The sequence below is a fragment of the Falco biarmicus genome, chromosome Z (assembly GCF_023638135.1).
Source record: "Falco biarmicus isolate bFalBia1 chromosome Z, bFalBia1.pri, whole genome shotgun sequence".
Classification (NCBI taxonomy): Eukaryota; Metazoa; Chordata; class Aves; order Falconiformes; family Falconidae; genus Falco; species Falco biarmicus.
Window position 1 is genome coordinate 66,759,417 of NC_079311.1, and position 144,179 is coordinate 66,903,595.

Sequence of the window (144,179 nt, forward strand, 5' to 3'; positions counted from 1 at the left end):
TTAAAAAGTACTCTTTTGATTGGTTATTTCTTATGGTTAAAAACCAAACCTAAAAGACATGCTTAAAATTAAGCTCAGCTAAATGCAGTTAGGAAAGTTTTAAAGATGCCTCTTCTCCCTGCTGCTCCTGACAAAGAAGAAAGCAGTGCTGTTATGATAAAGTGGGTAAACTCATCTGCTTGTTATTTCGAAGAAATGCTTCAACATTCACATGCTTATAAGCAAGCAAACTCTGTTCCACTGTGCTTGCTTCCCGGCACTGCTGAAAATCAAATACATGTTTGGTTTATGGATCTAATAAAATATTTCATTTCACCACATTTTTGACCACACTTCCACATTTTTTTCCAAGGTAGATCCAAAATATTTCCCCTGATTTCTTTTGGTTTAGCCCTGTAATTGAGAAATCACATCATTCACACTGTTCTATAAGTATATGACTAAGAAACAAATACTTCATAGTTAACTGCTTCTTGACTGTTCTCCATGTTTTCAGAAAATTAAAAAAGATAGATAACAGATTATGTTTATAATCTAAGCATTATTATCTATTGTTGCAAGAACAAGACTTGCATGCTTCCTAAGAACTTTACCTAGGTACCAAAACAGCCCTGAGAATCAGACAAGGACTGCATATATTTTCCAGTTTACATCTGGAGAAGCCAAGATGAGAAGATGGAATGAGTCATCAGAAAAATCAGGAATGAATCACATTCACACTGGGAAATGAATGGTATGTAATACTCTAAGACTTTGATCTTTTGACAAGAACAGTAGGTAATGTTTCCTGGAATTTACTAAAATATTTGCAGACAAAAAACCATACCAACTTGCTGTGTCCTCATCTCAACAAATGCAAGTTTGTAAAAGCTGCTCATAAAAAATAGTATCCATATTTCTGTGTCTTTCTCATATTACTCTTGCTGTTACGTATAACATTAATGAGACAGACAGAAAGTGAGGGAGGACCTCTCCTTTTTTCTATGGGAAGAGTCTATAATATGATATAGACCCCTAGAAAAAAGTGAGAATTAAACTCCAGCATGTTATGTTATTCATTAGTACACTGGAATATACCTTTCTCACCATAGTTACAAGAAGCAACATGAACTCAGATGGTCAGATGGTGTAAATCAGCATTGCTGCATTCACTGAAGCAAAACTGAGGTCATTTCTAGCTCAGCTGGACTTGTGGTCCACTTAGTCCGATATAAGCTTTCACAAGCTCTCCATGGAAAAGCAAATCACTCTAGTGTTCATATTCCAGTGATTAATCAATGGACATTTGTTCATAAGTCTCAATGGTTTCCAAAGCATCTCCTTTCACACTTCAGGTTGTCCTTGCCTGATACTGCTGTGGGTCTGTCACATACATGCTGCCATGTGCCTATCCTCACTAGCCAGTGTGTGCAAAAAAACCACAAAACCCCACAGTTGTTCTCTGATCTCATAAACAGAAGTAACTGGTGACTTTGTGGTTTCTTTGGCAAACATTGACCTTTTAATGCAAGCCTTTCCATGAAAATTAATGCAATGAGGGGAAGTGTTAAGCAGTCAAAAGAACATAATTGCTTAGCCCAGTTATCCAAAACAGCAGCAACTGGGGAGTATTAGGTTTCAAGACGAAGACAAGATGTTAAGCCCATTGGTTAAGATGTGTACAACTCTTAACTCCATTTCCTAAGTAGGTGAACAGGCTGCCTGGTTTTTGAAAACAACTGGCCATGCAACGGTTTGTGTTGGAACTGTAAGGAGAGACTGGATGCTCAACACTTTTGGGGAAAAGGACTGGAAGCATAAAGGAAAATTTTCTTTCTGCTGGAGGATGAAGAGCTCCACTATGTACACCCTGCACGGTGGTAGCATCAAAGGAGTAGAATAACAGAAGTAAGTTTCTCCCTTTGTTATTAATTGCCCCTTGAGGACTGTAACACAGATGGGGGAACATCCTATAAAAAAGGTTATATGTCAGGGAAAGTAATGCCCTTGATGGCTCTATTTCTGAACTCATGCTGCATTCAGAGAACTCAGCAGTTGCAAATAACAGTTTTGAGGCTGTCCATATTGGCAAAATCCCTGTTTGACTGTCATGTGGAAGATTAAAACTACCTCTGTGAGCACACCCAAATGTTAAGGACATTTTTACAATAGATGTATTCTGAAGGTCATACAAAGCAGCAAGTACTGGTGTAGTCGAAGCGACTTTGATCACTAAGATCCACAGGGAGTCCCTTTACTATTTCTAATTATTTTCATTGGATCACATGGCTGAAAGTTGTGGCTTACTTTAAAAAAAAAGAAAAGCCTCCACACTGTATTTAAGGGAAAAATTACTATCTGCAACATAACACTGTTCAAATGTCAGCTATCAAATGACTAATTCTGTTTTTTCCATATGAAAAACCGCATTTGCACAAAGGAAGGCAACTGATTGCTTTCTTTCAAAACTCCACACTCTTTCAGAACTACAAAAAAAGTCTCACTTGATCTATCAAGCATTATGTTTTATGAGCATCAATTTTACAGCCCTGAAGTGGAGTCAGGAGTGGGTTGGAAAGAATTACAGAGACCCACAAAACACACACCATCAGGCAGGTCTGGTGCTGCTCTTATTGTCAGAAGTTTTCAAATACTGGAGTTCAACTGGATTTGGTGGTGCCACATCAGTAGGAGCGAGGGGGGAGATGGGCTTTCTACAGGCAGGCTGTTCCTCAGGAAACACCCACGCAAGTAGTTAGGCCTGAGATCTCATCACAGGAATTGTATTAGATTTGGCTGACCTCTGCCACTGTTAATGAGAAAATTGGGACAATACTGGGAAAGCAAAGCTTTTTCTAGTTTTAGGGTGTTTTGGTTAATGTCTGCCTCAAAGGGTTCTCACTGGCAGCACAAGATCAACCCTGCCAGGAAATGCAAGAGTGTCTCCAGAAAATGGCACGTATCAGTGTGCTGCGAATACAGAGCTGAGCAGAGCACAATGCAGATGCATGTCTACTTTCCGTATATGCTGGGTAAAAAGAGTAAGGAAGCCAAAATAAACCAGACATACTGTGCTTAAAAGCTAAACTGTTTGCAGAAGAAGCATGGCCAGAGTATGTAATGATAAAAAGTATTGTTCTTCTGAGCAAAGAATACAAATCTAGAGCCTCAGAAAGTCACACTTCATTGTAAGCATAAAAAAGGAGGGGAAAAGAAGCTCCCCTCTTTTGAAAGGGAACAGGACTGTGATTAGAACCTTTGGGGCCTGACTACGAAGTAATTATAAGTCTTCTAGTTTTCTCTGGCTTTAGGGAAAATGTTGACAGACTAAAATTAAATGATCAGTGAAACCTCTTCCCTAATTAATTAGGATTTTTACTCTTCTTTCTGGTATCTACATCCCAGCCATGCATATACAGATAGCTACCTACTGCCTGCAGGGCAGACAGCAAGGCAGGTACAAGCAAGGAAGAAACTCTTTCTCTTCCCCTTCTGCTCTTTTTTCCTTATCACTTTTTTTTTAACTTGTCAATCAACATTTCTTTATTCTTTTTCCATTCTCCACAACCCTTTCTAGTTCTTCCTGATTCCTGACAGAAGTCAGACCAACAACCAGCATTCAGGTTCCTTCTGTTTTGGAGCAATTAATCTCTCTGCTTGATTTTGACTCAGGTGGTGCTGCTGTGAAGAATTTCTACTTTGAAGCTGCCTCGGGGAGTGGACATACCTTAAAGCAGCCTGGTGCAGCCTAGATAGAGTGTGGGAAGTGATACTGGCACTCCACATACCTGGCTCTATTTCTGCTCTCAGTGCTAACCCAGGTCCACTTTTATGATGCCATGGTTCAATGAAAGTGGGTCTCCAGGCCCAGTTGCTGTTTTCAACCACCATATCACTCAACTGTCCTAGCTGGGAAGACCATACCTAGTGCTTAAGACCTACTGCAAGTTTAGAGATGCAGTCTCAAACAATGGCAAAGGTTTTACTAGTGTTGATAGTGCTACTGCCAGGTTGGGAACAGGAGAAAGCATTGGGAAAGCCTGCTCAGATGAGAGCATGTCATTCTTAAACTGCTGAAGAGAAAAGTGATTCCTATCCCAGCAGAACCCTGAAGCACCAGCTGAAGAACAGCAGCACTATGTAGATCTGAGATGACTAGTAAAAGGTGGAAAGAGAAACTGGCTCTCACAACACTGACAGAAATTTTGCACTGAAAGACATCGCAGATGAGCCCTACCATCACCTGTGATTTGTCACGGCCTGAAGACATATTTCTTGTCTTACAAGCAGTCCTTCATGAACAGGAGCTGTCAAGGGAGAAGCCTGATGTCTATCAGGTGATCTTGCTGCCAGCTGCGGCTTTTGCACTGAGTTCTCCTAGCTAAATTACATCAAGGAAACAAGCCTTCATTAGTGATCTGTCTGAAAGAGAAACACAGGAATAGCACGTGATCAGACAGCTGGAAAAAAACACGGAGCAATAGCTTTACTGATACTGGATCCCCTATCTGAATGGGTGGCTGGGCAGATACGCAGTGAAATGTGGGACTATGGGCACTGCCAGAGTCGATGGGTTAATGGTTGGGTTTATGGACTGCTAACATACAGGGCAGGGAAGGGGGAAAGAGTCCAGTACCTTCCATGTAGTAGTCTACAGGCATACTACTCGGAGTAGTGAAGATTCTATAAAATGGAGCAGGTATCACTGACGACATTTACAGATGCAGAAGTCTGTAGCTCATATCGGTTTCAGAGTATGCCTTTCTCTCTCCTAGCTCCCACGGGGCCACCCAAACCACCAAAACATTCCTTGGTAGTAACAGTGCAGAGTGAACTGGCTCCAGTTCAGTTGGTCTGGATAGTGGAGTGGGATACAATAACCAGGCTGCTTCCAAAATGTAATCTCAGAGTTGAAACACCACACACCAGAACGAAATGTTCACACTGGGTTTATTAGGGCACTGAGGGATAGGCCAGATGGGATGAGTCAAACATGCCTGAAGTGTTAAGAGGTAGCTTTCCAAACTGACACCCTCTTTCTTGAGGAAATTAATGGCTTAAAAATTAAAACAATCTTGCTCTTCTTTGCATAAGGAACTGTCCTGGCTGGGAAACGCTGGGAAACCTGGCTGGACAACAAGTTAGCCACAGAGCGACAAGAACTGAAAATATGTAAGGGCTTGTGCCCCCAGCCTAAAAAAAATTGTAGCCACTCAGAAATCAGCCTTTACTGGTGACCAAGTCACTGTGAGACATGCCATGACTCCACGTTTCCATGTGTACTAGACTAAAACTCTTTTGATTAAATCTAAGCCCTGTCAAGATCAATGCAAATGCTTTTGGTGGTGTTAGCAGGCCCTTAGGTTAGTGATAGCTTTGATTTTTTTTTTTATGTTCTCTTCACTCAAAATCCCTCCCGTACTTTCCCATTTCCTTTCATCTGGTGCAATGCTCCCAAGCACCTGAGCACCAAGCCAACAGTCCAGCCTTCAAATCCCATTCTTCCAAACTCTGTGGCAATATCTAGACAATATATAAAATATTAATCTTATTAAACATTACTGAAATACATCACCAAAGTATTCAAAACCTAGCAGCAGTTCTACATGTTCCTTTTGTAGCCCAGCTCATGACACATCTCAGCCTACAATTTCACTTTTTCCTCATTATTTGTCAGACCCGTTTCCTATCCCACTGGGCTGCACTTGTTTCTAAACTGGCTACGCAGTAAGAAGCACAGCACTTCTGCTTCCCCAGGCAAATAAATGATAATGGTGAAGCCACACAGAACTGGCAGAGTCCTCAAGAAAAAGCTGCAATGAGGCAACCTGTTTAGATATGAGAAAAAACAAAACAACGTATCTTCTAAAAGGTGCATGAAATCAGTAATGTCCAATTTCTAAGGAATAAAGAGCCACAATAGTGAACATAATACACTGTGTACTACACAGGCTCCAGGTTGCTGTGAGAGGTGTGGTCAATCCTGCTGTGGCACAAGGTGCATGCCAGTCCCAGCTGTGCTCCACACATCTGGCATGGGGAAGCATAGGCACTAGTCCAGCAGTTCCTGTTGGTCGGAGCCATCATTGAGAGGTCACTATCAGACAGCACAAACAGAGAAAGCCAGAGCCTCTAGAGAGCAGCATGATGACAGCCATCTTGTGTGCCAGCTGTTGTAGCTGTCTCCTCCTTTGCCAGATAAATGAGTCTCCCCTGGCTTTGATGATCTGGTCCATGGACGAAGGCAGATAGACCTTCTGAAGGAGAAAGGGGAAGGCATGAGACAAGGCCTTTCTGTGACCAGGTCTGGATGTCTTTATATTGTTTTGGACACCTGTGTTTCTGAAAGATGGTTTCAAACCAGAAAGGAAGCATGAGAAGGCTGAAAAGAACGGTGAGGGTATTGAGAACCCAGTTAGTGAGAGGAGGCTAGATAAACTAGGCTTGTTCAGCTAGGGATGAAGGGAAAAAGTGTGCCATCTACAAATACACTGAGGAAACAGCTCAGCACCAAGGATTTGGTAACTCTTTAGATTAAAAAGCAATGTTGGCACACGTGAGATAGCAGCTGTCCATAAAGAACTTCAGCTGAAAATCAGAAGTTGCCAAACCATCAGAATAACTGCATTCAGGGGCAGTTTTGCAAAGGATCAATCAGGTATAGGACAGGAATGAGGCCAAGCCATCTGAGTGTTTTTAAGATGGAGTTCAATAAATGAATAACGGTGATTACTATATGAAGTAATGTCTGCAGTAGCTGGGAGGGGGAGTTTAATGATTCAGGTGGTCCCTTCCATCTCATGTTATTATGCACCCATGGCCAACAGAAAAAAGAGAGAGTCCCATTACTTCTAAGGCAAATGCTTTAATAACAGCAAACCAGTCAAAATCATGAAGTCTGTGAAAATAGCTAGCATGAGCCAGAGAAAATTTGGCAAGCACAGCAGCACCTGTAAGACTGATGCAAGACTGGAACACAATCCTGATGCAAAAGCAACTATCAACAGAGGGTAACGATTTATGGGAAGAGGCAGCTTTCTGCATAACAGTGGTGTGAACTTAACAACAGCGGCGATTTGATAAGTAATCTCAAAAGCAAAGCCATACAAAACACATTTGCAAATGCACCTTTTAATATAGGCAGCAGAAACGACACCCATGTGTGTATCAAAGCAGGAGGGCTGTAAAGACACCACACATTCACTCCTATATTAAAGGCAGCACATGAAAAAGCACCAGATGCTCAACAGGATAACAATGACACTGAGGACAGTTCTCACTAACCCAGGATTCACTTGACGAAAGAAAGATGTATTACCATTATTGGAAGAACCTGAACTGTTTGCACAGGCAAATGAGAAGAACAGATCAGTGTGGACCAATATCAACTATTTTCCTACAGAATAAAGGTCACACCAAAGGAGACTGAATTCTAAACACCAATCATGAGGCTACTGACCAGCAGGAGTGACATAAAACCCTGCTGAAGCCAAAAAGGATTAGTAAAACTGCATAAATCAGTGAAGCAAAGTGCATAGCACTGCTACCCCCCCCACCCCCCAAAAAACCCCAAACCCAAACCTGTATGAAATTGTTTTTCTGTTTCACTACTTTTATTCAGCATTCTGACATATATTGCTTGTAAATGTGGTGCTGCAGCATCTGATCCCTATACAGGGATCTCTAAATCTGTCATGTGGAATGAGTTGCTAGTTTTCACTAAAACCTTAGAACTTAAATTCTGTAAAAGTCTTGAGGGACACCACATGCCACTGTCTGGAAGTGAAGCTCTCTAGGGAGTTGCTTTTCTCTTTCAATCCACCAAAGCCAGGGGCATGAAAGCATTTTCTTTAGCACCATCCCTTTGAGTTCCTCTGCCTCCTTTGATCTTACAAAAGCAGAATTCTAGTCTCCTCCTGTGCTGAGATAACTTGCATAGTCTTGCTGTTGTTGTGTTTCTGTTTTTCCTTTGCTGGACTCTTGGCTGACTGACAGTTGTTTTGCTTTGGCAGATAGGGGTGAAGATCTGGTTCAGGACTCCCAGTTCTGACAGATTATCTCTGAGGAATGTTCTGGAGTTGGAAGTTTTAAATAGATTCCCTTGAAAGAAATTACCTGAGACTTGCATACGGATTTGCAGAAGAGAGTACACTAAACTGCAACACTTAGCACTGAACTTGAGGCAAGTTAATATTTCTTTTAAGGCCAGTGTGACAATTCAGACTCTTGCACATATGTGTATCAGTAAATACCTGAGATAAAGAAGCACACCTCTACATACTGAAACTGAACAAACAAGCAAAAGTAATACAAGCTAAGGCTACTGCATTGTTCAGTGCACTTTCCACATTTGTTTTATAATCATAGTTTGATTTTAATAACACTTAATATGCAAGCTAATATACCCATTATTTTATTCTGTAAATTAAGGAATTGTGTTGCTAAGAAATGAGAGATTGATCTATGACTAGTAGAGACCACATGGAGAGCATCCTGTGCTTGCTAGCACATATCCTATAGGGAATAAGGCAGAGTCTACACCATGGCAGCATCATAATATATATATATACTCATGTTTCTTCATAGCATGTGTTTTCTAAAACTGTACTGTTTTGCAGAAAGAACAACTTTTATTGAGCAATTGAGTGCAATTGAGCAGCCACAACAATTCAGGCATGAACATGAGGACAGCACGTGAGGACAGCAGGTCTTTCACTGTACAGCATGGAGATGTGCACAGCTGCAAACTGATGTAATGGGCTTTACCACCCACAGGCAAAAAAAGAGGAGGGGGAGGAGCATGGTTAAGCCTTCATCCCATCAGTAGCTGGGGTAGAGAAAATGCAGTATCTGGCCTGCCTACATGGCTGTGATTTTCTTCCTGCCCTGATAACATTACTACTCCATTGAGCTGGCCATGTGAGCAGTCTAGTAAAGGCTACCAATTAGCAACCTGATCACTAAGGCGTGCGTGCTATTTCGGTGCAGCTAAAAAGCACCACTACCCACCAGTGTCATCCCACCAATTTTTTCTCTGGGTCCTCCAACAGTCAGACCTATTCCTTCTAGTAGCAGCTGCAGCCTCCTCTGCCGAGTCCCTCAGGTTGCACTACTCTGGCTGAAAAAGAGGAAGATTTTAAGTTTCCCAGATGTCTTCAGTTCATGAATGCAATCTCGGAGCTCTCTGATAGAGCTTACCCAACATCAGGAGAGGAGCATGAGCTGAGCACTCATTCTGTGATATCTTGGAAAGGACAGGTTTTGTATGGTGAATACCTGAAGCAGGCTAAGAGGTCTTGGTCTGAGGCATGAGTCACCAAGGGGAAGAAAGGATGCATTTGGATTCCTAATGAATGCCACAGCTATCCTCCTTCTTCCTTCAGTCCACACAGCCTTGCCTTGCTTTGGGCTTGCATGTTATGATCTTCCACACCACAGTCTGTATTCCCAATCCCAGTAGCACAGGATAAGATATCATTCTGAGCTACTGAGGACTGCCTGTTCTGCATGCATATGAATATCTCTTTCAGATACCTACAATTTTCAAAACTGTTGAAATGGTTTAGGAACACGCATGGACCAGCATCCCACAGTACCTTGTAGGATGCACCTAATTACTTTTGGTAAACCTACTTTGTTGCAAATGTGTAGTTTGAACTTGAAGGTGCTAAGCATCGACAGCTGCCTTTGACAGCAAAAATTCAGTTGTCTAACTTGAAAACTCAGGACCACATGGTCTACCTTTAAGTCTTCAGTGAGGGATCACAAGAAAAGCTGAGATGTTGTAAAACAGAGCCCTTGTAATTTAAGTTACCACAACAATAATGTAAGAGATTATTTTACTCCCTTTTGAATGCTTACTTCAAATATCCTCTTTACTGAAAAAATAAAGTCTTTATTAACAACACCCTTTTTAAAATTCACTTGTCTCGCTGAAAGGATGGTTGGAAAACTTGGAATTTAGAACTTGAACACTCTTTGATCCCATCTGAATTGAATGGCTCCTTCATTTTTCCCAGAAGCTCTATTTCAGCAACATTTTCATTTATAAGGCACTATTCACTTAAGAAATGGCTACAGGAAAAATATTTTTTTGCAGCACCAGGACTCCCTCTAGTGTTACTACAGCCACGCTCTTTGGGGCACTGCAGGTTTGTGTTTGCTTTTAATTGAGACTACGGAACATCCATCCATAACTTCTTTATATCTGCGATGTTAAGAAGCTTTGGTCCAGTGCTCCCTGCTCCCCCCCCCCCCCCCCCCCCGCCCCCGAAATCCAAGTTGAATATTCACCATCTGATATACTGTTAAATTAAAATTAAGATGTCAAATTAAAATGTCATTTTAATGCAATAAATGTTGGGTTACTACTGCTTTATCTAAAGACTATTCTTTTCTTCTATTTAGCTGGAGATATTTACATTATTAGTGCAGGATGGCACCCAACTGCTTGCAGCCATCGTTCGATCTTCACCATCAGAATTATCCAGGAATGTCTTCTGAGTGTTTGTCTCTTATCCACAACAGTAATTTCAGTATAATTTAACCAAAACCAAAGAAGTCTGACAGAAGTTGTTTCAAAACATGTGGAGAGGTTTTTTGTTGTTATAAATTGGTTGAAAGCCTATGGGAATCCTAAGCAAGTCTCGGCTGTAGCAGCAATTGCAAATTTGGTTGAAAATTGAATAGAAACTAATCTCTACGTGGCTTCCAGTACCACATGAAAGTCCTTTCTTCTCAGTTTAACATTTCTTCAAGCAAATCCAATAAAAAGAAACTGATGTGTAGTGCATTATAGTGGTCAGTAATGTCATGCATTCTGCTTTAACTAATAGACTGATAGGCTGTCAGATGCAAACAAGCAGAACCCCATTGTTAACAGGAAAGAATCTCTCAACTAGTTGAATGATTTTTCACATTTGCACACATGTACTTAGCGCTGAGGTCAGCTACTGGATATGCAGATGACATACAGAAAGAATCCTACAGAGGAGGAAGAAAGAACACAAACCAGGACATTTTACATCCTGGATTTCTGCCTTTCTGACCACATGACCAGGATTTATTGTTTATTTATTTATTCTCCACCCAGCCTGTGATTTTTCTTGGGGTTGCCCTGTCTCAGGTGCAGGACCTTGCACTTGGCCTTCTTGAACTTCATGAGGTTCGCATGGGCCCACCTCTCCAGCCTGCCAAGGCCCCTGTGGATGGCATCCCTTCCCTCCAGCGTGCCGATGGCACCACACAGCTTGGTGTTGTCAGCAAACTTGCTGAGGGTGCACTCAGTCCCACTGGCCATGTTGCTGACAAAGGTGTTAAGCAGTGCTGGTCCCAGCACTGATCCCTGAGCAATGCCACTCCTCATTGATCTCCCCTTGGACATCAAACCGTTGACCACAACCCTTTGAGTACGACCATCCACATTATTCACCACCCTTATCCACTGAGTGGTGCACCCAGGAAATCCACGTCTCTCCAGTTCAGAGACAAGGATGTTGTGCAGGACACTGTTAAAAGCTTTGTACAAGTCCAAGTATGTTGTCAGTTGCTCTTCCCTCATCTGATTTTAAATGAAATTTCCTGTATTTCAGTTTCTGCCCATTAGCTTTTGTTCTTTCACTGGATACCTCTAAGAAGTCCTGCTCCCCCTTCTTCACATGCTCCCATCACCTCTTCAAAGACACTGATGAGATCCCCCTGAGCCGTCTCTTCTCCAGACTGAATAAGCCCAGCTCTGTCAGAGTGGATAGCTTTTCTTTGGTTGAGAGGTAATTTTGAAATGAGCATACTAAAAAGAAGATTACTTTGTTAAAGGAATATATCTGTGTTGTGGTTTAACCCTGGCTGGCAACCAAGTACCACACAGCCACTTGTTCACTCTCCTTCACCCAGAAGGGTGGGGAAGGGAATCGGAAAGGAATGTAAAACTCAAGGGTTGAGATAAGAACAATTTAATGGGTAAAGCAAAAGCTGCACATGCGAGCAAAGCAAAGCAAGGAATTCATTCACCACTTCCCATGGGCAGGTAGGTGTTTGGCCATCCCCAGGAAAGCCAGGCTCCATCACGTGTAACGGTTACTCAGGAAGACAAACGCCATAATGGCAAATGTCCCTCCCTTCCTTCTTCTTATTCCAGTTTATATACTCAGCATGACGTCATATGGTATGGAACACCATCCCGTCCCAGTGTCCCGTGCCCCTCCAGCCCTCTCCCTGGCAGGGCCTGAGAAACTGAAAAGTCCTTGACTTAGTATAAATGTTACCTTACCCAGCAACAACTAAAACCATCAGTGTGTTATCAGCATTGTTCTCACCCAAATCCAGAACACAGCACAGTACTAGCTACTAAGAAAAAAATTAACTCTTTCCCAGCTGAAACCAAGATAATTAGTTCAGTGAATGCTGAATTACTCATTAAGGTTACATACAACATATTAACCGACTGATTAATTTTTTGTGACTGTACTGGTGTAGCTACAATGTGGAATAGATTTTAAGTTTCACATACCCTAAAATAAAGGCATCATATTCCCAAATTTCATCTTATGCCATGAATCACGAAGTATTTTTTGAAAAGGTATTTTTCTTTTTCACAACAGTTTGGTAGCTTACTATCCAGTGTGGTACCTCCAACCACATTACTCATTAGTTTCCCCCTTCTCTAAACTCAGACCTCCAGCTGGGGACCCTATCCAGTGCAGAAGCGCACCTTGCTTGCATGGTGTCCTGCACGTGGCTGCACCAAGCTTGCACGTGATACTGTGGCTCTAGCACTCCCTTTCCCACTGTCTCTGCATTTAGCCCCCAAACACCTCATAAGTATGGGATACTCCCATTTACCTACCTCCCGCCTCTCATCCAAGCACCTTGCTGCAGCATTTTTTTCCTGAGGTGGTTTTGAATATTACTTCCCAAGGCCTATGGTGCAAGTGATGCACAAGATGATGTCTCTCCTGGGGGACATCCATGGCAAAACTCTGCACAGGGTTAGGGAAGCCCAGTACTCCTAGGTGTGGATAGGTTAAGTCATCCCTGAGCAACACATGAATTTTTCCCCAGGCTTCCCCGCTGCAGCACAGTTTTGCTGCCATACACCTGGAGGTCTGCTTTTCCAGCCTCAGTCATGTCATCTATTGTTATTCCACGTGAAAAGCCTTTTTTGTCCTTCTTGTTCACATCCTAGACTGCTGCTTTTTTACAACTCCTTCTTCAGGTTTTCACAAATCTTCTTCGAGTGCCAGCCTGAAGAGAATGAAGTTATTAGGCCTCTGCCTAAGTTTATTAGGCCTCTGCCTATGAAATATTTAATAAAGCTGTTAAGTGATATCTGGGTGAAGATCACTCCCCGTGATTTCCCTCTTGGCACAGATCCCCCTTCCCACCATGTACATTATTCTAAAAATATAAAGACAGCAAAGCTTGCCAAATATTGCTGAGGAAAATCTGGACTAAATGATGACTGCAAACCTCAAAGGAAGAGAAGAACCAGACGGCTGACCCAGAAAAGAGATTAATTTTTCTTCATTCTGCAGTGTTGGATTATTACCTCGGCTGTTTGCTCTGCTTGCTTAGTGTCAGATTTCATGTCAGAAATTCCAGTCCTATGTGTAAGGGAGTAACAACTTCAAAAAAAACCCAACAAAAACCCAACCTGTTGAGACACATTGCAGTGCACCCTGCCAGCTGATAACATCAGAGAAAATTTTATGCCTGCAAGGCTGTTCCTGGCACGGATGATGTATGTGACTGGAGGCATGTCTGCATATTTGAACTAAGTACAGAAAGTGGGTTATACACAAATGGTTCAAGTGTGCTCTTTAAAACATTTTCTGAAGTCAGACTTGGTGCTTCTGACCACAGGACACCAACAGTGAGGTGTGAAATGCAGAGCCTTGTCTAATTTAGGTCCCTGTACTGGTTATAATTCTCTGAGATTTTGCTCCTGATGCTTTGTCTACCTGCTACACATTTCTTCCATAGAGAAGTATGATGTATTTCCTTACACACACTATGCAAAGATTACGAGGGCTGGAGCTGCTCCAGCCGCGAAAGGGGCAGGAAGGCTTTCGGGGTACCTCGGAGCAGCCCCCTCCAGCCGACATTCAGGCCGCCCAGAGGTGGCACAGCGGGCGAATGACTGACAACAGCTGTAGGCGACACCTGGGCAGCTCCCCTGTGGAAACAACAGCCGAGAGGGGAGCCGGGCCTGCTCCCAGGGCAAGCGGCCGAGGGGCGCCCGAGACCCTCCCTCCTCAGAGGTCTGCAAAATGTGAGCAACCAAACCCCGAGCGGCCTGGCCCGGCCGCCCCGCACGGCTCATGGCGGACGTGCCCGCCGCTGTGCGAGGTGGCGCCCCGCGGGCCCCCGCGCCTTGCGCGCTGCCGCGGGAACCCGCCGGGCAGGGCTGGGCGGCGGCTCCCGCAGCGGCCCCTGTGCCTGGGGAAGGCGCCCAGCCCCGTCCCGCGTCCCGGGCCGGTGCTCCTGGCGCGGGGGGCGGGCCGCGGGAGCAGCTGCGCTGTGACGGGGAGGGAAGAGGCCGTCTCCGGGCGGCGGGCAGGGAGCGCCGGGCCGCCAGCGGGCCGGGCGGTGACGCTCTCCCGCCGCTCCTCAGGGCCGGCGGTGCGTGCCCGGTCGGGCCGTGGCTCCGGCCCCGCCGCCGCAGCGGCATGGCGGGTGGGCGGGGGGCCGGCGTCCCCGCCGCCTTGCTGCTGCCGGCGCTGCTGCTGGCCGCCAGCCGGCCGGCCCTCACAGGTAGGGCTGCCCGCGGGGCGCCGCCATGGCGGGGGGCGCCGCTGACCGGCGGGCCGGGCACCGGAAGGCACCTGCGCCGGGCGGGGGGAGGGGTGGCCAGGAACTGGCGGACCGGCAGCCCCCGGCGCGGTGCGGGGAGGCGCCCCGGGGCCGGACCGGGCAGGGCCTCCCGCCGCGGGCTGTGCACCGGTGGCGCCGCGAACGGGAGCGGCCCGCCCGGGGGGTGCCCCGCTGCCCCGGCCCGGCGGAGGGAGGCCCGGCGGGCAGCACCGTGGGCCCGGTCCTGGGGCCGGCGGCCCCGGCGGGTGAGGCCCAGCAGCGGCCGCAGCCCCCGGCCGTGTGGCGGGAGCCGCGGAGCCGGACGGGGGCGGGCTGCGCGGGGGGCTGAGCCTCGCCGCTCTCGGCGGGGGCCGCTGGAAGCGGCCCGGCAAGGGGCTGGGACAGCAGGCGTCCCGGTGGCGGCGTGGGTGTCCCCTCCCTGCGAAGTGGTGGCCGAGCCTGCCAGTTGCGTTTGAGCCTGTGTGGATGCCCGTTTCCCCCGCCTGCCGTGGAGATGCTGGGGCTTGACGTAGCTACACTTTATAATAAACAAACAAAACCCAAGCAACGTGGGTGAAAACCCTTTTTTTCTTTTCACAGTCGTAACTGTGGTATGTCACAAGGAAAGTGCTAAGGCACGTGCAAGAATATTCCCTGATTCCTTCCCTTGCTTTGGTGTGGGTGTGAGCTAGCCACCCTGATGTTAGGTGTCAGCCAGCAACTGCAGATATGTTTTTTGGCATCCAAATTTAGCAGTCTTATATCTGGCTATCCAGACATACCAGGGGCCTGCAGCTCTCACTGGGGGTGATGCACGCTAAGGTGTAGGTCTTGGGTGGTCACCACAACCATTAGGACAGCCAAAGCTTCAGCTGGAAATGTCTTTTGCTTCTTCTTGTGATGTATCTTCAGGTAAATTATAATTACAGCATCAAATACTGGTAATCAAGTTTATTATTTAAACACCTTTTTAAAATAACGGACCAGCAGAAATTCTTTTTCTTACTCTTTGCAATCCCATGTGACATGAACCAGTTGCTGTAACTCCCTTTCATTAGAGATGTCAAGTGTCTTGTCAGTTTCTATGATTGTATGGTGGCTGTTTTCACTAGATGAGAAGACTAGTTAGAAATTAACTCCTAATATTTCATTGTAACTTTAAAAAATAATTTTCAGTTCTTCAGAGGTTAATGAAGGCTGAATTGGTAGTTTTTCTTGCAGAATTAATTTTAGATATTACAAGTGAGGTCTGCTTCTCTTGTCTTTTTGTGAGATAATTTCAATGTGTGGTGCTCTAAGTGATGTTCTCACTGGTTTTGTGAACAAAAAAGTCTGTGTACAGGTGGATTTTTTTATTGCTTATAGAGATGTGTCAGGGCTGTCAATGACGACAGGGAGATCTGATTGTCACTGGAATTTTTCTGGTAATAGTAGCATTGTCTTAAATGTTATGACAAAGGGTTTTGTTGTTGATTTTGAAATTGTGAAGCTGACATACTACTTTATGCCTCGCCATTGCAGTAGCATCCTTCATCCCCAGCATGGCATGCAGTGCAAGGCAAAGCCAGAGCCAGTGGGTACATTTGCAAACTGCAAGGTAGGGGTATCTGCAGTGCAACCTGCTCTTGCGTGTTCTAACCTAGGCGCGTCCATGCAGAATGCTCAGGCTGAGCTGGTGTCTACCAGGTGAGCTTGTTAATTCCAGCTCTCCCATCTTACTCCAGCTCCTGCTATAACTATGGCTGTACCCAGAGACAGAGAGGCCGTGCTCCCAAAAAGTCTTAAGAGTGAAATAGCAAATCAGTTGAAGGCTGGAAGGGGACACCCGCCTCCCCCCCCCCCCCCCCAAACTAACAGCTTCTTATAGGCAATGAATTGAAATTAGTTGTTAAGTGGTTTTCCTGAGTGTGATTCTATGGTAGAACCAGAACTTCATGTCAGCTCTGTTCACTTGACTACAAGACTTATCTTTTATCTGGAAATCACAAAATCATAGACAGTTTTGGGTGGAAGGGACCTTTAAACATCATCTTGACTGGTATGTGAAGTGTTTGTAGATGCAACACAAGGATGTTCCTTACTGTGTACATTTTAGGTGAGTGTAAGAGGCATACAAACTCATAGTGTTTGATTTATCCACAAAATCTCACTGTAGGTCCTACACTGAGAAAGTGTGAATCAGCCCTGAGAATTCACTTTTGAATAATGGTTACATTACCCTTAAGGGGCTAGTGAGTCTGGCAGCTCCCTTTTCGACTTCCATCTTTTCCTGTGCCCCTTATGTGCTGTTAACATCATCTGCTACTGGCTTTAGATAGAGAACGAAGATGAAAGTAGTTTTTTCGTCATGAAGTGGGTTATTTTGGTTCTTTATTTTCTGTCTGTCATTTCGCTACATTATTTCCACCTTTTGTCCTTGTAGCAAAGCTTCATTAATCAAAGTCCTGTTTTGTGAGGTATCAGCACTGTGTTTTGGAGAGTGTAAGATCTGTAAGCAAACCGTATTACCTAAGGTAGTTTGTGGTAACCGGTAGTGCTTTTCAGCCTCACCAATTGAATCTGATCATATCTGTGATGCAGTAAGTACTGAGTTAAAAAAGGAACATTCAAAATACGATTCCATCTAGCTGTAAGAGAAAATTAAGAAGCTGTGAGTGCATTTTTGTTTATGAGGATATATTTTCTGTAGGTTTATTTCCCCCAGGTGACAATATTAATTGCTGCTGAGTCAGACTGAAAGGACGTTCACTTTTTCCTCCCCCTACAACAGTGAGAGGCATTGAGATCCACTGTGTGAGGGTAGTCTTCATTTCGTCATGCTCATGAAGTTCTAGACTTAATGGACTTTGAAGTACTAACTAGTCTTAACGGACAGTCACCCAGACTGTAAGATTTTCTAACAGGAGGTGAGGTTTCAATGAGAAACTTGGGAAAAATGAGCTAGCAATGTGATTCTTCACTGCTGTTCAGAAACAAAAAAGCAAATATGAAATTACTTTTAGGAAAGTAATTGCTGTGAAATTTTATTTTCTGACTGCTAGTTTGAGCTTTGAATTGCCAGAACTGATCATCTTGATTTCTAGAATATGCAGTTCCAGATGACTCCATGAAACCCATGGCAATTTATTTTACTATTTGCATTATATTTTAAAAGACAGTGATTTTTATCACAGATGTGCTATGAAGTATACACAGACCTTTCCAAAGTTCCAACAAAATGTTCCCATGTAAGGTATTTTGCCTGAAAGAATTATTTTTCCGTTAGGACAGCTTCATATGATGAATTCTTTTTATCCTATCTTCATAGCATCTTTTTCATACCACTTGGATAAGGCTTTTTTTTAGAAGCTTTAGTATAAATTATTCCCTCTTAAAGTAATTGTATTCAAGTGCTAGAACCCAGTATCTGTTTCTCCAAAATATTTCTATTTACTCTAAATTTAGGATTCTGCTATAATTACAATGATTTGAAACATTACTGGCAGATTCAAGGTGAAAGAAGGAAATACAACTGGATAGGGAAATAAATGTGCAAATCACAAACTGTTGGAACAAACGCTTGCAGCATGTGAATCACTTCAGCTCATTTGTTCTGATAAATGGTTCCAGCAAAGTTCCTCAGTACAGAACTGAAACATGCTAAAACTACAAACTTTTGTAGGAGCAGAGTCAGTATTTGTGTAACTAGGGAATTCACTTTGCAGAGGACTGACAGCTCTTTTGGTGGTGCAGTGATTGAAGTCTTGGATCTGGGTGCAAAGCTCTGTTAGCTGGAAGGAGCTAGAGAAATGGTCTGTTTCTGTGGGACAGCTCTAAGCGTGTTTGTAGTGCAGAATGTGAGTCCATGCGGTAATTGTAAATGTATTCTTTTTTTCTGGCGGAGTACTGATAAAAGCTTGTTACATTTGGTACCTGGAATTTGGTACTCTTTCACTAAGGTTCTCTCTCTTTTTAGTCTGTCTCCAGTTGTGCTGTACAATCAGAGTAAACAAGGCTTATCAAAGTTATTAATATCACAACAGCTTATTTATATTTGGTATTAACAGGCTCTGAACACTTGTTTCCATCACTCAAATTCTATACCAAGGGAGACCCTTCCTATTATATTTATGTTGGAGGTTGTGTACTTGTTTTTCCTGTGGTTAAGGGGAACAGTTAGGACCTGCATCTTCATCCATTGGAACCTGCTTATTTTATCTTAGTTACAACAGGTGCTATTTAGGATTCAGGGTATCTCTCATTGTTTGCCTAGCATTTAGTGCATGAGGACTCTTAATGAGGCTTCAAGCTGTACTTTCATATAGCCTGAAGGTATTTTTACTATATGGAAACCTGCCTTCACCTCTAGATTGCACAACCCTTCCACCTCTCACTGGAGCACCCTAAAAGTGGTGGTAGCATAAAAGAAATGTATCAGTATGAAAAACTGCTGTGCTGTTTTGAGAAGGGAGGGACAAAGGTTGAGAGGAAAGACAAAGTTATACTACTTCGGTTTCTCTACAGCCTTGAAGTGAGCTCTCAGAGAATGTGCCTACAGTCTAATATTAGTGTGAAAAAGCTCTGCTCTCCTAAAGGAGATGTCACACCTTTTTCACTAACCACAAGGAGAAGCGGACTGCACTTTTAGCCAGGGCTTCTACTTGAACATCTAAAATAGCAGAGTCAAAAAAATACCTGAATTTTTCAACAGACAGAAAACCACTGTTTGGCAGATTAATATTAATCTGAGCTACCTGTGCCAGCTGATTTCTGTTCCTGTTATACTTTTGCGAAAGAGCTGCAGGGGACAAAATCTTTAGGGTGCATATCTCAGCTGAACTATGGGAAGCTTATTAATTCAGATACCTGAAACAGATGTTGCTTCTAGATACACTAGAGGTGATGCAGCCAGGACCTCACCAGTCACACCTGATGGTTTATGCACTTGTTGCACTTTGAGTATGCTGTTAAGATGGATGAATTAACCTTTAATTTGACTTTGCATTTTTCACATAGAAAGATAAGTACCTTTATTTTCTTGAAGGGACATTGTATGAATGGAGTACCTTGGGAGGGGTGTGCTTCAACCTTTAGCCGATCAGGCCCTTCTTGGTGTTTGGGGCTCTTAGATGCCAATACACCGTAGGACAGCAGTAGATGGTGAGATAACAGGTTCAAAACTGGTGAATGTGATCCCCGCCCCCCCTTCTTTTTAATTCATTTTTATACAGCCAGCCTGTAGACCTCACTGGTACGGATTATTAGTGAAGCCACTACATGACTACAGTCATCGTCTTTCCATTGAACAGCAAAAAAGCAAAAAAACCTCTCCTGGCATGGCAGTTCTGGAGTTTGAAGAGGATCCTGACCTGCATACATGGGCTATGTTAGACGTCATCCTTTACTTTTGTGATTTTACCTTTAATGACTAAGTAGTGTAATAGATTGCATGACTCCCCTGCCTCTACCCTCCCTGTCCTGTAAAACAAGTCATATATTATTGTTTTCGCAGCAAATTAGCACACTACATGGGAACAGTTTGTCTGAGCAGCAGTAAATTTGTGGCCTAATTATGACATTTATTGTAGTATTGAAACCAGAAGGCCAATATTTTATGTATTAATAGTAAAAAAATGCTTTTGTCTACATCAGAAGAATTCAGGATGTCCAAATACACTTTTAAGTGTTATCTGCGTTGTTTTTCCTTACGCTATAGGCTTCTGGCCAAAGCATTATCTTTAAAGGGCCCAGACACCGGTACATTCTGAACATTTTGAAGATGAAACCATTGTCCAAATACTCTCTTACATGGGAACTATGTAATTTTTCTTTTTTGTTTGAAGATCAGATTAATATTTCCATTTTTTCATATAAAAGGGTGGATATTAGGGGCAGGGAAGTGACCTGCTAAAATCTCTCTCTTTCTTTTTTTCACCTGGCTTGAATGTAAAAACCTGTATGGATTACGTAAGTATGAAAATCTTTCTGGGTTACTGATTCAGGTACAGTAGGGAAAGCCTTTCCATATTACTTCCTTTGGAAAAAAAGGTGTAGAAAGGATCCAAATAAGGGAAGGATTGATATATGGGGACCTTTGGCTGTTTCCTGTCCACAGTGGAGACCAAAAGAAGTTGAGCAGACTTGAAGTCTGCATTGAATTGCTTCCAGTTATGAAATGAGTATGGAATTGTGATCCTGGGGTCACTGTTCTTACTTATGATCCCTGTGCATTGCTGAGAAGATTCATAATTGAGTCTGAAGTGAGAAATACTGACAGAAAAAATGTGAAAAAGGAAAAAAAAATAATTATTTCAGTTAGCTGTTTAGTGTTTTGTTTTCGGATGAATGTGCGTAGCTCATGATAACTGTGGTGAGTCTGAGGTTGGTTTCTTGTAGGTAGATTTCTGGGGTTGTTAGTTTTGGCAACAGAGAAGAGACAAGGTTTTTATCGCTTTGCACTTTGGTGAGTACAGAAGTCAGTAGAAAAATTATTTTGAGTGTGTTGGTTGAATTTGATGAGCTTTTTAATGCTAGCGAATGAAAGCTGAACAAAAGGATAAAATGGAAGCCTAATGCCACCACTAGATGACAAGTGAAGAACTTTTTGCTCTGTGATTATGAAGGCTTTTGCTGTGCCTGGCCTGGTTTATTGTAGTTACTTCTAAGAGGGATGTTGTGGACAGATCTGATTAGCAATCTTCAGTAAAATTACTTGAAACAAATCTTTCAGAACTTACACTTCCCATAGAAATGCTGTCTGTTATGATGGAAATAATGGAAGGGATTTATAACCGCAGTGTGGTATTTCTAGTCAGAGTTGAGGGTTGGCTCTAAGGGCTAAGAGAGATGAGGATCACAAATTAACCAGTAACTCAGGTTGAATGGATCTTTAAATCAGCATCCCAAGTGCTTATGCCTCTATTTCTTTGAGCCTTTGTGTGTATGTATCCATGTCCATGAAAGGATGTTATAGCTGACTCTTCTCAGCTGCTTCTACCCATCTTTTCCCTTTGAGACACAGAGCTGTTATGGAATAGGTTATCTGCCCAGGCACTCCAAAGGAACCGTTCCCTGTATGATAGGCTGAATTCACCTGTTCCAGTAGCAAGGGAGCTTCAAGACGGGTACTGTTGGTTGAGCTCCACATACGTTCCATAATGGTGTAATTAACATCAGATGGTCTATGGTAAAATGTCCCCTTTTCAAAAGCTGTGGCACCAGATTCATTTTGAGGTCACTTCATAATACAGTTTCAGTCAGAAATAATTCTCAAAGAGTCTGTTCTAGAGGAACTTGATTCCTATACTATAATAACATGCTGCTTGGTTTGCTGGGTACTGAAGCAGAAATCACACCAAAGTACTGTAGGTGGTCTTGGCACAAGATCTTATTTAGTGCTGGGTCAGTGCCTAGGCTGATGTTGATCTTCCTGCTGCACCTTCAGTGATGGATTCTGACGCTGAAGTGTTGTGTGGAAGGCAGAAGCTTTAAGTCAAGTTTCTTTTTTCTTTTTCAGGAAATTCATGTATAGTATAAACACCAAACTGTTTCCCAGTGGCACACTGCAAAATATTGACTCTGCAACTGTGTTTCTAGTTATTCTAAGTTGCTCTTAACAATCCATGGATAAATTTATCTTTCTGCTCAGTTGCTTCCCCAAAAATCCAGTGTTTTTTCCCCACATATTTGAGTCTAATGAAAATATGGTATCTTTAAAAGTGGTTTTCAAGTTTCAAAGTTATAATGAAGTCTCTTACTTGTCAGTTCCGTAGGGGTGCTAGGATGTAACGTAGCAAAATGAATGTAACTGTTTCTTGAAGTCTCAGTAGGGTGAGGAGAAGGGTCTGTCTTCTTGAGGTGAAACCTTCTTGTACCTATAACGTACTGAAGTTCTGATGTTACTACAGTGACTGAAGGAAATGAAGTAATCTTTTGATGAAGACAGGTTATTTCAGACAGTTAGGTTATGCTTCCTGGCATCTCTGTGCCTCATTTGCTGAGATGGAGGTCAGGAGACTCCTCTCCCTTACCTGTGTTATTGGGTCCAAAGCTCTATAGGGTAGGGACAATCTCCTGTAGTCCATCTGTATGGTAGATAGAACAGTAACAGTCCTATCCACTGCCATAATATGAATTTACTGTAACATAAAAATTAAAAACATTTAACCTGTGTTCTGGCCTATTAGTAAAAATCCATCCTCACTGAGACTGGGCGTTTGTCTCTAGTTCTGTTATTCCAATACTTGCTTTAAAAGGCAGGACTTTATTAACCCCACAGTAATAAAATTTCTATATACAACAAGTGGCATTGGTTCTCTTACTGTATAGATTTTAATGGAAGAACTGTAAGGTATTTTAGAGCTACTTGATGAAACTTATTTTATGCTAGAAGTAAATTGGTGGGGAAGAACTCCTTTTTGTTCAACTTGGAACTAGTTTTTCTATGTGCAGTGGTGACCCTTCCTTTGCAAGAAATATGTGTACTTCAGTAATCTAAAGTCTTCCCTATGTTTCTCTGGGGACTTTATATAACACACTATTAGATAGCTTTTGGCTGTGGGGTTTGCTGAAATCTTATTCCTGGGAAAGAATTTTTATGTATACTACATCAAATTTTTAGATACTATTAATGATTGTTTCATGAAACAGCTAGTTAATGAGACCTTTGATTTGGTACTCTGTAATGTGCAGAATCCAGTTTAAGAGTCTGAGTTAAAACCACACTTTGTAAGAGTCATCAGAGTGTGTTAGATTCAGCAGAGGGACAGCTGATGTAGACACTGGAACAATTAAACCTCGGAAGTCCTCTGCGGTTATGCTTAATTTTAAAAACTGTGTTGAAATAAGAAAGTTGTCTCAGAATGAAGCTAAAATCTGCAAAATAAGTACTTAACTGGTGGCATCCTTAAAGAGTTGTGTCCAGAAAAACTGAAAGATCAGAAACCCTGGCAGATGTAATGTGGAAATAGACAGGGCTGAAAAAAAAAAAAAACCAGGTCAAAGATCAGCTAGCTGAAGGAATCAAAGCTTTTACTAAATCCTTCTTAAATACATCAAGAACAAAAACCCTGCAGAGGGTCTGTGCAGCCAGTTGATTAAGTTATCAGTATAAAAGCAGCACTCAGAAAGGGCATGACTGCTGCAGAGAAGCTAAATGAAATGGTGTTCACTGCTAATTGGGAAGATTCCCAAACTGAAATTCCTTTTTTCTGGGGGGAATGAGAGGGGTTGACCTAAAAAAACCTCAGGGATGAAATTGCTTACTTGCTAAGGGTAATAACTAATGTCATGCTGTAAAATTCCTGGGTGCATGGAATCCTGGAGGGCAGCAAATTTTATGCCGGTGTAAAACGAGAATGAGCAGGGGACTGTAAACCTGACATCCATACCATTCAAATTTATAGATTTATTTAAAGATAAGTTCTGCTGTACAAACCTCTTGGTGTTTTCTTGATGGGGGTGGGTAAGGTGGCTATGATTTAGATTCCCAAAAAGGCTTTTGGTAAAATTCGTCATCAAAGGCTTTTGAGCAGCCATTGGATAGGAGTGCAGGTCATTGTATATTAAGTAATGGATTAAAAGATAGGAGAAGGGGGTAAATGATTTTTTTTTTTTCTGGTAGGAGTTTTTGAAGATTTGGTCTTGGGATCTGGGCTGTTCAGTGTAGTAATAATGGGGATATTAAAGGCAGTGAGTAGTCAAATGAGAAAGTTTGCTAGTCTAACTGTTCTTCAAGGCAGAGGGGAGAAGGGAGTGAAGGAGGTGTGTACCAAACTGAGTGACTGGCCAACAGGGCAGCAGGGTTAGTTGGAGGTTGCATACAGGAAACAAGAGGGCACTTCAGCCTGGAAAAGAGATGGATGAATATAGGAAAAAAATCACAGATAGCAGGAGACCTGTGGGTCTTCTCATTAGAGATGACAGAGGATGTCTGTGATGGAGATGTAAAAGCATGTTGTAGATGAAGATGTTTCTTTCCAAAGAGAAACTAGAGGAGTACTTCAGAGGTAAATCCTTTGGCAGCTGCAAAATACACCAACTATGACAAGCTCAGGAAAACACCTGAAACAAATAATTGGAAGAATTTTTGAAGGGAAGTATTAAATATGATTGCATTGTTCTTCTGATTCTCTGTCATCACTGTTGGAGGTAGGATACTGGGCTATATTCATGGCTTGTCCATACGAGCATGGCCATTGTGCTTTTATCCAGTTGCTTGGACTGGTGAATTTGGTATCTGAGATCTATTTTCATTCATACATAATTAAGTATATGGAGAGTTAATGTAAGGGTTTTTTATTTATTTGGCTGTAGATAAGAAAAAGAGATTTTTTTTGTGTGACTAAATCTCCTGTTTATTTTCCTTTCTTTCAGTATCATTTTATGGTGATAGCTTTGTGGAGTTGAGCATGACAGAAGCATCCTCTCAGACATCCTTACAGTTGCGGTTTCGAACAAGCAAGGCACATGGACTGCTTTTTCTTGCAGCTGGGAAGAAGGATTATTGTTTAATGGAGCTACGTGCAGGAAATGTTCAGGTGTGGTTTATGACTATAGCTAAAACCATATGTGTAGCCTGTATTGTTTAGTATTTTTCTTTAAGCTGTTATCTATAACAATTCTCAAAGTTTGTTTTAAAAAAATTGAAAAATCACATAATTGATAATTTCAAAATATTGTATTTATTTCTTACTCTCATAGTTATTAAAAGTGGCCTTTAAGAGCCTTTGAGATCTCTAGATCATAGAATCATAGAGTGGTTTGGGTTGGAAGGGACCTTAAAGATCATCTAGTTCCAACCTCCCGGCCATGGGCAGGGACACCTTCCGCTAGACCAGGTTGCTCCAAGCCCCATCCAGCCTGGCCTTGAACACTGCCAGGGTGGGGCTTCCACAGCTGCTCTGGGCAGCCTGTGCCAGTGTCTCACCACCCTCACAGTAAACAATTTCTTCCTTATATCTAATGTAAATCTGCCCTCTTTCAATTTAAAGCCATTCCCCCTTGTCCTGTCACTCCATGCCCTTGTACAAAGTCCCTCTCCAGCTTTCTTGTAGGCCCCTGTTGGGTACTGGAAGGCTGCTATAAGGTCTCCCTGGAGCCTTCTCTTCTCCAGGCTGAACACCCCCAGCTGTCTCAGCCTGTCTTTATAGGAGAGGTGCCCAGCTCTCTGATCGTTTTTGTGGCCTTCCTCTGGACTTGCTTCAACTGGTCCATGTCCTTATTACTGTCTGAAGGACCCCAGAGCTGAACATGGTACTCCAGGCAGGGTCTCAAGAGGGCAGCATAGAGGGGACAATCAGCTCCCTTGACCTGCTGGCCACACTTCTTTTGATGCAGACCAGGACATGGTTGGCTTTCTGGGCTGTGAGCGCATGTTGCTGGGTCATGTTGAGGTTTTTGTCCACCAGCACCTCCAAGCCCTTCTCCTCAGGACAGCTCTCAATCCATTCTCCACCCAGCCTGTGATTTTTCTTGGGGTTGCCCTGTCTCAGGTGCAGGACCTTGCACTTGGCCTTCTTGAACTTCATGAGGTTCGCATGGGCCCACCTCTCCAGCCTGCCAAGGCCCCTGTGGATGGCATCCCTTCCCTCCAGCGTGTCGATGGCACCACACAGCTTGGTGTTGTCAGCAAACTTGCTGAGGGTGCACTCAGTCCCACTGGCCATGTTGCTGACAAAGGTGTTAAGCAGTGCTGGTCCCAGCACTGATCCCTGAGCAATGCCACTCCTCATTGATCTCCCCTTGGACATCAAACCGTTGACCACAACCCTTTGAGTACGACCATCCACATTATTCACCACCCTTATCCACTGAGTGGTGCACCCAGGAAATCCACGTCTCTCCAGTTCAGAGACAAGGATGTTGTGCAGGACACTGTTAAAAGCTTTGTACAAGTCCAAGTATGTTGTCAGTTGCTCTTCCCTCATCCACCAGCGCTGTAATCCCATCATAGAAGGCCATTGAATTTGTCAGGCTTGACTTGCCCTTAGTGAAGCCATGCTGGATGTCACCAGTGACCTCCTTATTTTCCATGTGCCTTAGCATAGTTTTCAGGAGGATCTAAGGATTCTGAGATGAGACTGACCAGCCTGTAGTTTCCTGCGTCTTCCTCATTTCCACTGAAATCAAGATCGTTGTGTTAAGATCAAATTGGATCATTGTGTTCAATGCATGATGTTCAGGAAAGGCAGAATTTCTGATTTGATAGTGTTAGTTAGCATCATAGAAAATGTTTGGATCCAAATAATAGTTTTTCTGCAGGGTAAGTTCTTGAAAGATCATTGTCACTTGGGTTCTCAGGAGTCCTAGTTGGACTGCTGAGGAGCCCATTCGCCCTTTTGTAATTATTCAAGTCATACTTGTGATGCCAAGTAAGCCTACACAAAATTTTAGTGGGATTTTATTTTTTCAATTATAATTTGTAAATTTTGTGCTTAATATGAAAAGTAATGTATTAACTATATTTTAATATATGATTGTGAAAAATACCACTTTGGATTTTGATAGGTAAAATTCTCTTCTCTTGCAGTTGAGAATTAACTTTGGCATGGGGGAACGAGTACTGCATTCTCAGCAAAGATCTCAGCTGAATGATTTAGCTTGGCACCTGGTTGAACTACATCATGAACATGATAATGTCACATTAGTAACTGATAAACATGATAGAACGAGTGCAAAAATGCCTGGAATTCTCTATGAATTAAATATAGATTATGGAATCTACATAGGTGGTACTAGTAAACTTGAAGTTCCCTACCTTGTTGGAGCACTACCTGGTTTCCGAGGGTGTATTGATGACATGTTGTTCAATCAGCTGGACATTCTGATGCCTCTGAGACCTTCTCCTGGCTTTAAAAATCTCCATGAAGTTTCAGTGGGATGCAGTGATGAATTCTTCGCAGATGAAGATGAACCCATTAGTTTCTTCAGTTCCAGATCCTATGTTTCTTTCCCATCATGGAATGTTGACGACGAGGGAATCTTGGAGTTTACATTGCAAACCTCAGCTGCACGTGGCTTGCTGCTTTACCATCCTGGGCAAGCGGGAGATTTCATTGCAATGGAAATTGAAGACGGATTAATTAAAGCCTGTGTTGGAAAACATAAAAGTAGAACCCAGCTTTCCTCTCGTAGGTCAGTCAATGATAGTCATTGGCACTACATCAAACTGAAATTTACTGCAGAGTATTTGCAGCTGACATTGGATGAAGAAACTGTGAAAAAATCATTGCCTCCCCACAGTAAGCTGCCGCTTCTGAAGGGGTCTCTTTTTGTAGGTGGTGTAGATGACAGCACACGATTAGAGCTGATTAAGTTAGAGCTAATCTCAGTGTCTGGAAAGTATGCCAGAGGAGGATCCTTCAAAGGTTGCTTAAGAGACCTGAAAACCAATTCAGAAAAGAAATCACTGAAGAATGTTCTGGTAACAAAGGACATTTCAGCTGGATGTGAAACAGAAAGTACCTTTAATAAAAATCTTTCTTCAGACATGGCTGTAAAGAACCCTACTGTGAAAGCCGCCCCAACATTTGCCATTTCCCCTGAAAGCTCTGTCTCTCTGGGCAAGGAAGACAAAAGTCCCCTTTTAGTTCTAAGTAACTTGATTGTGCTAGAGGGTGGACAAGCTTCACTTGAATCTAAACATATAAAAGTCAACTTAGACTTTCAGAAATTAGGGATTCATCAATCACAAATTCTATTTGAAATAAAGGAACGACCCTCTCATGGAGACTTAAAGCTAGACGTTGAACCAGCGCAGGAGGTAAATATGTTTACTATGAATGATTTGTGGCAAGGGAAGATTCTTTATGTCCATGATGGCTCTGAGGACACTTACGATTATTTTAATTTCTCCATTTCTACCACTAGTGAGAAGATTGTGCCTCCATATTTGCAAGGAAATGAGCATCATGTGTTCAGCATTACTGTCACTCCAGTAAATGATGCACCTGAGATCACACTTCCTGAGGGAAACTTGCTGCTTCTCTTAGAGAACTCCAAAAAACGTTTGACTAGTGATCTGATAAAAGTTCTAGATAGGGATACAGATCCTATGGATCTTAGTCTTTCAGTGCTTGGAAATCTGAATGCAGATGCAGGATTTTTAGAAAATTCAAAGCATCCTGGAAAACCTATTACTACTTTTTCTAACGAGAATTTAAGAGAAGGCAATGTTTTCTTTGTCCACACAGGTGTCAAGAACTCAAGGATTGTTCTGAGGGTGAGTGATGGGGAGAAGGTGAGCAACACTGTTGTGTTACGTGTCATGGCAGTTCCTCTGGATTACAGAGTTGTCAACAACTCAGGGGTAAAGCTACTCCAGGGTGTTACAGCTCTGATCACACCTAGGCATCTCGCAGTTGAAACAAATGCCAACCTCCAGGAGCTGGAGATACGGTATGACATCACAGAGCCACCACAGTTTGGGGAAGTCCAAAGACAGCATTCCAGCGGGGAATGGAAACAAGTCAACTCTTTTTCTCAACGCTCTGTTCAGCGCAGCCGTGTGAGATACTGTAGCACTTTTAAAGAAATTCAGATGGAAAACGTAACTGATCAATTTAAATTCAAAGTCAACATAGGGAACAGAATCAGTGAAGAGCACACGTTCCCAATCAAAGTGAAATGGTTAAGGTACAGTTTATTGAAACATGCTCCTCTGGAAGTTGAAAAATCAAAAAAAACCACCTTGAATTCAGATAATCTTTTTGCTGTGATTGTGGATCTAGAAATACCTGAAGATGAGCTTAATTTTAAATTGCAGTCCCTACCAAAGAATGGACAGATACTGCTTAATGACCAGCCTTTGAAAAAAGATTCAGTCTTTAGCCAGAAAGATATTACTGATGAAAAAGTAGCATATGAATTGATCAGCAAATACCATGAAGACAACTGTGATTCATTTAGATTCCTCATTTCTACAAAGTACCTGGAATCAAATTTATATGACTTTGACGTCTATATCAAATCAGATTTCAGAAACATTATTTTGACCAACAGTGGCCTGACTGTTGCTGAAGGTGAAGGAGAGTTAATAACAAGCACAAAATTGTTTGTGCAAACACCGGATAATAGAACTTTCCAATATAAAGTTACACAGTTTCCTAAGCATGGGAAATTAAAGCTCAGTAAATTTTTAGGCTCATTTGAAAGTAATGACAATGTCACCACTTTCACTAGCAAAGATATAACGGATAACCGCCTTATGTATGTGCACGATGACTCTGAGACAGCGTTTGATGAATTTCTTTTAAGAGCTTCCAGTGAAGAGTCAGGACAGTGGGCAAACTTTGATCCAGAAGTAGAACCTTTCTCAGTAGAAATTAAATTCAACATTTCTGTCCACCTGAAGAATGATGAGAAACCAGTACGTGTAATTGATAAGATATTTAATGTAGTAAGAAATGGGCAGCGATTATTAACTTTGGCAGATCTTTGCTATCATGATCCTGATTCTGATTTTGATGATGGACAGTTGCTATATACTAGACGTGGCATCTCCAATGGGGACTTGGTGTTAACAAATGATACTTTGCACAGACTCTACCAATTCAAACAAGTGGACCTGGAGCAGAAGCAAGTCCTGTTCATACACCGTGGTGCAGATTTTGGGCGTTTTGTGCTCTTTGTGACAGACGGCAAGCACTATACCTCTTCACTTCTGGAAGTTAGCGCCACTGATCCTTATGTTAGGCTGGCAAATAATACAGGCTTGCTGGTTCAGAAAGGGAAAGAGGAAACTGTAACAACAGCTAACCTAAGTGCTGTTACAAATGAAGACATAAGAAATGATCATGAGCTTACATATGAGATTGTCTCTTTCCCAAAATATGGAAGAATATATGTAAATAATCTATTGGTGGATTCTTTTACTCAGCTTGATCTGATAAAGGGGTATGTGACTTACAGGCATGATGGCAGCAACAACCGTATTGACACATTTAACTTTACAATCCATGCTAGAGATGTCCATCTGGATGCTGGAGTGCATGTTCGCATATATCTGGAAAGTCACCAGTTGCCACCAAGGATTGTGAACAAAAACAATCTTTTGGTTGAAGAAGGAAAACCAGTGAAAATCAGTAAAGGAAAACTGCAAGTAAGTTAACTGTGTGTTAATAAAGTGCATAGACCAATAGTGTGCATTTCTCTAGTCTCGTAGCAAGTTTTCTTCACCACTTTCTCAGCTGTTGCAGTGTATTTAGTCTCTGACTTCTTTATCTCCTTTTGGTTTGCAGTAACATGACTGCATTCTGGATGCGTAATTCTGGAGGCTGACACTAGCAAGGTTCCATTTCTAAGAAGGAAAACTGGTTATATTAAAGGAAAAAGCTGCCCATAGTCTTTGACTCTGTTACATATTGGTGCTTGAAAAAGTTAAGATTTGGGCACGCTGCACTTGTATATTTATTTTAGTTGTGACAATTGTTGGTACTTCGTGTATTGTTCTTACTTGAGCTGGTGGGAAATGCCAAGGAAAAAAGGGTTTTGTTTCATTCAGTTTGGAACTAGCCCAGTTAACACTGTCTGGGGATTGCATGCAAAAGTTTAAAAACATAGACTCACAAACCTGTGGTCGTTTCTCTTTGGGTAATGCTTCCCCCTCCATGGTTTGTGTGTAGCCTTGCAGTAACTGCCGCGAGAGGGCTCTGGCAGCACACCACTGTGCTGGCCAAATCCTTCTTGCAGGCAGGGGTCTGCAGTTCTTAGCCACTAGTTAACTCTGCCGTTTGTTCCTATTCAAAATTTAAAAAACTTAATTGGGGTTACAAAACACTGCCATGCCATGTTTATTTAACACATGTCTACTTAAAGGAGCCTGTATTAGGAACTATGTAACCCAGATAAGAATGCCAATTAATTAGGTAGACAAGCTCAGGGTTAAAAGTGAAAAATTCAGAAGAGAGTTATAGAATTTCTCCCATGTCTGTTTAAATAATTTTGGGGTATGTTTTTAAATTTAAGGTTGTTCATGAAAACAGTTCTTCATCTGAGATTGTGTTCACAGTAAGACAGCTTCCAGCACATGGATACATTCGGAAGTTTTCCTCAGAAGAAAATTATCTCAGTGCTGACCAAAGGCCGGTTTTGAGCTTCACACAGCAAGATGTTGATGAGGGAAAAGTTCAGTATGTGCAGACAGTTTCTGACCAACTCGATGACCGTTTTTCTCTGGATGTGACCAATAGTGTCCAAACAGTGAGTGGAATTGAGATCTCTGTAGACATCATCCCCAGAATGATTCCACTAGAAGTACAGAACTTCACGGTAATTGAAGGGGGCTCAAAAGCCCTGGTGGAAGACTACCTTAAAATTTCTAGTAGACACTTTGCAGGACTCAGCTGTGAATTTATTTTAATTGAGCAGCCAAAACATGGGTATATTGAAAACTCTCATGTTCCTGGAATAAAGTTAACCACATTTACCAGAAAACAGGTAATGCATTTAGATCTGCTTTGCTGTAGTCGTGATTAATTCTTTGTATTGCTAAAAGCTATGAGGTGGTTTGGTAGGAAGTGGTGGGATGCATGAGTCTGAGCTTTATTCTGGCCTTGTACTGAAGATCTTTGTGCAGTTGCTACCTTGTCATTTAGGGTGGGGAGGGAGGGTGCCTTGTTGTGGTGAACCACATCACTTCCTTGTGTACCAGTGTTCACACAGACTAGTGTGCTATAATCACAGTAGACTGATGGGGTCACTCACACTTAGGCAGAGTTGTTGGTGTTCTGGAAACCTAAAACAGACAGACTGTGAGTACATTTCGAAAAGACCAGAGGAAATAATGTGTAGATTGAACAAGGAGGAAAATGGAGAAAAAATATTTTTCTTCAGTCATGTCTTTGCTCACAGAGAAGCAGTATATGCATGATAAACTACTTTTCAGTCTTTTAGCTCTAACAACAAAACTGTAAGTCACCATCTACTAAAACTGTATTCAGTTTATAGATTCCAGGAAACATTGTGCTTCAGGATGAAGGGGGAATGCTGAGAATGGCAAAATTAAGATATTCTGGCTAGAGGAATGGGCAGATGAGCTGTAAATTTTGCTGTTGTGAACAGAACAACAAATATAGAGGTACAGATCAGATATGAGCATGAATAAAGTCTTAGAAGTCATAAAAAGTTGAGGCAATAAATACAGAGAGGCATGACAAGACTTGAATATTTTTCTTCTTTCATTGTGGCATTTTCTTTTAGCCTCTTTAATTTTTCCGGTTGTTACATTTTTCAGGTGGGGCAAGAATTAATTTACTATGTTCATGATGGCAGCGAGGAACTGATGGACAATTTTACTGTGATGGTAAATAACACGGAATTGTGGAAACAAAGCTTGCCCCGAACTGTATTTGTAACAGTTACTGCCGTAAATGATGAAGCTCCTGTTATAAAAGTTAACAGAATTCTTCGGGTATGTTTGTCAATCATGTGATGTTGAAATTATTTCTAACCTGATACCAGTTAATGTACCTTCATTAACAGAGCATTAGGTTTGATTCTGGTGGGGCAGTCAATGTAACAAATGGTGGTCCTGGGGTTTAAGTAAATTAGTGTTAATGAAGGGAAGGGGTAGGGTAATGTATATTTAGGGAGATTCTACTTCATCATGAAGAACACTTTCTGCTGTTGTGATGTAAAGTTCATCTAGAAGGCTGACTGAGCTTTATTTTAATCTTAAAGATACATGAAGTCTCTTGGACTGACAGGTCTTGTGGGGTGGGATGGCTTGCACCTGGATCGTTGTGTGTTAGTGTTGTTTGCTAGGGCATCTTGAGGGCTCTTAACGAATGGTGTAGCTTAGAAAAGTACCAGGAGTAGTGATAATGAGAGTGCAAACATCTCACTGTTGTCTTTGGACAGGCTTCAGACCCTGTGCCTCTTGCCTTTAAGTGTACCAAAGGGTCAGACCTGTGGAGGGGCATTCTGCTGCGTGCTTCTCTCTGGATCCCCAGTGGGATGGAGCAAGAGGAGTGAGCAGCATTTTCACTAGCACTTCATTAGGGAATTCACTATGCGTTGGGTATTTCTGATACAAACCAGGAATGTTCCCTTCTTTAGAAGTTTCTGATAAGAGTAATACGATGCAGTCTGTGAAAACTTAGAGTGTTAGAGGTCATCAGAGTATTAGTACAGACACTGAAACTATTACCGTGTGATACTAGGAGCTAAAAAAAGAACATGCTAATTGTGTCTTAACTCCCCCTCTGCCACCAAATTTCTGAAGAAAATTTTAAAATCATTAATGGATGCTACCTTTTGCTCTTAACAGACATAGCTGGCTTCTTAATCTTTTGATTTTTGAAAAAAGTCACTACTATCACTTCAGTTTCAGTGCTGTTTCAGATTTGTTTGTTTATTTATTTGCTTATTTATTTATAGGCTTGTTATTTGTTTGTGTTATAATCATAGTAACCAGAACCAATTTATTGTGAACACTGTACCCATGTAAACCAAAAAGCCCCTGTGTGTAAAGGCTTCCAGTATGAGATCTGATGAGTAAAAATAAATTAGGTGACTGAAAAGCAGAATGAAATGGATATGGGTCAGCTGATGAACCTGTGATCACTGTAAACCAGCTGAGAGGCATCAAGACAGAGAAGATATTTAGGAAGGGGTTTGAATTCTAAGCAGGGTATTTTGATACTACACCATCCCTAGTGCGTATGGTCCAGTTTACAAATTGGTGGCACCCAAAACATGCATGTAATTTTACATAGTTGTGTGTTGCAGAGGAAGAATAGATTGCTGTAAAGATAATCATAACCTTTTGTTGTGTATTTAGCCTCTTCACATGAGAAAGGACATTAATTTTAAAACAGTGATAGTAGTAGTATCGCGTGGCTTTGCAGTGACAGCAGATAGTCTGTGACAGTCTGCAGATGCCTGCAACAAAAGACACCCTGGCTTGTGCAGAGACTGCTGGCAGAAGCACATACTTCACAAGCATTTCAAATTCACAAGAGTAAAACCTTCCCTGGTTAAAGTAATTACAGCGGTATTCTACAGACGTCAGCACAGCACACTGTAATGTTTGTCCAGTCACAGACAAGAGGGGCGTATGTCCAGTTGGATTTTTCTGTGTCTCTCTTCTAGTGCATTAGTGGCATTGAACTGCAGTCTGTTAACACAACTGCAGTGCACTGCACTGCAGCATATGGATTTTTCTAAAAGTATCTGTAAGCCTGGGCTTCCCAAGAACAATGATAACAGAGCTTAACCTAGACAGAGCTAACCTTGGTCCTCTCTTCTGGGGAGGCATTTTGCATGCTACCCAGAACCAGTATCCTGCCTTTGGGCCTGTGGTTTTGCTGGTCATGTGTAAGCTATTGCTGAGAAATAACCTTAGTTTTTGTCATGAGTGGGTACTAATAAGTAGACATATGTCGGATTCATGTACAGACTAAAATGAAGCTGGAAGATACATCCTGGCAGGGACACACTGAGGTGATCCTTCTTCCAAGCGAACTTGCACATCCCAAGTAGGTGGGGTAAAATGGGTTTTCTTAGTCCTGCTAAATATTGAGATGAGGCAGGCATTCCTGTTTAGGGTGATACTCGCTGGCTCCATATTCTAGCCAAGCAGTCTGTGCTCCTTAAGGACATTGTAGTGGTGAATGTTGAGTTGTTGTGTGTTGCTTTTAGGAAGACAGTAGCTCTTTCATGTCTTTTGAGAAGTTGGAAATGTTCAAAACGTACATAAGTATAAAACAAGGGACCAGTACTCTGAAAACTGAGGTCCAGTAGGATGATTTGACTGAAGTTTAGCACCTCAGAAATTTTGCAGATCTCAATCTAAAGGATTAGAAAGAACTGCTGAACAATCAAAAAATAGGTTAGTATATGGCATCTGCTGTTGAGAAATATCTTATGTGAAAAGCTGCCTTATGTGGCCAGTGATGTTGATGTGGATGTATGAAAGTTAATCTTGGCCTTTGTCACAGGGCTTCTGGCCAAATGCAAGAAACTGTTGGGCATCTGCACACATGCTGAATGGGTCCTTCAACTCTAGCTTCCTCACTTCTGAGGCATCCATAACATCCCTTCTTCAAACAACCTTGTCTGTTGTTGTGAAGGTTATGAACACCACAGGGAGTTTCAGAAGGACAAACAACCAAAAATGTTAGGAATTATTACTGACTTTTCTCTAGGGAGTGAAAGTAAATGATGTTTTTAGGGATTTGTTGGGTGTCCTCCTGCCTTGTGATTTTGTGACATGCTGAAGTATTCACATTAACATAACTTATGAGATACAGAAAGTTGTACTATCCTGAGAACTTCTGTAGTGTATGCTGGTAATCCCTGCATTTAATTTAAAGTCTTTCCATTAGAACAGTAAATGCATGAGGGGTATTTTTATTTAGAAACTGCACAGCATTCTAGGTACAATTTCCTAAAATTTCCGCAGGTTCCATTTTTATTTTTTTTTAATGGAGTGGGAATGGAGAAGGGAAATAGGATATTCTTAAGAAGATCATTACCCTGGCATTATTTGCTGTGTTTATGTATATGTTTAAATACGTTTATGGGTCATGATGCTGTGAAATGACCGTATCCTCCTGTTGCCACAAGAGGGCTGTGTTTTCCTAGAATTAGACTTACTTAAAAAACAAATTCAAACACTGTTGTTTTGTTGTATTTATTTTGTTTGATTTCTTTAAATCACTCACCAGAGTATTAAAATGCCCATGAATATAAAGTTTCTGGTAGGATATGTAGCATGCAAGGAGGTATGATAAGCTGGATGCTGTAAGTAGAGCAGAATGAATTAGTTCTTACTGGGGAGGGTCATGAACCTTTTTTGGGACTATGCCTGTGGAATGTGTTAGGCACATGCAGAATTAGTGTAATGCTATGTTCTGGAAGTTCAGATACAGTTTTCATGATGCCCTTCAAGGAGGACTTGATCCCAGACGTGGAAAATAAGACACTTGCGCAGTATTTGCAGTATTCTGGGTGTCAGCTTCCCTACAGCCCTTCTTCAGCTCTTGGATCTCCTTTCATTCCTCAAGGATCATGTTGCAGGTCATGTGCAGTACTTTAAAAAGCATTGTGTGTTAGTGTGCTGGAACAATAGAAATAAACACTGGCCTTACAGAAAAAAAAGCTCAGCTCTTCCTTTAGTAAGAGGAAAAAAATTGAAACTCAATGAATCATTTGTAAACACATGTTTGCAAAATCCTTTCTTATGTTTTTGCATATTCTGTATGTGAACTTTTTTTGTAGAATGATTTGAATCAAGTGCTACTGAGTTAAAGGGTCTCCATACAAAAACAGTGACACTGATGTGGTTATTTGGTGCTGCTCAATAAGGCAGCCTTTACTATTAGTTATTATCCTTTTTGTTTATAGGTGGCATCTTTTATCAAACATCAGTAGTAGTAATTACATTACAGAGAAATATGTATTTCAAGGCAGGAAATAGCTACTTCCTGGTTACAAGATATTTTCTATTATAAAATGGAACACAACTTTTTTTCAAGCTTTTTTTTTTCTAATTAGAAAACACATATAATTTCATTTTAGTATCTCTTATTTCATGGCACCTATTTTGGGACACAATGTAGTCTAAATCTTTCCTTTGTTGAAGTATCATGGCAAAAATCTCAGTGGCTTTAATAGGTTTTCTTCCATGGTTTTTATTAAAAAGCAAAATTGATATGTAGGGAAACATCTGTGGTTGCTGTTTTTTGGTTCTGGCAGAGGTAAAATACCCTTTGTCAGGGATCGTGTTTCCTCTTCAGCCATTTGGTGTGATGTTACTACCAGATACTGGTTAAGTGTACTAAGACCATAGCAAGACAGGAAGGGACAATGCAGTTTTTTGAAGCTCAAACTGAGGTTTTTAAAGGCTCAGATTCTTAAGATAGTACGCTTTAATACAAACTCTGCATGGAAAGAATTGGTATTGATGTATTGAATGCTCATTTCTTGTTGAGATAAATATGTATTGTTCTTTGTTAGTCTTATACTTTTGTTTGTAATTCCAAATAAGTATAGCAAAGATGGAGAGTAAAATGGGCTGTTGCTTATAATTTCCAAACAAGAAATTATCCAGAAAGTCATGGATGAGTTTCAGACAGCAGTCCTTTGTGCTTGAAAGAAGGATCTTGCAGCTTGTGCATATCTTAAGCTAAAAAAATTAATGAAATAATTAAGATTGACTGGAATTAAGTATTGACTTTTATACTGTCTTTCTAAAAACTAGTTAACTATTTTATCTGGAAGCATGACCTTGCAAAGTGGTACGCAACTGTTGGAGGTGTTGATTCCTTCCATCTCCCACTGGACTGAGTACCTCTGTGGGTTGTTCGGAGCACTAAGAAAGGGCCTTTAGTGCGTGTTGTTAGAAGGAAACAATGCAGCTACAAGAAACATTTCATTTGTATTGGAGATTGCGCTGTACCTAGGCTGTTTTTCTTTTTTCTTTTCTGCTGGTGAAAGTAGAACATGTTGAATGCCTTGCCTGCTGTGAAGTACATGACACTAATATTCATGTGTATGTGTTGGAAAGGAGCTCCTTGACTCAGTTATCATAATACAATCTGGTTGTGTTTGTAAGAGTTTGGATAGTGCCTGACAAATAGAGCACTTGTTCGGCTATCTAAAATTCAAACTGTTGTAGGGTGTGTTTGCTTGTATTATTTCATGGCCTTGTTTTTGAAAACCATTTTCCAACATTAACTATTCCAGTACGTGATCAGAGATTTGGATGGACAGTAATGAAACCTGTCATAGCTGCTAGTGTTGCACAGCACAAATCTTTCTTCTTTCTTTTTCTTTGAGTTTTTTTTCACCCCTGTTTTCTTTTGTATGCATTTTCTTTATTACTATTTTTTTATTATCTTTGCTTTTCTAGGTCTGGGTGGGTTCAGTCACGGAAATAACTATTGATGACCTCTGTGCAGAAGACAAGGACTCCTCACCATCAGAACTGATATATTCCATCACTCCACCTAGCAATGGGCACTTGGCTCTGAAATCTTCTCCAAACAAGAGCATCCTTAGTTTTACCCAGGCTCATATAATTGAAGGGCAGCTGGTATTTGTGCACAATGGTATGTGGTTTCAAAAATACCACCTCTGTTACCAAAATATTTCTCCTGTTCAGTATATTTGTGTTTGTAATCCTTTGAAGATCTCTTTGTAATGTCACAAAAATCTCAGAGTACCAGTTATGTGATGCATGATCTCACAAACTAAACAGGAAGGGGCCTAATGACTGCTTAAATGCTTGCTCACCAAGAAACCTTGGTGTATTAGTGGTTCAGTTAGTCACAGTCTTCTTTCTGAAAGCAGGTTTGCGGTAGGGGAATGTTGCTGTGGCTTTCAGAGATGTGAAACCCTTTTTTTTTTTTTTTTACTATTGTCATTGAGAAACTCCTGAAACCTTTCTTCTTGCTACAGTGCAGAGCAATTCATGGACCAACAGTGTCTCAGATACCTACCACAATGTAGTTCTATTCCTGCGCAGCTCAGGGAAATGAAGTTATGGTTCATCTGGGTGATGTCAACCTGTCTTTCAGGCTGTGTAGGAATTTGGCTTTTAAACACTGACTTTTTTCTGCCAGCAGTCAGAGTTAGAGGTCGGGTTATTTGTGCTGCTGCTGCAGAGAGAATGTGTAGGGAACAAAAAAGAAATCAGGGCAGCTTCATGCACCCTTGAGTGGCAGAGCGGGGAAGCCACAGGAATGAACATCCCGGTGGCGTTCCAGCCAGAGCAAGAGTTGGGGCTTTTACAGGGCGATGGCTTCTTTCCTCTTGCTCCAGGTCTGTTACTGTGTTACCTCAACTGAAAGAGGAAAGTAGGTGGTAAAGAAGGAACAAACCCCTTTTGGAGAAGGATATGGAAGAAGTACAGAATCCCAGAACCACAGAATGGTCAGGGTTGGAAGTGGCCTGTGGAGGTCATCTAGTCTAACCCCCCTGCTAGAGCAGGTTGCAAAGAGCCATGTCCAGGCAGGTTTTGAGTGTCTCCAGAGACCTTCTGGGAAACGTGTTCAAGTGCTGTGTCACCCTTAAAGTAAAAAAAATTCTTCCTCATGTTCAAAGGGAACGTCGTGTGTTTCAGGTTGTGCCTGTTGTCCCTTGTCCTGTCTCTGGGAACTACTGAAAAGAGCCTGGCCCCTGTCTGTTGACACTTGTCCTTAAGATACTTGTAGACATTGATAAGATCCCCTCTCAGTCTTCTCCAGGCTAAGCAGGCCCAGGTCCCTCAGCCTGTCCTCAGAAGGGAGATGCTCCAGCCCCCTCACCATCTTCACAGCCCTTCACGGGACCCTCTGCAGTAGTTTCCTGTCTCCCATGAAGCACGGAGCCCAGCACTGGACACAGCACGCCAGATGCGCTTCACCAGGGCAGAGCAGAGGGGAGGATCACCTCCCTCGACCTGCTGGCCACGTTCCCCTAATGCCCCCCAGGATCCCACTGGCCGCCTTGGCCACAGGACACACTGCTGGCTCATGGGCACCTTGCTGTGCTCCAGCACTCCCAGGCCCTTCTCCACAGAGCTGCCTTCCAGCAGGTCAGCCCCAGCCTCTGCTGGTGTGTGGGGTTGTTCCTGCCCAGGTGCAGGACCCTACACTTGCCTCTGCTGAACTTCATCAGGTTCCTCCCCACCCAACTCTCCAGCCTGTCCAGGTCTCGCTGAATGGCAGTGCAGCCTGCTGGGGTATCAGTCCCTGCTCCCAGCTCTGTATCATCAGCAAATCTGCTGAGGGGACACTCAGTCCCTTCACCCAGGTCACTGATGAGTAAGTTGACCAGGACTGGACCCAGCACTGACCCCTGGGGAACACCATGAGCTACAGGCCTCCAGCTGGACTCTGTGCTGCTGATCACAACTCTATGAGCTCTGCCATCCAGCCAGTTCTCCATCCACCTCACTGTCCACCCATCCAGCCCACACTTCCTGAGCTTACCTGTGAGGGTGTTATGGGAGACAGTGCCAAAAGCCTTGCTGAGGTCTCTTTCTTTCATTCGCTGCTCTCCCCTCATCCACCCAGCCAGTCATTCCATCATAGATGGCTATCAGGTTGGTCAGGCATGATTTCCCCTTGGTGAATCCATGCTGGCTGTTCCTGATAACCTTCTTTTCCTCCACATGCTTTGATATGACCTCCAGGATGACCTGTTCCATCACCTTTCCAGGGATGGAGGTGAGGCTGGCCAGCCTGTAGTTTCCCAGGTCCTCCTTGCCCTTTTTGAAGACTGGAGTGACATTTTTCCTTTAGTCCTCAGACATGTCTCCTTCCTCCATGACCTTTCAAAGATGATGGAGAGTGGCTTAGCAATAACATCTGCCAGCTCCCTCAGCACTCCAGAGTGAATCCCATCGGGGCCCATGGATTTGTGGGTGTTAAATTTTCTTAAGTGATCTCTAACATGATCCTTCTTGACTAAGGGAATGTCTTCCTTTTCCCAGATTTCCTCTCTTGCCTCCAGGGTCTGGGATTCCTGAGGGCTGGCCTTGGCAGTGGAGACTGAAGCAAAGAAGGCATTCAGTAACTCCACCTTCTCTGTGTCCTTCATCACCGGCGCTCCCACCTCATTGAGCAGCAGGCCAACATTTTCCCCAGTCATGCTTTTCCTGCTGAGGTACTTGAAGAAACCCTTCTTGTTGTCCTTGACCTCCCTCACCAGATTTAATTCCAAATGGACCTTATCCTTCCTTGTCACCTCCCTGTATGTTCTGTCCACATCCCTATATTCCTCCCAAATGGCCTGTCCATTTTTCCACATCCCATAAACTTCCTTCTTTGCCAGAACTCCTTGCTCATCCATGCAGGCCTCCCGCCCCTTTGCATGATTTCTTATTCATAGAGATGCACTGATCTTGGGCTTGGAGGAAGTGATGCTTGAATATTACACAGCTGCTTTGGACCCCCCTACCTTCTAGGGCCCTAACCCATAGGATTTCTCTAAGCAGGTCCTTGAAGAGGCCAAAGTTAGGTCTCCTGAAGTCCAGGTTTGCAATCCTACTTTTTACCTTGCTGCCTCCACAGCACTTTCTTGCCAGCCCCGAGGCAGGCTGGAATTATTTCTAGTGCTCCCTTGGGTGCAGCAGTCATTCCAGATCTGTGCTGTGTCTTTATAAGGCTTGGTGCAGGTTAAAGTGCTCTGTCTTCCAATGCACTGTCTTGCAGAGTGCATATGCGTTGCTGAGATTGCTTTACAAGCAGCTGCTGGTGAGCTGCAAGTATCCTGCTCAAATAATTTAGTCAGGAAATAAAAGGTCAAGAGCATGGCAAAAGTGAGCCAAGCCATTTAAATTGTTCCGAGAGAGACTTTGACTAAAACCCCTTATGGTGGTAGGACGGTGGTAGTCTCAATGTAATGAAATTAATCCAGTCTTGGGTTCCAGAAAGGGCACATGCACATCTGTAGTCTTAGGAAGTGAATCTTAATACAAGTGAAAAGAATAGCAATTTTCATTTTCCAGTGAGTGGGAGTGTGGGTTGTATAGTAAATCTGAAAAGTAGAATTGCTCAGGTCATGTGTCAGCTCTTGCAGCTGCTCTGGCTCAGCCATCTGCTCAGACTCATGGCCTCTGGTGTTTAGGAAGTAGTTTGGACATGTTGCTTCTTTTCCTTTCTCAGTCTGTGGTTTTCTTTCCTCCTTCATCTTGGACTGTTGCTAGAATGTAGTTGTTACTTCCATTTTTTGCTTCCAGCCTTGTCCTGGGGCCTTTCCTTATCTGATTGCTTTCATCCAGCTTTTTACCCCTTTTTATCTTCAGCTGTTCTGACCATCATCTTGAGTTTTCTAGTGTGTGCTAGCTTCTTCGGCTCCTCCTGGGAAGTAACCCCACTTCATGTTCTCCACAGCTTGGTGTCTACCCTTCCTACTCACTCTAGCCCTTTCCCAAGGCAGCATCTTCTTGGCGGAGGCAGCCCTTCCATATCCTGGCTGCTCCTTGTGGCACCACAGATCTTTTACATCTGTACATAGCAGTGACTCCCCATCCTTGGGGTCCTTTGTATCGCCAAAGAAAGTACTACGGTACTTGGCTTTTATGCCTCTAACATTAGACCTCATTTCTCTTCATCTTTGTTCAGTCTTACATTGTGCTGCTTATTCTGTGCTGTGAGTTACAAATTTCTGTCTTTGTTCTCCTGTTTTCCCCTTAAATTTTGTGTTTGTTTCCTCTGTAGTCCCCAACTGTACTGTCACCAGCATAAATGCAGAAACAGGATATACATTCCCTTTTCTGTACTCCTCCTTCCGTGTGAGAATTCCTTCTCTTTTCCACCCTTGCTTCACTCCAGGGTGCTCCCATCCCACTTTCACAGTATGAGGCTTGCCCTTAAATCCTGCCAGTGTTTTCCTTCGAGGGGTACTGAATTGAACTCTTGTTGGTTCTGAAGCCTCAGGGTCTTTTCAGTGCAGTGTTTGCAATCCTCTTTCTGGGTCCTTTTTATCACCTCTGATCAGGTATGCCTTTAGAATTTATTTGTGACAAAATAATATGTGCTCCACCCAAGCAGCACTTCAGGATTTAATCCTGTTCCTGACTCTGCCAATGACAAAATGTCTGTATCAGTTGGGCAGTTGCCCTGCATTAGCCAAAAAACCAAAGTAAGGCTAAGTAAGCCTTTTTTTTTTTTTTTTTCCCCAACCTGAGGTAAATAATAGACTCCTCAATGCCTTTTTACATGTGCAACTACTTGTGCATCTTCCATCAGAGAATAGAAGCTTTTAAAATAAAAACAATATGACCTGATCTTCTAGAGCTGCCTCGGTGCCAGGCTGGATATAAGAGCATTGCCTAGGGGATTTAACTTTAATCTCAACCCACGTTCGATTCCTCTGATATGTTAATTTCTAATGAGGCAAGGAGTGCTGGTCTTTATATGAAAGTACATGGAATCCCTCTCACTTTCAGGATATATATTCATGTAGCAATTCTCATTGCTAAATTGGGCAAAGCAAGTAGAAGAGCAGTGATAACTGTTTGCAACAGTTAATGTTTCCATTTCTCATTCTCTCTTTTTACCTAATTAAGCTGGGGAGCCTCTACTTAAAGCAGTAAGTCAGTACCGAGAGGTGGATTTTTACAGCAATCCACTCAGACTTGTGGAGGTATTTTGCTATCGCTCATGCCAAAGTACACGCAGATCCTAAGATTAAAGAAAAAAATGTGCAAGTACACATAACCTCTGAAATAGTTTAAGCTGTGACAACATAACGCTGTTCAGCAAAGCTGAAGCAGAGTGAAGAGGTGAAGGAAACAACCTGAGAGTTGATTCAATCTTTCAAACGTAAATGAAAATGAAAGAACATTCTACTTGTTTTTCTCACCAGATTCCTTCTTTGCCAAAATATGACTGCTTAAGTGCTCCTTAGGGTCACTCCTAAGATGGAAAAGGAATAGGAAATCTGGGTGTTGTTGTCTCCCCAAGTTTAACTTGGTTTTCGGCTCTACCAGGGTCAGTGAAGAAAGAATGTGCACTCTGCTGATTTACATCTAAGGGATGTCTGGCCTTGAGTGTGAACAACAGCCAGTAGTTTTTCCTTGGGAAGGTGTTCTCTGCATTATTACTTTATTTAATTCTAATTAAGGTAAGAGGTACTGACCAAAAATTGCTTCAGGATGTCTTTGGATATATTTCACTGTAGCCAGGAGAAAAAGGGGTCCATTGTATGTTTGTGTGTTTTGGATGACAAATGGAATAAGACAAGAATAAATTTACATTTTTATTTTCTACAGGAGCGATGTCTGGAAGCTTCAACTTCCAGGTAACAGACGGTTTGAACTCTGCACCTCGACAGACTTTCAGCATCACAGCTCAGATGCTTGTCATTAGCCTTGAAGTGAACAAAGGCCTTGGAGTCTTTCCAGGTCTGTTTTTAAAGGTTATTGTGACTTTGTCTACTTGGAAGAATTACATAATATATAGTTATTTGTCAGATAGCTAGTTGGCTAAAGTAAAGAAAACTGTACCTAGGAACATCTCTCTGTCTTGATTTTCAAAAGAACAGTTATGTTTTCTCAAACAACATATGGCTTTATTGTTTTATAGTCTTTAATTTTTTGATATATGCATATGCTTGGAGTCATGGAAATTGGCAGTGAAATAAATAAGCGCAGTGTGACGATAACAGTGTCTGCCTAGACTCTGAACATTCCCCATTCAGATTTGTTTAAAACTCTATATTAATGTATTTAGAGGTGTCTTAGCTGGTTGTGATTTTGCCTGGTAAAAGCAAAAGTGAAGCTTGTGTCCATGGGATTCTGAATAGCACACGTAAGTTTGCCAGATTGCTAGTTTGCTTTCTTATTGTTTGAGCTGAGTTACAGAGAGCAGGACAGACTCACTGATGAATCAGAAGAACTGAAAGCTTTGGTTTGTATTTGTGTGTTTCAAACTAGTTGGATCAGCAGCTGAGTATCTTCTTAATGAAATCCCAGCCCTGTAGGAGCTGATGTGTTAAGAGTCTCACCAGAGCCGTTTACTGCTTTGCATTGGCAAGAGTAATTCCTCATTGAGTTAGTAATCTAACATTAATTATAGGATTAAAGGTGAAATTAAGATTAGTCTTCTCTCAGCCATGTCTTGCATCACACTTCTGTTTGTGCTACCTTCTTTTTGGTCTAAACATGATCTGTACAGCCAGAGAGAGAATGAGAATTGGTAAAGCTTTATAGGTATTACATTGTACCTTAATTTATTAATTTGATACAGAAGGAGAAGACTTTAGCTTCTTAAACTTCCTGAATATAAGCAGCATAAACAAAGGCTTGCAACAAAAGCCACTTAAACACAGGCAACAAAAAATGAGATTGCAGTGGCATGATCTTCTACTTCAGTCAATATAAATGGGATTCACATAAATCCACTTACAGAGTTTATTAATCTGGGATTTTGGTGTGTAAGGTTGCCTCAGGCACAGGGGTTTACAGGAGTTCTATCTTAAGACAGAGATAATTGTAAGAAGAGTGTGCCTGGTACTTCCATGGAGGGCAAAGTCTCCAGACTGTCAATCTGTTCTCTAGTTTGCAAAATACAGTATTTCTTTCAGCACTGCAATCTGTATTCATCTAAGCCTAGAGTTTTTATTGAATTCTTGCTTACTTTGGGTTGGCAAAATTCCTTTTTGGTGTTAGAATACCAGCTTTTTCACCCATTCTCTTTATGATGCTTTTAAAAGATGTTCTGGAGCTGTATGGGTTTCAGCCGTACTTGCTTATCATGAAATTACTATTACAACAATGATGGTGCCAAATGGTTAATACACATAAAAACAATAGCCAGTGTCCTGTTATATTTTATAGCACTGGAGGAAAAGTTAATTTTGAGACAACTTGAACAATCTTCTCTTTAGAGAAGTAAAAATTGAATGTATCTTGAAGAATTTGGTATTTCTTCATGACTGGGTGTAAACTGTTCTCTTAAGCATATTGTTCTGCAATTTTATAAGAGCATATACTGCTGTTTTCTTCTGTGTTGGATATACCAGATTTGTTTATACAATTTATGGACTTTTTTTGTTCAACAGAAGCTTGTTTTATTCAATGTGCTAAGTAAATTGACTACAAGATATATGAGTTTTTTCTTACACATGCTAGATACCTACCATGTGGAAATTTGCTGTCTTCAGGGAAGCAGTTACTCAAAGAATGAATGACCCGAGTAGCTCTTTGAGAAGAAGAGGCAGCCTGCCTTCTAGGTTTTTGGAGGCAGAGCTGTCTAAGCAGTCCATAGATGAGATGATTCATAACTGTTTAACAGTGATAGGCAGAATACTCATGCCAAAGCACTTTCCAAATCTTAAATGTAGACAGTAAAAATTAACACCATAATTATTACATACCACTGATGGCCTTATGCTGTTGCGTTTTACTTGTATGGATAAGCTTGGACACACTTTACAGCACCCATCCTTGTGTGTCTTCCTCCCCTATCTCTGCCTCTTTCTCCTGTGTTTGGGTGGGGTTGGTTTTGCAACAGCTCTGTTCCTGCCTGTGGGAGCAAGCAGACAGTGTGCGCGCTTCCCTTCCCTTTCCTTCACCTAGTCTGTGGCTGGCAAATAACCTTCTTCTTCTCCCTGTTGAGGTGCTGGGCCAGAGCAGAACAACTGTGAGTGCTGGAAAAGGTTCTGATGTCTCAGGACAAAAGTGGGTGAAGGAGGAGGTTATGTTTGGGGAAAGATCCCATTTTACAGGAAAGCATGAGTGACTTTACTGTCCGTGGCCCAAGACTGTATTTCAGCCTGTGCTGTGAGATCAAGTCTACTAGGAATAGACAGGGACTTTGTGGCCCCCATGTCCCTGCACTGTGATGGTGGTGGTGTGGTAATCTGGTACACTTATGAAAAACTGGAGTGGTAACTTCCATTGCTACAGTGTGATCATATTTGACAGTTACTCCGTCTTACTCTGTTATAGCAATGAGACCTGATTTGCATAAGTAAGAGATTATTGAGAAATAACTGAGTTTGCAGATACACGTGGTCTGATTAGCTGTTGCTTTCAGTTCTATGTTCCTGACCACATCTGCTGTACACGCAACACAAGGTCATGCTTCCCTCTTTGTCACACAAAAAAGGGAAGAGAGAGGAAGAGAAGGGAGACTTCTTGAATTAGACAGAGTATGGGAGAATTTTACTAGACCTGAGGAACTGCTTCACTCTTCAGAGCAGTATGGACAGAGAGGCAGGGGAAAGCAGGCAGAGCCAGAAGTTCTCTTCATTATAACTTTGTTTCAAAGTAGATAGGGTTTGAACCAGGGCACAACTACATGTGAACAGGCCGAATCCTGGCATTACTAATGGCTTTGCAGAACATCCCCATTTTTCAGTTTCCTTACCATACTTTTCTTCTGAATATTATAGCACGAACATTTATTTTGTGTTAATTCCTGTGTAAACATTATGCTTTATTGAATATGTATTGATAATTCAGACTTCAGGGATATATACAGCTAGTATCTGAAGTTATGTATTGCAACCTGTAAAAGCTTGTTGCTCAAGAAAGAAGGAAAATTTTAAACATGAGGTAGAAGTGGGGATGGGGAATAGGATTATATGAATCTAGTGCTCCTCCAAGAGTATCATTAATCGTGAGATTTAGGTTACTGAGTGTGTACCATGAAACAGTGCATCAAGAAGAAGCCAAGTAAAAACTCTTTTTTCTTTTAGGAAATTACTAGGTTTGATTTTGTCACAGCTATGTCAAAAATAGTTTTGGTTTGACTAAATGCCAGAAGGGTCTTTATAAATCTTTACAATATTTAAGCCAGACATTACTGGTGGTGTGGTGCTATGTATTAAAAGGATTTTGTTACCCCTTAGTCCCTGTCCATCTTAATAATACATTATTTCAGTTCAGGCCGTTATTTCTGCTGTGTGATGCTCCTCCTAGTTTGTTTAAACCAGTATTTATTTTTTAATTTCATTTAATGAAAATCATCTTTCATATCAATAAAGTGTGGTTCAAGCTTCTGGTAATAATTGATTTTAGTTTGTGTGTTCACTAGAAACTTTGCTGTGTTAAGGCTTCTTTCTGCCAAGTCACCCTGCCTTCTGTGGGCAGCTGGGATTACCAAAAACATTAACAATGGTGACTTCAGCTGGAGTCTGAATTCAGTTCTAGACATGTAATATAGGAGCAGGGCTCTTTATACATGCTCTATTCCTTACCTTGGGTTGTTTTTGCAAAAGCTAGTATTTAGGGATTACGTGTCCTGAAGAGAGCTGCATTTTTAAAATTTGTAAAACAAATGTGCATTCTACTGATGGGCTTTTTGATTGAAAAAGCTGTAGAAGAGTTGTAACTGGAAGATAACCAGAAAAAGAGGTAAATCTGCTGATCATGTAAAATGTTTTTAAAATGCTAAGTAGAATACCTAGATGAGAGGGTGGATTGTGCGTACAAAACATAGCTTTTGGGAAAAATTGCTGTTGCAAATATATGTTATTACAATTGACATTTTTTAGGTTTCAGGAAACCTATTTCACGACACGATCTGAAAGCTGTAACCAATGATGTGACCAATGCAGGAAACAGAACTATAACTTTTATGATTGTAACTTCCCCAAAACTTGGAAGGCTGATCAGAGTAAATTCTGATAATACTACTCAGGAAATCCTCAGTTTTACGCAGTCTATGGTAAGCATTTACTTTATAATAAATAGTTCAGGGGTAGATTGTTATTTCAAAGGGCATCTCAGTTGCTTGTTCTTCGTTGGATCCATTTATATCTGTTAAGTAAGCAGGCATATGTGATCCATCAGTGCATGTCACTAATTATCTGGCATCTAGTAATGAATGCAAGAGGAGCTTTTGTTCCCCTCTACTTGGATACTACAGGGCCTTGGCAATTTCCACTGTTCTGCTTGTAACAGTATTTTTCAAGAAGAGCTGTTCTGGTGCCATTAACCAGCAGTCCAAGGTTGGAAGCCATTAGTTTTTGGCAGGAGTAGCCTTTTGCTCTATGAAAAGTCCAAGTATCAGACACATTTCAGCTGTACGCAGCCCTCATGGGTGTCCCCAAGAGGACTTTTATTGACTTGACTGGCTGCGATATTAAGTGTTTAAAGAATCTTAACTGTGATACAGGGTCTCATACTTGAATGACTAAAACATGGCAGCTCATGTAACTTGATGGAAAACATTCTTTTGCATCTGAAAAGAAATTACTTACGTCTGTATGCAGAATCTGAACACAACTGTGTGCGCTGCATGCACTAAGTTATTCTCAGAAAATCTAAGCCGGGGAGATAAAAGGAGCTCAATCTTTTGACTTGGCTGGAGGAAAAGTTAAGAGATAATTTGGTCTTGATATATGCTTACAGATTTTAAAAGTGGCAGTTTGATTTAGTGTATGAAGGAATGAGAAAGTTTATTGACCAAAAATAAAAACTTGACCAATAAAACCTGGAAAAAAGATTGACATTTTTATTAGTTGTCCTCAGATTTTGAAAAAACCTGACCAAGGACTGTGGTGGGGTGAATCTTCACTTGAACTTTATAAATCAAGATGAACACAGAATATATAATCATAAAACTGTGTTCTAATCCTATTATGTTATTGGTTTTGTTGCAATAGTTGCTGTGTTTTGCCTTGCATTATGAAGGAGATGAACTGTTTAATGATACTGTTCCCTTCTGTTTCTAAAATATGTGATTTTTATGAGCATTAGATGAAACAGTTAAGCATGTCAGACAGAAAATCTTTCAGCTAAGGTTTTGAAGTGTTACTGTTTTTGCTATGGATATGATCTTTACATACGTTTATCAGACAGTGCCATGTCAGAACATGCTGCGTATTCTCTATAGCTTCAGTTCTTACTAATGTATAGCTAACTTTCCTTTGAACTTTGTAAATTGTGTAAGAATTTGAGCTGTAATAACATGTATGCCTTTCTTCTCTGTCAGAAGCATTTGTATTGGCCATTTTCACTTCAAACAATAGAGCTAAGTGACTTACTGCAGGTAGAATTAAAGTATTCTAACCAGCTTGCTATTTATTATGGTAGAGAATGAGGTATAATGGAGAGAAAAGAGATACTAAAGAAACTTTCATGGTCTAGCCTGTTGTAGCCATGTGAAGTTAAGTATCAGTGAGAAAATGGCGTTGATATTGTAAACACTGTATATTCCTCATATAGTGGAAAATAAGATATTAAATTTCTGTTTGTTATTAAGAAGATTGTAAACCTGATTTTAATTGAAAATATTTTGCGTTAGTTTAGTTCTATGGGTTTTCATTGATTTCATTCTGTGTTATGGAACTTGAAATTTCACTTCTGTAAAGTACTGTGCAGCTAGCTTATAAAAGCAGTTGGCAGTTTTGGTATGGTTCTGAACTCTTCCCTGTTCCCTGTGGTTTATTGCTTTGTTGCTAAAGAAAAAAAGGAAAAAAAAAAAAAAGAATTGAAATCACTATTGCTTTCATTCCAAGAATTTTTTTTTTTCATGGACAATTGTTGTTCAGCCAATACAAGAAAATTAGTTGCATATTAAACACACTTGAATAACCCAGTAGTTTTTGACATTATATTTTTTTTTCTCTGCCAGTACTTTCTATAGTATTTTAGAAGTATTCTCATCTTGCAGCAAGCCACAGCTTCTTCATTATAGTTGAAGTAATTACAGAGGTAAACAAAGAAATCCTCACCAATTCCATTGTCTTCTCAGCCCAGATATTAGCATGGGTTTGCAATTGAAAAAAAAGAAATAACCCTATTAAGATTGATACTAAATGCCATTGAATATAAGGGTGCATATTGTGCCTGTTCTTGTTACAAAAATTTTCTTACTCCAAACTGAGGTCCTAGAGGCATGCTTTGGAAAGTTATCTTGAACCAACATATCCTTTTAATATCAGTTTTGTTTGTTTTGTCCTACAATAGCCGTTAAGAATTAAATCAATATAGGGAAGGCATAAACCTGGAGATGTGCATATGGGCTTTTACAACATCAGTCTGAATGTTTTATATAATAAGATGCAATGGTTTTGAGGCTGCTGAGAAAACCGACCCTGAAAGCCCTGTTTCCCTGTTGATCTCAATAGGGGCTCTTGCAGTAATTTCAGGATTAACACTCTGTAGTCTCAGCTCAGATTCTATACTGCTAAAATGATTCATCTGTGATAGAAGCAGGGGCTTTTTTGTTTTCTTTTTTTCACGCTTCCAAGTATATGTGATAGGAATGTGTGCTAATGAGTTCCTCCAGGGTGTTTGCATATTCTGTAGAGTAAGTTACAAACAGTAAACTTAGAACTAGCACCATCTCAGACAGGGATCTCTCTGGCAATTAAAAACAAACACATGCAAGCCAGGTAAGTAGTTGCCTGGGACCTTGCCAAGGATTTAATAGATATAGCTGTCTTCTCTCCAGGCCACTGAAGGCACTGACAGGCAGACCAGACACCAAATTTACTGGATGAGATTCAAGTCCTCTTGACTTGCAGTTATTAGAAATCCTGTTGCATCTTCAATGTATTATGATCAATGTATTGATCTTAAAAGTTTGGCTGTTTCAACTGATGAGAATCCCAGTCTGAAAACTGCCTTTTGCTTTGGAGCCTAAAGAGATAAATGGTTGTATATTGTATAAGCATGTGTTTTTCTGATGATTTACTGCAGTATTTTGCAGTACTTTGAAGTTTACATTCTCATGGTGGGACTGATAGGATTCTCTTGAGTATGATGACCTGCAAGGTCAGTAAAGGCAGGTATAGGACAAGCCAGGTTCCCTCCTGTCTCGTAGGAATCCCTTTCTTGCTGTGAGGTGGTAGAAATTTTCCACTAAGGAACTCCATCAGCAATTTGGTTGTAAATGGGAGTATATTTCAATGGTCATTGCACCTCTTTCTGATTTCTGTAGTCTCTTACCAAGTATCTGTTGACATTCAACATGAAATACCTGCATCAAAGTCCTTGTCAAGCCTTCAGGCTTTCATATGCTTTTTCAGGACAGTGAGGCCCACTGGTATCCTTATAATGAAAAGTGATAGAATGAGAGCAGATGGCCTCAAGTTGCACCAGGGGAGGTTTAGATTGGATATTAGGAAAAAATTCTTTACCAAAAGGGTGGTCAAGCAGTGGAACAGGCTGCCCAGGGAAGTGGTTGAGTCACCATCCCTGGAGGTATTTAAAAGACGTGTAAATGTGGTGCTTAGGGCCATGGTTTAGTGTTGGACTTGGCAGTGTTAGGTTAGTGTTAGGTCTGACTTGATGATCTTAAAGGTCTTTTCCAACCCGAATGATTCTATGATTCTATATACTGTGCATGGACTAAGGAACAAAGGCCTCTCTTGAACAATGTTCTTAAGATATTTTTTTTTTCTTCTATCCCCATACTTCTGTGTTTAAAATTATTGTCTTGTTATACTTGTGGCTTTTCTTTACCTGAAACAGGTGGATGAAGGTGTGGTCATGTATGAGCACTTACATGCCGAGACAGCTGATTGGACTACAGAAGATTTCTTTACATTTACTGTCTCCTCTCCACCGTCAGCTCTGGACCTCCAGGTGTTCCATATTGTCATTTCATATGAAATTACCCGGCATGATGGGAACAGTCGTCTTCTGGCAAATACAGGTAAAGATGCTGTACTGTTTGGTCTCCAAATTGTTTCTGATCTGTCAAGATTCCAGTGAACAAATGTGAAAAAACAAAGGCTACTTTCTCTTCAGTGTAACATATGATGAGAATACTTCTGTCACAGTGTATAGTGTAGATAGCAGCTTGGAAAACTGCATCACTACATCTTTAAAAATGAGATGAGCTACCTGTGTTTGACCCTTCCTACGGCTGTAGTGAGTATTCTTCATTTTGCTGTAACGGTAGATGAAAACAATGTCAGAAGCTATAAGATACTGATATTTCTTTAATTTGAATGTATGTGTTAGTAGAAAGTCTTGTCTCATATATGACTTTATTTTAAAACCAGTGGTAATATATTTTTAGCCATGACATGTGGAAATCTAGGATACCATGAAGGAAAAACTTTTCTGAGCATCAGTGTTTGATTTCTGATTTCTGAAACAGTGCATCTATAGTTGATTTCTAAGATTCCCTTTTCCTTTCTGCTAGGTGCCATAGTCCAGGAAGGAGATAGAGTGTTAATCAACAAAACAAATTTAGATGCTTCAAATCTATTGATTAAGCTACCTGAGATACAGCGCTCCATGTATGAAGTTTGGTATCAAGTTGTATCTTTACCCCAACATGGCATGATTTTTGTTGGAGAAAGAAATGTCACCGAAGAAAACCCTAAATTCTCCCAGTACATGCTGAACAAATTTGGAATCGTGTACGTACATGATGATTCTGAGTCGCGTTATGACAATTTCACTTTTGCTGTTTGGTTAAACCTGAAGAGCAAGCCTGCAACAAAGCCCCATAGTGAAGTTTTAGAGGAGATGTTTAATATCACTGTTGTTCCAGTGAATGACCAAGCTCCAGAACTGAAGACTAAAGGGCTGCACTTGAAAGTCCTGCAGGGAGATGTGTCAGTGCTGGGGTCAGAGAGTCTGAAAGTTGAAGACCTAGATAATGCCCCAGCCGAGCTCAAATACACCATTGTTAGCAACCCAAATAATGGTTATTTAGCAATGAAAAGCAATCTCACTGTCTCTATAAAGGATTTCACACAAGCTGATGTTGACAGTGGTAAAGTTTGGTTTGTACAGGATGGAAGTTCATCTTCTGGGGTGTTTTATTTCAGCGTGAGTGATGGTAAACATCGCCCTTTATACAAACTATTCAGTCTTGAAGTCACACCAGTTGCTCTTGTCCTGGTCAACCTTACCGATGTTGCACTTCTGCAGGGCCAGACATCTGTCACTATTACTAATGTTCAGCTTTCAGCTGTCACAAATGGAAAAAGCACTAATATCATGTATGAAATAACGCAGCCACTCAAATATGGGCACCTGATGATTGGAAATGAACAGGTTACTAAATTTGAGCAGGCAGATTTGTACTCAGGAAGGCTGTCTTACCACCTGACAAATCTCGCTGCGTCCAAAGAAGTACTGGAGTTTATGCTTTTCACTGCAGAAGGTAATCTAACAGGGCAAGTGCTGAACATCACAGTGAAGCCTTTAATACGAGTTGTACCTGACATGCAGATTTCAAATCAAGCAGCTTATAAATTCAGAAGCAGTGACCTGGATGCTTCTGAGCTAGCTAATTTGACAAATAGTAATCCTAGATTTGAAGTGTTAGTGCCCCCTTCTCATGGAAGGATTGTAAAGAAAAGGTTTGTGAGTGATGCAGTGTTCGAAGACACTCAGACATTCACCCAGGCTGACATTGACAGTGGTGTTGTGCTTCTAGACATAGATACAAATATGACAGGCACTGATGTGTTAAATGACTCATTCACTTTTATACTCAGGGCAGATGCTGTGCAGCCTGCTGTTGGACATTTTCGGTATTCTATTGTGCCACACGGTCGTTTACTTGTGCAAGATTTTACAACCGAAGTGCCTTTCCTAATGAGCACAACCACTTTAAAGATTCACACTACCTCAAAGGACGAGGCACCAGGCTTCTCTCAGAATGAAGAGCTCACAGTAGCACCACAGAAGACAGAACCAACCATGGGGTCAGGGCAGAATCACTGGGGAAATCTACATGGGGAAGGTCCATTGCTAAGTCTGGCAATGGGAACAAGTGGATCTGTGGGGACTAAGACCACAACCCAGGTTAATGCCAGGAGTCCCAGAGAGCAGGCAGGTGAGAGCAGCAAGCCTTGGTACGTCATTATTCCCTTGGTCCTGGTGTCTGTGCTACTCACTGTTGCTGTTACTTCTGTGTGCATTCTGCTAATGTGCCAGAAGAAGACGACAAAACCACTTGTCAAAAGCCAAGCAGATGCAGCTCTCGGTAGTCCAGATCAATGCCTGGAACAGAGCTTGACTGTACCTAGCGTTACAGTGACTCCTCTACTGAAGGGGGCTGAACAAAGTACAGCCTCAGCGTTCGTGTCAGTAAGACACGAACAGCTGCTTTCTGCAGTGGTTTCTCCAACTGCAGAATGGTCTCTGCAAAACGGCTGGTTAAACCTTGATCCTGAGATGATCCAGTATTGTCGAAAAACAAACCCAACTCTGAAGCACAATCAATACTGGGTGTAGTTATGGCCAATTTTGGTCACGCTAATTGATGTAATATGGCAAAGAGAGTATACATTGTTGCCATATGATTTGTTTTTTATTACACTTATTTATTATAGGTCAAATGATACACTGTTTGATAGATTAATACAAATAAATTGTGACATAATAAAAATCTTGCTGATTATGGTGGCCATAAAAAAGGATTTCCATTTGGTACTTAAGCAAAACTCCCACTTAGTTCCATGCAGGATTTGACCCCATAGATTTTGAGTGTGCCCTGTGTATGCAGTACTTTTTATTTCCCATGATGGGTAAAACAGAATGTTCTGTCATGGATTATATGTTTTTAATATAATCACTTTTTTTGAAGAACAAAGTTTTCTGTAAAGGTCTTGTATTTTTTCCTGAACCACCCCTTCTATGTGAAGAACTTTCAACTGTTTCTATAAAGTAATTGCCAAGGTGCTAGTGTCAATAATGTCATTTTGACCCGAAGGCTGTTTGGAGGCTGGTACTAAAGAAACAAAGCTGTGATTATTTTGTCAGGTGTTCATCCAAGTGGCTGAGCTGGAAATCTACAGTTCAGCTCAGCAACAATAGTACAGCAATGACAGTATAAAATGATTCTGGTAAAATACTGTTGGTGCAAGACATTTGTTCTTTTGTTTATCTTTTTCCTCATTTGATACTGAACTCTAGCCTTTAACGTCTGCAGATAAAATACATCCATGACCTCTAATCCACGTGGCAAAAACTGTAATTCTGCCAGTTAGCCTGTCTGCTGAATTATCTTTAGGCTTAGGTTATGTCTGGAAGTGTATATCAAAATTTCCTGCTCCTGACAAAGGGCTAAATTCTGCCTTCAGCAGACCAAACACAACTCTCTGGACTTGGGATGTTCAAGGAGATGGCAGTAGAATCAAGCATTCTGCTGCATACTGCTGTGTGTTGTGGAGCTACTGACAAACTGCTTCTGAAGTTTCACGACTTGCCCTTCATCTCCCAGAGTACTGAACACATGTACCTTACACGCTATGACAAGTACTACCTACTCTAATTTTACTCTGGTGGTAAATTGTGCAATAATTTCCTTGCAAAGGGTATGCATTTTTGTACTTTTGGAAAACCAAGCTCAATAGTGATGAGCAGTCTCTGGTTAAGGTCCAGTCTTTCTTCCACTGAGGACAACAGCTATTGACTTCATAGAATGAACTAACTTCAAGTGCAGTGATCTTAACCAGTCTCTTACTAACCACTGAACTTCTCATCTTTTTTTGTACTTTTGTATTGTTACAGATTCCAGTTAGCTTCTCTGTAAAAACACCATGGTCAGTGTAAGGATGCAGTCTCAGCACTGCACTCAGTTAACACTGAAATATGTTTTTTGTTTGAGCCTAGGTACTGCATTTTTTACTTTTATAGAATGGATGTATGGCCTCAACATCCTTGGTGCTATTCATTTCACACTACTTTGTTTTGGATTTTTTTTTGTTGTTATTGATGATGACTGTCTGTGTTCCTGTCATTTATATATTTCAATGATGGGAAATTTTCACTAGTGAGGAGGGCCACACTAAGTCTCTGTTTACTGCTGTGTTCTGGGAACTAAACGCAGGAGCAGTGGAGGAAGTCTTTCTCATCTTTGTGACCTCTGCCATGGTCAGCTGTGATTGTGGTGCGTTTTGAGGCAATGCATTTTTCAGAGTACACTTCAAGGAGAGCAGTCTGTGTCAGTGGAAAATATGCAAGTCACATCTTCAGCTAGTCAAGCTGGTGATCACTAGAGACTAGAGATTTGAACCCTTTATATGCTCAAAGTAAAATGTATTTGAACCCTGATACACAGTTTTTATTTCTCTGTCGTTTCCATTTTTCCCTGATGCCATCATGAGCAGGTTTGAATTCCAAGCAGTGCAGTCAGTGTAAAAGGCTGGGATGTTCAGGTGTCCCAGGTGGACTGGTACAGATCTGCATTGTTTTTAGAAACTCTTAGCCAGAGAGGTGGTGCAGCCAGCCATTGCAGGGACACCCCGGCATCCTTTGTGGAGGTGCAGCTCTGTGTCTCTTGCCATTTCCTGAGACCTCTTCTACTAACACCAAGGAGACAGCAGCTTCCTCCAGATCCCAGCTGTCAGCTACCGCCTGCCTCCAATGCCTTCTAGCCTGTAGCAGGAACCTGGTCCCTTTACACTTCCTCCAAGGTCTCATCCAAGGAGTAAAGAATTATAATTCCAGCAGTTTCCTGACACTTAAAGGATCCTGTCTTGCAATTCCCTACCACTGAGACCTTCCTCTCAACAGCAAAAGAGGCATCGTTCTCCAGTACTTACTGGGAGGTGAAGCATTATGCCTCCAATTTGGTACCAAAATATTGCAGTGCTGAAATCTGCTGGAGTCCAGTGACAAAATCCATGCTGTGGACCTGTGACAGGCTGAACAGAAATATGGAAGTGAAATGTGTTTGCAAATGTATTGCAAAGACAGATGTGCCCAAAGTTGTGGTGCTCTGTGTGCAGTGGTGATGGAACACAGGGCTACTGTAGTGCTGGCAATGGTGAAAAATGAGACACAGGAGCGACTGAGTCATAAAAACAGCAATGCAATTAGAACTCCACGATTGAATGGGCTTTCCTGAGTTTCTGCATTTGCATGGTCTGATGAAGAAATCATACATGAAAAATGTAGAAGTGTGGTAGAATTTGTGCTGGCTGTTTTGGCTTCAGCATAATGGGCTGAACTCTTGCTCTCTGTTTCCAAAATGCTTGTGGCTGACAATAGATGTCCATTTCCAGTAGGTCAGGCATTATGGAATTGTATTTTGAGCATTGGGCTGAATTTGTAAAGCATTGAGGGGGTTTTTTTGGTGTTTTGGGTTTGTGGGTTTTTAGGTTTGGTATTTTTTTTAATATATATATATATATATAAAAACAGCCCAGATGCCTAATTCATCAGTGAAATGTGCCAGCATTCAGTTTTCTCCCTAGTGATAACAAACATAAGAAATGCCTGCCATATTATGGAATGTTTTTAATGAGAACTTTATATGGATGTAAGTATATGTGTCAGTGATTACCAGGTTTCATATAAAATACAGAGGTAATATTGTAACTGATAACTATGTATGGATTTTGCTTTAATCTCCTGATTACCTGCCCTGCATCCCCAGTCAAAACAAAATAAATCTGGTTGCGTTTGTGTATGCTTTCCCTGTGGACAATACAGAATAGTTTCTGGCAGAGGACAGTTCATCTTGGTCCTACAGAGATACTTAATATAGGTGAGAGGAGTCACCTCTGGATGAGCTGAGGTCAGTGGCTTAGCTAAAAGTCCACCTTTGAGATGGTAGAAACTTGCTGGGATGAATCTCATCCTGGGTTTCCTAAGTCACAATCAATCTAGAAAATGCCCAAGAAAAACATTTTTTATTTATGCATTCTTTTTGTTTATACATAGTTTGTACTCAGGATCTGTTTTGTATTTTTTGGTTGTTTCACTTAACCTTGAAGTTGTGTGTTTTATTTAGGGAAGATGGGGTTTATGAAGGATGCCTTTTCTTACCAAATGGACTTCTAAATGGCAGCATGAAAGTGCCTTGAGAACATACACAGAATCAATAAATGGTTTTGTTTATAACCCACACACTTATGTTTTTGTGTTTTCTTAAAGACCTGTAAAGTACTGCAGTTGGTGCAGAAGCACAAGTTCCCACTGACAGTACCAGTGTTCTTCCAAGTTTCTGACATTTATTTTTTGAATTGGACTTGTGCTGAGATTGCTGTGCTGTACCCAGTGTTGTGCCTCTGACATAACACATATGGTTGGAATAGGAGAGACATCATGCATCTGCCTGGCTGTGTTGGGCACTTGCATGAACGTAACAGCAAAATAAATGCACTGCTCTGCACTTGCTCAGACAGGACTGGGTTTATTTCAGTAACTTTTCCTGTTTTTTAACTGTACATGCTTAGAAATAAAATACTAATTTTTTAAATGTTAATACATTAGTACTATGTGTCTTTGATTTTCATCTTGACCAAAAATATACACTCTCTCCAGCCGCACACCAAATGCATTGTTTGACCTGATTTTTGAGGTTTTGTTAATCAGAATGTAGTTGGTTTGTAGTTGTTCCTGTAACTTAAGATAAGGAACGTTTTTCTTGAGATGTCAGAAGTGCTGATGGGCTGGGGGAGCATCTTCCCCAGTGTGATGGCTCAGCATCCTGAGTGCAGAAATCTGTGTCAGCAGCAGCAGCAGTCACTCTTGGGGTCAGGTCCTCTTCCTGAAGCCCTCCTACAACTCAGAAAACACTGGTTTGGGAGGAAAAGAAAGTAGGACAGAAATGGTCATAAATCTTTTATGTCTTTCCTTTTATTAAAATGCTAGTAAGTGCCAGCTACAAATTTGCTGTAGTAGCCTATTACTACCTGCAAGGCGAAGTTCAGTAGTGAATCTGCTTATGTGTCCTGAGCTACAGCCCTCCGTCCTACTGCGCCATTTTTTTCAAGTCAGTCCTTGTGATGTTATGTTGAAGTACATTCTCTGGACATTTTTAAATGAGCTGAAAATAATTGTCCTGGCATATTGGATGGAAACTATTAATTTATCTTCCCTCATTTTAAGGTAAGTAATTCCTGCCAGAGCCTGCATATCCCAAATGTAGTCCCAGAACAAGATGTTCTTTCATTGCAACTGGTGAAATGCATAGTTTCACGTCTGTTTGCAGGGAGCCTCTGCTTGCTTTACTTGATTGTTTCCTCATTTCCAGTCTTGCTGCTTGGTTATTTTTGTTGTAATGCTTTGTACATGCTGGTACACTACTTAAACATGAAGTTGTTCGCAGACTGAAGCTTTAGCTGCAAAGCCTTTGTATGGCATCACAGTCATCAGTCTCATAAATTTGTTGGGGATAAGTGAAGACTGAGCAGATTGAGCATTGGTATAGGATGGTACCAAGCATCAGAACTTCGTCAATCTGTATTGTCCATCCCAGGTCCTATATGCTGCCAGGAATGCTGCAGTATAACCCTCTGTGAGACAAGCTGCCCATTTTCCTTCCCCCCAATTGCAGGTCGTAGGTTCATTTAGTCTTTCCTGTTTGCTAATTTCTGGGATTCTGAGATGTCTCTTTGGCAGTCCTTGGTTCGGGTGTGGGACCTGCCCTCAGAAGCCCAGTACTGTGCGTGCTGCTCAGGAGCCAGTGGGGTGGTAACAGTTGGTTGCCACTGGTCGGTGTTCTGGACCACTCTAATCTGAACCCACAAGTCACACATCAAGACACATTAATCCCATTTCATTTCACTGGCCACAGTGATGCCACAGCTTGGGAAGCAGGTGCTCGTTTCCCCAACACCCAGCTCAGCCGCAGCATGGACTGTGCCTGGCAGACCTTGGTCATTCGGCAGCTGATTTCATGTCATGCCGGGCTGTTCCAAAGACAGAGGGCAAGAGCCTCCGCTCTGCCCGGCCTCTCTGCAGCGCTTCAGCCATCAGGGAGAGGTCATCTCGTGCATCTTGATGAGTACAGCTGCAGAAGAAGGAATTGCACTCGGGGGCTGTTCAGTAGTGGAACTCTGCTCTGGTTTGATGAATTCCCCACTTCCACCCTGCTGGGAAATTCTCAGTCTGGCAGGTGTGAGCAGAGGGCAGTACTTTGATAAGAAACCCAGATGTACCCACATTCTGTTTTAGTTTTAACTTCCTTTTTTAAAAAAAAAAAACCCCACACCAAAACTTTCCTTTTAAAGAAACACAAACCCAGAACCATAATATATAAACATACACATAAATCCGAGCCTCTGCCAGGAGAAATATGATAGTTCAGCTGTAAACAGCGCATCACCTCCTGGGCGTTAGAGCTACAATCTATATAGGGTGGATGTACATACCTGAACGCAGCTTTGCTCATTACCTCAGAGACAGTTCATGTTGTTGTCAGTTGTGGATGTTGTAATTTTCTTCAAACAAGTCTGACTGCCTAGGAGATTTAATTGTCTCTGTTATGGGACTGTTACATGGTTTAATGCTCACTGGTCCCAGGTCACCAACACGTGTTTCTTTAGTTTATGGGGAAGTTCAATGAGAAGCCATTGCAGTACCCAGATTTTGGAACAGCAAGTTTCTAGTACTTCAAATGGCTGAAAGTCTTTGTAACTCCAGAGCTCTTGGACCTGTTAAGTGTATTTCAAGGAACAGTGTGGCTGCTTGGCAGCTTCTCCAACTTTTATTGCTTTGGGATAAATAAACCAACCCTGCTACATATGGTTAACTGTAGAATAGTTTAAAATAAAGAGCAAAATATATTTTGCCTTACCTTCTTCACACTTTTTCTGATAATGTGAGACATGGACCTTTTTTCTTTCTTAGCTATTGATATCATAAATGAAAGACAGCAAAAATGATGGCACTGGTTGGTTGTGCAGAGCCCACTGAGACTACGATCTAGCAAGCGAAGAGCAGCTGTAGCTGGAATTGTGTTAATGCTGTATGGGGAAATCATCCAACTGGTTACACTGACAGCACATGCTTAAGAAATACCAAAGGTGGATCTAGCAAGTATCTCAAGAAGGTATTTTATTTTCGTGTTTACAGTTTCCACAGAGGAACGGGAGTTGTTTTCCTATTAGGATATATTTATATTTACAAAGTAGTCCATTGAGCTCAAATTTTTGTCCAGTGGTAGAATGGATGACACAAATGACTAATAGCTTCCACACAAGCATGTGATTCAGAGAGGAGATGCCTGACTCAAAGTCTCTGCAATCTGCCTTCGAAGGTTCCTCAGGCACAGGGAACAGCATGGCCTTTCTTGCTTGTGGGGCAGGCACATAGGACTCCTACATCCTTTGAAAATAATACAGTGTTGGAAATGCAGACAGTTTTACAGTGGAACTGTAGCCTGAAGACTGGAAGTGACTTCTCTGTGCCAATTTGCTCCTCCAAATCTAGCTCAGAGGGATCCATCACAGGGTGTGTAATGGGAGCAGACACTTGGCACCAGGATGTTGCTCCGCATGTAAATCTGGTTTGTTGGCCATAGCCACTGATAAAAAGGAAGAATTATCTAGTGATCTCTTACACTCCAAGGTAAATCACAACAAGGACCTGGGTATCACCGCTCCTGCTTAGTTGATGACATACAACAGCATGTGTGAAACCTTCAACACTTCCAGTAGCTAAGAGTCCTGGCAGTGCCTGCTTTGACTAGGAGATACCGAAGTCAGACTGGGCATTCTTTGGGCTTGCCTTGGATTTACACTCTCCTCAGTGATGGAGTAGGGTGCCCCGGGCTGGCAGTTCAGGGTAATAAATCATCTGGGTCTAGCTAACACCTTGGCTGCGTTAATAAACTAAAATACATGTTTCCTTGCCACTGTGTTTGCAGACCCTGCATGCTCTGAGAAAAAGTGGGTGGTGGCAGGTAGGGATGGCGATGGGGGAATTCATATAATACCGGGGAAATCCAGGTTTAAACTCTTCCTTTCTGAGAAAGGTGTCCCCCTCCACTCCCAGAAGGGAGCCCACAGCTGTGAGTGGTAGGTACTCTTTGCAAAAATACCAAATGAACAAGGACAGAGAGACTAAACCATCATTTGGGGTGCTCTCCAGAGAACTAGGGTCAACACCACAGCAAATCAGGTAACTGCTCTGCCCTTTCCACTGCTGTGTGCAAAGAGCAGGGGAAAAAAGATGTTAATCTACAGGGGAACCTTCCGGCTTTCTGGGGAAAACAGCTGAGCTGGTTTAGCTGTTACCTGAGTCACTGACCAAGGAGTGCTGGGAGACTGTGCGGAGTGGGGACTGGCCCTGTCCTGCAGCCTGCAGCTGGGAACCAGCATCCCTTTCATTGTCCTTCCTGCTGGCTGGCTCAGCAGCTCCAGGTGCATTTCACTAGCTACTGTGAAAACGTATTTCAGATATCTAATACTCCTTTGTACTGTGTGGATGAGTTTGTGTGTCTAACTCACCAGCTTGAAATTTTTATTTTTAATATTTTTTACATAAAGCCACTGATTCCCAGCGTGTTGTTGTCTAAGCATTCAAAGCCTCTGGGACAAAGGCACTGCATAAATTTCCTTCTCCAGAGAGCTGCCCTTAGATGGTAATGACAAGGTTTTTTTCCTATTGTTTTACAACTTTGTATTTTCTTGTTTCAGTTCTCAGATAAACTGTCCCACAGAAGTCATATCATATCTTTCTCTAGTCTCAGGCAAAGCAAATTTTCTGACATTTTACTGTCACAGAGCAGTTACCCAACAGACACACTTTCCCATTGCTTTTGCAGCAACGCTTACTTTACAGGTTTTGATGAGTTATATTTATCTATGGCTGCTCTGTCTTGACAAGTGGTTTCCCTGTTGCTCCGGCTTCTGCTGTTATTCTAACATCCAATAAAAGAGCCCAGCTGGCAGCAGATGTGAATCTGCTATGGCAGAGGCTTTCTCAGATGTGTACAACATAAAAGCACACTCTTTCTTACAACCCATGCTGTTTTGGAACCACTTCACAAGAAGGTGTTTTGACTTGTTTTTAAAAATGCAGAAGACAGCCTTCACAGGACACTGCCCAAAGTTGCTGCCAAAGTAACTTCTATTAAATGCTGCTTTTGAGAGTGTAGGAGTAATAATATAAGGGTGCATGTTCAACTTCCAAATCACTTGTGATTTGCCATCAGGTTTCTCAGGTCAGAACATTTCAAAACTTGGTTCTGTATTCATCTGGAAGTGATACAAGCAGCTGCATGTGTCTAAGCGACAAATTGGTTAGGGACAATCTGCTAAGCACAAAGAAAGACCCTTCATCAAGTATAAATGAGAACGATGTTTAATAGGAAGTATAAAATTTTATCAGCTCAAATAATTCTTACAGTCTACATGTCATGTTTGACATCTTCTACGTACGGTAAGGATGGTGTGAGGTGATGGCTATGCATTGAGACATGTACAGAAGGTGTATTAGTATAATGCTGTCATCTCTTCATTGAGTTTTGTGGGGTCTCACGGAATTTCCCAGTGTCATGGCTTGTTGTTGTAAAACACCTAACCAAAATCACTGATGATCTGGCACTGAGCCCAGAAGTTACCAGTGGTATTCCTTTCCTTGTCCTTGTATGAACAAGGCGTTCATTTCTTTAACAGGAATCATTAGAAGATGAGGAGCAGCAAGATGAATGAAGTCTAGCTTCCCTTGGATGTCTGTTTCATAGGTGCTAGAGTCCTGCCCTTCCTCAGGTTCACCTTACCACACACCTTACACAGAAAACTTCAGTGCATCCTGTGGCCAATTTGGAGCTACATGTGGCTTGACAAACCAGCCAAAACGTGCCTACACAGTGGCCAGATGGCTGCTGCCTCTTCAAATAGAGAAAATGTTGGGTTGGGTCTGTCTTCCACTCACCATTAGATACTAAATGGGGCCTCTTTCCTCTTTCTGGCTGCCAGTTTTTGATGAACTTGTAAGAACTTAGTGTCTTGGAGAACTTTGCACCTTTTTCAAAGTTGGCTAAAGTTGACTGTTGCACTGGAATTGGAGTTGAGAGAAAGACAGGCATAGTCTCAAAGGGGTTGCTCCCTTAGAAAACCTGGCTAGGAAGGAAGAAGAGCAATTCAGAGTTCAAAGATTTTTTCAGTGTTGCGTGTATTGAAAGACTGAAACACGTAAAACAGCTACACAGAAGCAACGTAGTAAAATGATATTTTATAGATAACTGAAGAATGAGGAATTGTGTTTTAAAACACATTCTGTGATTGTCAGAGACAAATACTGTTACCACCCTGCAACAGTTTTTTCTTCCTCTCTCATTCCACATGATACTCTTGGTTATTGTTTTTTTTCTTTTTGTTTTCATCCTCTTTTTTTCTTTGTTGCGATTCAGTTGTAGCAGGAGACTGGACTTCTGAAAAACCTCCAACAATGTTTACACACAGCTGTACCTGACAGAAAAGACTAAGTCAAACTGGAGTTTGCCTCCTGCTAGAAAGCAGTGACACTGAACAGGAACGCACAACGACCACAGATTGTCGCAACACTCTCCAAACTAGCGGGCTGCAACAAGGCCTTTTACCATCTCATACCAACATACTCCTCATGCCAGTCCCTCTGCTGCCTTCTCCTAGTCTCTCCTCATCCTGGGCATGTGTTCTCTCTCTTCTCTCTGCTTCTGCCTTGTCTCTTCCTTGGCTGCCCAACCCCTTAACAGAACCAGCCACAGCTGCACCTGGTCTACATCAGCCGACCCACCGCCCCTGAAGCCAGCCCACAGCTGTATGTTATCGATGTTAATTAACCCAGCTTCATTCCTCTACAATCCCCCCCTTTTTTTTCTTAACATTTCATACCTTATGATTTTAACAATCATCACAACCTTTTCACAAATAATTTTTTTCATACCATCCTCTATAATTCCTCTACAAGATGACACAGAAAACAAGTCCAGCCTGATCTGCAGTCTGATGCTTTAGATCAGAGAGGATAATCCTTGGCTCCATGGCTTACAGAAGAAGTATTATCTCAGTACTGCACTGCAAGTAGTACTGGCAGTAAAACGGAGCAGATTTTTCAAGTGCTGATGTCCATGTTTGGAAAAGTAGTTGAAGTAGGAAAAGAACCTAAAACAGGGTGGTTTTGTTAAGGGGGAAATATCTGAGGAAATCAAACCTCTCCCTCTTCTGAGAAGACTAATAAGCTGCAATTATTTTGCTTTACAGAAGAGTGATCAAGATCTAGTTTGGTGATGGCCTATGGAAGGTTAATAGGTAAGACAAGTAACAAAAAAAAGCAGAGTGAATGTTGATGTTGACTGTGAATAAATTTAGAAATAACAGGAAACATTTCTGAGTGCACAGCTTAACTATTGCAAAAACAGACTCAGGAATATCACCGTGCTTTTGGTTATTTGGAAGTCTTCAAATTAAGCCTGAAAATCTTTCTGGATTAGGTATTGTAACCAAAAGACATCGATATCCTTAAATAGACTTCACCTGAAAATTTCTGAACTCAAGGATTGAGTCAAGCAGAAATGCCCTGTGAAAGAATGAAGTAAAAAGTTAATGCCATCAGCAAAGCAGAGAGAACCTACCCACCTCATCTCTTTGGGGAAGCAAAAATGAATGGGCTGGCCTATCCTGGTGCCTGAGCACACCCTCCTGGGCACAGCACATGGAGTCTTTCCTTCTTGGCCCCTACTTTCTCCATCCCAAAAAATCTCCAGTGTCTGTCTCCAGGGATGGCAGGTACTGCCTGCCTGAATACATGGACTTCTGGGGCAGTGGGATGATCTTGCCTGTCTTGCACCTTGCTCCAACAGACAAGCTGGTGCCTGAGGTTCTCCTGAAATAACAAAAGAGCTACAGTATGCTCTTTAACGTTTTGTATTAGTCTATTATATAAGTATTCTGCTAGACATTTTGGACACTAACTGAAGATACCTTAGATTTTAAATGTCGGCTCTAGTGTGCTCAGTCTGTGTCATCACAGATGAGAAATCATAGTCTAGTGAGGCTTTGGTTTGGGATGGGAGTTGAAGGGTTGCAGGGAAAGAGCAGAGCAGGAAGAGTGGCCTTATACTTCTTTAGGCTTTTGTTAAATAATAATTTTATTGGAAGAGTCAAGGAACCAGCTGCAGCTAGTTGCCTGTGCCCAGTGAGTGTGGTCCTTACAGTGCCACGCTCTGAGAGCACAGCAGTTTTCCTGCTGCTCAGTGTGGAGGTGCTTTAGGTGCTTCCCCATTTCTAAACAGAAGAAATCAATGTTCCTCTTCAAAAGGAGATAACGCTGGCATTTGTTCCTGAATGAACTTTTCTTACCTTAAAGAGTAATGCAAGGAGGTGTCTATGACACTGGAGGAAAAAATTATAGCTGTTTTACTCTGCATTTTCACAGTATGTATACAGCTCATGCTTTTGCAAAACTGAGAAAAGCACACTTTGTTTCTCATTTAGGGTTCAAATTCCTAAAAAGCTTATAATAAGCAGCCATCTGGCTGCTGTTTAGTGCCCTCAGTGAAATAAGGATGGTAGTCAGAACTGTGTATCCAGAGAACAGGTGTCCATATCACTGGAAATTACTAGAGTAATTGGTAAAGAGGCCAGAATCTTTGGGACATATGCCCTCTCCATAATGAATGAACTTAATTTAATTTTTTAGACCATTGAACCGTTGAGTTTTTTGCTTGTATTTTGTGGTTTCTTTTTTTTTCAGACGAAAGTGTTGTGAGACTCCCTCATGACTTGTTCTCAATATTGCTATATTGCTAATATTAAGCCCCATATGATGGGTGCTGTATGCCTGTCCTGAGACTCTCAGTCTGGAAATAAAGGCACTTGTCAAATGAAATGAGACAAAATACAAATAAAACCAAGCAGATTCCTTTTAAAAATTAACACTTATCTTTCAACACTGCTATTTTGAGTTGTAATAGTTAAACTGTTAGGGTGAAAACAATGTAAATTATTGCAATAGGGGAAATAACAGGGGAAGGAAGCTTTAGATTTCAGCCTAAGAAGGAAAAAAATGTGAGCCTTTCCCAGGATAAAAAAAATGCATCATCTTAATAAGCATGATATGCCAGCAAAATAAATAAAATCAGGTTTGGGAAATTTCTTTACATTTTAAATCACAAATTAACAATAAAAAAATTATTTTGAGCAAGAACAGAATTGTAGTAAATTTTCTGCCTTTTCTCTGAGTGGAATTTAAATTAGACTCAGTAATTCAGTAGGCTTGTGCTTTTTAGAGTCATTAGATGATAATACCGTCCCAGCAGAAACCTGTTTGCAGCTCAATTAGACAGATAAATGATCCAACACCCTGAAATACTTGGATTACGATGGTGACAGCAAGAACTGTATTTTTGATGTACACATTCAAAGCAGAGGAGTTATATATTTGCAGGGTTCTAGCAGATGTAAGAGCCTTAATTTTACTAATAACTTGAAAATATTTTGAATGTGACCTTTAGCTTTGGAATTTGAAATTTGAATTCAGGATCTAAAAGAGAAGGTATCAAAAACCAATGGCTAAGTAAACACCTATGCCTTATCTTCTATTTGTCCCAAGTTTCTTGACTCTGAGCAATAACCTTCATCTTCACTGAACTGACACAAAGATTTATATATTCATGTTTTTAAAAGGATTTTGGAGTTCTTTGTTTTGAATAAAGCAATGGATTTCAGCCATATTCTGGTCTTGGGAAACCGGGAGGTCATGGAAAGTGAATTGCTGCTCATAGGGGAACATAAGAGTGAGAATAAAAACTGGTGTGAAAGCCGAGGTCCCTGCAAGGGAGTTAGCAGCAGTCCGTGTGCAGGAGCTCAGCTGTGTGCCTTTGCAGCTCGCGCTCTCTCTGCCTCTCAAACAAGCCGCCCCAGCACACCGCTGGCAGGTGGTCCCGTGGCCAGCAGTGGCACCCACCCCCTCCTTTCCCACCACAGGGGGAAGAACCCACCCGTACCACCACAGCTGTGCGAGGTCCCATACCTGCCTACGTCTTTTTCCATCCCTCTCCTTGCCTTGTTCAGCCTGCTCAAATTACACAGCTAACTTTCTCCTCCTTGGTTCATGCCACAGAGCCCTTGCCTAGAACAGTAACCCCCTTTAAATAAGTTTTACTGGTTCAACAGCCCATGTATCCAGCCACTGCTACTTCTAGTAATGAGATTTTCCAAGTGTGGTGTAGTCTTGATGTAGTCTTATACATAGTTCATTGTCCAGATTAAGAGAGAATTCTTGAATACAGGATTAATGTCTCTTCATGGGCATTAAAATTGTAATAATGATGGCAACTGGGGGAGGAAGATACCCACACATACCTGAATCTGTCCTTCTGGCAGTTCTCTGCAATGCCTCCTTCCTTGCAATGAACCTATTCTCTGTTCACAGGATACAACCGTGCTACAGGCTCAAGATGTTTCTTTTCAATGTGTTTGTGGAAAATGCTATTTTCTTTTTGTGCACTGACAAAAAAAGCATTTTTCCTCATTGTGAGAGACCCTGTCAAGACAAAAAAGCAGTGGTATTGAGGTGAATAGAGCTTGTGTGACCTTGCCTGCAATGTGTCTGACATGGAGAATGACTAACATTCAGGTTTTCTTACTAACTCCGTTATGTCAACATTTCCTGATTGCAATAGTCATGGGTTTCTCTTTCATTTAAACACGACAAGTTGGGCAATGTGGCCTCTTGCTGGGCAGTCTGGAAAGACAAGGCTACAAACTGCACTTGAATTACAGCTGAATCCATTGCTGCATATTCTGTCCATCCTCTACACGCATGGTGTTCTGTTTTCCCTTGTTCCACGGGCACCTCTAGTTTTCCATTTTATTTTTCTGTGGTGTGATGTAGGATTAAAGAATGGAAGGGAAACACAGGGGGAAAAAACAAGTGTGGAAATCGAGGAAAGCTCATTGCCCGAGTGCTTAAATAACAAGGCACTCTCAAAGTGCACAAGGAGTAAAGTAGTCTTTTTCCATTTTTTAAAACAGTTATAGGGCCCTTGTTGATTTAGGTGAATGGTTGCCCTACATGCTGTTCACTTTTTCTGAAACTTGCATCCCTTTGCTATATTCTGACATAAGTCAGGTTGTTAAAAGAGTGTTTGCTACAACTTTATCTAAAGAGCAATACTTAAAAAAAAAAAAAAAGCAACCATCCAACCAATTTTTATGAGTGGTTCTTTTCACGTATGCAGTCTGTTTACAGAAATACCAATGACAAAAATCCTATTGGCTTCTTTCGATTGAGCTGCTGTTGACTGCATTTGTTCTCTCTTCCCATCCAGGAAAAAGTTTTAAATTTCATTCCAAAAGCACAAGAGCTTGTCAGTGCTTCTATTTTTTTCCAAGGGCAAGTTCCATTTTCCTGCGTTAGCTGCCCAGAAAGCTGTGTGCTAGGGCTCCCAAGTCCCACCTGTGCACTTAGCAGTTCTGGTGTTCCACTGGAAGGTACTAGTGGAGAGAGAAGGTCTCACATAATCTGTGTCAACCCCAAAAGGAAGATGGAAACTTTGGATTTAACACAGTAGTAAGTCAGGAGACTTGCAGACAGCAAGGCATTACAGTGATGGGTTCTAACCTGCTGTGCTGTGCGACCTCTGGAGCAGATTTAAGGGCCATAGTATCATTTTTAGGTACCAGCTATTGTAATCATAAAATCACAGTTACAGAAATCATTGAGGTAAGAGCTCAATTTGGTGATTACATCTATGCCAGTAAATTAAACATAACAGAGATCTTTTTCTGGCACAGAGGCCAATCCTCTTAGGAGACCCCACAGCCTATTAACCCTACTTGCCTTCCCAAATGTGATGGCTGTAACTGGAAATTACCATGTCTAGGAAATTTTGGGAGTCTATTTGTTGTTTTGGACCAAAACTTTGTTGAGGATGGTTCTAATGGTCTAACAGCATTGACTGCCACTGCCTAGGCACATCCCACAGCACTATTTAACTCATTAGCAATGGTCTACCTAGCACGACTTGAATGCCTCGTACTTCAGTGCAGTGCTAAGCCTCATCACACAGCTGGTACAGCATGAGACAGGACCACTTCACATAACATTTTTAGCAATGTTTGAGTTCTTGGACCCTATGTTTAAGTAAGTACATAAGCTCTAAAATCTTAAGCCTCTTTGAAAAAAGATTTTTTTTCCCCTGTGCACTGGAAGACTCCACCGGAGGAGTTTACAACACATGAACAGCAGCGCCCTGTGGCTCACAGTTGTGTATTCCACTGGGCTGGTATTGTCATGTCCCAGTGAACAATAGCCCCATCTTCTGAGGGTTTGGAAAGTCTCCAGGGAGGTTTCCTCATACAAAATCAAGCTGGGACTCTGTTCATTGTCAAAAGAGAGAAAAGGCTGTTCGCACCCACAAAATACAGAATACAAAATGCTTAGACTGATAGAGGAGCATAGGAGAAAATACAATCCCAGCGGCTTCACAGTCACATAGAGCTTACTTCAATGAGTTGTGCCAGCCAGCCTTTGAAAAATGCCTGTGTTTCCATGTACTGCTTAACTTCCTGATTTCCATCACACTGAATTCTTCTGCAAGACAAATAAGAATGGCTTTTGCACTTTTTATATTAGTGAAGTTACCCATTAATAGTCAGTTATTCTCTAAAGGTTGTTCAGTGTGAAGGCAACAGCAGAGAAACGAGTGGTCAGAGTGGTTTTCATGACCTCAGCACTGAGGAAGGCAAGAAGCAACTTATGCCGTGTTGCTTGTGAGAAGTACAATGTCCAGGGAAACTGAGTCCTGTGAAATTACTTGGTTTTTTGTTTTGTTTTTTTTTTTTTTGGGGGGGGGGGGGAGGGAGGAGAAAAAAGCTGACTCACTGAAAATAAACAGGAATTTGAGATTATGACCACAGACACTCAGCATCTGACACAAAAAGCTGAGTAAGTTTGAAAAGAATCCTTTGCCAGCAAACAGAAACTCTACTAATCTAATGGCTTAGCTCTATTTTTAAATGTAATGTTGTAATTCTTGGTCTCCTGACACAACCCCCCCCCCCCCGCCCCCAACCCGATCCTACCAGTTGCCACACATCACAAGTGCTGCTGAGGCCGCCTACACTAAATTCAGCAACCTAACAAGGTGCCCCTTAGTCTTCCAGACAGAGTATTAAATACTTTTATCAGGGTAATTTTGCTCAGGTAGAAGAGAATAGATAGGGTGATGCCCTGAAGAAACAAGGAAAGGTTGATCTTTCAGCTGCGCACAACCGAACAGAATGACCAAGTATGTCCATACTATGATCTAGCAGTGCTGGTGACGCGAATGAAGACCCACATTTAAAAATGAAGAACATATGACAGTTCAATTCCCTGGGAATTCAGGTTATTTCACCTCTGTGGAAAGAGCCTGATTTATATACATGCAGTTCCTGATTTCAGTCTGGCCTATTCTGTTCTTAAATAAGGTCAGAATTTTAAAAGCTTAAATCTTCAGAACTAGTATTGCAGGTGATCACATTAGTTTAGAGCCATCAGGGTCTAAGAAGAGATATCTGGGCAGCCTGGCATAGAGGTTTCCATGATTTAAAATTATGTAATAGAGTTGGATGAATTATTCACTGTGAGTAACTAATATGACTAACATGGAAATTTCTCTGCATATAAATAATTTATTTTTTTTAGAAATTAATATTATTATTCTACCTGCCCTCACATTTAACACTGCTTAGTATTTGGCCCCGTGTACATTTGGTTTGTCCAAAGGTATGAAAAATGTTCTTTCATATTATGTGGGATTCCTATTTTCTTCCTTCTCTTTGTTATGATATTTTGAGTTAGTGTGAATAAAAAAAACCTCATGAGTTCTAAACTGAAAGAAAGAAATGAGAGATCATGGAAGTTCCTCATCCAGATGTTATGTTATGAATGTTGGTGCTGTTTTACACGTTAACAGCTAAAACATTGGGAAAGCATCAATTTCCATATGCAGTCGCCTATATTGAGCAACGTTTAACAAAAAAAACAGTGTACCCTTTCCTGCTTCACTGCAGTTACAGTAGTATTTAACTAATTGTTAAATCACTCCCTTGGTCCCTTTTATAAAACAGGGGCAGCTTTTAGAGAAAACTGAGTGTTTGAAAAGTTCTATCTGGGATGGCACAAACTGACCGTATTCGAGCTTTTAGATTGCAGATCTCTCTGGTCTTTTCCAGTGCAGCTCATGAACACGCAGATCATTTAGAGGGAATTTAAGCCTGCTGACAACTGGCTTGTTTTTCTGTTGCTGTTTGTGAATCTCTTAGAAATAGTCCACAGATCATAAATTAAAACCAGTAAACTAGGAAACAGCATTGGAAAATGCTTTTGAATTACTTCTGTCATTTCATCTGCAGGATACAGTGTCTGAATTACTGAAAACCTGTCACAAGTAAAGCTAAGGTGCTAATCCAGGAAGGCTGAAATATTTATAAACTGAATGATATTGGGAGATGTTAGGTACCTTCCCTGACATTCAAGAAAATAACCAAACAATAGTGATTATCCCTCAAAAACTCCACTGTAAACCATATGGTGGATCACTACGTTAAAAAGTCAAATAATGATCTGCATGTCAAAACTAAAATTGTTTTCAGTTATTTCTGGGTAGTTCCAAATCTTGCATGCATCTCTGTGCATCTGTGCTCTCCTGGGACCCTTTTCATTACAGCCCAATAATCTGATTAATCCATTATCTGCACTTAGCCACTTTATCTAGACAAAGTGACATATCAATTTTCAAGCATTACACAAATTGACAAAGCAGAGTGTGCCATTTGAATGTAAGTATTCCCTTGAAGTCACATTATTTCTAAGATTCACAAGGTCATTCTTAGTCTAGACCTGTTTCCTTCTTAGCAGACAGACTCATTTATACAAAAATGTGTTGTACATGACAGAGATACAGCATCTTTTGAAAATTCTTACTTGGGTGATGGTTTTAAGACATTTGGGTGTATAGTTCCCACTGACAGCACAAAAAATACTGCCATTTCTTCCATGTTAGCACAATTTATTAAGATGTTCCACAACAGGGGCCTGTATTGGTTAGCTACCCAAAAAGTACATGAAGAGAGGATGCACACATAATATTTGTTCATATGATCCTAATATCCATCAATCTGTGGATTTTCAGAATCAATGGAGTGGTTTTTTATCCAATAGCCCATGATTGTAGAGGAATGAAGCTGGGTTAATTAACATCGATAACATACAGCTGTGGGCTGGCTTCAGGGGCGGTGGGTCGGCTGATGTAGACCAGGTGCAGCTGTGGCTGGTTCTGTTAAGGGGTTGGGCAGCCAAGGAAGAGACAAGGCAGAAGCAGAGAGAAGAGAGAGAACACATGCCCAGGATGAGGAGAGACTAGGAGAAGGCAGCAGAGGGACTGGCATGAGGAGTATGTTGGTATGAGATGGTAAAAGGCCTTGTTGCAGCTGGCTAGTTTGGAGAGTGCTGTGACACGTGATGGCTTTCTTTGCCATGATTTTGTTTACTTGCTTCTTAAATATATGTAACTTTTTTGCATACATAAGTTCCTATGGTGCAAGACTCATTAACTTAAAAGTGCTTTCTTCAGATATTGAAAAAGAAAACAGCCTAATCCCAAATCTCTTAATGGTATTCATGAGCTTATCAATGTCTATAATAGTTCTTTTGATTTGCCTCTTTCCAATCCTAGTCTATATAGTTCTCCCATCTTTTTCAGTCATTTGACTTTATTCAGGATCTTATTTATTGGATAGCCCTGTAATTGTCTAAATGCATGTTGAATTCTGTGCTACCCTCAAAGCCAGTAGTCCTGGCCATGGTGAAACAATGGAGTTGCAGCAATTCAGAAACCCATAAATTGAAGTGGATTGTCCCTTGGGGAGTCCCTGTAAGAGAAAATGTGTTTACTGATAGAGATGCCTTGCTGGCTAATCCCACTTGTCTGACTTACTTTGCAAAACAATCCCTCCACCCCCAAAATGCAGTGTGTGTAGAGAATGCCACGCTCAACAGCTAAGCTTGTATTAAAATTGGCAGAAAACATGCATTGCTGTCATTTTTCAACTGAGCTTGAATACTAAGCTCAGCTTCAATGACACTACTGTTCAGCACAGGGCTACTGCCAGCAATAAACTCGGACTAAGAACAGTAACTGAAATATTTATTCACAAACACAATTTCAGGCTACACATGGTTGCTCTCTGGACATGCATTTCCAATGGCACGGAAATTACTTTTTTCCTACTTGGTGTTATTTCTGTTTCAGTTGCTTGGCTCTTGCTCACACCCTTGGAGCCAGAGTGCCAGGGGAGCAAAGACCAACTCCAGATCTTGGGGACAGATGTGCTTTTGTCAGTCTGATCAATGAGCAAGGTGTAAGGCAGAGCAACTGCCTTGTACTGTGACTCATAAAGCTGTGATTCATTGCGCTGCTTCCAAAAGATAAGTGAGGTCTCGGGTCAAAGTGAATCTTCTAATTGAATTACCCAGTGCCCCAGATAGAGATGACCTTAAAAACCTTTGCAAAGAAGATGTAATCTGAGAGGAAATCTGGTTCACAATGCACATTAACCTGTGCATCTTTCTGGGTTTTGCTCTATTTATGATCCAACGAACTCAGCATCTGCTAATTTTAATGTCTAAGATAAACATTTATTTCTATTTCTGGTACCAAGCAGCTAATATAGGAAGCCCTTCTGATGGAACAAGGAAGGCCTACAGCTGTCTCCTAAGCTATTGGCAGCTCTCAAGCACTTCAAGCAGGACTCCCATCCAGGGTTGAGGTGAATGCCCAGCTATGAGGCCATGCTGCTGTCCTCAGTAATGGGATGTGGTGAGGCTGGGGTCACGGTGAGGCCAGCACTGCTTGGTCCAGTGGCACACTCTGCACAGTGCAGCAGAGCCTGGCTCTGTCCCAGGCTGCAAGCAAGGCGCCTGAGAAGCTGTGGACCTTGCCTGTGGTTTCTGCTTGAGAATCCTTCCAGAATATCCCCCTCTTCTGGTATGGTCGCTTGTCATCTTGTACCTCTGATTCTGTGGCTCTTACCCACATGAGAAATTTTGTAGAGTCAGGATAGTTGACTGAATGCTTTGCAAGTGTTGTGACCTGTCCTACAAAGGAATCCGCACTGGCTGATCCTTACGGCTGCATCTTGTCATGAGAGCAGCAAATGCCTGGGTGCGGTCACACTCAGGAATTAGGAAGCTTTAGTAGATCCTGTAGAATGTGAAAGTAGACAATGAGTGAGGAAACTGAGTCATGGAACTGACAGGGAACATAATTTCATTTGATGAGAACGCCATTCCTGACAATTTCTTCCAGACACTTACCATGGAGAATACAAAAAAAACCCCAAACAAACCAAAAGTTCCTCATTTATCATACATATTTGTTTAGCTCCAGCTTCCTGCCACAGAAAAATTTACCATTTTGATTTGCTTAGATACTAGCATTATTCAAACTTTCTGCATACTTATATTGGTTAATATTTTGTTTAATATTACTTGCTTCATTCACATACAATGACACCAATAACAAGCTCGAAAATAGTAACCTTTATAAATATAATGTAAATCAAATGGCTGGCAGTGTGATAATGAACATTAGAAATACTCAAGTTGAAAGAAAACCCACACAACTGAAAAAATGTCAGACAGAGTCAGGTAGGGAAAGGAAGATTCTGCTGGGTTTAATAATTAGCCACTGTAAAGTAGGCCAGCAGAAGGTCTGAAGTGGCAAAGAGAAATCCTGACCTACAAAAATCAACATGTCTTCTAGCTAGTAACTCAAAAAAGTCTTTAGAATCTGATAGTTAATTTAATCCCCCAATTTTATTCTAGAATGGTAGGAAAAGGTAGAAAGCCCTTTTCCCCATTTAAAAAAAAATAGTTCAGTGGCTTTGCATCACTCCTGTTTGTAAGAAATGAAATGCTATACATTAAAAACCACTGGTGTTCCATGCAAGTGCCAGCTGAAAGGGGACATATGGCAATACTCTACACAGGCTGTTTGTTTTTTCCTTTGAAAAACACATTTCTCTTGGTTATGCTGAACTTATTGTGAGCTGCTTAAATATTGGCTAAATATCACATCAACATTTAAAAAGCTTCAGACTTGTTCATATCACTCCCATGATCCCTGGAGCTAGATTTCTGTCAAAGAAAAGACTTGGCCTATATATCAAACACATTCTCTAAGGATTCATCCAATTGTATAGAAGCGTCTTCAGATCAAAGCTTTTGCGAAAGGGAATGAATTACTTTTAAAAGCACTGGATAACACCTGAGAAGGGGTTATTTCATAGTGCTGTGTCTGAAAACATGCCAATGCTTTTTCAACCTACCTGCATAGCATGAAGACATGCCATTTAGATTAAAATACTACAGAAGGTTCAACTTAAACAAATAAAGACCAGAAAACTGAACACTTGGACTCTGCCTTTAAACCATTCATTACAACAATACACACCAACTATGCCCTCTTCATTAGATGTAGTGCATGTGACAGGCTACCTCTGGAGTCTGAAGTTTTACACGTACCAACAGAAGAAATAAAGAATGTTCTGTGTCAGAGAGGTGTTCTGAATATTTGTAACAACATAGTTGAGCCCTAATCAGATGAAATCATTTCACAGGCTGTTCTTTATATTTGCTCAGTATTGAGCTGAGTCAAAAGGCAATGGCTCTTCTAGTGGTTACAGCAGGATAAATTATTTCCTGATAGGGAATTAGGTTCAAGCCACAAGATACAGGAAAGCAAAAAGACACGTACTTTCACTCAATGGCACTTCCCTGCACTCAGAATTTTCCTGGGAGGGCTAAACTTTCAGGAATTGAAGTTTTCCAGTTGCAATCCCAATTACAGACCAGCAATTCTGCATCACTGCAAAGCTGTGAATCCTGGATGGCACTTGAACTCCTGTTCAGCTTATGACCCTTCCCCTAACGGAGAGTCAGCCAGTACCTTTAGTTCAGCCTGCTTCAATGTGCAGACCTTTACGTTCTTTTTTTCTGAATGGGTACATATCCCTTTGAAATTTCATATATGCGTAAAGAGATATGTAACGTATATGGGTGTGCTATCATTTCAGGACTGCTGAGAAACACAGGTACATTCCCACACATACATGCACATTCCACAGATCACTGATTGAAAATTATGGGCCTTCTCCCTGCCCTCCCCCACCCCCACCCCCCTGCCATCTGCAAGATAAAGAACTCTTGTGTGTCTCTAGCAATATATGTTCACAAAACAGTGGATTAAGGATGATCTGTCTTTTCAGGCTTGTCTTGCTTTGGATTGTTGATTGCTGAATGCTGAGGATATGTGAGCGTAATTCTGGTTTGCTTTCGTTTCTGGAAGGAGCTACAATACTGCTGGCATCTTGGGTGGTCTAAAGCTCCTCTGGGTGTCATACCATAAGCTCCTGAGATGCAGCTGCAGTTTAAGCATTATTGTTTATTTTTCTTTATTTATTATCTTATTATTATCTATATACAGGCTACTGTACAGGATATAGTAGCTACAAAGATATTTTAGAGATTAGGCTGTGGATGTAAGAATATAGCATGTCCAAACTTCGGGATACTGACACTTTGAAATGGGTTGTATCTTATAGGCACTTTCAGTAGATCTACTGAGTGAATTCTTAGTTGCTGGTTATTGTATGGGCATCTGTAAGGACCTTAATAAGGATCCTAAACCCCACTGAACTCACTGGGAATCTGGCTGATGGCAAAACAGGATTGGATTGGACCCTTGATTTTCAATATAAACAGTCAAAAAAGAAAATAAAAAATGAAATCCAAAATTCTAGATCTGCTATATTTACATTATAAATATCTGCCATGGACGGACAATGCTACGGTTTTGACCCAAAGGAACACATTTTGTGCTTACTTCCCCATTGTTTTCCTCTGCTTCAGCTACTTCTCTGTGGTTGCAAGGTGCAGAGCTGCAACAGGTTAAAAAGCACAATAGAAGGGACACTTGAAGTTTCTCATAATTTTTTATAGACATTAATATCCTTTTGCCTTGGCTACTTTAACAATCTTGATGTATCTTCATGTTCCTTCTACAAAATTTCATACAATTTTACAGGAAGCTCTGCAGACTGCTGACAATTGCTAAATCCTATTTGACACAGCCAAGATAAAAAGTACACTGTTGCTTGCTGTGCAAAATGAACCACATATATTTCCTCTGTTACCGTACTAGGGTATCCAGGAATAATATTATTAGCCATACACCGTAAGAAAGTTTTGTACACTCTATTTCGAAGGTAAACAGTAAGCCTGTATAGATTTATCTGCAAAATCTGTGGGATTTAATGGAGGTTTCTCTTTTGCAGTCCCAATGAAATGGGGAGAATGAAGGGTTAGAGTAGCTACTTATGTTCTGTTTTGCTTTATTTGCACTCCACATTCTTCTATCTATTTCATTCTGATCCTTCTACATTTTTTATATTCACAGCCATGAAATCAGTGAATATAAAAATAGGCAGAAGATAATGCAGAGAGGTAGAGGAGAAAGAAAAGCAGAAACCGTGGGGACAGTAATGCATGCATTCTGCTGTTAGCCTACCTACAGCAAAGTCACTAAATTTGATGGGGTCTGTTGCTAGGGAAGAGGAAACTCGTTTCTCTAACTCCAGGCAAAAAAATTCCTTGACTGGATCCTGGACAAAAGTGGAAATAGTGTATTGAATACTCATAGCTTTTAGCTGAGAGCCTGGAGTCCTGGGCCTGAGCTCCGTCTCCTCACATATATGCCGATGATGATATGGCACAAAGAGGTCACCTTGAGCAGAGCCTTGGTTTCATCATCAGTTTAAACTGGCATCATTTGTCCATACACCCACTGCCACCCCTCCCGGTGGCTTTTCTTTCCTTATGCTCATTTCCCATGTGCTGCACAGAGTCAAGGAACTGATTTTCTGTTGTAGGGAAAAAATATGGTGGAAAGTAGTAGCAAATGTTGCGGTTGTCGTAATCAGGTGTGGGCATTGTTTACAAAGCTGATACTGTTTTGGTTTCTAGATGTTTTTGATGAATCACATTCACATCAGTGTCCAAATATTAGAGGTTTCTGAGCAGGCAACTGGCTAAAGTGTGGAGGAAAGCAAGGAAGACATAGGAGTACACAGGAAGTTGATAGAAAAATAAGTGAGAGGAAGGAAAAAGCAGCTAAAATAAGCATGGGGTGAACAGGGAGGAAATATGAAACCGTGAGTAGATAACAGAATGCCTCAAGAGAAAACAGGAAAAGTACCAGCAGAAAAATGGCAGGAAAAATGGTAAATGCCAAAAAGCAATGGAAAAAGGCCACTGTTGAGAAATTTCTGAGTGTCTGTAAGCAAAAGCACAAACGTGAAAACTGGAGATAGTGGTGGAAGCATGTTATGGCTGATGTCTGTCAAACTGGACTTTTTTGTATCCATGTTATCACAATAGAGGGAAATGAATACTGTTGCACCAGTATCGTCTACATACCGCCATTTTCTTCTTTTAACTCTGTTTCCTTTGCATACTTTAGAGAACTATTATTAGCTTTTGACAGGGTCAGCATCTCTCAGACTGTGACATTATTTGAGAAAAAAAACCACTTCACAATCCCCTCCTCAATGAATAATTTTAAATAGTCATGAAGTCTAAAAGCTTCAGGTCTTGCTGGTGAGACCTTGGAACGTTCTAGAGAAAGTCAGCCCCATTTATGAAGTGCTAGGAGAAGCTATCTTGGGCCTTGGCATAATTAAGGGGTAGGATGGGCACTCGGTACTATAAACTTCACATCCAAACGTCTACATACTGAGGAAACCACATGGGAGAGGGCAGAAAGAAAATCAGTCTCAGGAGTGTGGGAGAGAACGTACTTCTTTTCTCCCAAACCATCTCACCCTGCCTCAATAGGTATTTGCAGCTCAGCCCTGGCAAGCAGCCTTGCAGCCTCTCACACTTATTCATCTCACCCTTCACTGATCTGTACAACGTGACCGTTTCCTTTATTTGTGAGTATGCTACCCTGCTTTTGAATCTGGGACACGGTGAGAACAACCAGAATAAAATGTTCTTATAACCACTGGGATAGGAAGTTTTGTAAGAGGTGGACAAGATGTATGAAGCTACATACAGAACAACAGGCTAGTATGGCAGAAGGTATGGTTTGTATTGAGGTCATGTTGCCATTTGCAGGAACAAGTTACACCTCTATGTGAGTAGTTACCATCATCCAGCCACCTTTGGGATGGGACTGAGCAAGTACTGGAAGTGGTCAGATTGGGAGAAGGGGAAGTGAAGGGAAAAATTGCCAGTCTGTGGAAAGCTTTATATAAAGTAAAGCTGTCAGCATGCTGTCCAACTTGAAATTTGGATAGGAAAGGAGAGTGAACACACCTATGATTTCAAAAAGTACTGTGAAACTTTTAATCACCATAGGTGGCAAGAGACTAACTTTTCCCCATCATATATACTTGGGATGCCTTCATCTTTTATATAGCATTTATCACAGAATCATAGGATCATGGAATGGTTCAGGTTGGAAGGGACCTTAAAGATCATCTAGTTCCAACTCCCTGCCATGGGCAGGGACACCTCCCATTAGACCAGGTTGCCTCATCAAAGCCCCATCCAACCTGGCCTTGAACACTTCCAGGGAGGGGGCATCCACATCATCATTATGTCTAAATGCTGACATCTAAGAGGTAGTTGTATTTCCCTCAAGAGGAATAAGAAAGCATGAAGGAATTCCAAGAGCTTCTGGAAGTGAGCTGGCTCAACTGAATGGGCGTACCTTGCAGCGCACAGAGCTGCTTCTGTAGCAAGCACAGACACTTAAAACTGTTTCTTAATGAGGGTTTGAAGTGCTTCTTTCCCGTTGCAAGTAAAACTGAAGTGGCTGATGGACTTTGCCACCTTTATTTTATTCAAGCTTTACCACCCACCTAGTTTCATCCAGGTCTGTTATCAGCAATAAACACAAACCAGCCAAGGTAGGATGCTTCACATTCACCTTGCCTGCAGGCACAGACTGCTTCATACTTGTCGGGGCCAAGGCCTTCTCTCTGGAATTGCCCTGACAGCACACTCCTGGGAAAGAAGTGGATGAGCTGCAGCCGTGCTAGGTGTAGGCCAGGGATTGACCCCACTACCTGTGGCGGGATGTAGAACAGACCACTCCCATTGAAAGAAAAATAAAGTGTGGCAAAGAGACATGGACACTCTGACTGACAGCTTGACACATGTCTGGGAACTGTAATGGCATCAGCCTTTTTTTCTGAGAATTAGGTAAGTGACAGATGTTGGACATGAACGTAGATTTCCCAAGGGATAAAAAAGAAACGGTGAAGGAAACAAAACTCATAGCAAAGTAATTAAAACTATGGGGCCATACAGTGCAACACATCAGAAACGAGCTATTTCCACAGGGGAGATGTGAGCTGGATGGAGCCTGGTAGCACAGCAAGAATCTAAGACAACACTGAGAATTTAGAAGACACCAATGAAGCTTAGCTTGCACCACATGATGAGGTGCTCCATGGTCTTTAAAAGGTAAATTTTCAGCATGGCCAACTGAAATGTAACTGCTTAGTCATTTGACACCCTGAAAATACACCCTGTATATGTTAATATTTGAATGTGTGCATAGAAGGCCCTATGTCAGGGCTCAAATATAGTGTCTATGCTAGAAAATATGAAGAAAAAAAAAAGACTAATAAAAAATTAAGTCATATGAACATGCAAAAGGTAACTCAAGCTCTGACTAGCTGAAAAGCTCCATGTTGGTTTTTCTGAGCCTTTGATAGTTTGTTACCCAACAGTAGATGTGATTGTGAAATGGAGACAGGACATTTCACAACAGGCGTTACACCTCTGCCCCTCTCCCTGCAGTCCTCCATTTCTAAATACTGGAGTGGTGTGGACCTGGTGGTGCATATTCAATAGAGCTATCACAGTTTCCCTGCTAGCAATATTCTCAAATCTTTCCCATGATTTGTTCAACCTCTGTTGTATACGTTGGCAGTGTGTTATTGCATAGCAGGATACTAAAGGGGACTGACTGGGGCAGCCGTGAAACTTCCAGAAAAAGATTAGATGTTAAACAGCTCAAGCTTTTATGAAAATTCACAAGCCTCCAGACTGCATTGACATCTGCAGATTTTTAATAGCTTATGATAAGCTAAAATATGGTTTACAGTGTTGGCTGTTTTTTTTTTTTTAAACTTGAAACATAAATGAAAGTAGCTGTGGATTTCCAGTAATGATCCAAACTGCCTCCAAGTCTAAAGATAGCCTTGTAGTGTCTAGGAGTGCGTGCGTGTGAAAGAAATGTGTAAATATACTCTGGACTGCTATTGAAAGCTCAAAAATTTAGAAGAACCAGATGCTGACTTTGTCACAGCCGCAGAAATTAAGCTACAGGTGACTTCCTGTTTCTGACATTTAAAGAAATATATGGGATTCATAATTATCCTGTTCTGTCTGAACACCATGAAAAGTGAAACACTGACAGCACATCCACCTCTTTCCACTATGTCAGTTGTTACAATGCTCCTTCTGCTGCAAACACATCCAGGTAGCAGTTTGCAATGACTTTGTGCTTAGACCATCAGCAGCTGGGCTGCAGTCCTTGGTATGCCTTTTTCCTTAGGCAGCATGATATTGCCTCTCCCAGCACCTGGGAGAGGAGCAGGACACTACTGATTACACCTTCTACAGGTAAAAAGGCATAAGAACAGACAGACATTTCTTCCACATCCCTGTGATAAGGGGGTGGATGATTAATGCACACTGATATGGTTGGATGTTGTATTATTCCTGACACAACGTTAATTGCTGCTTTTCCTACAGTTGGTAACAGGGCTGTAAATGGAGTTACTGATGATGTACATGGTGTTCTCAATTCCAGTCACTTTAAACAGGTGCCAGGCCTCTGGCCTGTCCAGGGGAAGCCATTATACCCTGTCTCATACCCAAACTTTTATGCCATTCTTTGCCTCACCAAGGAAACTGGGACTGTCTGATTGCAACCCTAGGCAATCCTAAGGGAAGCTGAGACCAGGAAGGGGTGAGGAGAGTTGTTCTCTTGAGTGTTTATTTATGGTCTCCTTTATTTTATTTTCTTAATACCCAAATCAATATTCAGAAGTTGGTATTAATAGGCAGTAGTTCGAATGAAGTAAAAATTGCAGCTATGGGTACTGAGTCTGCTCTTCACTGCCGTGGGAGAAATGCCTCTGGCTGGGCAGGCAACAGGGACCGTGCTGGTGCTGGACAGAGGGTCTGGAACAGATCCCCATGGCAGGGCCACCACCTGCACAGTCAGCGTGTGGACACCACAAGAAGTGACATTGCAGCTGGGAGGAGGAGGACTAGGCAAAAGAGACCTGTGGGGTGTGACCAGACCCTGAAGGATGATGTAACCCAAAGGCCCTCAAATTCTGGGTCCCACCCAATGCTTCTTCAGAACAAATGGTGCCAAGCAAGCATAAAAGGTCACTTACTGATTTTTTACTGAACTTTGTTTGATAGGTTCATTACAGTTTTGGGGGTTAATTCCATTGGTAGCATTTGCTGACCAGATCCAAACACAGGTATTAGCAAAAGATCAAATGAAATAACTCAGACTTGCTCGTTGCTTCCTGTAGTTTTATCCTACTTTGTACTTGTAAGATTACATTTACATTTGCTCACTAACCAAACTACAGATTTTTAAAGGAAAAATGCAGCATTGTCTGAAGTACCTTCTGAGGTTTATCTGTGAGAGACAATTACAAAACCCTCAAGTCAAAAAGCTCTATAGTCAAGCACTGACCACAAAGCCTGCCATCCAAATTCTGATCTCAGAGCAGCATAAATCTAGTGTAATACCCATGGTTTTGGTGGAGCTGCTCCAGTTTTACACAGCAATAACTGCGAATTGAGCTTGGAACTTTGCCTTTAATTTTGTCCAAAATGTGAAAGTAGAAAAAAGTATGCTTTTGACATGGAGTCCCACAGGAATTCAGAGGGTCATCACAATCAATCATTTTCCCAATCACTCCCCATGCCTTCCTTCCAAAAAAAACCAAATCCAAAAAAACCCTCACAAAATTCTCAGTGTTTTGTCAGCTCAGCTAGGAATAAAAAAAATAAAGCACCTTTTGCCTGACATGCACATACAGAGATTAAATATAGGTATGAAACATTTGAGGTGTGAGACATTTGATAACTATCTTTACAGTAGTACAATTTTCAAAGGCTTTTTAAATGTGCACGTGAAGTATGACAGCTATCAGATTAATAGTCATCATAAAAGGTCTTTAAGTTAATAGCAGAGCTCTGGGTACATGCTCTTTGACCTTGGTTAAGGCTGAAGGCTCAGGTTTAGGTTGCAGCATAAAGGAGTGCTGAGGGAATTTGTGGTGAACATGCAGTACCCAGGATGTGGTTAGAGGCCTCAGCATCCTTCAGAGTGGTGTGATTAGTGTGAGGGTTTGTCTGTGTAGGGATTTACTCCTGATTAACTCCATGTGTGGATACTCCTATTCCAGAATAGTGGGTGGAGAACAAGACCTTAGGGTGGAGAAACATTGTCTGCCTCTCAGTATTATCCTTGGCCATGACCCCAGTGATGTGTCTACACATCTGCTGAGGAAGATGAGGACAATCTGGCAAGTGAACACAAGGATCTCGTCCCCAGCCAGTAGAAAGGACCCATAGGCTGGGGTGCCCTGTGAAACAAAAGCCTGGCATGATTGCTTTTACATACAGCAGTATGGCAGGTTTCCCCAAATTGCTATGCATGAGAAAGAAAATTGGAATCAGCTGTGTCAACATGTACCATAAATAGAATACATTTCTCAGGAAAACAGCCAGCAAAAATAAAGTGTAATAAGCTTCAGCTTAGTATTTGCATATTACTAATGCCAGAAGAAAGTATTAGAAGCAACAATGAAATTCTTATTAGGAGAACAAAGCTTTAGGAGGGATGTTGACCATGGTATTAGGGTACTACAAGCCTTGACACAGCAAGAGCAAGCCTGTAATAACAGATGAAAATTTAAGAGCAGGATTATGGTTATTGGGAATAGCTTGAATCATTACAGCCCTGAAAAGTTTTGCTGGGAGTCCACACACAGTGGCATGTAGCCAAGATGAGCATATAAACTTCAAAATCCTTTAAGGAAGCAGTTTAAAAAACTGAATGAAAAAGAGATGAAAGTGTTATATTAGAATGTCTTCTTCTGGGCTGTGGAATCTAACTGGTGGATCCCCAAAGGAAAGACACAGCTCAGCCAATACATAGGCATCAGCATGACAGTTTAGTTTTTGTAGTATGCATTGCTGCATTTTTTCATTGCTGCCAGAGGGCTACTTGGTCTTACAGCTCAGAATACCTTGCAACAGTTGTGTCATGTTATTATGGGAATGCTTGCTGCAGAAGAAGGAAGTGAAGGGGCAGAGCCATTGCATTTCAAGAGGCTCTTTGCTTTGTTTGGGATACTGAGGTCTACACATCCATATATTTTTCCTTTCCAGTACTGCAGGGTAAGATGTAGGCACAACAAATGGCCTGTTTTATTCAGATATTTTCACATGGGATAAGATTGCTATTTCCTTTATGCACACTAGAGAAATTGGTTTTGCTTAAAAAATGTAAGGCAAGCAGGGGATTTCTAAGCCAGTCTTACTCTTCTTTCTGAAGTAATTTTATCACCTCTGAGCATGCAAATCTTGGAAGAGGTTGTTACTGTCTGTCAATAGATGGGCACTATCGTTACGCCAAGCAGCAGAAGAGGAATGTGGATTTACAGTGAGGGCAGGGCATGGGCAGCCAGCCAGCCCAGCGGTGCAGCCACTGACTGACAGCATGGCCTCATTTCTTACATCTCCTGTGGCAGGCTTGAGTAGCTAATTCATTTGGTAGAGTAGCACACAACATTGCCCATATGCAAAGGCAATCATACACTGCATTAAATTCACTAGGCTGTGATTAAAGGTAGTCAAATAATTATTTGTTTTAAGTAATTCACCTCATTAGCCATCTAACACTTCATCTGCCAGGGAATTAAACACATACAAAAGGTGATTTCAGTTACCTGTTCCTCACGTGCAGGTTTTTTCACTAGTATAGTGTGTGCAGATATTTTAGTGTCTAGTTTTGAGTAGTCTATGTAGAATTTTGTTATTTACGATCACTTTTGACACCATCAAAGTCACATGGTGTCACGTCAATTTACTCTGTGCACGTGTGTGTATGGGGGTCTGGGTGCCAGCAGCAGGAGTCAGACCGCTTATCATTGTGCCTGTGTGTCCATGGGGTCAGCAGCTGGGGCAGGTGAGCATCTGCCAGTGTGGGATCACTAGTGAGTGTCAAGTAGGACTTGCTGGTGAGTAGGTCATGTGGCCTGGGAGCCGCTCTGGGACAAGTTTCTCCTCCTGGCTACAGGTTCGTACACTAAGGTTTTAATTTGACATTATGTGATCTAGTTCATATTTATAATGCTGTACTCAAAAAGGTGGCTTATTTCTAATTTATGCTTCTTGGAGAGATTACTGATATCTACTGTTATCAGGCAGTTGATAGGATGAGGGATAACGGTTTTAAACTGAAAGACGTTGGGTTTAGATTAGGTATTGGGAAGAGGTTCTTTACCGTGAGGGTGGTGAGACACTGGCACAGGTTGCCCAGAGCAGCTGTGGATGCCCCATCCCTGGAAGTGTTGAAGGCCAGGCTGGATGGGGCTTTGAGCAACCTGGTCTGGTAGAAGGTGTCCCTGCCCATGGTAGGGGAGATGGACTAGATGACTTTTAAGGTCACTTCCAAGCAAAACCATTCTATGATTCTGTGAATTAGTACACCAGCCCAACAGGAAGTGAAGCATCTGATTTCATGGCCTTTGAAAAAAGAGGTGGAAAAGAAATTGGGAACTTCTCTCTATTTTTATATAATATATAAAAAATGCAGAGTTGTCTAAAGAATGATATTGAAAGTACTGGTACCATTAGCCCTAATAGAAAGTCCAGATGGATGGTTTCAGTGGGTTCTTGCTGTACCCAAAGGAAGCTGGATTTGAGAGCTAAGTTTTTCCTGATCATCCAGTAGCTAGTGTTCCTACATCTCAGAGCTAGCACAGTGAACAAGCACCTGCTGAAGTTTATATATCAATATTGAGATTAATATTAATGTTAATATTTATAAAGCACATATCACCATATTGATAAACATTCTTTGGAACCACTCTGGACGGCAGAGGTAATATAAGGAATATTTTCTAAGTAAAAGGAAAAGAAGGCAAATCCATTACTGAATACTTCGCATTTTGAGACCTGATTTTTCAAGTCTTGATATAATTTTGAACATCTGGTGACAAAAGTTTATTAATAGTTGATGTAAATTATCTCACCTTTATGCATAGTTTGAGCTAATGACTCTGTCACTAGAGCAACAGATGACAGAATAGAAAGGGGTAAGTTTAGGATTTAATTTAATATAATGTAATTAAATTAGCTATTTCCTAATGCCAAGGTGAATTGCACCTAAACTGTGTTTCTTTTCACTAGTGCTAGAAAGGAGTACAGGGTTATTTGTTCACCTGAAGACATATTCATTGTAGGCATCAAAAGTTAGGCAAGACAATCCTTTACTGTTCAACTTGCCCTGGAGGAAGAAGATTGTTTTCCATCCCATGCTTTTAGTTAAGCTAAAGTTAACTAACTTAAGCTAACTTTAGGTTGTATGTACAAGGTTTGGTAACAGCTAAGGAAGATACCATAATGGAGGTCACATTTTATGCTTTTTTTAGACTCTGGAAAAATACATAAATTCTAATTCATACATTACACAATTTTTAGACTGTGGAGTTGTATGAATGTGTTTGACCTCCTTTTTATTTTGCACATCATACAAACTGAGCTGCCTTTGCCAAGCTTTTTTGGAGTCCCAAATATTTTTTAGAAAAAGAGCTTTTTAGAGTTTGTTATAACACTATATTTTGAATTGACTTTTGTAATTTTTCCTCAGGACATTTTGAGGCTTTTTAGCCTAATTATCCTTTATTTCCTGGGAGGCATTTTTTGTTGTGACCCTAGCTGTTAGAAATTCTCCAAGCAAAATACTGAGTTTGCATAATATTAATTAGACCATCTGCATTTGATTGATGACACAATGGAGCCCTTAAAGTAGCTATTATTTCGGTCTGACTGTATTCAATATTTTACTGTGGCAATTCCCAGTGTGAAGTAATGAATATGCTTCTGAAACACTTGGCCTATATTCTGTGCTTTAGATGATGCACAGAGGAACATCCTTCTCATAACAAGGGGCCACATCAAGAGAGGTTTATGCTAATCATAACCAGAATATATTTACAATGTAATAGCAAAAATAATTCTAGTGGGAAGGATTGGTATCATCTAATGCTCTTTGAAAGTTCCCATTTTGTGATGCAGTTGGGTATTTGAGTGTTTCACACAGTTAACAGTGCCATCTGTAGCGCCACATCTGAGATAGTTGTCTCCCAAGTATGAGATGTGTTAAGCTTGGCAGTTAATCAGCTGGCAACAAACAGCCACCTCTCTTTACAGTTAGTTTGCACCTGCATCTGAATCATTGATTTCTTGTCATCTTCCAAAAGTGGCTGAAAGGTGCTGGGGTAATTTTAAATTTTATGAAATCTTACATGCTGCCTGGGATACATGGAGCAGCCATAGCTAGGTGTGTCTGCAAAGCTTCCATAAGAGATGGTGTCTTGTTGCTACTTGTAAGATGAAGGTTATATTTTTTCGTATGTGTTTGTAAGCAATTAACTTCAATAACAGCTGTTAGTTCAGTGTCACCCAAAATACACACAATAATGGTACAGCTGTCCCACAGAACTTCTTTATTTCCTTCTGCACTACCTGAGCCACTGCTTACAAGGTGGTAAAATAGGCTTGTGACATAAGCAGATTTTAACTAAATCTGACCTAAGTGCACACTAATGGGTTGGTTATTCCATGCTTTATGTTCACAAGAATGCCACAGCACTGATCACTGTGACCAAGGAAGGCAGGGCTGCAGGTGTTGTGCTCCAAGACCTCTTAGACTCGAGCTTCTGCAATTCTTTAACTAAAGCGTGGTACTCTCCTACACATTTGGTTCCTGGCAGAGGTGTATTTCTGGCTGGAGTCTTGAAAGCCACACAGTTCAGTTTTCCTTTTAGAAATGTAACTAGCAACTTCCAAGGAAAGCATATGCTCACAAAACTCAGCAGAATAAAGGGACAGTGGTACCCAAAGTTTTTACGAGTCTTCCAGGCAGTGTCTGTATTAGTGATTTGTTTAAGAGATTTTGTTTCTCTGTTTACCATGTGTTGGTTTTGTTCTTCAAGTAGTTTATGTGTTTATCAGATTTCCTTCAAAGGGAACTAACTCCGATACTCCACACTGCTGTGTGCTGGCATCATTAAGTCCCACACCTGTACATGAGCCTTGCCTGCAAGTGGGTCACCAAGAAAGTACACAAAGGAGAGGCTTCCAGGTCAGCAAGAGCTTCCAGAGCACTCCAGCATACATTTACACACCTGGCATCAATCACTACCTGTCAACTTTGATAAATAACATAAATAACATGCTTGAATAACACTTGCAGTGTATTCTGATAAATTACAGAACTTAGGTCGTGTTATAACACTGCCCGTAACGAATGGAAACCTCTTTTAAGCTGTTAGAAAGGCAGATGATATAATCTCTTTCAGAAGATGATGGGCCATGTTCCTCTTTACTGTAACTCCAGTGAAGCCCAAGGGATGAATTAAGTGCAGTGTTGATTTCTAAAGATCGTTGCTTAGATCTAGAGTTTAGAGCTAATACTGAATGTGTTACACCAGTGAAGAGACATGGAGAGCTACCATACAGGTCCCAGTTACTCAGCTAGCACTGTGTTCATGTGCTCCATTCACCCTGTGGAAAGCTGAGGAATCACAAGAACTAAGCCATTACTCAGAGAGGGACAGCAAAGACTGCATACGAAAACTCGTTTACTATAATTGTCCTTTGTTACTTTTTTGTTGTTAGTTTCTTTCTTTTTTAACTAAACATGTACTTAAAATTTTCTAATGGTCTTTCAAATGATCCAAGTTTCAGAATTCACTAAAAACCAAATGGAAAATGTTTGACTTGAAATATTCTTTGACATGTTTGTTGGTTATAACTGGGAAAATAACATATTAACTTGAGTTGTGTGGCTGCATTTGCCACAACAGAATGACAGCTCTTTTTTTCAGGGTTTTGCCATCTGATGGACTGAGACCATTCATGGCTAGTATTAGTTTGGGGATAAGGGTTATGTTTCAGGACAGCAAGGCAGCAAGTCCTTTGTAGACTCTGCTGCAACGTCCAGGAAGCCAGGAAATTTAGTACCAACAAGGGCTGATAGGTTACACCTAACTCTGGGACAGGTTCTCATTCCCTAGTTACCTTAAGTTCAGGATCAGGGACATCAGGCTTAAAAAAATAATGTTCTTTTTCAGGTCCTGCAATGTCCGTGGGATTATTGATGACATTAGTGAGCAGATAACATATGGGCAATGTTGAACACAGAGCTAAGCTGACTGGTATCACAATGCCTAAAATCCACACGTTCTTTCTTTTGAGTAATGACTGAGATCCAACCCTTTTAAACGTCAAAGCATTCCTATAAGCAGGCTAAGTCCAGCCACTTGACTCCAACATATGTTCCCAGTCAGAGTACCTATATGGGAGCCAAGTTTTTTTAAAAAGTGACAAAATCTTGTCAGTGCTTTGTGACAAAAAGGCTAGCTCTTTTAGATATATGCCACTTTTAAAATAGTAGCCAAAGATCTGTCCCCTCATGCTCAATGTGTCACAGGTTTAGGTTAAGCACTGAAGCGCATAGATGCTTCGCTGAAGAGCAGGTGGAGGGTGTGGTTTCATGAAATGGGGTGAGCAGATCTAACATCTCATCCCTGTGAAAGGGGAAGTCCTGCTCTCTCCCTTCCCTTCCATGTGGCTGGTGGCTGCTTCTGTTCCTTCCCTTGTCCTAGTTCTGGCACTTGCCTGATGTCCCAGTCAGATGACTCAGCTCTCACAGATAGGACAAGAGAGGCAACAGTGAGCTGCATCTTACCAGTCAGGGCTAAGTCTCACCTAGTGGCAACCTAAAACGATATGTCTGCAGATGTATCATAAGAATTATGTATTTACTTAGATAAAAGGTCACACCATCAGGGAGGAAAAATACTCCAGTATTTGGTAGGTTGCCTGTATTGCCAAGTGCATTTCTAAGATACCCTGATGGGGAAGAGGCACCACAACCTTTCCTTTTGTAGGAATACTTTTGGATGTTATGTAGTATATTTCATTTTATGTAGGATATGTTATTTTATGTAGGATACTATCTGTATCCTACATAAAGAGCACCCTGTCACCAACCGACATATGTGTCCTCCCCTCTGCCTATATCTCTCTCAGTAACTCGCCTTCACCTTTCCAGCCACAACATCACTCTTACCTGAGTGTGTATCCTGATGAGTCATTAGGAGAGAAAGTTTCAGGAGAATTAATCAACAGAACTTAAAAAAAAAAAAAAAAAAGGCATTTAGATTTGAGATGAGAAATCATCTTTTCAATAACACATATAAAGTATCAATTTACCTTAATACCTTAGTAATTCTCAACCACAGTTCTTTAGGTCTGTTTCAACTTTTTTTTCTCAATCCTGAAGATGACAAATAGTTTGTCTTTCCTTGTGTCCCTGTCCTCCTCCCCTGCCCCCCCATCCCTCCCTAGCGTTGTGTATTTGTAATGGTTGAAACATCATCTTGTTTTTTTCAGTTCTCCATGTTCAAGTTTAGCCATGAATTTAAAGATCTGAATTTATGTACAGCTCAAAATGCTCAGACACATCTTGTGGTTCAAGAATATCCTCAGATAAAGTCAACTTTTGACCAAGCAAAGACAGCACACAGGCATCACTGGCCATTTCCTAGTCCCAGCACATAATGAGGTAGCCATCAGAACACAAGGGTGAAACTGACAAACACCAAAAATTTGGAATCTCAGATGCCTTAGAATGAAGTAGAATTACTCCTACTGATTCTGGCATAGAAAGGGAAGAGTCATATCTTTTCCTTTCTCTTGTTCCTTTTCAACCTTATTGCAACACCTGAGGTTCCCAGAAACATGAATGCTTCCATGCTATAGCTGTGTGTGGTAGGGAAGTATGACAATTTTCGTTTTATAGGTGAAGGTTAAGGCACAGAGGTTCAGTGAAACAGCCAGCATGACAGACAAAAAGTTTGTCTGAGAGTTTGGAACTCAGACTTTGTCTCCATGAATAACTTATGCTAACATATAGCTTTTTCATATAATTTTTATACTAGCAGCCCAGGACAGAATTATCATTCTTCAATAGCACAGGCTTAACTGATGACAAAGGCACAGAGAGGCTGTGGAAAGCAGTCTCTGTTTAGTGCTTAAGCCATGCTACTTTTCCCCTGCTTGAAATATTGAATGTACAACAGGGCCTGAAAAAAATCCCACCTTCCTTGGCAAAAAAATATGACCCAAGATGACAAAGCAGAAAAACTCTCTGTAGGTAGTTAAAATGAAAGAGTTTTAAAAGCTTTAACTATACCAAAGCAATCTTCAATATTACAAAAAAGTTTCAGTTCACCCAATGCTTTTCATGTAAAAGCAGGTGGGAAGGGAAAGGGAAGTGGAATTAAAAAGAGTCCTTAGAAAGTATTTTTCTTGAGAAGACTCAAGAAAACTACAAGCTATAGAAGAAACTTTTCACAGAAATAAAAAATGGGGTTCCTTATGCAATGGATGAAACTATTCTTAAATGTTTTAAGAATATTAGCATATCAAAATGTATGTATTGAAGAGATTTTTTTCAATAATCATCCTGAAGAAAGCAAAGCTTTATTATAATCCTACAAAAAAGGAATTTATAGAAAAGGCAGAGTAAGGCCCTTCCCAGAAGTACACAGCCAGAGGACAAGAGGCAAAAGGCATATATCCAAATTGCTATTGGATTTAAACAAAACCCCCCCCCTTGATGAGAGCGATTAAGCACTGGTACATGTTCCCGGGAAGGTCATGGAATTTCTCTCCCTGGAGACAGTTAAAACTCAACTGATAAAAGGCCTGAGAAACCTGCCCTGACTTTAAAGTTGGTCTTGCCTTGAGTTGAGGGATGGACTGTATGAGGTCCAGAGGTCCCTTCCAACCTGCAGTACCCAGTGTTTCCACAGTCAAATTCTGTAATAGTCCAGCACAGGATAAGCTCTGGTAAATCTCTAATACAGAAACTAGGGATCAAACACTTGAAAAACCGGCCGAAGGCTAACACGAGTGCATGTCCACTGTGTCATTGCAGTATACCCAACCCATTCAGTTTCTGTTGAATTATATAGCAAAATAGAAGTGAAATGGCTTAACTTAACCTTCTGTGAAGAAGACTTCAGTGACCTATTGTGAGCTGTAGTGTTGGTGTTTTGAGAGGTATTGGACTATTTGGACAAGTGGTTTGCATGACAAAATATGTTTATTAGACAGTTTGACTTCACAGTTCAGTTAAATTCAAAGACGTCCAAATACTTCTGGTCTTTCTGAACATGTACATCATCCATTTGAAGAAAGACTTGTTTCTTCTTAAAATCTGGGCCAAGTAACACAAACATGTTAAAAAAGGAGTCCCCCTCCAGTGTTACCCACAGCAGTGACCGAGTGCTACCACAGCAGGTGAGTGCTCAGCAGCAGCCCGTGGGATGGGTGCTGCCAGCATGGCACTGCTGGACGCCTTCCTCAAACTGTCAAGGCCTTTACAGAGGAGACATGTCCCTGCTGTGGCAAGGACTTGTTGATAGCACTTACAAGATTTATAATTTGAGGCTCTTTGAGCCTCTGCAGAAAGTGATTTTGACAGGCAGGAAAAATGCTCCCAGAAAGAGAAATTGGTGGGTGTTGATCACACAAAACATAATGATGCTTTTGAGTCTTTTTGCAATTGCTATACTGTCACTTATCAGCAACCTAGAGGATACTTAGTGAAATGATTAGAGAAACTATTAATCACACACACAAGTGATTTTACTATGGAAAGTTCCCAGACACCTCAGCTATGCAGGATTACACATTTCATTTGGCCCAAACCAGCCTGTTACACACCAACCCCACACTACAATTTCACAGTGACACCCTTTATTCCAGGAAAGAGTAATGACAGGGAGGATCATGGATCCATGATCTAATACTAATGATATACTCACACTCTGCAGATGTGATTTTTTTAATTTTCTGTTAAGTATCCTTAAAGGATAAGGTTAAGTGAGGCAAAAAACAGTTGTTTCTCTAACCTCTGAATTGTTCTTCATTTAGTTGCACATTTATATGTGACATCTTTTATGCGGTATTTAAGATTCAAGAAATTGAGTGTCTAACATACATTATTGGAGTCATCTATGTGAGGCACAGACTTCCCTGACAGGTACTTTACAAACAGTAGAAAGTGGTCTCTCTCTCCAGTTTTTCGTTCCTTGGAGGGCAGTGGTGTAATGAAGCACGGTTGCTGATGGGTGCCATGATTTAGGGTTTAGTGCAATCCATCCTTAAAGTACAAGCTGCAACATCTTGCCTAAAACATCTCTCCAAATTGAGAAAACTCACTGGGAGTAATCAAAAGTATACAATTTCAGAGATTTCTTTGCACCTGCATTAGGTTTGGCTAGCACATTTTAGCTTATTTAGACCTAAATGTAACTTCTTTGTCTGTTCAATATAAGCCAATAGGTCGAGGCAAGGATCCAGGCAGAGGCTTGGGTATAACCCTGTGGTTACTGGATCCATGTCTTTGAAAATATATGAATTGCCTGCAAGCAAAACCTTCTCTGTGCTGTAGGGAGCTTGTGAGTTGCAGGGAACAGAAGAGGTGGCCGACACTAGGGATGTCCCTTTCTGTGTGTGAATTTCTAGTCAAACAGGGAGATAGGATTTTTCTTCAAAAGCCTGTGAATATTGTAATTCTTGATGAGAAAATTCATTTTCATGCTGTCTTAGTTTTATTGTGTTGAGGAGAAAAAGCAACTTTAATTTTAAGTAATTTCTTTCATTTGAGAGATGAAGAAGTGGGGTAAGAAGGTAAACTATATGGCAGAACAGTTTTCACTCTTTGTCAAATTCAGAGACTGCTATGTTTGCTTTTTTACCTATAATAATAAACAGTTATGTTGCTGCACATTTAAAACACATTTTCTAGCAGGATTAGGAAGGAAATTGAGTTGGAAAGAGAAAAAAACCCTGGAAGAGATTAGATTTCTTTCCCTAATCTTTAATTATTTTTTTCTAGGATATTTACATGATAGATCCTTTTGAAGAATTACATTGCTTGTGAATATTTTATGAAAGCGGATCTTAGATGAAATCCTGTTGAAATATTCATTGGAAGGATTTCAACCGGCTTTACGAATAGCCTTTAGCTTTATAATTTTCATTACAGTCTGTTTGTTATCTAATCAGCGAAAGCAGTGGAACAGATTCCATTTACATACCAGGAATGCAAAGAGGGAATAATTCAGCGATGGCATGCAAAACACAAATGCAGCCTCGAAACACATCTACAAAAGTAACTGGCCAAATTAATGGTAATGATTTCTATTTTAAAAGGAAGGGGTTTCGCTCCTGTTACAAGTAACACTAACTTTCCCCTTAAAGGTCACTTACCAATATTTTTGGCTCCCCTGCTGTTCACCAACAGATAGACCTATGGAAGCATGTTTCGGAAGGCTGCTTCCTGCCTTTGTTGTGCTTAAAGCTAAATTGCTGACGGAATCCTTCCAACCATGGCATGCTGCAGTGCTCTAAGAATTTGGTTTAAAAGCCGGAGAATCTGGAAGTGACGACAGGCACCTGTTTAAAGGCAGCCAGATCTGGTGCCCGAACTCATCGGTACCCACCACCTTTCCAGAGAAGGACTTTCACGCCTGAGTTGAGCAGTTAATGACAGTTTAGCAAAATCTTTCCACTGTGTGTATACTTGAGTGCCTTGCTGGGTAGAAGACACTTCGATGAGCGCCTGGAATTTGTGATAAAATATTCACATTTCAAACAGATTGACATTCAGATAGATACAGATATATTCAGAGAATATTCTTCCTTATTATCTGTGTAACTGACAAACCAGGGATAGAATATGCTGTAACATGAATGATCCCTGAAGGAACTGAGAGGCATGCAGGAAACCAGCATGGGAAATGTGCATCAGCTCTAGGCTATGCATGATGTTTCCCTCTGAATTAAATAGCTGAAAGTGTACATGGAAGGGTTTTCCTTGGGGAATTTTATGAATAAAAATGAAGGTCCTAAGCAGGTTATCTTAAAAATAAAATACTCTGACCAGGACAGAAAGAAATAATATTACTTTAACTTCTTTGGATTTGACACTCTGGTGCTCACTGACTGACTTTAGTGGACATTGTGTTCAGTTTTCTTTAAACTGCAGGAAAACAATTCTACAGTTAACACTAAACATACACAGAATTTTGGAGAGGATGGGTAATGGTTGTTTCCTACCACTGTACAAAATCCTTTTGAAGTCAGTCCTTCCCTCCATTATCATATTAAAGCTTGTCCTCTGAGATCTTAATCATTTTCTTGGAGGGGCAGGCCTGTAATTCTTCAGAGAGAATAAGAGTATTAATTCTGTAACTGAAGCGCATCCAAATTTAAAATCATGTTCTTGGATGCCATTAAAAGGAAAGTTAGGATGCAAGCACCGGCTACGCATTATGTTCATAACCACTATTTCTGCACCATTGATTTCATTCTGATAATAGCTGTCACAGTTAAACCAACCCATTACCTCATTCTTACACTATCAGTGTAAAAATGTGGTCAGTAAAAATATGAGGTTTCAGTAGAAAGATGGTCAATTAGCCATCATACAAAGTGTGAGGGTAGATCTTGCAGAGGTAAAATGTTTTTTTATGAAGCAACAGACAAGTCTGTTCTATAGACAAAAAAATATAGCTCAATAGATCAAACTACATCCCATCAGTCTCACTTTATAGTGTATGTTTTAGTAATGCTCCAAAATACCAGCAACTGTAAAGTTCAACCAGGAGGAAACTAATCACCCTCCACAAAAGTTTACTGCTGCTTATTACCCAATACTCTGTCCTTGCAGAATGCTTTTTGGAAAGCACAAGACTTTGTAGCAATGTCAAAATAGTTTCTATAGCAGTGGAATTTAAATCCCAAAGAAATGTGTTGGAAAACACTCAGTGCTTTTTGCTTCACATAGCCACAACACCAAGACAAGAAGAAATGCAAAGACACTCACATCTTGTTGCACTGCAGAACGGTATGATCATCACATACCTTTCTGGCACACTGGAAAAGCAAAAGCCTTGATAACAAAGCAGGGGAAGACAGAATGAAATCAGGCTCAAGGAACCTGATCACGTTGGCAAAATGTTGAGGTGGATGGTTTCGCGAAATTATGTGGCTGGATGTCCTAGACTGGTCCCCAAATAGAGAAGATAAGGACCTCAGTCAGTCCTTGCACCTAACCACGACACCACAACTGTGGGCTCCAGCGCAGGGCCAGGTATTGGCTGTGAAAATTCAAATACACACATAGACACACTGACACAGGTGACACCCTCTGGGTTCACAAGCGCGCACACACACTTGCCAGCTGGTTTTTCCATGATATGAAATTTCCAGGAACCAGATGATGCAAAATTATTTAAACCAGACATAATTTTGTTCAAGTAATTGAGTCCAGAATGAGAATCGTCTAATGCTGCATTTCTCACAGCTGGTTTCTGGGGTTACAGCTGCAAACAGCCCTCCATTTCATCAGAAGGGTGCAACTTCAGCTATTGGAAATTATTATCAGCATCACACTGCTACTCTGCAACAACTGAATCGCTAATCTAGAAAGAATCTTATAATTTCCTTGTGCAACACATATGAAATTCAGTGTTAATGCATTTGTAGAAATTACGAAAGTGAAGGTGGTGGACTCTAAATCATTAAACTTTTAATGGTAAGGGGGGGAGGAATGACTTGGTTTTACAAATAATGCAATTCCTGCTGTTAAAATGAGACAATAAAAGGCAGCAGACACAATAATTATCATACACAATCGGCTGATATTTACTTCTGAACCTGATAAGGGGGTATGCCAGCAAATTATGCAGTGAGGTTCCTAGAGACCCATGAAAGAGGAAAGGATACTGAAACTACATCACAGTGAGCATATTGTCTGAAGACAGAGTAAAAGGATGCACCCAGGGCCTAACAATTTCCAAGCTGGCTGCTGAGTTAATGCTAGAATGAAGAACAGAAGTTTTCATGGACTGTACTGCTGTGGGTGATGCACACAGTGGGTCTGTAGAAAACTCAGCCTCTAGAAAACACCACTGTATTTCCTGTTGTTCTTAAGAAGCATAAAATTCATGTCCCAAGGGCTGGTAACAGGGGTTTTCTTGAGCTGGCTGGCTTGGCTTTCACAATAATAATCTTGCAATTATGTAAACAGACAGAATTTTGCATCACACCAGAGCAAGAGGTATTTGACTACTGCTTCCCAGTAACTCTGAAATATATATGTATATATAGTAATATTTCTGGAACTTGTAAAAAAATCTCTGAAGTGAAACTATTTACAGGTACCCAATGCTGGAATGGAAAAACATGTACATTCCTAAATAATACTTAGATTTCTATTATTCCCCTTATTATTTCAGGCTTCCAGAAGTTTCCTGCTGATAATTGCAGAAATTCCCTCCCCCCAGCACTGGGGCAGGCTGTGATTTTCAATAGCAGTTGACACACAGCCACATATTCTTATTTTTGCTACAAATACATGCTCTGGGTTTTAAGTGCTTGTTAAACACAGCTGCAGTAACATTGTGGGGAAACATCCCAGAACAACCTCTGCAAGCTTGAAACAAAGCATTCAATATACAATAGGCATCAGTCAAAGTTTCCCAGAATAATGAAGACTACATGACACAAAGGATTTCTGTGGCTTGAATGCTGCCTTTTCACCAGGAAGTGAGTTGGAAAAGGCTTGGCTTACTTATAAATAAAGCATAAATATTTGGATGCTCATGTGATCAACAACGTGAATTGCTCAAAGTAGATAATTTTAACAATCAGTCCTAATTCTCCTTTCCCTGGCATCATGGAGCAGCACCTCTAATTGTCAGCATTTATAATGATTTTGAAGTGACGGGAGCAGAAAATGAGGGTCAATATTATCATCTACCTTTTTATGCTGTGTCTTTAGTTGTTTAATGGTGGCCTCCTGGCCTGGTTTCTGTTATCCCATAAATAATGCTGAAATGAGTGTGGCTTTGCTTTTTTCTCAAGTATCCCAAATTTTCTGGCATTAACAGATCCAGCCAAAAGCAAAAGATCCATAAAAAAGTGGGCCTGATTCTTCCCTCCTTTCTCCATTTTTAGTGACTCTGGAGGTACCGATTTCACTGGACTGATTCCAGGGTTAGCCCTGACTCAGCCAAGCCCTTCAGTGCTTACTTCAAGTACAGAGAAGGTCCCCTTCCTGTTCAACAACGCCTCAGCATAAATTAAAAGTTAAGCACATGATTTAGTCCCACCAGAGTCCCAGGGACTGAATCATGTGCCCAAAAGTTAACTACATGCTTGAATGTTTGGCTGAATAAGCACAGAACAACTGAAACACAGCCTGAAGCTATCACGGGGAGAACTCTCACATCGGCATTTGAGATTTAATTAGGAAGAGGCAGTGCATATTACTGCTGCTTTGGCTCTCCCCTTCCACAATGGCACTTTTCCAAGCAGAGCCGCTGAGAGATGGCTGGGGCCAGCGCAGGTCCATATGGACTGTTTTCCCTCAGCTCCTGCAGTTCTGTGGCCGCTCAGCCAGGGGCCATTGGCCAGTCTTGGGGGGCATTTGCCTCCGGTGGGGGATTTTTCCACCTTGCCATGCTCTGCTCCAGTTTCCTGTCATGCAAGAGCTCCTAGTGTGATTTCCCAGGCTATGCTCTCAGAGGGGGCTGTGCAAGCCCAGTCAGTCCTTCTCTTTCCTAGACTTCTTCAGGTAAATTTCTTCCAGCCCTAGCATCTCAAAATGCATCTGATCTCCACTAGCCCCACAAGGGCAGTCCCACCACTGTAGCACCTTCTAAGGCAGAGCTGCTACCCACCCCGCTGGTCCTTCCACCTCCCCTTTCCTGTGTGCAGCCGTCCCCCTCCCTTGTGTTTCCTCTCTCCCTGCAGGCAGGAGGCTCCCCAGATCCTCCATAGCACATTTTCCCCACATCAGGGCTCAGACTACACTCCATCTTTTCATTCCCCACACGGGCATCCCATACGGTCTGTATCACAGACCAGGTTTCCCCAAGTATCTCTGGGCTTTCCCATGCCCAGGGTTACACGGACTCACCTCCCTGAAGGGAGGAGGCTGAGCAAGAAGTGTTTTGGGTGTCAAATATTAAAGCCAAACCCTGGGAGGGACAAGCAGAGCACTGCTACACCCCAACGTATTGTCAAGGGCCATGAACCAGCTGCTTGAAGCGCGGGGGTGCTCAGTGCTGTGAAACAGACAGCACACAGGAGAATGTCTCCCGTTTCCCCCTGTCAGCTTTCGTGATATTGAGGACGACTGTGGTGTCCAAGGCCCAACTGCCTGCTGGGTGCCTGGGAGGCTGGCAGGGTCATGCTGCAGGTGGTGGGGCAGGGCAGGCACAATGGGAGCATGTCCAGCCTCTGCACTTTGGCCAGGAGACAGCAACGCACACCGGCAGAGGCTCCTCTTCACCAGCCCCACATACAGAGAGTGGCTTTGTGCTCTGTGTCCCCCTGCAATCACCGCCAGAAACCCCAGGCCCTGTCTCCTCTCTGTGCCTCAAGCCTTCGCTCTGCCTCCATTTCAGCTGGTTAGACCGGGCAGGGCCTGCCTCCAGGGGCGAGGAGCTACCTGTGCGTTAACAGCCTCTGCTTCTCCAAAGACCTTCACCTTGTGGTAGCTCTGCTCTTTGCTGGAACCTACCCTCTACGTTCACCATGCTATTCCTAAAAATCCTGTCTGGGTTTGAGCCAAGTGTATTGCAGACTAAGCTGGTTTTACCCCAGCCAGCGTGGGAAGCCCCATGCTGCTGCCTCCCGGCGGGCTGGTGACCCGCGCGCGGGCCAGCCTCACACGCCGCCCAGACGCCATCGCTCGCGTCTCTGTGGGGATGGGTGCGTGTGGTGAATGCCACAGCCGGCACAGCGCCGGGCACGCGGCGCGGCACTTCACACACGTTTGGTCACACTTAGTCCTCATCGGTTCTTATGGGCCTCGTGGCCATGGAAAGGTACAGCGCTCTTTCTCTTCACCAGGCAGGTCTGTGGGGAGGGGGCTGTTAGCAGGGGGCTTCCTTTGCTCCAGAGTGAATCTCTTAGTGTGCTAATTAGGAGATTTCACGAGTACTTCCAGCGATTTTCTGTTCAGTCTCAATAAACATTTGGTTCCCCTTGAGCTTGTCTTGTCACTTCTTAGCTTGACATATTTATGGTGTCCATTTCTTCTCCCATCTCCATGTTTTGTTAACTGTTTGTAACACCCTCAGTTCTTCAACTTCTTTTTTGTCTTTTGTTGTCAATATTTTTGTCTAAATTTCCTGTTCTTCAATTTCTTTCTTGTTTTTCATTGTCGATATTTACATATTTTGTCTGAATTTCCAGTCAAATAATGACTGGCCTTTTATTAATCACAAATATGTGAGCTGGTCAACCACAGTTTGAATGTTTTGAAGTTGAACCAGTGTGAAACATCATCTACACAGGAGCTGGGAGCGGCCTGGGTATGGCCCACATATCTGAGTCTGGGTGGGTTCAGCATTTGGCAGAACATTAGCTGTGATGTGTCAGGTTCTTTAATTGTATTAATTAACATCAGCAAGAGTTGATGTAATCCTGAATAAGAAAACTATGTACAGAGCAAACTCAGTTATTACTTTGCCACTGTATGCTTGACTGACATCCATAAATACAGTACAAACTTTAAGGTGCTGTTTCTCAACCTCGTTTACAGTGGATTTTTTTTTGTTTTTTGATTATGCCCAATTAATTGAACAGGTAAGTTGAACATTTAACTCAACTACAGCTGGACTGTCAACCATTGCCTCTACAGAAAATTACTTCAGAATAAACAGTCACAATGATTCATACAGAAGCCATTCCTTCTGCAATCAGCGAACATTTTTGCTAGCAAGGATCTTAGGCACATACAGCACACCTCACAGTCCCCATCCTTGCTGGAGTCCACATGGGATTACCTGGGAGCGCATGGCATAGGCCCCTTCTGGGGGAAGAGGGAGAGCACATCCACATCTCACCCAGGTACAGGCTTGGGGTGCAGCTAGAACATATCTCCAGGCATACAAGCACTCTCATTGCTGCAGCATAGGCCTATAAGGACACAAAGAATGGAGGAAAAGTGAAAATCTAGGAAACAGGTAGTGAAATGTAGAGTCATGAGTATGGTGTATGAAGACATAGATATGGAGCATGAAGACATAGAGCCCAGATGAAAAGAGAACTGCCCGCAGCCTTTTTCACGTTTAAGCTGCAGCTGGCCTCGGGAAAGAACTGCTCTTGGGAGAAAGAAACTATTTTAAACTGCCCTCGTGCTCCTGTCCTTTCACAGTGACTCATTCTGTTCTGCATGCTCTCAGCTTCAAGGCTCTATTCTGTGCTAGGATGTCTATTAAAAACATCTGGAGGCCTGTACGTACCTACTGACAGCATATTCATCTTGGCTTCTACAGAAATTGTGGGTTGGGAGGGACTGAAGTATCCCAAACAATTAAAAAACAAACAGAAAAAGGAAAAAATAAAACTGAAATCACAAGGCTGCTAGGAAGTGTGAAGTGCAACATCAGCACTGTGCTTGCGTGTTGGGCCAGCAGAGGTAGGGGGCTGCAAGTGACTTCTTTCCTAGCCACAGTGGGAGTTTTTACTGAAACTGTGAATAGTGTATTTACATTGGACTCAAGAAAGTAGCTAAAGCAGTACCACCCAGAGAAAGATGAAGGCAAGAGCTTAACACTGAAGAATTCTTTTCACAGTGTGTATCTGGGTAAAAGACAATTTGAAGTCCAATTTCACATCATCCCTTACAGTAGAAGGTATTTTTCACTTAAGTCCTGAATGAAGCAACTTCACTCATGTGGTTAGTTCCACCCCAGAACACTTCTTCTGAAATAGTCTCCCATAGAAATGGTGGTGTATAAAGGGTTGAAGAAAAAGAATGTCAGAAGAGCAAGCAAATAAATGCCCTGACTCTTATGGTACAGCTGTCTTTGCATGCAGCCAGCCAGTGTCAGCAGTTATACAGTTGCCACTGTTAAATAATTTTCTAAATTCTGTCAGTTTTTGTTATTGTAGCAAATCTGACCTCATCCTGGTCCCATGCCAGGACCTAAGAGCTGCTCTGTTTATCACTGTTCTTGCAATATCTATATTTGAAAGGTTTCCAGTGGCAGTTCAGGATAGAGGGGAAGAAAAAAGCGGTGCTAGTACAGCAACTTCTGACTGAAACAGAACTTAAGGTACTTGCCAGTTTGTCTTATCTAGGTCAACGACTACACGTTTCTTTTTCTTTTTCTAGAAGCCCATACTTCTGGACCAGTTTTAATGTGCTTTCAGATCTAAAAGACTTGGCAGGGAGAGGTGGGATACTTTAAAGCTAGATTTAAGTCCAAACCAACATCCTGAATCCTAGCAATGGGTTTTTTTCAAGTTGTTTACTTATTTGTCCTGTTTTCTTACATTTTTAAAAGGCCAGAAGGGGCCATGAGCTCTTGTCTTTTGACCTCTTGCATACCACAGAATTTTTGTGTGTTAAGGACTTGTTTGTCTGAGGAGCACCTTCTGGGTACTTTGCTCTTGATCTGAGGATTTCAGATCACTACTTCCCTTGACAGTGTCTTATACAACATGTTGATCACCCTCACATCTCCTCTGAAGTCTAAGGAGAGAAGCAATATCTTTCATCTCACCAGGAGGCTAATAGTAGCTTACTGTGAAGCAGGATAAAACAACCCAACAGCTCGGTGGCCCCAAAAGCACTGCTCTGCCTTTCCTATTACCTTGTCCCCACTTCCACCCAAGCAATTAAATACAACCCTTAAAAAACAACAACAAACTCTCAGCTTGGTTTAATCTGCTTATGGAAGGGTCTGAGGAGTGCCAGAGCCCCAGGCTAGCAGCAAGCCCTTCCCTTATGGCAGCAATCTGTCAGATGGGCTCTATTCCTTGCACACCCATAGCCTCAAAAAGCCAGGAGGGATGAGGAAAGACTTTTGAGCTATATATAAATCCAGGCTAAATGCAGGCTCCACAGGACTGCTTTTACTTATATTTAATTACATCAACAGAGTAGTTAAATGTGCAGTTGCATCCTGGGCAATATAGGGAGGGAAGTGCTGTTAACTCCTGTACAGCATGGAGGGAACATCAGGAGGGTCATAATAGGTCTAATGATTCTCTTAAGACCTCAATTTTCTGTAAGAATTTTAGTTCCTGGGATGCTTGTATAAGATTACTTCTTTGAGGATTATGACCAAGAAATCAGGTATGGCATGGCCATTTTTTGAATAAATATTCTCTGAGTGGTAGGTGGGTGCCTGTTTTTTTTGGCTTGGTTTGAATTGGCTGTGGTGGTCACTTAGTTTCAGCTATATAATTTCCTTGGGCCTTTGGTATACTGGAAATAACCACACTTGACGGTGAACAGAGTAATTTAAATATCATAACTGTTTTTGTCTATTCACAGCTTACTTTCTGTGTGATGTCTGGTAGCTTTCATTAAAAGAGTGTGGCTGAGAAGCAGGGTATGTGCCTGCTGTTTTGCCCTGTTTTGGCTCCACTTCATGGAGTCAGACAAAACCATGGGGAGCAAGCAGTGCCTGCTCCGCTGCAGGGACGGAGAGCTGGGGGAGGCCAGGATGCACTGCAGCAGTTGCAAAGGCCTGTTTGTATCAAAGGGCAAGCCAGATCCATGCCTCAAAGATGCCTACAGGACAAGCAGACCTCCTGAAGACCTGTGAGAGACTCTGTACAGTTTATTAGAAAGGGAGCAAGTCGCTGGAAGTTGTTAGAGCAAGAGTGGAAAGGAAGAAGGATGGATATTGCAAGGTCACCATGTGTGGTGTGGTGGTGATGAGGATATCTTCTTTTTGGCTACTACTCATCCTGGTTTTAAAAACCTGTCTTATTTTAATACGCAGTTTTGTGTGGTTTTGGAGCCAAGTTGTCTCTACGTTGGTGATGTTACTGTAATTATATTTAGGCACTGGGTTTGCAAGAACTTCATACAACAGTCTGAATCTTCCTGTGGTTTTGTATTAACTAGTAGCACTTGCAAGTCAGAAGGAAACAAGACATTCTCTTTTGAGGCTGTTATGTTTCCAAGAGCTAGAAAGCAGATTGTGAAGAAAGACAGAAGAACAATGTTCCAATGTGCCCATCTCCAGCCCTAAACCAGGTTCAGCGTGCATTGCTCAGCCCACTTGATTAACTCCCTTGACCCAGACTCTAAGTCCTCAGATCCTACAGACTCCCATTCTGCAACCTCTCCCATCCCAGAAGTAAAGCTGCATTGCTCAGCTCCGTTCTACCCCAGGCCTTCTTCCAAACCCTGTCCCAGTTCACTTTGTCCTGCCTCCCAGCTCGCTGCAGCTCTTGGGCTCCACCACTGCTGCCTAGCAAGGTATTGTTTGGGGGTACCTCTAGACTGGTTGCTCTGACAAAGCCTGCCCAGAGGAGGCTCAGGGAAAAAAACAGGTGGGGTACAGGCAGATAAAAAGCAAAATGCTATTTTCAGTCATGTCAAACATGGAAAGCTTTATAGCAGGCTCTTTTAAGTTAAAGCTCTGAGATTCCCTCAAAGGGTACTTAGTCCCTTTCTTTTTTTCCTGTGGTTTGAGCTACACCTTTCATAAAAGGAACAATCTTCCTGCATCAACGTATGTATAGAGCACTATGCCAACTATCAATCTTCTCGCTTGCCACATTTTTCCTTCAGTGCAAATTCCAGTAAATCCTTCTGTTAAATAGAGAGGAAAATGTATTATAGATGCTGTAAAAAACACTTTCTCTCTCTTAGCCAAACCACAGTAACCTCATAAAATTAATTAATTTTCCATAATGCATCAGAGATACTGTGATCAATAAAGTGGAAAATAATCTGTGGTAAATTTCTGACATCAGAATTACAAAAAGAATAAAAATGAATGTAATGTATGTCCGATAATTTGCACAAGAGTTAGTACATACTTATGCTATGTCATGAAATCTCTGAAGCAGAAACTGATATCATCTGTACCACAAATGGTATGTGAATCTAACAAAAAGCATAATGCATATCTGGTAAATAATCTGTGTTATCACAGGGAGTTTTTTCTGTTGTTGTTGTTATTATTTATTATCATTGTTTTGCTCTTATATCAACGTAATGCTTTGGACATAGATCTTTTACTAGTCAGACCTTCCTATTGCTCAGCTCAAACTTAGATTTTTCACGGGCATCTTGTTTTAAGTTATTGACCTTTTTTGCCTGTTTTGAGTTTTTTCAGGAGTCTAGAAATATGAATAATGGACTCCTTTCTTCTGATGTTATCCTACTCACTTCACACAGACCCAAGCAGATTGTTATATTTGCATTTCCTCCTCCCTAATAGGCAGGAAAAAGAAAAGAAAAATATTTTCAAAATATTTTCAAAATCCGTGCTGACTGATTAGTGGAATAGAGCTAAATCTCCTACGCTTTTCTGGGGAAACTGGTTTAGCAAAGAAATGGGCAAAGATTCAGCAGAAATCATGTTTCATGCTTAAAGAAAAGGTCTGAAATGCTCACATGAAAACTTTTCAAGGCTGCCAAGTCACACAGGCAGTGATTGTGTTTCATTTTTTGTTGTTCACAAATCTATGAAACACATTTCTAACTTGGTATAAAATTCCTCTGAAATTTCTCTCCTTCCTCTGCAGATTGGTGACTATTCAAAAATGTGCCCAGTGCTTTCAGTCATCCAGGTGCATTAGCCACCCCTGTTCACGATGCTCAGGTCCTTCAGCAGTCTTAGTGGTGATAGTCATGATGGCATGCACCAGCCTTCCCCTTAGGCTAATCTCTTGGTTCACCTCTGCATCACTGCTTGTACAAACGTGCCAAAGTAGTGCATAGCCAGCCACCACTCAGGCACAACTGCCCCATTTCCCAGAGTTACGGTGTTTCCCAAGCTGTTTCTCACTGGCACAGCTGCTAACTTGCTCTTCAGGAATATTCTCAAATCAGAGTCTTTCCTATTCATTCTAGGTTGAAAATGTCAGCATGTGCTGGTCAGGTAGCTCCCAGGAAAACAAAAGGCTCCAGGGATCTTCTTCCTCAGCTCCCTCAAGTGTGTCAGCAGGACAGCAGATTATAGAGGTGAAGCCAGTAATAGTTTTTTGTATTCTTAGTCCTAAAAAACTTCAGCACAGCTGAACTTTGCTCTGGCTCAAAATGCTTTTGCTCTCCTCAGGGCTTTTAACACACTAAGTCTTTCAGTTTTACCTCAAATCTTTTCTTCCCCAAGTAATCTCGCCTGGACTCCTAACAGCTCCAGTGTTCCTTCAGTGAACTCCTTGGCTCAGATGAAGCCAATGACCTAAGTCCTCTGGCCTGCAGGAAAGGCAGGATTTCAACTCTCATTCTTGCAAACTTCCTTCATTTTCACTATACCCCTTCATTTTTATTTTTCATTTCCTATTGCTATTTCCTAAACTTTGTACTTCATTGCTGGTTCATAGAAATATGCCTCAAGTTCTCCATTTCCTTGGCATCTGCTGCTCTTCAGAGGCTCCGCTTCTTAAGTTTTGCAAATGTGCTGGTTGAGGACGTCTGTGTCCTGGTTCAAATAAAATCATCAGAGCCTTTTTACTGGCTGGATACTTTTAGTGCAAAGTCTCACTGCAAAAGTGAATCTTTCCTCAGCTCCCAGAGCTAGCTGACTGTTTCTAACACCATGCAACAATGCCTGTCTTCATATCCTGGCCTTTTTTCTTGCGGTTTAGTCCATTTCTGAAACACTGTTGCTTATGAATGCAAAAAATTCAGGGCATTTGCCTCCTGAATGCAAACTGAACTTCTGATATCCTGAACCATGCTCACTTTTAGCCCTTGAGGCCCAAGTGATGCAACAGGCACAGTCTCAAAGAATGATCTTTCGCTTCACCGGAAGGATGTCCAAGCCTTCTCCTCTTCATGGCTCCTTGACTGGACATGATTGAAGAGCCATGGTTTTGAGAGAGTTATTTGGTGTGTGAATTGTTTTGACTGCCAGTCTACAGCAAGATAATGATCCATCCATAGTGATTGCTCCTTGGATTTAACATATTTGAAGCAGGAGCTTGCAGTTTTGTTCAGAAATGCAAACAAGAAAGAGGAAAGAGAAATACTGGAAGCCTGAGTGGTGTCCTGCTGTCTCCTGTGAAAGGGAGAGTGTACAATACAGAAAGAAAGACTGATTCAGTCAATCAGCTGTCTGCTGGGGTGGTGGATAGTTCCTTCTATAAATGTAGAAACATGGATCATTAATGAAGATCTCTACTTAGAACATGTTGTCTTAAAACCATCACATTGTGAGTCTGCATCACTGCTCCTCTTGTTTTCAGCACATGGAAGACGCATTTATACCACATTGGGATCCCAAACTTTGGAATGTCACCAAAAAGTATCTGTGTTGTATCTGAATTCTGACTCTTTGAGGATTCAAAATCAGTGCTCCTTTGGATGAGGAGCTTGCTGACACTGGTACTGTTCGAAACCTGAGCCTTCAGTTGCTGATTCATATAGCAGCTGGCTTAAAAGAAATGGCAGTTCTGTGAACATGTGTTTTTGAGTTACGAAGGTATCACCTCCTTCCCTGCAGGGTTCAGGAAAAGGTTCTTCTCTCCTTTACTCTCTCTCCTTCCCCATCAAAATTCAGGTTCATCAGAATGCTTTCTATTTAATTTAGTTCACAACTGCTGCTTTTTCAGTCTCAATGCTGTTAATGTTTCTTCCAGCCTTTCTAAATGATAGAAAGTCATGGTTTTCTTTGGGGTGTGGAAGGTGGTGAACAAAACTCAGCTACTCTCTGAAAACATATTTAGAAAATGGAATTTGTAAATGCTGTCTCTTGTGGCTGGAGTTACAGCAGCATTATTTTGATTCCAGCCTCTCAGTATTAAACAACATCTTGAAAAATCAAGAGCTGGGTGAAGGATCTTTTAAAAGCTATATGCCATGACTGTTTTACATTCTTAAGATGTATTATTCTAAAGATACCTAGTGGTTTGTGTCTAGATTATTTAACCGGGACACCTGGGTAAATGCACAAGCATACAAAAATGAATAAAGATGAATCTGGCCATTTCCAATTCCCTTTGAGAACAAACCTGATCAGTTATAAAACAGTAATTAGTAGTCAGCAATTAATTAAAATTTAATCTTCTTGAGTAGGTGATAAGAAAATAGGTGTGAGTCATGCTAATCATGTCTAGGCTAAACTCAGAAGAACAAGCTTCTATACTCTTTCCCTGTCAAGTATCAGGTTTTGTAGCATCATTTTGCTGGGTTTGAGTTTCCCTTCTGCTTCCAAGTTGAAACCTGCAAAGGCTGGATGTGAACAAATAGCCCAGCAGCAGTATGAACTGGGCAGCCAACGGCACTTGAACCTGAGAGTCCCCTGCTGAAGAACTAACACAATTGTTTGGTGTCTCTCAAACACCATTTTAGTTGACTTGTCGTTTGGGAGTGGTCCTTGCAGTCAGCCATCTCCCTGGTCATGTCCAAGCACTGCTTTGGAGGGAGGTGGTGGAGGAGCCCTGAGCAGAGCCACTGTGTGAGCCAGCAGTTAATCAGCGTAGACATTCATGCTGCCAGTGCTCAGCCTCACTCCTGGCCCTCTTGCCTTTGGCAGATAGGCATAGCCTTTGACTCATCTAATGATGCCCTAGGGTATATGTGGTTTGTTTCTGCAGCTCTGATACATAAAATCAGTTTAATAATGTAACATTTGTATCCTTCCCTTCAGACTGACCTCTCCATGAGACCTCGAATTGTATTTGAAAAGTCGTTGTAGGCCAGAGTATGGTAAGAGGTCACATCTGGGGTGCTGTGTCCAGCCTAGGGCTCCTGAGCACCATAAAGGCATGCACTTGTGAGTCCAGTGAGGGGCCATGAAGATGATTAAAGAATTAGAGCATCTGATGTACAAAGCAAAGCTGACAGAGCTGGAGCTGTTGTCTGGAGAAGAGAAAACTTAAGAGGGATTGTATCAATGTGTATAAAACCCTGATGAGGGAATAAAGAAGATGGAGCCAGGCTCTTCTCAGTGGTGTCCAGTGAAAGAACAAGAGGCAATAGGCACAATCTGAAATAGAAAAAATTCTATTTAAACATGGGAAAATAGCTCTTTTCCTCTGAAGGTGGTCAAACACCGTAACAAGTTGCCTAGATAGGTTGTGGAGTCTCCATCTTTGGAGATACCCAAAGTCTGACTGGACAAGGCCCTGGGCAGCTTGCTCCATGAGACCATGCTTTGAGCAAGGGTTTGAGTGGGATAATTGCCATAGGTCCTTCTACTGCAGGGGTCCTCAAACTTTTTAAACAGGGGCCGGCGCGCGGATGAAGTGGCAGGCAGCCATCTGCGGCGGCTTGGTTCCCCCCCCAACCCCCAGCGGGGGGGGGGGGGGGGGGGGGCAGGGGGGTCTGTAAATACCGGGGGCGGATTGAGGACCCTGGGGGGCCGTATCTGGCCCACGGGCCGTAGTTTGAGGACCCCTGTTTTACTGTCAGCTGCCCTGTGATGCTGTGAATAGAGAAGGATGTATTATTTCGTACAGAAAAAATTCTCAGGAAAGTAAGTCTACAATTTTTTTAGCCTATTTGATACGTATGGAGGTACTGCTGTCTTACACTGTTAGATGTTGAAGGAGAAACATCTGACTTTGTTGTGCTTATGAAAATTATGTACACACAAATACTGTACATATTTTGTTTTTTAGAATTGGTGTTAGCTACAAGTTCTGCAGGTTTTTTTCTCCCTGTCTCTCCTTGTGACGGAATGGTGTGTCACAGCCACCATTTTCAGCCTCACAGTGCTGAGAAAGTAACTGTCATAAACAGGAGGTCCTTTGAGGGGGAATGAAGAGAAGCTGCATCTCCCCTGATGTGCTAGGCAGCGCAAACAGCTCTGCAAGGCTTCCTTGCCCCTGCTCGGGCTCTGGTTCTGTGGCCAGCAGCAAAATTTGTGTTCACAAGTGAAAGAGGCAATTTTGTAAAGGGCAGCCCTTGCAGCTGGAAGCAGCAGCTAGCTGTACCATCACTTCTCTTCTCCAAATTTTCTCCAGTCAAATATCCAGAAAGTTTTGCAAGATTTAATGTGTGAGTATGCATTTTAAAAAATAATTAATAGCTTGGGGACTGAAGCTGACTTGAAACTGTAAGGTCATAACTGAAGGTCACAAACTGAAGAACTGCTGTGGGTATAATGTGTGCAGGAATGATGGACAAAACAAGCAGGAACTGTCAGACCAGGAGAGATGATACAAGGAAAATAAAGAATGATAATCAGGAAAAAATACAAGTTATAGGAACTAGCTATACTAGTGCTGACACTTAAAATAATGTAGTCTTGTGTAGGAGAAGGGCAGGGATAGAAAATATTTTTAATGATGATCATGTGCTTTTTCTGTGTTTTCCCCAAGGGTGGTGGAGTATTTTCATAAATCTATGACTAATTTTTGAGTTCTGGATCTCAAGCCAACTCTCAATTAGCTAAACCTTTTAGTATTTTTAGTAAGAGTAATGCATGGATTCTTTCAGCCAAGTTAGTCGCACACATGAACACAAATTTTTTACTAAGCAGTCTATTATTCATGAAGGTTTAGTAAATACGTTAGTAAAGAGTAAATATGGTTAAGGAGGTCAACAAGGAGTTAGTACTTCTTTCTATAATAAAAATGATCATATATTTGATGTGATAGGTCAAAACTTACCCAGAACTAGGACAGAAAATAAACTGTGCTTTTACACACAAAATGCCTATCTTTAGATGTGAAAGACTTGGCTTCATTTGTAGAAACATTACAGAGCACGGAAGACATTTTTTTGGTGAAGCTGAGGACTTCCCTGTGTAATTAACTGGTGAGTAGCAAGGCTGTTGCTAAAGGGAAGTGACCCAGCATGCTGGTATTGCCTGGCTGAATATGAATCTACTAAGAGTGTCAGTCATTTTCATAATAATGAACTCATGATATGACTTTGATATTAATTTTTATTGTATTTTGTATCAATCCTTTAAACTTTTTGTAATGTTATTTTGTTAAATGATAGAATTATTATAGTTAATTATATACACTACTTCTGATTTTTTTCTCTTCTTTATGTTAACTTCTTCAAGCTCCACATTTTCTTCTGAAGTCTTTCAAATCTGTGAAGCTCTATAAAGAAATCTTTCTCATATTCATATTGAAGTAACTGAGCTATGTTGTGTCTTGAAAATTTTTATCAAGTATTGCAATAAATGGAAGTCTTAGCTGATGCAGATAAACATTCTCCATCACACTAAGAATTATGCTGTATAACAAACCCTGTGGGTAAGTAGCATGATTCTCATTCTTAAGGCTTTGAAAACTTATCACTGGACAAAGCAGTAAAATCTTACAGTAGACTATGTCTTGGCAAAGATACTTCATGGATTTAGTTACTATGTAACAGAGATTTATTCATTTCAGGCTTCCTGGGTCCCTGCTAACGATTCTTTTTGTCATTTCGTACCATTACTAGTAACCCTATGTCCAATTAAAAGGAATTGTTACAAGACTGTTTCCAGATCAAACTCTTCACAGGTACCTATTTCTGTGCTTCTAGTATAAAAATCTAGATTTGAGAGCTGTAAAATTTGGATTTAACCTGTTTTATCTGTATTGCAGTACAAACATGATCTGTATTTTGGGTTGCATTCACATACATCTCATGTATTTATTTTCTGTCATTAAGACACTCTATACCTCCTTGCTAAAACTCTAAGTGTGGAACTTACAGTACAACATGGGAATTGAGAAAGTGGAATAAATGTGGTGATATGTAGACTTTTACGGTAGCATGGTGGCTGTGCTGTTACAGTCTTTCTTACCCAGTCTCTGTGGTCCAGTAGAGCTTGGGACAGTCCCCTCAGATGTACTTTGACCTCCCCCTGTCTCTCCTTCAAGAACAAACCATGAAGAGTGAGTGGCCAACCGAAGACCTCTGCTATCCTCACTCACACGATCATTAAATTGAAAACATAGCCTTCTCGGCTTGCCTGTCAAGAAGCAGCATCTTGTATAGCAAATCCAAGATCCTTGTGTTTTTGAGAGATGTAAATAAAACACAATAGATACCTCACAGCAGGAAAAGGTTTTGTTTGATTGTTTGTGTTTTGCTTATTGACAATGTTTCCAAACCCACACTGCTGTTTTGTTCATGACCATATTCTGACCCTCTGAATTAATCTCTTTTTGTTCATACTGCAGCACCACTGAAAGGCTCCAGCCTTGTACATGGCACTGAACAAACCTGTGATAAAGGGCTGAAGAACTTTTCCCTCCTCTCAAATGATGTGAAGTGAGTAGCTCTAATGGTTGGAAGAGGTACGAGGCATAGTAGGCAATAGGTGTGTTCATGGTCTGTTTGAGTTTGAGCCCATTCTTGTGGGTAACCAAAGCAGTGGAGATGTGATGACACATTTTGACATATACTAGTCCAAAAGTAAAAATACCCCTTCAACTCCAGGTGCGCATGCTGCTGTCAGGAACTAAAGCAGTCACTGTGACTTCACTGTGGCTAGATGGAGATAGCACAGTTTTAGCATATATCACGCTTGTATCTTCATTTTTGTTGTGTGGATGTATAGAATCATATATGAGACTGCACAATAAACTGTCAGGACTCTGCATGCCAGCTGCCTAATGCCTGTCAATATTTTGTCAGCTTTTGTGCAGAGACAATTTAAGGAGGAAAGTGAGGCAGGATGAGGAGACCAATGACTTGATTTTCATCACAGCTATTTTCCCTCCACTGCCAAGTGGGTTTGGCAGACTAAAGCTGGGGTGCTGAGCTGGCGATGCTGTTGCAGCTGTATAGTTTGTTCTGCACAGAGCAGCAGGACTGTGCCAGGAGTTGTGGTGGATGTAAGGTGGATTCAGAGAGGAGCCAGACCAGTAACAGCAGGGGTAGGTAGTCTAACCAGCAGGATGCAGTAATCTCAATCCTCAGTGAATCTGTGCTGCAGAAAGCAGCAGACCTTAATCTACAAGGGCAAAAGAAGTTTCTCAAGGACTACTAGAGGTATTGATTGAATCAGATCTCTGACCGGTTTTGCTAGAACCTGGCAGCAAGCCCCTGCTTTGCTAGCAAGGGATGTGTACCCAAACTCCCATAGGGGTCCCCTCCTCTTGCAATAACTTGATTTAGGGTGAGAGTCTGGTTTATGTACTGCTTTGGTGCTGAAAGGTGTTTCCTACTGTTGAAAGCAGAACAGAAAATTTCTAGAAAATTACAAAATGCTTAAAAAACAAAACATTGGTTTTGTACACCTTAATAGAAAGGTAATAATTGGGGATTCTTCCTTAATTAAAATAATCAGACTACAAAGGCATTCTTTTTTTTAACCTGCTCTTCTGTGGTAAACCTCATATTTTATTGAATATATTTTTTAATATTTTTTTTGTAGATCTGAGAAGATCTAAGATTGGTTGAGTTGTAAAAGATGCTTTGCAAGGTGTAACTTGGGCCCAGCTCTTCTTATTTCAAGTCAAATACTTTTCTGAAATAGAATAAGGTTTTGTTTGTGGATTTTTGTGGAAATGACAATAAGCATGGAGTCTGTAAAAAAGAAACCATATGGTTTGGGGTACCCTGCCTTCAGCAGACGCTATGTTGGTAATTATTACCCTGAAAGCATGTATCAGATTCATGCTAATCAAATCAGATCTTAACCCCCCATCACGTAGTTCTACTGCGTCATTTTGTGATCCATAGCATAAGCAGACAGTCTTTCTTGGCATTCAGACTAATCTTAGATGTTTCCATTATTTCTGTCGGCCATACTAATGAAGAAAACATGAATGGCCAACTAACTGACACAATTAAGATGGAAATTTTGAAAGTACACCTCTCAAAACCCTATTACTAGCAGACTATATCCTTTCTTACTTACACATTGGCCAGATCTTGTAACTTCTACTTCTTGATAGAGCTGCTTTCTCCTGGAAGCCTCCACTTTCTACAATCCCACAAGCTGCGTGCAAGGATGTACCAGTCCCAGGTGGCTGTCTGTTTGCTGCTGGCCAGCACCATTCAGTCAGGTCTCCTGCTGAAGGGTCCGTGAACTGTCAGCAGGTCCAGCTGGATACCCACACAGTGGCATCAGGGACCTGACTTGCATGGTCATCCTTCACTTCTGACCATGGTGCTGGCAGTATCAGGAGGGGAGCAGCTGCAGGATTTCCTTTTTGGAAGTCAATAAGAGAACCAACTGAATACGGACTGTGGTGACTTGGTTGTTGACACGCATCAGTTGTCCACTAAGTGTAATGGCTGACCATGCTGTTGATGTTCTCATCCAGTATCACATATGTGTGCATATTGGAATACATTTAATCAGCTCTTGGTAAATTGTTCCTTTTCCAAGGGGAAAATATTAATATTTTCAAGAATAAGAATACCCAAACACTTTTTCTTATCTCCTGCTAGATTTCTTCGTTGGAAGGGCAAACTTCCATAGACAAGGGGTGGGGCTTTCACCCCACATGCTGCTTAGGAGCAAATCTCCCCACCTGAAACAGTAGTTCTGCATTAGATGCCTTACCTCAGAAGAGCTGTCATTTCTTTAGGGTTAGTGGCACTAAAAATGAACCCTGGAGCAAACACCTGAGCTCTGGAGTGGGGGTGGAAGTTGAGGTACGTTGTCTTCCTCAGTGATTTCCATGCAGTATTTTCAGGCAGTTCCCAGTTCAGCAGTGCTGTGTTGTGGGATTGATTGTCTGAGGCAGTGAACCTGGGTTTGAAAATTAGTTTATTCCCCAAATAGCTCTTTCTTCAGAACAAATAATGATACAAAATGATTCTTATGTTTGATGTGGAGACTAATGTGGAAAATACCAACTCATTCAGGGTCAAACAGCAGCATGAAAGTATGGGACACAGTGTAATGCTCCCACGTGACTGGCTAGGGCAGTGGGCAAAAGCAACTGCGCAGAGCAAAGCCGGGACTGGCACCTGGGCTTCCTTCTGTGCACCTTCAGTACCGCCAGCCAGCACAGCCTGGCTGCTCTCTGGGGAACTAGCGCTGCACACTGCCTAATCTGAACCTATTTCCCAAGCTGTGGGAAGGAGGCTGTGACCAGTAACAGACGGTGTCGTCTTCTGCCAAAGCTCAAATCCTCAGGAAAAATATTGATTAACCACTTAGGCAATTTTGTAAGAGCAAGTGATGAAAAAAAATGCTTTATTTAATGAGTTCTACAAACATTATAAAACCTGTTACTGGGCCAATGTTATTTAGCTAATTCTGTTACCGCTATTGTTGAACCTCTTTCGTTGGTTTGTTTGTTTGTTTTTCCTAGCATTATTCCATCTCACCTTACTCATTTTACATATTAACTGAATTCATTAGTGGAGCAGAGATTTGAGCCAGCTGGATTTTACTCAAACTGGATTATCTCACAGGGACATGCAATCCATCAGACAGGCTAAAGTAAACACTTTTTTGGGTCATAGTCTTCCTACAGGCCAGCCCATTTAAAATCCTGTATGAGATCACTGAAATCTCTAGGTACGTTACATGTTTACCGTTGTAATGTGGGGACATGTCAGGAGCAAAAGGTCTGCATCCAGCAGCCGGCTGCTCCTGCCTCAGCCAACCATGGCTGCTGGGAGTGGGCAGGCACCCCTGCTCCTGCCTGGGTGCTGGCATGTGGCGCCGGACTCTGCATCCTTTAGTCATTAAAAGCATTTCCCATCTAATGGCAAGGCACACTTTAAATAGAAATGGGATATTCCTATTTCGGTTGTATGGACATATATATGTTTTTGAAATACTTTAAGGGATGGATCTATTTCCTATTCTTCTGTCAACACAAGCCAAATCTCAAAGGTGTGTGTGATGGAACACCTGTGAATCCAACCCCACTGGCAAATGGAAAGCTGTCAACCCTCTATTAGCAAACAGTATTATCATCATGGATGCTAGTCCTGCCAAAACTGGGTGTTCAGGTATCCCTGCTTGTCCTGCAAGCCCCCTGAGGTCAGTGGAACCCCTCACAACCCCACTCCAGTGGGGAAAGCCCTGTCCTGGCCCTCCAGCTACACCAACCACTGTGAGTGAATTCATGTGAATCGTTAGCCTAATTTGCTAAATTGTCCATAAATAATTCCTACCAGCTGCACATTGCTCAGCACCACACCTCAGTATCTATGGAGCTGCTGTCTGCTGTGGCATAGAGAGGGTCTGAAAGCCTCTGCGCTGCATGGGGCTCTCGCTGTCGCAGCAGGGATTTGCTCCTTTGTTTGTGGCTGGGAAATGGACAAGCTGCAGCCCAACTGGGAGCATTCAGTGGCAGCTCTGATTCTCATTTTCCTGCCTCTGGTGCTGCCAAGGCAGCAGCTTCTTTGTGAGGCAGAAACATGAATTATGTGTTTCTCTTCCAGCCACCCTGAATATCCAAAATACCATACTGAGATTTACTAAGAAAAAAGCCCTTAAATACATATTAAAATCATTGTAATAATTAATCTTTCTTCTCCCCCCACCCCCCACCCTCCCACCCCCCGCCCCTCTATTTGCAGAGAGTTATGGTTTGGGGTAATCTAGAGCAATGAGAAGAGAGGTAGAAGATCTGCTTACAGCTCACTGGAGGGACTTCATGCAGTAACATCACTCTGAAAAGTGTCATTGCAACAAAATGTTTTATGAAGGGAACTGGGTACACAGGAACTGTTTAAAAATGGAAAAAATGTGATGTTTTCATTGTCTTCTGGAACAGCTTTTTTAAAAGTATATTATATTGAAACCAAACAGCCTGGAAAATGCTTTGGCATTTTACTAGGAAGAAAACCAAATTTTTGGGCTTTTATCCAGCTTAAAATAAGGTCAAACTTCAAAATGTGAAACCCTTTTCTGAACTAGAATTTCCATATATCATATGGCCATGATTTTATTGTCCGTGCCCTAATGTTGCAAGAACAGGATGTGAAGGCAGTTGCAAGCTGTTTTTGTTAGTGGTCAGATTCAAGGAGAGTTTATTCTTCCACACATTCAAATTTTCTAATCCTCATCTTTTATTATTTTTTCCAGCTGCTGAGAGATTTTCTACAGATTTCCTATTGGGAGGGAAATTCAACTTATATATGGAAAGGAGGAAAGTCAGAATGGGAAGCCAATGTCAGATTAAAGAGAAGGTGTCTTGTCAGTGTTACACATGTGGCAGGGAAAGGGCACAACTGACTAATCTTCCCTCTGCGTGAAATCCTTCAGATTCACCCCTTGTATGGTCCCAGCCTTGTGACACAATCTTGATTAAATTTTGATAGTCAAAGAAATGTCATAGAGCCCCACCCTGGTTTTCTCCCCTTCTGAAATACTCCTTGGGAAGGATCTCTGCTCAAATCATTGACTGAAGTCATTGAAGGCAAACATTTCCCTGGCTCTCTGATCAGATTGCGCTGCATGGTAAGCCACGGTCCAAAGCACACCTATTTTTCCTTCTGTTTCACTGACCTCACCTGTCAGCCTATTGCTGTGTACACTGGATATTGTGATCAACACAAGATGCAAAGTGAAGAAGTGTCGTAAGTCCTTACAGTAATGTAGACAAACTCCTTGGAAAGGCCCCAACTCCTTGTGTCTTTAGTACTCAAGCGTTTTCTGAGCTTCTTCTGCCAAGGTTTCCAACTTTGTTTTCAGGCAGCTGTGCACGACCACTGCTGCTACAGAGCCACTGTGGTGGGGGTGCTGTATGTCACAAAATAACCCTCCCCTTTCCCACTCCCCATCCTCACACACCATCCCCTCACGCAGGGGACAATGTCTGGGTGTATCGGTGTTGTAGGGGCTTCTGTTGCAGCAGCCTTTCTGGATGCTTTTGGCAGCTGCCACAGCTTATAGTAGGCCCAAAGACCAGATTATCCAAGATGAACAGGGCTGCCTCGGGAAGGGAAGGGTACTGCTGTGCTGCGCATCTGGGTGTAGGTGATAGGGTACTCTGTCTGATTGTGTAAATGTCAAGTTACATCCTAAACATGCTTGCAAGCCTTTTGTGTGCTAAAGGTGACTCCACTGAAATGAATCCGTGTCTCACCTTTTAAAATCTCTCTCTATAGACTCTCATTTGATAGGGCACAAGCATTTTTAATCTGCTCTGAAACTGGAAGCCCAGATTCCTTATCAGGATGTCTTCTTCATGCTCTTTTTGCTGGTCTTCCTTCTCCTATGTATTTTCTCTAGTACCAATTCAGTGTATATTTTTGGAAACTCTACCCTCACCAGACACCTTAAACATTTCACAAATCATGCACATAATCAACAACATATCATCCAGTTGCCACAAGCTAACTATTCTTCTGCATGATCAAATCACAACATCCCCTGTGTTTGTCAGCTACCTAGGAAATGGATTTAAAAGGCAACTGTATTCTGACTTCTATTCATTTGTCTGGAGCATTCCACAAGCCATGCTAACAATTACAGAAATCAGCCTTTTTTAATGCTAATTGATGGTATTTATTGATCACTGGCCAAACTTCTTTTGAATAATCAGTATTTAATTCTGTAGTTAGTATCTTTTACTGGGTGCTATTATAAAAATCTGACCAATGAAGTCCTTTAAAAGAGTCATTTTACAGTGTCCCTCCTCAAAATTCAGCTTATTGCCTTCACTGCCAAAACCACACTGAAACTTTCTTTAAAGGACTAGAATTAGATGGAACATTGGGGTTTTGTTTGATCCTTGACTAACTCGGTGTACTTTAGGAGCAGTGTTGTTATCAGCTGACCCTCCCCATCACTGGGACAGCCTTGGGGCACACTGCTGAGTGTGTTTGCTCTCTGTGCCCTTGCCAAGCCAGTTGCATGCCTGTGACCACGCCCTCCCATCACATCCTTTCTTCTGCCCCACCTTGTGAGACAGTGTACAGAAACAGGATGGACTCATGGCTCATCATTTTCACTAAGGTTCTTTATTGCTGCCTTGCTGCGTGGGCAAAACAAATGCAGTGAGATTTAGATGACAACCCCCAGCTAAGCCATCCAGAGCTGCCTGTGGATTCCTGAGTCAGCAGCATCCCGCTCCCTGCCTGGTTGAAGGGGAAGTGAGCAGCCCTGCAGCCTACTGATGCGTTGCCCCACAGCCCTGAAGCTGGACCCATGGGCTCCACATGTGGCCTCCCTCCTTAGAGTGGTCCTGCTGCAACTGCACCTTCTGAGCTGGCAGGGTGGCATGGGACACTACTGTCAGGTCACCATTCATCTGGTCTGGTGCACTGTCAGCTAAGTGATCTCATCTTGACCTTGTCAAAAAAGCACATCCACAGCCTGAAAGGGGATAGATCCCATCTGTCTCCTAGCAGCGACATGCCTGGTCTTCGCTTATATGATAGATGCTTTCTCATGCCCAATGTTATGTTAGCTAGGCTCAACAGCCAGAAAAAATTTAGTGATTTCAGAGAGACTGTGATAGCTCTTTGCTCAGCTAGGTCTGTTTGCCTGCCATAGGCAGGATATAATCAGTGTTAAAGACACTAAAGAACAGCCAGGGAAATACTACCTGTATTCTTGCTCTATAGATGCAATCTGATATGGGTCTGTTGAGCTGCTTTAATGACATAGCATTTCTATGTGAGATTTGATCCTAGGGCACTCTCGATATATCAGCTTTATACTGGCTGACAACAACCAGCTACTCATAAAAAGGTTAAGCTACAGTTTATTCCAAGCCTGGAAATAAATGAACTCCCTCCAATATACTGGGCTGCTTCATTTCTTCCATCACTCATCTCTGGCAGCAATATTAGTGTCAAGATTCTCTTGACATTTTTCATGTGTCTGGCCACAGATGTCCTCAGCCCATTAAAGCTGTTTTGAGATAGGGTGAATATATTTAGAACAGAACAGAACAGAACAGAACAGAACAGAACAGAATAGAATAGAATAGAATAGAATAGAATAGAATAGGATAGAATAGAATAGAATAGAATAGAATAGAATAGAATAGAATAGAATAGAATAGAATAGAATAGAATAGAATAGAATAGAATAGAATAGAATAGAATAGAATAGAATAGAATAGAATAGAATAGAATAGAATAGAATAGAATAGAATAGGAGTAGAAGTATTTGGGTTGGAAAGGACCTTTAAGATCATTGAGTCCAACTGTTAACCTAACACTGCCAAGTCCACCTCTAAACCATGTCCCTAAGCATGTATTTCTGTCCTTGCCATACACATTTCTGACAGTTTTAACTTCCAGGGTACTCTTTGTTCTGCATTCACAGTTTCAAGGAATCAAGTGTTTCTGAACGGCTAGGATCTTCTCATCTTTTAAAGGAGTTCTGCATATTCCTCATCTAGGCAAGATCATATTGCTTTTGGCATTCAGATAGGATGGATTCAGTTAAGTCCTCACTATGCCTGATACATATTGGTGTCACTTGGAGTAAACTCATCTCTTGGCCAAGTTTAGCATTTAGCATACCATAGTTTTCTACAGGTACTGCACAGGGCTATGGGGTAAGATACAGACATAGAAATCATAATTTGGAAAATAATGGTCATCTCAAAGACAACTGGTCGTGGCAAAAAGTTCAGCTGCCTGGCAGAGTGTTGTCATGCAGCAGTAAGGCAAAGACTGAAGTTACTCACAGAGCAAGAACATAAAACTTTCTAGCTGCTTAGGGCTGTGAAGGAACTGTAGTTTACTAAGAAGAGGTGTTCCTACTCGTGTGCCATCCTCCTCAGGACAGTGAGGGCATTCCTCTTACCCATCAGAGGCATGACTCAGCTCAGTAACCCAGCTTGCAAATATTCACTCTGCTTCTGCCAAATGACATGTTCTGGGTAGAGGGTAACAAATTGCATCCTTAAAGGCTGAGGTTCCCTGGCTTAGTCATGGGGACAGAGCAACAAAAAGACAGAAACTAAATTCTGTTATTTGCTTCCCTGTTCTCTGTGGTGCTGGGGGGGTGCTGCTGCAAGCACAGGGGCTTTCTCACTGTGGATACTGCATGTGGTGCATGGCCAAAAAGAAATTGCAAAAAGTAGTGGAGAGATTAAGGTCCAAAGCACACACGCTTGTTTTGCAGCACCTTACTGCATAAACCCACATTCTCTACATGTTAACTAGGCACGATTCAAATTGTGAGGCATTTGCTAATTGACATGAAACAAGTACTTTCGTGTAAGGGGCAACATGATTGCCTCTGTAGTACAAGCTCCAACAAGAGGATTGCTCTGGGTCCATCAGCTGAATTGTCTTGCAGGTGTTAAAGCCTGCTTCTACTCACCTCCCTGCCCCGGTCCACATTAGAGGTGACCTCCTACTCTTGTGCTTCCATAAAAGGCCCTGTTTGAGTTTAAAGTGCAATTGGTTGGCTTGGTATTTGCTTTATTCTGTTCATTTATTCAACCTTAAGCTTGAAATTGCTCTCATCTACACTTGGAAAGCTAACCGTACATATCTCTGAAGTCATATGCAATATAATTTTCCAGATACTCAATTTCACTCTTCATGTTCCAAAATGTAAATAAGATGTATGGAAATATATTCAAATTCCTGTCATTTGGAGTGACGATTAAATTATAACCAAACCAACAGAGTATAGATATTAACTCATCCCTGTGGCTCTACCTCCCTAATGGGTCCAAATCAAAGGACCTGTAGCTACTGCATATCCATTTATTTCACTTCAGTTGCACTTAAGAGGTAATAAAAGTATATTTTATCTTTGATGAAAAATTCAAAAACATATTTAGCTTTTATTTCTCTGGGACATGATCTGGGATACAAACCTATCCTGTGTATCAGGCTTTGGTGGCTTGCTGGAGCGTAAGTGTTTTGGAGGTAGAACACTGTGTCCCATCTTATACTGCAGGTCCATTTCCCTTACTGTTAAAACTAAGAAACTGTTCCTAAGGAAAGAAATTATTTATTATTTGTATTCATTATTTCTGTGCTGAAGAAACAGGCAACTGTGCTAGCTCTTGTTTGTGCAGGCAGTGCAGCCTCACTCCTCTTCAAACAGCTCAGACCAACTCTGTAAACAGCTCAGAAACACTTTGACACCTGGCAGCTGGGTTCCGTGAGCCCGTGTGCCAGAGACACCTGCCAGACACCTCTGCAGTACTGTGCTGCCTCTGAGTCTTGGATGCCCTAGCCAGCACCCTCCCTCCTTCCAGCTGCCGCTCCCTGTGGGGAGAAGGATGCCGCTGTCAGCGGGGAAAAACTGCCTGTCTGGCACCATTTTGACTGGTGGTTCACGTAAGCCAGGCAAACTCTAATCAGATCTGCAGATCTGCTCAACTCCAATATGCCTGATTGGAAACCAGATTGTCCCTGGTGGGTCAGACTGACCTACTTCCCTTCTGCCCATGGCCCAGCCTGGAAGAACGGCCAACTTCCTTCCCTGCTGCATGTCCTGGCACCCCATGGCCACCCCCAGTGCCCTTCCACCTGCACGGTAACACACCTTATCCTCTGATGCAACACATTTCAGCTCATAATAAAGTTATTGGCTCATTCCCTCTGTGGAAAGATCACTGTCATATGATGTGGGAGCATCTTGTGCTCCCGCTGGTGTCTGGCTGCTTTGCACGGGGAAAGGAGCAAGGCAAGAAGAGTTAAGAGAGCATCTCCGCCTGCAAAGGCAGAGATTTTTGCATTTAGCATACAGTTTTCATTTCCCGCAGCTAATGCTGGGAGCTGCCAAAAGAATTCCTTCTTATGCCAACTTGAGCACATCAAAATGTCGTTTAATACAGAGTCCAAGTTTGGCCGAAGCTGTTTTGATTCAGTAATGTCTCTTACAAATACATGCCAAAGTATCCAGTTTTCCAGTAATAACTTCAGCACTGGCACTATGACTTTAAAGAGCAAATATCAGGTTTTAAAACCTATAATGAATGTGTTTGCAATTAGCTGTAATTATTAGGTCACTTTTGTAAATTTTATCTTTCAAATTTAAGGGCAAGTGTTACCTAAAAAGATACAAGTGTATGTTGGACAGGCATTAATTTGCTTTGTAAAGCAAAATTGGACAGAGAAAAACAAAAAATTGCCTAATGTAAGACACAGAGAAATGCACCTGCCTTTATAGAAAACTATCCACTCTAGCACCTTGTTCAGCACACAACACAGACAAGCACTATGATATTTCTGCGCATCTTACTTGACCCTCAAACACACTATTAAGAGATTCAAAGTAGGTTTTCAAGTGTGCAAAATTCAAGAAGCAGTAACATTTACATTTTGGTTAGGGAACTTCCATCTGAAAAATTCAGATTCAGATTCTCAGTTCCTCCGAGGTTTCTGAACATTTAACTTTTTTGGTTTCAGAGATGTTGTCAACCACCTCAACAAGGGAAGGTTCCCACTTCTTTATTTTCATCTCTTCTTATTTCAGTGATTATAAAGTGAGGAAAAACTTTAATGAAATATATCTTTGTGGGAAGTAAGTAACTTCTGGCAGGAATAAAATGTGATTTCTTAACAGGCACTGTGGAGCAATGAACTTATTCATCAGCCAGTTCATATCTAGCCATGTACTATGGCTGTGTCCTTGAATGTGGTTTTAAATAATGTCTGAATCTTTCATTATCCTGTTCCTTTCATCGCTTTGCTCCTCCACCCCTGCAGTCCCTTTCCAAATTGTACATAGATCCTCAGTCCAGGATATAAAGTCAAATTCATGTTCCATAAACAACACAACTCTACAGGCTTTTCCCTTTATTTGGGGCTAAAATTTAGAGCAGTTAGTATCCAACACTTAAAATATAAACCCCCCTGAAAGAGCTGTACATTTTTTCAGGAGCTCAGCTTTATTACTGCTGTCTGTGAATACCATTTTCACTCATATACTCTTGTCTGCTATTGAAATGTGAACACTGAGAAGATTTGGGAAGGTGTTTCTTAACTATACTGTTTATTTCATTGTTAAAAATGAAGAATTTGCTGAGTAATCTGTTTAAAACTGTCTGTTTTCACAGAGGAGGCTCAGCTTGGACCGCAGCCAGTCTATTAATGCAGGAAACTGGTCAGCTTGTACAGAATATTTGCTAGTCCTTGCAACACTGAAGTTCCACTAAAATGTTCCCAGTAAATTAACTGCAATACTAGAGAAGGCGTCACATTCTTCTTTTTTATTTAGTCATGAAAAAGAACACATTTTAGTTTTCAGCACAGTTTACACTGAAAGCATACATACATAAGGCTCTGCCTTAGTCTGCTGTATTAGTTGTCTTGGTGCATTACTTACTGCAACCACAGAAGTTCCCAAGAAACAATTATTTTGAAAGGAACAAGTATTGGAAGTGCACATTCTTGATGAAAGTATCGATAATAAAACATTTCTCTTAGTACATTAGCAATGGTGAGAAGGTGGAGAGCAAGGCAGAGCTCCACAGTCAGCTCATCCTCCAGAGGGACCTCCCACCCTTGCTCCAAGAGCCACTTTGTCTGTTAAGATGCCTATTAATAATTTGAACAATGATGTGAGGAATGTGGTCTGTTGAAGCAGGTAGAATCATACATTATGAATTACAAATTTCCATTTGTGTTTTTCCATCAGTTACAATGCTGTACTTCATCCACAGCTACTCAGATGGAGTCAGCTCATGTGTCTGATGCCAAACCTGATTTCCTTACCCGGAGCAGACTTGGTCCCTTCTTGCTCAACTCACAGGCAGAGCAAAATCAGGCTCATTGAACAGAACCTGAGATGTCTGCATTGTTGAAAGAGCATCCCATTTTTTTCAGACTGCCTCCAACCCAAGAAAATACACTTCAGTTGTGTATTTGGCCCTGGAAAGCCGCTGTTTTTAAAGAAACTGGGTATGCATGTGTACAGTAGGTCATCTTTGCACTGAAGTGTTATCACCTTGATATCCACTTAGATATCTGCCTAGTATAGACTTTTATGAATTGAAGGTCAGGCTAACTCAACAGTGCAACAAAGTGGAATGGTAAGGCTTAATCTGTCTTCATCACACTATTCTCCATACTTATATAGATCTCACTTGTGTCTTTATGGGTTGGCATATCAACATCTCAATCCAGTATCCTATTCCACACAAGATTTACTTGGTGTTATCATGTGATGTCAACTCCCTGGCCTGTCTTTGGTTCAGAACAAATTCTGTTCTGTTTTAGCTGATATTGAAATACTTTTTTCACCTAATAGGATCAAAGACTTTTCTTACTGATGGACACCTTTTAAGTAATCATCTTAGAAAAATTCACCAGGTGTGCAATCACCTTTGAAATACAAGGAAGAAAGAGGTAACATCTTTTATCAGAGTAAATAATGCAATTGGATAAAAATACGTGCACTTCTGTGTATGCAACTCCCTCCATTATATTCTGAAGAGTTAGATAAGAAAGATTTTGCATATCCCAAACCTAATGCATTAGTATTCTATTTCTTCAAGTGTTAGTTGTTACATTTATGAATATTGCCTCTTTTATAGTCTTAGACCATCATGACAATAACTGCACTAGGACTTTAAAACTTAGGGTAAGTGATGGAGTCTTTCAAATCTAATGGAAATATATGGAAGCCATTCACACAAGATGCCTTGGATTAGACTCACAAGAAGGACAGGGGATGGCATTTTTATCTCAGTTATGTGTCTCCTAGTTAAAACATAAATTTCAACTCAATGATAACTTTACCCATCTGTCTAGAGTAGGAAATGACTAATTGGACCTAAATAAAAGAAGATTTGGAGGGCTGTTTGGGTAAGGAATAAAAAATAAATTCATATCAGCCATAACAGAAAGGGTTTGTTATATTAGGAATAATGCTGGGAAATACCTCTTATTTTTTTTTTAATCTCCTCATTTAAATCCCAAAGAAGGATAATATTACAATTAATATTGCATTTTTTAACCTAATGACTGCTAATTTAGCAGGATAGACTTGAATTCTTCTTGTCCCAGAGAAAAGCAATTCAGAGAGTAAACCTTTCTGAAGTTAATATAGATGAAAATGACACATTTCAGGCGAGATGGCACGTAGTCTAGTCCTTTGCATCAAATTCTAATGCAAGTGGATTTTTTTGAGAAATACATCAAAATCCACTACAGTCAATGCAGATTCTGAAACCATTAGAGTTATTTTCTCAAACCACTGTGTATAGAACATATGGCAAGTGTATAGGTTGCTGTAATTAACTTCTGAATCTAGGAAACTGCAAATCAGTACAAAATTTAAACTATGTGTGTATTTGGAGGAAAACAAAACTTGTGCAGTGGGTGTGCAGTAGGGAATTTCATTAGGAGCAGTTAGTAGTCAGAATGGGGCACATCTGCTGGTGATGATTGTTATGCACAAGGGTTTATTTTGCATGAGCAGCTATTGTCAAAGTACAGAGAATGGATGTGAATGTATGAATGTGTATGTAACTATACTGGCATTCATACCTGCAGTCGTGGTCCTGATATTTCAGGCAACAGCAAAGGCAATAAAGAATAAGGGCTCACTTCACTGCAAGCTTGTTCTGCACCCTCTACACACGTGCATGCTCATATCTGTGAACGTACAGCAAGCCGATCTGATCTGTTTTGAGCAAAGCCCTCACTCTGCATGGCAGCACAGTTCTTCCTTTATGGCAAGTCATTCAGCATGTGGCACTCTCACAGGCACAGCAACTTTCAGCAGACAGTAGTAGTAGTATTATTAGACTGGAAACCTGCCTTCAAAAATATAAATATACAGTTATTTCCTGGTAAAACTACCATTAGATGGTCTCTGTAATGAAAACTTCTCTTCACACATCCATCTCCTTCTGCCAGCACTCTAAAGATTTTTCCACTGTTCCCTGACATTGCAACAGCATTCTGGTCCTCTGATGTTTACGGCTGCACAGAAGTATTTTTCACAGTTGAACTCAGTTTAATATATAAACAAACTCAGTTTAATATATGAACACATCATTTCCCAAATGGAAGTGCAAGTCTTTCAGACACGGCCAACTTTTTCTTTCAGTGACCCCAACACAACTTTAGCATGTCTTTATGGTAAGAAAGTAGTATTTTTACCTTGAAATACTGATGTGGATAACAGCTTTCAAGGCAGAACCAGGGAAGAGATGAAACAGGTTGTCTTCTGAGGTTAAGGGCAGCTGGCTCCCATGGCTTTTAAATTCCTGTCCTCCCAGTCCTGTAGACAGGGATTGACATGGTTATTATCGTGCCTGCTCACTTCCCACTCCCCAGCCCACATGATTGAAGATAAACGTCTTTTATTCCCCTGTGACTTTTATTCCAGTATGGGCCAGGATTGATGGCCAGCAGTGGGGATAGCCCAGGGAGATCAGAGGGACAGACCTGGGCCAGCAGTGGGACCAGCAGGACTGGGCAAGAGGCAGGGGCTTGCCCCACAGCTGAGCAATAGCCGTGGCTTTCCAGGGTGACTCGTGACTGGAAGTGTCTTGTTTCTCCGGGAAACAGTATCTGCAAATTAGTGTATAGAAGAAAAAAGTGATCTGGCAAATTATGTTTTTTAAAGGGTGCTAGCTCCAGTGTAGCCATGCAGTTCGCGTTGGTACTGGGGCAATGAGCTCAGAGGGCTTGTCTGCCTTGCCTTAGGCACTCCTGAGGTGACAATAAACAATCCCTTTCCTTTTGTATGGGAAATAACACACCATTGCACTCAAAATCTTTGTGGGCAAAGAGGAAGCATGACATTACATTTATATAAACTAAAGTCAAGAATTTGTTGTTACTATAATGTAAACCTTAACTATAATGCAAATTTTAACAACATAATTCAAGAACCGTTATTAGTCTAGATGTTATTATTGCAGGAAAAGGGGAACTAATAATGCAGGTAGAACACTTCTGTACAGGAAAAAAGTCTCAATAGTAGCAATAATAAAATTGTAATTCATGTATTTATTAGTTTCTATACCTTTCCTTGGAGTTGTGCTCACCCTTCCACTGCTCCTCTGGCCCTTCAGGAGCTTTGGACTGCTGGAGAGGACAACTCCATCAGCCCCTGGAGCCCCTCACTGTGAGGAACGTGATGTTCATGGTGCTGGATTCTTCTTCCTCCCCTGAGATGCACTTGGGATCATTTGTTTATGTTTGCCAACACAGTTTTACACCTTTCTTTTTCTTTCCTGGTCTGCAGCTCCATGTTACAAATGTATTTACTATACCTGATATAATTTATGTAAGTTAGATATTATTTCCTTTCTTTTTTTTTTTCTTTCTTTTTTTTTCTTCTATTATTTCTTTTCATTATCCCTAAAATTGGTTCTGTCCAGCTCCATCCAGGTCCGTATTTCTAAAACTGATCCCTGATGAGTTGTCTCCAGTCCCAAGACTTTGCTCCATCTCTTATCACTCCATGCCTGTACACCTCTGCCATGCACCCTGTGTCTCTGCTTCTCAAACCCTCTGCTGTCGTAACAGGCCTCTATTCCTCCACCCTACATCATTGTGTCAGAGTCTTAAACATCTCATTCGACATAGGATCACCACTTGCTACTGCCAGCTATATGAAATGACGGCTGCACCATGCAAAGACAAGTAAATAAAGAACAAATTAGCCACAGACACTGATCAATTAGAGAAATTTCTGTCACAGCCTAACAAAGCAGAGCTACAAGCAGGTCAAGAGATGTTCACACCCGAACAGCCTCAGTCCTGACGGAGTTACTGCAAATTCACTGCAGAGCTCATGGCCTCTTGCTAGAAGGCAACACTACGTTGCAGGGCTGCAGGGTTACACAGCAAAATGTGTGGTCTCTGGAGATACTTGTGTTTCCATAATCCCTCTCTGATAGCAATACACTCACCCAGCCCTGAAACATTTCACAGAGTGTCATCTTCCAGCACTGATGTGTCTGCAGGGACTGGGAAAGCTCAGTTTTTCTTTTTCACCTACTGGGCTGTGCTAAAACCCATGCAATGAGTGTCAGTGCTATGTCTAAGAGGTTAAGCAGAGCTTCTATGGCCAGAATGACTGTGGGTTAAGATAACCACAAGCCAACATGGTGCTTTTATGGTCTAGGATGTTTGGGGGCCGCAATACCCCCTGCTGAACCTGGTGTTTTTACTCCTTTAGCTGTTCTTTGCATTTCTCAGTCACACCTCCTGCCATATTTTAGGCCATTGCTTTTGGATAAGTATATTTTGTGGGTAATTATTTCAATTTTTTGTGGCTAAATATTTCAAAGTCCTTTTATGTTGTTTCAATGCTAGCAAGGACAAATAAAAAAGTTTCTAATTCAAGCATTTATCATGTGAAAGAAAATTGTATGACCTATTCAGAAAATATTAAGACTTTGGGAAAAAGGATTTTACAAGATTGTTTGACCTGTTTGCCTGGTCCAACATGTTTGGACATTTCATGGGAACAGGGTTTGAAAACTAGAGCTGTGTTTGCTGACCTTCCCATGAGACAACAGCCCTGTCCCCAGTGCTAGCCCAGCTCCCAGCGATTCACCAGCTCTGGGTGTGGATGACAGCGTGCTTCATTCGGAGACCCTCCCCAGGACACCCCCAGGCCAGGCTCTGCCTCTGAGCCCAGCCTGTGGCACTGCCAGGCACTGGGAGATGCTGAGCTGGTGGCCAGGCAAGTGGAGAGCAGCGTCCGTGCCCTGGGATGCCCATTGCTGACTTCGTGGGCATCCAGCCAAAATACCTGCTTTGTGTCTCTGACAAATTCTTTGTACCTCTTCTGTTCCTGTTTTAGTTTGGGGGGATAGGAAAGCACTTTGGAAGGGCATTGCCTGCCCTGGCACCACAGAAATACCAAAGAATGGGGAAATGCAGTGCTTTCCAAAATAATCCCCGCCTCTACTGCTCAGTCCAGCTCTTATCTGCATCTTTGTCAAACGCAGTACCAAAGTTCTCAGCCAGTTGCTTCCATGCCTTAATCATCGTTCAAAAATGTTAAAACAAATTAAAACTCCAGCTGTACTGACAATTAGCTTAAATTGTTCTTTCATACCAAACATATTTAACAGAGGCTGCATTATTTTACACCACATTGGAATTTCAAATCGGCCTGATTTGCTCTTGTATTATTCTGTGGCTTTGGACATATTTGACACATAAGCATTTCAGACATGCTGAACATTGCTCACTGTTGCTGAAAAGACCCTTGTAATTAATAACTAAAAGAAAGGAAAAAACCCTCATACAATATTTAAAGGCTGCAGTTTTCTAATTAGGACACAATATGTGAAAAGACTTCTAAAACCCCCGACATTATAACAGAATTGAACGTATTTAAACATAAGTCTATTGAAAAATAATACATCTGATATTGTCTCTTTATTCCATCTCAGAAGGCTTTGAAAAGTTTCTCACATGCTATAGTTGCCGTATAACCACATGCTTCCAAAAAAACGAATTCAAGGGAGAAAATGTAGTTTATTACCCCAGAGTAATATGTAACGTAGTGATTCATCTCATCTAAAAGCAGCTGCTTTCTTTGTCATCTTTATATGTAGCACTCATTTTCCTGGCATGAGCACAATTTACAAATTCACCCCCATCCTCCCAAGATTCAGATAGCATCATTAGCATATATTTAGCAGTAGCAGACAGTGAGCAGCAGGTACAAATGGCTGGCTGATGTGCTAATATGCTTTGGGCACTTTTCCATCTTGTGTGATAAGAGAAAAAATACACTACTTCAAAGTCTGCCAGTCGCAAACCAATTAGCAGAAAAGAATAATAAAATGACCTAAAAAGTCAGCACTGAACTGGGGTTATAGGTATACTGACATGTTGCCTGATGTTTATAATTCTAGTTAAGACAAGAAATTACCAGCTGAGTGCAGAGATGCTTCAGCACATCATTGTCCCATTTAAGCCTTTTTGTCTCTTTTTCAGGGAGTTGTCAGTAATAGAAAGGTAGGCACCTGCTGCCTACCAGCAATATGGATAATAAATATCCAACAAGCCACAGACGGCAGAACCTACTGTCAACATGAATTGAATATTTTTATTTCAGTGAAGAATGACACCTTCTTAACATATGTTGCTAAACAGATGTGCTCAAGAGCTGAGCAAGTGTGTCTCATTTTTCTTCCAACTTTAAAACAGAGATGTTTTCTGCTGCTGAGAGGACAACTAACCTTTATCAACAAGCAGGCTTAACAAATTGCCTAGTGACACCCAGATGAGCAAAGCACTGACACAGGTGTAGAGTCCAATTCAAAACATGCTGACAATTAACCCTCTATCTTAAAAAATACATGTCTAGAAGGAAGTGAGGAAGGAAACTGTTGTTGCAGTCTGTTTTACTCGAATCCAGCCTCATTTCCTAATGGTTTTGACCTGCTGACCAAGAAGGCACCTAATGTCTTATAGATACGTTCAGTTTATGAAATCCATTTCCACCTAATGAGTGGTGGCAGCAGAAGGAAAACTCTATGTAGAACAGCTCTTCATGTTCTGCTGCACGCCCACCACTTGTTCTTCCTAACATCAGTGACCAAGCAGAAAAAATGGTGCACTTGAATTTGTTGCTTCAGTAAGAATAAACATATGGACTAACCCTTGGGCAGACTGGAAACCTTCTGCTTAGAGGAAATTCTCTGTTGTAAACACTTGAAACTTCTGTCACTGGTTTCAGAAGTACTGTCAGAGCTAGTGCAATGCAAGATCACATTTCATGTGTGAAATATTGGGTGCCTTGTTGCTATCATACTGTACTTGGTGTCCTAAATAACTACCTGATAACAAGTTTGATACTAATGACTTAATTTTATAGGTGTTTTCTCTGAGGCCTAAGAGATGATTTTGAAAATTTTTAGCCCAAGACTTAACTTGAAGAAGGTGAATTGTGAAGGGAGTAAAAAATTGAGACAAATGTTTGCTCTGTCAGGACTGACAGAGCAGGAGCTAACCTGATACTGTTAACATTCATACAACAGGAGATTCTGCTTATTATAAATGCCAAATTCAGAAATAAAAGTCTTTTTTTCTGTTTGCTGAATATAAGCACCTGTGAAGAGCCAATCTCCAAAGAAATGCAGTGCTTCAGGTACCTCAGAGGTCTGTATCATGTCCTGTCCATCTCTGTGTGCTGATGCAGCAGCTGCAGGCACCCCATCGGTGATGTGTGAGGTTCACTTCAGCCATCACACAGAATTACTCAAGACCAAAAAGTGGCTCAAAGCAGGGACCTAAACCCCGATGGGTTATTTCTTCCCTCGGCAGCTCCCTGTGATGCCCATGGTTAGAAACAAAAATGCAGGTTGGGCAGATGAGGTGGGTAGCCTGAAAATGTGAATCAAATTCCTCCATGCTCAGTGGCTACTCAACTTCAACAGTGCATAAAACCAACCTCCCTTCAGCCTGCAAGTTCCCAGCCCCTCTTTAAATCCACCTGGGAGCCGGAAGCAGGATGGGCTCCCCCAAGTCTGCTCAGCTCACACCTCCCAACATGTCACCATTCACGTTCTGTCAATTGGGTTGCTTCCTGGGAAGAAAGAAGTCCTACCATCTACTCACTTTTCCCCGGGTTATGCCTGCCTTCAATTCAAAGATGGTTTAAAGCAAGAATTTCCAACTGAATGTGAGTTCAAATACACCTTGTATTTTGAATTTCCTAGAGAAAGGCTCTGGGCTCAGCTGGTAGGTCTTGGGTCTCAGCCTTCGCCTGTCGGTCTTGGGACTTTTCCCTCTGGAGCCATAAACTCTCCTCCCAGAGGAAAGCCTGCAGGGTCAATTATAGGAAATTGAATCCAGTTTAGGGTTTCAGTTTCTGGGCACTGCACTCAGGGACCAGATGCTTTAAAAAAAGTGTGTCAGCATTCACTTTGCAGGCACTTAAGTGCTCTTTAATCTAGACCTTGTCTTCCTTTAGATGGCCTCTAGGACAACCACTGCAACTGTAAGAAACTCAGGCAGTTAATTTGGGCTGATGAGTTTTAGTTGCATGTTAAGCAATGAGCTGCTTGACCCTACAAGAACCCGAGTAACTTTGAGGGAGATGCAAAGTGCACCTGAAACATCCACAAAAACATAAACCTGAAAGGGCAGATGGTTAAAGGAATTAGGCTCTTCCAGGATTGAGTAGTGGTGGATGAAGGTATGTTAAGTACATGATCTGGGAATTAGGTCCCTAAGCACCTCCCTGAATGGAGTCCCAAATGTTCTTGTTCCGTAGCTCGCTGCAGCAGCCTGTATATTGGCCTCCCTGCAATCTGGGACACACCTGCTCTACTCTGGGCTGCTTGGTGTTCATCAGGACTCTGAGATAGGGGAAAAAACAGCCAGCCAGGTCATTTCCCTTCTTGCTGATAGAGATTACGTTCTGCTCGTTGACAGACTACTTTCAAATTGCAAACCTTTAAGCAGGAATTAAAAATGAGCCAAGAGTCAAATTCACCACTGAAACAATATCTTAGTGGCAGTTACTCACAAGAGAAAAAAGTATCCAATAGGTAAAACCTTGAACAAAGGTTTCATGAATGTTTAATGCAAATTTTAAGAATGCAGCCTACCAAACTGTAGTAAAAAGTGAATGTAGAAATGATATATGTATGGTAAATGCGTAGATAAGTAAGAGTTGCTTCAGAGAGAACATGCCTGGTGCACCCGTAATAAGGAACAAATTGAGTCACCCCTACCCACAAACACACAGCTAACTTTGCCTGTTGCTGCAGATCCCAGACCCTACATGCCAGTTTAATTCCACCAATCCGTTCTGCCTGTTTTTCTTTATCAGGGGCAGAGGGGATGGTGACTGGTCTGCAGGGATGTGGCTCAGTGGAGGGCTGTTAGCAGAAGTATAGCACGGTACAGTGGGAAGGGCAGAAGGCATGCCATGCCTCACACACAAGGCAGTGCATTCGCTGAGGACCACAAAGGCATGAAGAGCCTTCATGTACCAAGTGACAGCTGCATTTTTTCTCCTCCCACCTTTTCTGGTTTTGCGATTTTTCTACATATGCAGCTATGGCTCCTATTAGGAATCTGATCTGGACTAGACCAATGTTAGCCTCTAATCCCAGTTTAGAAAAGACATTTAGAGTGAGAAAAGGGGTTCAGATTTTGTATAAATCACAGAATATATAGCAAACTATTTGGTGGCTTTTCTGTGCAGGAATTTTCAGACTAGTTCTCATGTGTCAGCTGGGTTTGGGAATCAAGGTTATTAGAGCTGCATAACCCCCTATGTCAACACTGGGCATTCTTGTTCAGAATTAAAGTAAACTTAATTAGATTTGCTTTAATTTAATGAGTAAATTAAACTAGATGGAAATAACATGAATTCTGAATGAGTTAAGATGGTTTAGCTAACCTACTTTAGATCTAATTTGGACAAATTTTCCTGACTCTCCAAGTAGACGACTGTTTAAGGCTACACCCTATAAGGAATGCAGGTCTTGGCTCCCTGCACAGTTTGCATACACAGTTCCCAGACAGACAAGCAAAAGGATGTCTAGAAGCAGCCAGTGAGGGAACGGGCACTGGGGTCACGGGCAGCACAGCCCCCTTGGGAGCTGATGTCCTTCCTATGCAGCTTCAGATGAATGCTTTTATAGCCTAGAGACCTACAGCCCAGAGTCCTCTTTGGTGGGTGGGCACCTTCAGTGTGTCCTCTTGAAAAACAAGGTAAAGCTCAGCTCTGACAGATGCTGGTGGGACCACCACTGCCTCCTGTACACTGCACCGGCCAGCAGCAAAGCAGCTTCAGCCACATGCAGGGGAATCCCAGCTCCTTCATCCTCAGAGGTTCAGCTGTATATATCCCAGGAGCAAGCACCTGTGATCAGTATGAGCTAGGGCACCTCCTCCTCTCCTTTTCTCCGAGTGCAGAAGAATGACAAGGGAGATGACCTTGAAGCCCGTTGCTTTGAGCATTTACCGCCAGAGGTTCCTCCTCCCATTTTACACTCCTGTATTTTACACCAAATGATCATGGATTTTAAAGAGAAAGGGGCCACAACTGCCTTCTGTGGGATACTTCATCCTTTGCATGGCAATCATGATCTTGGATGGTCCAGAGGGAAACCTGCAGCATCCTCCAGCCTCCTCTGGCTGTGAACGCACAGCTCCCCAGTCTGTGCTTGGACTACAAGGAAAGAGACTATTGCTTCCTCCTCCCGTCCCATCGTCTTGCCCTAATGAGTTCCAGACAGGCTTTTCTCACCACACTGATACGCTGACTAATGCTCCAAGGTGCAGTGTGTGCCCTTTATCTGGGTACTACCGAAGGCAGTTAACATTTCTTTCCTCCCCACCCCCAGGCATGGGGCTGCATATTGCTTAACTTGTCCTGCTAAACGCATTCCTTAACTGTGGTTCAAAGTGTGAGCAATCAGTTCTTGACCTATGGCATGCTTCTTCATCACTGCCAGTGCTGTGGCGGTATGGACAGCTAAGCCTGGAAAATTACCTACTGGGGACGCTAAGCCTGGAAAATTACCTACTGGGGACACGGCAAGACTGAAGTGTCATTGCGTACAACCACCTGGAGGAAAAGACAAGCAGAACAGGGCAACAGCTCCAACTGCTCACCTCTGTAGGGTGCAGAGCCACCTTTGAGCATCAGCTTCATTTTTATTCAAGGTTTAACATGTATCACCTCACCTTCATTTTTTCTTATGACACTCATGCCACTCAAAATTCACCTTAAAGGCATCCTGACACATTATTTACATTAAAGCAGAGATACGGCTGCCTTTCAGCACACAGCTTGTGAATGGATGTTGCTTATGGAACAGCCCAAGCGGCCTGAGAGCAACCGCCTGTGCTTATTCACAAGTGAGTCCCAGGGAGACAATGGGAAGGGGAAAAGAAAAAAAAAGAAAATGCATATGCTAAATATTTGAAAGACTCTGCTGAAGAAAGTAATTGAGCTTGAGTAGACAGACTTTCCTTACTGTCTAGCAATCCCACACATTCAGTCTAGTTTGCATTAATCTAGTGGACAGACAGTTTCTACACTAGCTACACATAGGTACAACTCAAACTGGTACAACACTGACAGCGGGGACTTTCCCTCTGATAGAGCTTGCTTCACAGATCCTGAACACGGATGCAAGCAAACAAGGTGTTTGCTTGTATTCCCAACACTTACTTAGCTCTGAAAAACCCTTCCTGTTTTTCTTACAATTGTATGAAGTGAAATCTACCCATGACAAATAAAATTGGCACAGAATTGTCACAGCAATCGAATCTGCAGCATGGTCCTCAATTTCTTCAATGTAACAATTAGGGTAGTCTTCTTGCCTGCAGCGTTTCTCTGAGTGAAGCAAAATGAAAGCCACCAAATGTGGCAGAAACCTGCTAAGATGGCGCTGGATGATCCCTGACACTTATTTTGCAAGTGTTGTGTTTGCAACTAGACCACAAACTGCCTGAGAAACTGAAATTGGTGCTTGTGGCTCTTCCTCCACGTCACCTTCAGAAGTGTTGGGGCAGAGGTGATGGGTATGGTACCCTCCCGAAAGAGCATGAGCCAGCTGAGTACTGCTCAAGGTCAGAGAAGGAACTGAATGTCTCCTGCAATGCTTACCTGAGAGCTAGTAACTAAAAATGGAACAGTGGGAGGACACTTCTATTATTTCACCACCTTTATTTTTAATGAAAGAACTGACTCTTGCTTTTTTCCCAGAAGAAAGATCTCAAAAAATAGCATGGGGTGAATCAGTACCAACTGTGAAAAATACAGCCACCCTAACCTACACGAATAAAATTTTATACCCTCTCACATAGCTCTTTAATTTTTTGTGTCTGTTATGCCCCTCAAGTGCAACATTATTTTGCTGATAAAAACTTAGTTGTTACTCTCAATCGTGGGGATCAAAAGAAAAGAAAGACAGAATTAAAAATTCCTGATTTTTTCTTCTCTGAAAACATTCTGAAAACAGAATGTTTTCAATCTCCTTGGAAATGCCTTTTAAAACTAAAACCAATAAACCCCCCACATGTTCCTTCTGATTCTTTATTTCAAATGATAATGACATATTTCTTAGAACAGCAGGAGTGGATTTTTATTAAAATTGCCTGAAAGAGCTTTATGACAGGCAACTTCACAGTGCTGTAGGATAGACTTAATTGTAAACCAGCAAAGGAGGGGAATACTGTGGACTGGATGCTACTGGATTGATGGAGGGATGTAATTCAACTTGCAGAGCCTGATACTCTTCAGTGGAGTCAAGCAAAAAAACGTTCCCTTTGATTTCAAAGTGGAACCACATTAAGTGCTTAGTTTTAAATTGGGTTGCCAAGCAGCGAGTCTATCAGACAGAAGGTGTGGGAGACACCTTTTAACTTTAGAAAATTAAGTTTTACTGTATCTGAAAGTCGTACCTATTGAAATTAACTCAGTACATGCTTGAGCTCTGCTGCTAACTGCATGAATCTGAAGTATATTGGTTACATTACTTGTATATGTTACACAATTTATGTTTCTATGTATAGCATGTACTATACTGCACTGTGTTACATTGAGAAATTACTGAAATTACAAAAGCAGCATCTCAAAATTTAGGAAATGCCCGAAGTAAATTGACCCATGTGACTAATTCAGCTTCCCTGTGAATATGCACCAAAAACGGGCTCCAACACACGATTTTTCTGGGAAGGCCTTTCTCTTTCCGTTCACTGTATGAACAGTACCTGACTGAGATTCCTCTACAGGCTTATTTTGCCTTGCTGCTCCACAGATGACCCCATCCCTTATTTCCCAAATAATATTCACACCCTATTCTGAAGATGAAGCATTAATTTCCTTAGGAGGGTTTGAGATTTTTTTTTAAACTTTAATAAAGCAACATCTGAAAACTCTATTATTTCAAGGAGTTTATATTCATGTTCCAGCAGAATAAGCTGGGTTTATTACTCCCCTTTTGCAGCTGGTAAGATTATGAGTCTCCTCTTAATTTGTGGTGGTCTACTTAAAGAAATTAATTCCTGATTATTTTTTTTCAGAAAATTTTGCATTTTGTAGCATTTTCTCTATTCAAAGCAGAATGTCCCTAAACTTCAGCAAAAACTGTGAATGCCCAGTACTTTTTTCAGAGTAAGCCCTGAGTTTAAACTCAAGCCTACCCTTCATACAAATAATTTATTTTGTGTGGCTTGCATTGCATAGATGAACTTGGGTACAGGCAGGGACAGAGTTGAGTTCCCTGAGCATCGATCACTCTGCAGGCTGAGAGAGACCCTTACTTGATGTTCTTGCTGCCTTCCTTTCTCACTGTGCAGAATACAACTGATGTTGTAAAAGTAAGGATTATACACACAACACCCTCCCTGAAAGACTTTGGTTGACTAGGAGGCCGCTGTATCACCTGCGCACTGAATTAGGCAGGGAAGTGGTGGAAAAGATGTTATGTGACCGTGTACCATGATGTGCTTTGATATATTATTACACAGGCAACCTTAATTCTGAAATCTCCTAACTTTTTTTAATTTAGTGATCGATCTTAGCATTCTTTAATATAGTTGTTTTGTAGTGTGCAACTTGCTAAATTGATTTGCTCTTCTCTCCCCCCCAAAACAAACAGATAACAGAGCATGGGGAGCTGTACCGACACCCACAGTGCTGCCTGACAAAGCCTGCATTAATGGCATCTCCTTCAGTCCTGAAATCTACAGTTCCACCAACAGAGCTCAACTTTTCAACTGCCATATCAGACCTTTGACCATCGAGCAAAGAAAGTACTTTCTAGTGACAGAAACAAAATGTTGCTGTCCTCACCACTAGAACTTTACCCATTTTGTGCCTGCCCATTATGGCCATGTAGTAACAGCAAAAGGACATGGATGCTTTGGAGGCCCAAGGCATCATCAGGGACTGGTGGAACAGGCTTTTGTAGTCACAGGGCTTTCTGTCCTTGCCCTTTTCTGATCTTTGTCCCCATGTGTTCCTCCCTGACCATCTCCAACCTCCACCTTGGTGTAGCTGCCAGGCCCAACTTCAAATTTGTGTTCCGGGCTTCTGCTTCTCTCCTCCTGTGGTCAGGCTCAAAAAGCTGCCACGTCAGGATCTTCTGACAGCTTTTCTCAGCTTCTGGTCTGGGAGGTTCAGCGCCTTCTGGATGAAGGGAAAAACAATTATAGAGGAATTCTCACACAGCTGCTGCTGACCAAGGAACCAAGATTGCTTGGAGCAAAGGGAGCTACAGAAAATTTATCTGTCAAACTTAAGCACAGTAGAGCTTGAGGAAACCTTAGATTAACTTGGAAATATTTGGACAAATTTTCACAGGCAGTGCAGCAGGCATATCTAAGGATGCAAAAGGTAACAAGTCTGCCAAATTTCAGGTCCTTGTTTCAGAGTATGAAAGAACTACAGCTTACAAGCCAAACTTTTTAGAAGATTTAAGAGGAAGAAACCCTTTTTTTATTTTTATGATCTCCTTCTGAGAAATAGCTGAACAGCTTTCATTTAAGTTTCCCAGAAGAATTCAGGCTGGAGCAGACAACCAGCATGGAAGATGTTAGCTGGAATAGTGAAGGTCTGACAAAATAGGAAGGTACTGCAAACAGAGTCTTGTAATTCACCAGAAAGATACCTCTGCCGCAGCAGCTAATGTTCGTTGGCAGTTGATTAACATTTTCCAAAAAGATATCAATTTCATATGCAACATATTCTTCCATTTTGAATTTTTTTTTCAGATTTTGTCGGTGCTTGTCTCGAATGTTTCATCAGCATATACTTTTCCTACTGATCTAAGCTGGGTCTTACAACACTTATAAATCAAGCATATGATGTCACTGGGCCCTGCAAGTGGTAGAAAGAATCTAGAAAACATGTAGAAGTCTAAATAGAGGCAACTGTCTTCTCTGCAAGTATGAGATGACAAAAGGGCTAGAAAATGTACTGATCTAATTATTTTACCAAGTTCATAATTTCTAAATAGAAACCTGCAATTTGAACAGAAACATTATTCACACTCCATTTGCTGGTGATTCCAAGTAGGTATGTTCCTCTGATGGGTTCATTCCACAGTTTTCATTGGATTCAGCACTTTAACAGAAACCAGTATCTCAGTGGATCTTCTTGCACCTTTCAGTTCAACCTCTCTAATCCCCAACAAGTGTAGCAGATACTTACTACTTGTCGACGCAAAAACTGCAATGCATCAAAAACAAATTACAGGAACGGATTAAAGCAAAGGCATTTACCATTATGCTAGCGAGATAATTTGCTTTCCTTCACATTTATTTATTTAAAAGGATTCTGTTAGATTTCCTTTGATGCTTCACAAGTCCCACACAATATACATTCATTTAACTGTAAAGTACATGCAGATCTCAGATCACACCATCCAGTAATCTGTCAGTCATGAGTGGTCAATGCCATACTTGTTCCAAATAAAATTAAAACCATATAGTGCAGTTACATTAACCGAGTTTAGGCTCCCTACATCAGTTTAACTCCAACCCTACCATGAGTAAGGAGAAAAGGAAGATGTTAATATAGATGTAGATTTGAACCTTTCTGAACTCTGCAACAATTTGGATTCAGGATTCCATCAAGCTTTTTTGGTACATCAAGTTTAACCAATTTAGCACCCCCACTCTCCCACCACCCCAAAAATTCACAAATGAGAAGGTGTGGTGAAGGCCATGACAGTTTATTTGAGAAAACTGTACCTGTCTGGTAATGTTGTATGTATACATATCACAGCTTAATTTCCTCCTGGACACATACATGTCATTAATACTAACCCCTAGAATACTTCAACCAGACTAAGATCGATTTCTGAACAGGTCTCAATACCTCCACACAAAATTAGTTTGATTGTGGTCTGACCTAATTACTGCAAAGACATTTAATAAAACAGTATCAGGCCTAAGCAAACATAAGCCATGGAACTCAGCTCAAACCTAGCTCATCACTATCTCACACAATGAAATGACATAAGGGAAGCTGCAGTACTGCTGCAAAGAGCCATTAGGGAAAGTGGTGAGTTTTGAATGTAGAACAAGACACCATGAGAAAGATACAGAGCTCGTCAGCCCTATGAATGTGGTCCTTACTTTATGGTCAACTTTGTTGTTTGCAGCACTCCTTTAATAGCCTGGAAACGGAGCCTTTCCTCATTGATGATCATTTCTTTTACAAACACTGTTTCTTTCCTCTTCATTATTCTGTATTTTACTTCTTTGAGTATGTACTAGAAGCACTGCCAAACACAACTTGCGCAAAATAGCAATCTCCAAGCATTTGGGGATGAATCTTAAAATCAAAACTACATTCCTGCTTTTATTCCTCTAAAACAGATGTGTGGGGTTAAGCTACAGAAACTCACATAATCGAGCAAACAGAACTGCACTTCTCTGCTGCACAGGTGAGGAATGATTTGTACTTAAATGTAACTGTTGCGCTTAACTTCCTTTTCCAGGCTTTCATTTGTTTAAGCTATCTTTGATTAATTTAATTAAAACAAAAAAGTAAACATTTTGCTTCCTTGGAAGGTTTTGTCATTTTTGTTTAGGAGAAAAAAGATAGGATAAAAGAAACCCTCTTTCATACTGACCTATAAGAAGGAAACCAATAGGTAAGAAACATAGACTTAAATCAAGGAAAATAAGCCAGGAAACTCTTTAAAAGATAGTGTTTACATATATATAAATGCACCCTGCTTGTCAAAAATATTTATACAAAAATTAAGACAATTGTTAATTATTGAGTGTTACAAACATAAAAATGCCACCTGTTTTCCAAGTCAGTTCAGCCATGACTTATTTCAGATCATTTGTATTACTGAACATCCCTGAAAATTTGTAACTTAGTAAACTAATGAATCACAGTGGAGTTTCAACTCAGACAACTGGCAGTGCAGATGCAAGTCTGAAGTTAAAACTGAATCAGCAACTGAACAATGAGCAGATCATTTAAAACTTAAAAAAAATGTTCCAGCTACATAGCTTGCATTCATATCCCCTTGATAAACATAATTTTATTAGGCTAGCTCTTCAAATTTTCACGCACAGTAAAGCTGTATACTAAAAAAAAAGCAAACAACAAACAACTCCTCACTGTATTATTCATTTTGGAAAGGGAATTAAGTGGTGTATTTTTGTATATGTGCTTAACATCGTAGTACATGTAACAAGTAGTCTCCATTTGCAGAGAAAGTGTGAATAGAT

General features: G+C 41.5%; 2 protein-coding genes and 1 long non-coding RNA gene across 3 annotated transcripts in view; 1 reads left to right on the top strand and 2 right to left on the bottom strand.

Annotated features, from left to right (window-relative positions):
* Positions 1 to 14,531: 14,531 nt before the first annotated feature.
* Positions 14,532 to 58,958, top strand: LOC130142902 (chondroitin sulfate proteoglycan 4-like). The gene is made up of 10 exons (XM_056325372.1): positions 14,532 to 14,730; positions 25,123 to 25,286; positions 27,278 to 30,847; positions 31,714 to 32,184; positions 32,981 to 33,157; positions 38,603 to 38,801; positions 44,453 to 44,584; positions 48,682 to 48,854; positions 52,610 to 52,793; positions 53,289 to 58,958. The coding sequence occupies exons 1-10, from the start codon at positions 14,646 to 14,648 to the stop codon at positions 55,337 to 55,339; spliced, it is 7,206 nt and encodes a 2,401-aa protein (XP_056181347.1). The 5' UTR covers positions 14,532 to 14,645; the 3' UTR covers positions 55,340 to 58,958.
* LOC130142903 (uncharacterized) lies at positions 58,232 to 61,412 on the bottom strand. Its single transcript, XR_008819562.1, has 2 exons — positions 61,210 to 61,412; positions 58,232 to 59,631 (listed from the first exon to the last, which is right to left on the bottom strand). It is a non-coding gene; the product is annotated as an uncharacterized LOC130142903 (long non-coding RNA).
* Positions 61,413 to 142,644: 81,232 nt separating this feature from the next.
* The window catches only part of SNX18 (sorting nexin 18), a 21,522-nt gene continuing 19,987 nt past the window's right edge, over positions 142,645 to 144,179 (bottom strand). The window contains exon 2 of the mRNA XM_056325262.1: positions 142,645 to 144,179. This exon is cut by the window's right edge and continues 900 nt beyond it. The gene's annotated coding sequence lies outside the window, so the exon portion shown is untranslated.

Bases quoted from the DNA above. Each gene is read 5' to 3' on its own strand.
- LOC130142902 (XM_056325372.1), top strand. From the start codon at position 14,646: ATGGCGGGTGGGCGGGGGGCCGGCGTCCCCGCCGCCTTGCTGCTGCCG. The intron at 33,158-38,602 runs GTATGTTTGTCA...TTGCTTTTCTAG, and splicing joins AAGTTAACAGAATTCTTCGG to GTCTGGGTGGGTTCAGTCAC. The intron at 48,855-52,609 runs GTAAGCATTTAC...TACCTGAAACAG, and splicing joins TCAGTTTTACGCAGTCTATG to GTGGATGAAGGTGTGGTCAT.